Source organism: Periplaneta americana, chromosome 2 (genome assembly GCF_040183065.1).
Source record: "Periplaneta americana isolate PAMFEO1 chromosome 2, P.americana_PAMFEO1_priV1, whole genome shotgun sequence".
Classification (NCBI taxonomy): Eukaryota; Metazoa; Arthropoda; class Insecta; order Blattodea; family Blattidae; genus Periplaneta; species Periplaneta americana.
In genome coordinates this window covers 30586333-30730511 of record NC_091118.1, presented here as the reverse complement: position 1 = coordinate 30730511, position 144179 = coordinate 30586333, and the positions used below count along the sequence as shown (strand labels likewise).

Here is a 144179-nt window from a genome sequence, read left to right as displayed (position 1 = left end):
TTCCCCTCTATTGCATACATCACCGACTAGCTACATACACTAATCAGACTTCAGATGCATACAAACAATAAAATTGTTCTTCTTCTGACACACATCGTCAAGTGAGATGTACTGCCTAATAATAGATATACATATCAACCAGAATCTATTTTATCTTAAATAAGAGTCGGAGAAATCAGGATAAACGAACTGTTAACAAACTACAGAAAGAAAATAAAGATTCTGTACATGTTACAGTAGGCTACTCATGCTCAAGGATGGAACAAACATTTAATCCAAATTGCAGCAACTAAAATAATAATAATAATAATAATAATAATAATAATAATAATAATAATTATAATAAATCCTATTAATATTAAACCAGAAAGTCACATGAAATTTGAAAAAATTCAGTGACGTAAAGAAACTATTCACGTAAAAACCTAAGTAAGGGAAAGAAAAGTAAAATAGAACTACTGTACTAATAATTGAAGGGCTCAGAGTCATAGTAGGCCAAGCGCCATTTAATAAACACGGAGAAAGCAAGGGTTAAAGTTAAGCGAATACCATAGTTTTAATGTGTATACTTTATTTTACTTGCTATATGTTTCCATTGAATTATGATAATAACTTCATTTTAGCCCTTGTTTTCTACGGTTTTAGTAAATGGCGCTTGGCCTACTATAGTTCTGAACTCTTCAATTATATTAGAATGACGAGTGAGTCTCAAAGATTTCTGGAAGATTCGACGACGCGGAAAAATCTTTTCTAGCAGCAGGAATCGAATAGCGTCCACTAACGTCCAGACACGTTTACTTCAACTGGGATTGCCCTGCGATTCGTTAGCGGTGGTTAAAACTGACTCCATCCACAGATTTCCAGCGTTTTCCGAACGGTCATCTTGAGATCCGGTACAACAATTATGTAATACGCCTGCAACATCTCAAACGGTGCCATATTTGTGCTGAACGTAGGCGTTGTTGACATGATGTCGTTAAACACTCACTCACACCAGAGAAGATTCTTCCGCTGTGACTCAGAGCACAGGTGAAATCCCAACTAGGCGATCTCAGACGACCTTTATCGTATTCGTCTGCACAAATGCTGGGTTCTCCGACAGTGCATGACATTTTTTATCGTAGCTAGGATCCAGGGGCTAATTTCACAAGAGTAGTGCACTAACAATATAGGCCTACATGATGAACAGTAAGTAATGCCATTAATTTTAGGGGATATTCTTTGAGATATTTCAGATCAAAATGTCTAATACAGTTTTGCTCGTTTTTGCTTCCTTTTCGAGATAAAAACAGTTTTATATGAAACATTTCATAGCGTGTTTTGGAAAAGCCATTGATTTAATTCCCATTATGTTCAGTCAGTTTATGAGAGCAGTGTATTATTGTAACAAATGATTGAAATAATTTAAAGTTTGTCCTTTAAATGTGCAGGAATTTGATCCGAACAAATGTAACTTTTAGTTCTGCAAAGACATTTAAAAATGTTGCATTGGTTTGGATCAAATTTCTGCACATTTAAAGGACAAAATTAAAAATCTTTTATTCATTTATTATCACAATAAACTGCTCTCTTAAATTGACTGAGGATATTGGGAATTAAATCAATGACTTTCCCAGAATACGGTATGAAATGTTTCATATAAAACAATTTTTATCTCGGAAAGAAAAAAAAACGAGCAAAATTGTATTAAACTCTTTCGTTTGAAATATCTCAAAGAATATCACCCTGAAGTTAATGGCATTACTTACGATAGAATTGAGGCTGATTCAATCCCATCCCATCTGATCTCTCATTGCTAAAACACTGGCGTATTATTCCGTGAATTTGGATGCGATCGCCGACTCTGGCAGGAATCATAATGAAATTATGATGACAATGATCGAAGGGGAAGAGCATTTTGTGGGTTGTCCCGTTTCCTTCAAAAATACAAATTTCATTCCACTGTAATACTCTTAATTTCATTAAAATTTTGTTTCAGAGAGAGTTACTAATCTCGGTGATACTGAGTGGATAAACAAAACATATTATTATTATTACTATTATTATTATTATTATTATTATTATTATTATTATTATTACTTACTTACTTACTTACTTACTTACTTACTTACTTACTTACTTACTTACTTACTTACTGGCTTTTAAGAAACCCGCAGGTTCATTGCCGCCCTCACATAAGCCCGCCATTGGTCCCTATCCTGAGCAAGATTAATCCATTCTCTATCATCATATCCCACCTCCCTCAAATCCATTTTAATATTATCTTCCCATCTACGTCTCGGCCTCCCTAAAGGTCTTTTTCCCTCTGGTCTACCAACTAACACTCTATATGCATTTCTGGATTCGCCCATACGTGCTACATGCCCTGCCCATCTCAAACGTCTGGATTTAATGTTCCTAATTATGTCAGGTGAAGAATACAATGCGTGCAGTTCTGTGTTGTGTAACTTTCTCCATTCTCCTGTAACTTCATCCCTCTTAGCCCCAAATATTTTCCTAAGCACCTTATTCTCAAACACCCTTAATCTCTGTTCCTCTCTCAAAGTTAGAATCAAAGTTTCACAACCATACAAAACAACCGGTAATATAACTGCTTTATAAATTCTAATTTTCACATTTTTTGACAGCAGACTGGATGATGAAAGCTTCTCAACCGAATAATAACAGGCATTTCCCATATTTATTCTGTGTTTAATTTCCTCCCGAGTATCATTTATTTATTATTATTATTATTATTATTATTATTATTATTATTATTATTATTGTTATTATTATATTACTATTGTCGACTTGGTTGGCGAGTTGGTATAGTGCTGGCCTTCTGTGCCCAAGGTTGCGGGTTCGATCCCGGGCTAGGTTGATGGCATTTAAGTGTGCTTAAATGCGACAGGCTCATGTCAGTAGATTTACTGGCATGTAAAAGAACTCCTGCGGGACAAAATTCCGGCACACCGGCGACGTTGATATAACCACTGCAGTTGCGAGCGTCGTTAAATAAAACATAACATTTTTTTATATTACTATTATGATATTACTATTACTCTATTACCATTATATTATTATTATTATTATTATTATTATTATTATTATTATTATTATTATTATTATTATTATTATTTCTACTACTATTTATTATTACCGAAGTGCAATGCAAAATCTAGGCAAATTCATTTCTCTTATTATGGACTAAAATTACACAATGAATTCATTAAAATTAACCCCGAATTAAGTAACATTAATGGCAACATTTTCAGTAAAAGAATTAATAATATTAAATCATCGATGACAAAGTAGCAACATTTATTTAGTTGGTCAGTGATTAGACCAAGCATGTTCAGCGCGAGCCTTTAAACGAGGTACAACACTGACGTTGAATATATATTTTAAAAGCGTGTGTCTGCATGCAATTCTAAGTTTCTACGTCACAGTTGCTCCTGGTTTGAAGGCTAGAAGTTTACGCTGTGAACATGCCTGAATTAGGTGTTGGCAATCCTGTTACATTTCAATCTAATAAACACAGGCCATTGTTGTGAACAGATAGAGTACCAGAGGGAATGTATCATCAATAGTTTTAAGTTTAATATTCATCCACCATACCCATATTAATATGTTAAACCAAAAAACCTTTATGCATATTGTGGTTAAATATTTCTTGTAAACTGACAAATCATTACGCGCTCCTTTGGAGAGTAATATGAATTCTACTAATAATAATATTGTTGGTATAATAGATACCTGTAATACCGATCCCGCTGTGCAACGTGTTATGTGGTTACGATTTTTGCCACCATTGGCTTCAATATTCTCTTATAAAGTTCAATGGAGTGGGTTGAGGTAATTTGGGTATAAGAAACAGCCTTTTTTTTTAAGTTTAGAAACCAGTGGCGGCTCGTGAACTTGTGAATTGGGGGAGCTGCAGTAGATTTGGTACATACAAATTCCACTTCTTGATATCATTACTAATAAGTACAGGACAAAAATAAATGCACTACATATCGAAAAATCAAAACTTCCTGACTTAGTTGGGAGATGTCTGTGGAATCATTTGCCATAATCGCTAAAAAAACTAATACCATCGATTTCAGTCTGAATTTCAAATCGGGAGACACTCAACTTGCAATCTACCAGTTCATCCTGAATTGTTTTAGAATTACCTTTAAACAGTGGCATGTTCCAAATGATTTGTAAGAGACTCGTTTAGATGACTCACGAAACACACCAGAGTTCTTCGAATCGTTCTTCGAAACGTTTTTCATCTTGTCCCCTAAGGGTAAGTTCATATTGGCCACAAAATTTGATACAATCAATATTTTTTTAAATAATTTCACGGTTTTTTTTCACTTCTTTGTTATGTTTGAGAATGTTTGTTCTGTTCACTTCACTTAATTGCGCAGCAATATTAGTTTTTCCTAACATAGCCAATGAAACAACATTTTTCAAGGGAGACTGCTTTTCAATTTTTAGGGGCAAATATCCTAAATCTGTCACACCACTCTTAGTCAATGCAAGATCACCACCGAAGAGGAGGCAAGGAAAACAAAATACAGCATTTTTTTTTTTTGTTCACATCCACGTAACCACAAATGCTTAGCGTAAATTTCATTGTTATACTTCCTTACATACTGTATGTGCACTATTTCGGCTGGATGAAGCTTGAGTAAGATTTAAGTCGGGTAACGGACGACCCTTTAATTTCACTTCATTACATCAATCTTCTCCACAAGGGAAAGTTGAGAAAAATAAAATTAATATTCTGTAATTCACACACACTCATGCTTGCACATTTGCACTGGTTGTTACGGTACTAAGACGTCACACCAAAGCAACACTCAGATATACTGATGGTCAACAATTTTCTAAAACTGGAAAAGAAGTCTCTTTCGTATTATACGTGCTATATCAAAAGGATTCTACTCGTGCAATCATTTTGAGTTAAGGTAAATCCTAAGATTCTACTGGAGGCTGGATATACAGGGTGTATCAAAAATACGTGTACAAACTTCAGGCATGGGTTCCTTACACCAAAAGAAGGAAAAAAGTTCATATGAACATATGTCCCATAATCCTTTGTTTCCCCGTTATTCATTTATTACTAAAAGTTTGCGTCCAACGGCCTTCGAGGTCCAACCTCAAAACTTCATTTCTTTATGCACTCATTCATAGAAGGCTGTGACTCGTTGTATCAGATATGGATTGCAGATGGCGAAGTGTTGCCATAGAGACTTGTTTACATGTGTCATTTGTCATTAGTCTGTCTTCAACGTTGCAATTGTGAACGTGGAGTGAGTTAACATATTTCGTTCAACCATGGCAGGACGATATTCATTTCGTGAGCAGGCTGACATAATTTTTATGTATGGTCGCGCGAATGGTAATGGACGCGAGGGTGTACGGCTGTATCAGATGGCGTTTCCAGACCGAAGACAACCGAATCATCAAACGTTTGTTGCTGTGTATCGTTGCGTTGCTGAGACAGGAACCGTTGCACCACAGACTGGTGATCGAGGAAGACCAAGAGTTGTTCGTACGCCGAACCTCGAAGAAGACATTTTACACTGTGTCGAAGACGATCCAGGTATCAGTACAAGACAATTGGCTGTGGCAACTGGTACATCACACAGTACAGCATGGAGGGTACTTCACGAGCAGCTCTTGTATCCGTATCATATGCAACGTGTGCAGGGCCTTTCGCGTGCCGATTATCCACCACGGGAGAACTTTTGCCGATGGTTTGTAGCACAAATAGCCAATCCATTGTTTGTCTCATCAGTTTTGTTTACAGACGAAGCAACGTTTGGGAGAGATGGAATTACCAATTTCCACAATGAACACGTATGGGCAGATCGTAATCCTCGTGCTGTATTTCAGGCTAGACATCAGCAACAATTTAGGATTAATGTGTGGGCTGGAATTGTAGGTGACTGTCTGGTAGGTCCATACGTTCTATCAGCACGTCTTACAGGTGCTATCTACAGGGACTTTATCCAAAACACTCTTCCAGAATTACTGCACGAAGATGTGCCTCTGAACATAAGACAAAACATGTGGTTCATGCATGATGGGGCTCCAGCACATTTTAGTCGCCTTGTTCGAGATACACTGACTGATGTCTACAATGACATATGGATAGGCAGAGGAGGACCAGTTCAATGGCCAGCACGTTCTCCCGACCTCATCCTTTGGATTTTTATCTTTGGGGGCACCTTAAACAATTGGTTTATGGAGCAGACATCCTGGATCATGAAACTCTTCATCGACGTGTCATGGAAGCTTGCGAAACCATTCGACATCATCCCGGAGTATTTGAAAGGGTGCGACAGTCCATGATTCGACGAGTGCATGCATGTCTAGAAGCAAGAGGAGGACATTTCGAGCATTGGTTATGAGTTTTGTGTGTTGCATTTTATGAGTGTAGCAATGTGTTGAACAGTTCCTAACGGGGAAACAAAGGATTATGGGACATATGTTCATATGAACTTTTTTCCTTCTGTTGGTGTAAGGAACCCATGCCTGAAGTTTGTACACGTATTTTTGATACACCCTGTATATATATATATATATATATATATATATATATATATACGTAATAATAAGACAAAAAAGAATATTAATTTCGTTATATTAACTCGATAAGATTCTACAACAATAAGTATGTGAAGAGAAAATAAAAATGTTGTCATTAAGTTTCAAGGGAATAGAGAATCCATTTGACGCAGCATTACAATAGCGGTATGGGAGTGAAGGAAATATCTTCCCTTGTCGCCTGGCTCTGCAAGCCACTGCAGCGAAATATAGGTTTTAAACAGCGGCAGTTTCCCCTCTGCTTCCCTTCACCTCTCTACCCCCTGACCAAGCAAGACACACTCTCTATGAGCTGACCACCCTGCAGATCCCAGGACGGCTTTGAATGCAGTGTCAATTCCAATACAGTCGACGCGCAAAAAGATTATGCATAAGATAATAGTACATATTCCCGGCCAGATGAAATATAAAGCAATTTAGCAATAAAAGCTGTAACAATTCTTCTACAAATTAAAACAAATATTATTATTTTCCCGTCAAAGCAGGGAGTGCTGCAGCTCCGCAGCTCTTATGGACGAGCCGCCCCTGTTAGAAACCCAAAGCCTGTTATAATGATACAATTTTGGAGTCAGTTTTTTATCTGTTAGCACTGTGACCTTCTAGGATGATTCTATTTCATTTTCAAGTATGTTGGCATCTTCTTATCATAATAACCCTAAGTTTAACTATACTCCATTTATCTCATAGATGGAGAAATTTGGGTCTAATGTGCATTATTGAAGTAAAACACGCTTTAAAGTCCTGAATCAAATTATCCCGTCCATATCCCAGTGTATGTATCCTAGAACAGAATGTAGAAGTTAGGTAGGCATTAAAAAAAATAATTAGACCTAACAAGATAAAGAAATTTTAGCCAATACTTAAGTTCTTGATAATGGTTAATTTGTAAATTTAAAATATCTCCCATTGAAATCAGGGACCTTTTTTTTACCGGCAGTATCTGTGTGATCAACACAAATTTTAACACTCCGTGATAGGCAATATGTATTAAGTTGGCATGTGTTTGAAGATTGGGTAAAGTTTTATTCAATAAATTTATTGTAACTACCCAAATTACTCCGATCCACGTTATTTGTGTATCATGTCTGTGATATGAACAGTATATCTGCTTGACTTCTTTTCCGAGGGAAGCCTTGCTAAGAATTATTCACGTTTAATTTTTCATCGTCATTGATCGGGCTTGTACTCCCGAATCTCCGATCCAAAGACACACGTAATGGTCATCCATGACACAGGACTGCAACTTCACATCCCTTCCGAAGGAAGTCTCGATAAGAAATTTACCACCCTTAAATACGCATAGCGTACCTCAAATGGTAATGACAAAAAATAGCCTATAACACCATAGGTACCCAGGCATATGGTAAGCCCTTCGGAAAGACAAAGGAAGAACAATGCGGGAATTGTCATATCTATATGTTTGGTTACAGATGACGTCAACAACGAAGAAGCTGATTCCTGGTAGAGTATCGGAGTCCAGAATTTACACAGTCGGGCCTTCCTACGCAGAGACACGTAACTCATCGTCAAGAGGCGTTTAAAAGATGAGCGCTCTGTGGACACTTACAGTGAAGCTTGTGCACACGGAGGAGCATGGAGACGGTCCACGTACTGGCTGCGTGCCTGCTAGTTACGCCCTTCCTCCTGCAGTCATCTCAAGGTACAGAACGTCCAGCAAGATTATTCAGACGCTACCACTTTCAGATATTATTATTAATATTATTATTACTATTATTATTATTATTGGACTAGGCTTCTTAATAATAATATTAATAGTAACAATAATTTATTATTTATTTATTCTTTATTTTTATTATTATTATTATTATTATTATTATTATTATTATTATTATTATTATTATTATTTACGTGCTGTACAACAGCCAGAGGCCAATTAAAGTTCTGCACAATACAATAGACAAGAATACAAAAAATAGAAAATAATATTAAATTAATAAAAAATACAATGAATATAAATGATAAAGAGAATAATTATTAAATAAATACAATACTAACAAAAGACATAAATTTAAATTAATGAAAACAAAATTACATACAATACTACCAATAAAGTAAATATCGAAGCTGTACAATAAATGGATCTAAATTCATTGCGTGCAAATTGACATTTTTTATGATTCTGAAGACCGAAGAAAGAAATTTTGAATTTCCAGTGTAATTTTTTAAAATAATAATAATAATAATAATAATAATAATAATAATAATAATAATAATAATAATAATGATAATAATAATAATACAGTAATAATAATAATAATAACAACAATAACAGCAACAATAATAATATTTCGATATTGCTAGAATTCGATAGAGTTGTTGAATAGTAATGTACTACTACTACCATTATTATTATTATTATTATTATTATTATTATTATTATTATTATTATTATTATAGATCTAAATGGCGCTATTCCGAAAATAATAATTTATTTTTTATTATTAGTGATATTAAAGTCTACAGTAAGTAGTCAAAAAGAGGATAGCACAAGATTTACAATAATAATAATAATAATAATAATAATAATAATAATAATAATAATAATAATAGCCACCGGCATGGCTCTGTCCGCTAAGACGCTTGCCTACCGATCCGGAGTTGCGCTTGGTTGTGGGTTCGATTCCTGCTTGGGCTGATTATGTGATTGGGTTTTTTCCGAGGTTTTCCCCAACAATAATGCAAATGTCAGGTAATCTATGGCGAATCCTCGATCTCATTTCGCCAAATATCCTCTCACTATCACCAATCTCATCGACGCTAAATAATATCGTAGTTGATACATCGTCGTTAAATAATCAAGTAAATAATAATAATAATAATAATAATAATAATAATAATAATAATAATAATGCACATTGAAAGTAATTATTGTGTCAAATAAAGCGTATGGCAATTAGCCAATACGAGGATAACAATAAAGATACACTAATAATAATAATAATAATAATAATAATAATAATAATAATAATAATAATAATGCACATTGAAAGTAATTATTGTGTCAAATAAAGCGTATGGCAATTAGCCAATACGAGGATAACAATAAAGATCAATAATAATAATGATAATAATAATAATAATAATAATAATAATAATAATAATAATAATAATAATAATAATAGTAATAGGTAGTAATAATAATAATATTTCGACATTACTGAAGTATATTAATGGTATTGAAATTAATTTATTACTATTATTGTTAGGTCTATTATTATTATTATTATTATTATTATTATTATTATTATTGTTATTATTACTATTATTATTGTTATTGTTATTATTATTATTACTATAAAGTTCATTAATGTTATCGGAACTGTAATTAGATACTACTATTATTATTCTGGGAACTTTATAATTATTCTATTACTATTGCTATTAATAGTGCTATTCCTATCATAATAATAACAGTAATAGTCTAATAATACGAATAAATTCCCGAGCCGTAACTGCGTGGTCTACGGCGTCATAGTTTGCACTTACATTTCCAACATCATAGAACATATAGACTACTGTTCTAGGACTTTTTATATATAGCCTACAGCTTTTGAGTTGAGGCATTATCACTATCAACTTACTGTAAGCAATCATTGATTAATCCACTTGGTCCGTTTCTCTTCAGATTTAAAGCTGATTTCTCTATTGCTATGGTTATGAAATATGGATCCTAAAATCAAGTTAACTTAAAAAATTTATAAGCTGCTCAGATGAGGTATTCAACCCTTCAAGATTTAGATGTGCTTGGTTTATTTTTTTCTAGTTAAAACTCTCAATCTACTATAAGCAAGTTGCGCGGGTTCGATTCCCGCTTGGGCTGATTACCTGGTTGGGTTTTTCCGAGGTTTTTCCCAACCATAAGGTAAATGTCAGGTAATCTATGGCGAATCCTCGGCCTTATCTCGCCAAATATCTCGCTATCACCAATCTCATCGACGCTAAATAACCTCGTAGTTGATACAGCGTCGTTAAATAACCAAGTAAAATTTAAAAAACAACTATAAGCATGTTAGTACTATTGGCTCTTTATCACTCCCTCTGGGTATTTGTTTGCTATATTTGGTAAGCGATAGTCTTGAATTCTAGATAAACGATCTAGTTTTGTCTGTATTTCTGAATTATATTGTGCAGACTGTCAACATTTCAGTTCTTATTTTGCAGTTTATTTTGTGCAGAAACCTGCTGTCAAGAACCACATTATTTGAACTATTCACAGACGCAAATTAATCTTTTCACAGGACGGGATATCGAGATAGATGGTGAAACATCTCTGCCCCCAAATGGACTGTTACTCCAACGTCTGGCGCGCAGTCCAGAAGTTGAAGTCTCTGAAGCTGTTGTACTTCCTACAAGTTCGTCTGGCACTCTGAACCTCGGCTACTCGACGGGGAACTGCGCAGACTGCACTGACGCTGCTCTCCAAAAATTTTTTCCATCCAGCTTCAGCGCAAGTCAGTCTTCTAGCTTCAGTGGCAGTCAATCATCAAGCTTCAGTAAAAGCGAATCTTCCAGTTTGAGCAGTCTGAATCAACCTTCAAGCTTCAATACTAAACACTCTTCCAGTTTAAGTGGAAGCCAAGCTTCCAGTTTTAGCAAGAGTCAGTCCTCTAAAGTTAGTGGTGGTAATGCTTTTGGTTTCAACAAAAGTCAATCTGCTAGTTCAAGTGGAAGTCAGTCTTCAAATTTCATCAAAAGTGAATCTTCCAGTTTGGATGGAAGTCTATTAACTGGCGACACTGCAATCCAAACACCAACAGTCAGAGTAAGTGAGTCTTCAAGTCTTAGCGGGAGTCAATCTGGTGGTAATGCTTTTGGTTTCAACAAAAGTCAGTCAACTAGTTCAAGTGGTAGTCAGTCTTCAAATTTCATCAAAAGTGAATCTTCCAGTTTGGATGAAAGTCTATTAACTGGCGACACTGGAATCCAAACACCCACAGTCAGAGTAAGTGAGTCTTCAAGTCTTAGCGGGAGTCAATCGTCGAGTGTCAGTGGTAACAATTCTTCTACTTACACTTTAAATCAAGAACCGAAACACGGTTCAAGCGAGGGAGATCAAGATCAACCTGTCAAATACAGCGAAAGTCAGTCTTTCAGTTACAGCGGAAGTAATTCTTCAAACTACAATGAAAGTAATTCCGTAAATTATATTGGTGATCAACAGATAAGCTACAATGCAGTCCACTCCCCAAATCAGTTATCGAGCAATTCCGACAGCCAGACGTCCAGTGACAGTCAACTTTCCAATCAAAATGGAAGTCAAGACGGTACATCCATTGTAATTCAACAGCCTGCATACATTGTGGATCAAAGACCTGTTTACAAAGAAATTCAACCGTCAGAGCATAGACTTGATCAATCCTTGAGTTACAGTGGAAGTAATGCCTCCGATTATAGTGGTAGTCAAACTTCAAATTATGCAAATGACCAAAAATTGACATATAATCAAGACCACTTACCTCATTATAGTGTCAAGAATTCTTACAGTATGGACCAAGTAAACGCCGATGGAAAGTCATCCAAAGCAAATAATGTTGCCGGCTATAATGAATATCAGCGACCCACTTACACATTTTACTACGTCAGAAAAGCGCCTATATACAGCGAAAGTCCGTCTTCCAGTTATGGCGGGACTCAGTCTTCTATTTACAGTGGAAGCCAATTGCTAGGTCAACAACCCAGCTACAATGGAAATTATGAAAAAAATTCTTACAGTCAAAGCGGAAGCCAAACTCCCAACGAGAGTGGAATCCAGTCGTCAAAACCCAATTTACGTCAACAACTAAGTTATAATGGGAATTATGATGGCAATTCCTACAGCCAAAGTGAAAGCCAAACGTCTAGTGATAGTGCAGATCAATCATCCGATTTAAATTTGTATCAACAAGTCAGTTCCGGTGGTAATTTTGAAAGAAATTCCAACCGCCAAAGCGGAATTCAAACTTCCAGTGACAATGGAAACTATTCATCTCATTTACATCAACAGCCAATTTCAAACGTAAATCTTGACAAAAATTCCTATAGCCAAAATGGAAAACAAACGTCTAGTGATAGTATAAACCAATCACTCAATTCTAATTTACATCAGCAACCTAGTTACAACGGAAACATCGACATAAATTCCACCAGCCAAAGCGGAAGCCAAACTTTCGATGATAGTGGAAGTCAATCGTCTAATTTCAATTTCCAACAACCCAGTTACACCGAAAATCTTCATGGAAATTCCAACCGCCAAAGCGAAGGTCAAACTTCCAGTGACAATGGAAACTATTCATCGAATTCTTATCTACATCAACAGCCAATTTCAAACGTAAATCTCGACAAAAATTCGTACAGCCAAAATGGAAAACAAACGTCTAGTGATAGAGTAAACCAATCACTCAATTCAAATTTACATCAGCAATCTAGTTACAACGGAAACATCGACATAAATTCCCCCAGCCAAAGTGAAAGCCAAACTTTCAGTGACAGTGGAAGTCAATCGTCTAATTACAATATCCAACGACCCAGTTACACCGAAAATGTTCATGGAAATTCCAACCACCAAAGCGAAGGTCAAACTTTTAGTGACAATGGAAACTATTCATCGAATTCTTATCTACATCAACAGCCAATTTCAAACATAAATCTCGACAGAAATTCATACAGCCAAAATAGGAAACAAACATCTAGTGACAGAGTAAACCAATCACTCAATTCAAATTTACATCAGCAATCTAGTTACAACGGAAACATCGACATAAATTCCACCAGCCAAACTGGAAGCCAAAGTGGTAGTCAATCGTCTAATTTCAATTTCCAACAACCCAGTTACACCGGAAATGTTCATGGAAATTCCTACAGCCAAAGTGGAAGCGAATCCTCAGATTTGAATACCCATCAATACCGAAATGATAACAGAAAACATGGCAGCAATTCTTACAGTCAAAGCGGAAGTCAGTCATCAAACAACAACAGCAACGAAAATCAGTCACATTATAATACAAAAGAATTGCCAGTTTACACACAACCCCAACAATCAACCAACGACGATCAAAGTAATATTTACAGTGGCAACTATCCTTCCAGAGGCAGCGGAATACAAACATTTGACAACGCCAGAGATGGATCCCTTTCAAACAGCGGAAGCCAATCTTGGAGCCGTAGTGGAAGTCAATCTTGGAGCAGTAGCTCAAGTCATTCACTGAGCGGGAGTCGAAGTCAATCTTCTAGCAGCAGTGGTAGTCAGTCCAGTTCTGGATTTTACCCACAATATCCTAGAAACATACAGTACAATCCGTGTTACAGACAATCATATCCAAATGGAGGCAGCTACAGTTACAGTTCTAGCCAAAGTTCAAGCAACAGTGGCAATTTCGGATATTATTACCCTTATTTTCCATTTTCAAGGCCCAGTAATGGTCAATCACCCTCCGGTGGACAGTTTTCTGGAAGTTCCAGTCATAGTTCGAGTGGGAACTCTCCCCTATACCCAGGACATAACGGAAATGTTCCAGGGTATTCAAGCAGCTCTTCTCAGAGTTCATCGCAAAGTGGGTCGTCCTCTGGAGGCTCCAGCTTCAGTTCCAGCAGCAGTAGCAGTGGTGGGGGAGGTGAAGTTCCCCAAGTGACAACCACAACTGAATTCTCAATACCGGATGGACAATGTGGGGGATATGGGGGCTGCTAGAACTTAGACATATGGAATTGAAGTGAGTGTTTTGTGTTTCTGAGACGGTACTGTTACTACCTTGTGGCTAAAACTTTGATGAGTACTAGATACAGTTGCCGTAAAATACTGAAGAAACAACTGGATCACATAGTGTTATTACTCGTAGTAAACACGCCAAAGTTTATGACGATGCATGCTACCAAAATCACTCGTATAGGTACAATGTATAGGAACAAATTTGCATTTAAAATTATAAAAATTGTTTTATTATTCATACCACCACCAAATGTCTATTTTCAGAAACAGAATATCATTACTGTGAATGATTTCAATGCACGTGTGGCTATTTTATTTGCAAATGGCTTTTAAGGAACCCGAAGGTTCATTGCCGCCCTCACATAAGCCCGCCATCGATCCCTATCCTGTGCAAGATTAATCCACTCTATATCATCATATCCCACCTCCCTCAAATCCATTTTAATATTATCCTCCCATCTAAGCCTCGGCCTCTCCAAAGGTCTTTTTTCCTCTAGCCTCCCAACTAACACTCTATATGCATTTCTGGATTCGCCCATACGTGCTACATGCCCTGCCCATCTCAAACATCTGGATTTAATGTTCCTAATTATGTCAAGAAGTGAAGAATAGAATGCGTGCAGTTCTGCGTTGTGTAACGTTCTCCATTCTCCTATAACTCCAACCCTCTTAGCCACAAATATTTTCCTAAGAACCTTATTCTCAAACACCCTTAGCCTCTGTTCCTCTCTCACAGTGAGAGTCCAAGTTTCACAACCATGAAGAACAACCGGTAATATAACTGTTTTATAAATTCTAATCAGATTTTTTGACAACAAACTAGATGACAAAAGCTTATTATTTTATTTATTTTGTTTACATTTTAAAAAACGATGTGTGTAAGTTATAGATCTCTCACTTTGTGGTGGCAGTCCGTTTAGGAGTAGGCGTCGGATTGAGTGACACATGCAGCGTAAATGTAAGAAAAGATAGCCTGGTACAGTCAGAGTGTAATAAAATCCTATTTACACTTACTTACTTACTGCCTTTTAAGGAACCCGGAGGTTCATTGCCGCCCTCACATAAGCCCGCCATTGGTCCCTACCCTGAGCAAGATCAATCCAGTCTCTATCATCATATCCCACCTCCCTCAAATCCATTTTAATATTATCTTCCCATCTACTTCTCGGTCTCTCCAAAGGTCTTTTTCTCTCCGGCCTCCCAATTAACACTCTATATGCATTTCTGAATTCGCCCATACGTGCTACATGCCCTGCCCATCTCAAATGTCTGGATTTAATGTTCCTAATTATGTCAGGTGAAGAATACAATGCGTGCAGTTCTGTGTTGTGTAACTTTCTCCATTCTCCTGTAACTTCATCCCTCTTATCCCCAAATATTTTTCTAAGCACCTTATTCTCAAACACCCTTAACCTATGTGCCTCTCTGAAAGTGAGAGTCCAAGTTTCACAACCATAAAAAACAACCGGTAATATAACTGTTTTATAAATTCTAACTTTCAGATTTAATCCTATTTACACACAAAATAAATACACTTTTTCAGTATTGTGGTATGATGAGACAGGTGAAAGTAAACATTTTTTCACCGCACGATTAATACGCAATGCTTGGACATCCTGACGTTTTATCTCAGTCGATTCTAAGAACAACAAATACCTCACAGGAACAAGGACATAAGAGAGGTGCTACCACAAAGTGAAACATCCCCGTACACTGTACAAATTAAGTCAAATGTTTTCATTTTCATATTAGACTATAAGTAATTATAGTAATCCAGAAAACAAAATTCTATCTTTTTTATATGAAAGCATATTTTTATCCGAAGACAGGTTTCAATCTTATAAGTGACACCAATACGGTATCATTCATGAGGCAACTAAGGCAGAAGTTTATGGGGTAGGAGATTGTATTTATTTAAATTTTTTAATAATTGTTCAGGAATTAAAAATGTATAAACAGTAATAAAATTCGAAACGCGCAAAGAATTGAATTGCTATGACAAATGAAAAACGTGGCTACAGTAAAAGTATATTGGGTAATTATGTGTCAATATTATGGCATTAATTTTTATTGTTATTAGTAAGTTCAATAAAGAGTCTTCCAATAAGAGTGTCATAGTTTTAAAATGAAGCAGATTGTATAAACGAAAGAGGTTTATTTATTTTATTATTATTATTTTGAAGGTCACTTCGTATGGAAGAGAACGTCAGTTGAATGGCCGCCGCGGCTTCGTTGGGTTGCGCGTATACGGGTCTTCCAATTTTCAATGACAGACAAATATAAACCAGGCTCAATTTCACGAATAACGCTCGTGTTATTCTTCCTTAGATTATTAACTATTTCTGGTTGTTGATATAAATCGTGATTTAATATAACCTCGAGCCATCGGCGTAGTTCAGTCGACTAAAGCGCTTTCCTGTCGATCCGGAGTTGCACTCGGGCACGGGTTCGATTCCCGCTTGGGCTAATATAATTCGATCAACTTTAGTCAAAATACATGTAATCCCATGTAATTCAATCCATTATAACTTAATTTAGTCTAGTCTAGACCTAACTAATCGAATCAAATTGAATTGGATGTAATCTAAGGGTACGTACACGTTGGAGCAACGATAAACGATAAAAGAAATGATCTAGCGACGCTTTGGTATTATCAAAGAATCAAGTGTTCATATCGGAGCAACGAGGTCGCGGGAAGCGAACATTTTGATTTATCAGTAGAAGATATTCTATACATCCACTTAATGAAAGAAGATATATAGGAAATATCAGCTGCTAAGTTCAAGGTTAATGTAACTTAAATACGTACAAAATTAAACCCGTTTCTCATCCCAAAGATAGTATAAATTCTTTGTGTTGTGATTGGTTCTTGTGATCACATAACATATGACGAATAAATACACAACTGATCAATTTGTCAATATCTACAATAATTAATTTAATAAGCCGAAATAATAATAAATCGATTAATATTTGGATATATTGATAATCACCGTTATTTATACAGATTAATAGTATCTTAATCAGAGTCCATATGAACGACAAGAGCGAAGAAAATGGAACTTTGCTTTTTCGTTGCTTTTATCGTGTATCTTCGCTTTTATCGTTACTCCAATATGCACACCTCAATAACAATGCATGCTTCAATTCTCCCTGATATAGCATCGCTGCTTCTTTTATCGTTTATCGTCGCTCCAACGTGTACATACCCTAATATAACTCAATTTAAATTATTTGTACCGTAATCCAATTCAATCTCTTTTTTTTTTTTTTTCATTTTACTCGTAGTTCAATCTAATTCAACTCAACTTAAAGAAATCTAATTCTTCCTAACCTTAGCCAACAGGATTAAGATGACCAGACATCATCTTTTGTCCGGACATGTCTTCCTTTTTAGCCTTTTCAGGGGTCCGGGCGGATTATTTAAAAATCAACAAATGTCCTCCTTTTTGTAACTTTTTTTTTTCATTGATTGATTCTTCATAAGTACCAGGTCGAAATTGACCCTTTCCTTTAAAAAGAAGTGTAGGAGATCATATGACAAGTTAGAAATTAAAATATTTCAAGGCAACGTAACTCTACCAATAGCAGAGTGAGCATATTGATAATGTCATGTAAGAGGAACCGGTATATTTTGTAACTTGTATGCCTGATATGCCCTTTTTCAAGTAATTTGCCTGTAGGTGGCAGCAGCATCGACGGAATATATTGTTTGCCAACGATCATAACTCTCTTTGCTCCTCCTTGTTATTGTCGATGCTAACTAGTAAATCGAGAGATCGAGGTGCGAATATAAACCTAAATAATTGCATTGTATTTCTTATATTATTCTTTCTAATTTTTAATATCTAATATATTTAATTGGCTAGTTATGCAATGTGTTACAAAATATAAATATAAAATTACTACTTGACAAAATAAATATAATTATATATAATCGTAAAATAAGATAGGCTATTATACTCCGTACAATGAAAAAAATATTATCTGTATATAAAAAAAACTATTCCCCGAAATTAAAAATATGAGTTTAACAATAAATTTTGCAATTTGAACAATACAGTATATAAAACTAAATACAAATACAAATATTTACATACGGAATACTAAATAAATTTTACAAGAGAAAGAGTTCATCCAAAGGGCTGGACTCGGGAAGAGTACCCAAAACGCTCATTACATTTCCGCGTTGAATTGCAATACTTAAACGTTGATGCAAATAAGTAGTACAACGACGATCACCAGTGATGGAGATCAAAATTTGGCCTATTTGAGATACCAAAACTTTAGCGTCATGACTCCAAGGACCGAAGGTCTCCACAGCAAAGGGGACAAAGATATAAACCTAAATAGATATTTTCTGTCCTCTTTAATAATTATAGTTCCCTTGACTTTCATATGTAGCTAACTGTAAAATCATTATTATTAAATTTTTCGTAATTATTTTGTAATAAAATAGACATTAACATACTTTTAAGTCTGATATAAGCCTAAATCTTTACTGTAAATATTCTGTAATAAAATAGATACAGTGAAACCTGCCTTTGCGGTCACTTCATTTAAACGGCCACCTGGCCAAAAGGCCAATTTTCTCTGGAACCAATTGGATTTTCCATAAGATCAATACAAACTCTCTCTTTATTTAGCGGCCACCTCATGCGCCGGCCAGCGGCCGGGGTCTATTTGGATTGGAACGTGACTATAACGGTCACTGTCCAACAAAAAATGTTTTCACGGATACTGTCTGACCTATTATTTCGATGGTTAGACAGGAAGCAATAGCTAAGTGTACAACAGTACACCCTCCATATCTTTGGGGTTAGTTGGTTACTGTTTTATGACTCTTTTGTCACTTTCCACTCCGACCCTGCACAGCTATAAATTCTTACTCGTTTTTTAAGGATTGAAACACGGACATTTTCTATACAGTATGTTTTAGGTAGTTAACCATTCGAATTTTTTTTCTCCTCTTTCTATCTTTCTCTATATGGACCAGCTTTTACAATTTTTCTTCTTTTCATTCACTTTATTCAGAGGAACTGTGAAGTTAGTTTGAGAGAGAAATCATGTCTAACAAATTTAGAGTGGTATTAAGTTTAGAGTTGAGACGAATAATGATTGAAGGAAGTGAGAAGGGAATATCTACGAGAAAAATTGCAGAAATATTCGAATATGGAAGGACACAAGTAAACGGTATAATTAAGAATAAAGATGAAATATTAAAAGAATGAGAGGAAGAGGGAATCTGTGTTTAGTAATGTGAATGATTTCCTTTACGAATGGTTAAAGTGTGCGAGGGCGAAGAAATTGGCAATAAGTGGGCTTATGATTCAAGAGAAAGCTCTTGAAATTGCCAAAGAACTCAATGTAAGAAATTTTGTTGCTAGTAATGGTGGTTAGAGTGCTTTAGAAAACGGCATAACATTGCATTTCGTTCTGTTTCTGATGAAGGAGGTGACATTGCAACCAATGAAGAATGGAGAAAATAGACTGTCTTCAATTCTCGCGGAATATCAACTCAGAGACATTTACAATGTTGACGAAACAGTTTTTTTTCTTCAGGGCCCTCCCTAACAAAACTTAAGTTTCAAGAAAAAAGAGTATAAGGGGGGAAGTTGGCAAAAGACAGAATAACCCTGCTCTTTTGTTTTAATGCTGCAGGAGAAAAAGAACTACTCTTAATGATAGGGAAATCATTAAAACCGAGATGTTTGAAAAAATATTGACATGGGCTTATTGGAGGCGAAATGGACTGCCAACAATAAAGCTTGGATGACATCATCATTGTTTGAGAATTAGCTATGCGATTTCAATTCTAAGATTAAACGACAAAATCGCAATGTGATCCGTGAAATTAGTGTTTCTTCCCCCAAATACGACATCACACCTCCAGTCCCTTGATCAAGGTATTATCCAGTCATTTAAATTGAGGTACCGCAAGCGAGTTTTGAAAAGGCTAGTTGCAAGAATGGAAGAGGCTGACATTAATATGCATGATTGTTGTACGCGCACAGTCCTAAAAAGTCAGTGAAATTCAGTATTTTCATGCTGATTCATAAAAAAAACCGCAACCTTAATCAAGCGGCCACCTGATAAAACGGCCATTTTACAAGGTAACTTCAGATGGCCGCTTTAGACAGGTTTTACTGTATTGACGTAATTTAAAGTACAGCAATTTCACGATATCAGTGTTACGGGATTGATGTTTGGAGCAAGAGGAACGATACCCAACTTCTCTTCTAAATTCTGTAAGATCCTAGGACTGCACAAATCTTTTCTGAATGAACTGGCCCTCCTCATAATTAGAGAGTCAGTCAAACTTTTACGGAACCACCTATATGGACTCTAATTCAGTGTATGGAAAAAATTGACGCACCATTATCATTTTTCTTTTTCCTTCTTAGCTTTCATTGATTCTTTACTTGAATTTTTTTTATTCTGTAAACTGCCATTGTTTGTTGGTGTATTTGTTTGCCTTTTTTCTTATTCTTTTAGCTCTCATCTTCTATTTGTTCTTGTATTGTTTTGTATGCTTTGTCTAATGGCAACCTCTAATTTCATGAAGCTCTGATAAATAAAAAATAAAAAGCCTAAATCTAAGTACATGTTTTCTGTCCTCTTTTTTCGAACAATGTCCTCCTTTTTTAAGCTTTGTGTCCTCTATTTATCGATGTGAATCTGGCCACCCTAAACCGGATCTGATCTAATTTTATTCAGCCGTTCCAATGTAACTTAATTAAATCCTTTCTAATCGAACCAAATTGAATTTAATGCAATTTCGTCTAGTTCAATCCAAAGCAGTATAATTCATTGTAATTCAGTATAACCTAAATTTATCTAATCCAGTATAGGCTAATGCATCATATGTAGCCCACTCCAAACCAATCTAATCTCATCTCAAATTTAATAAATTCGGAATATGAATTTAGAAATAACGACTTCATATCTTAACTTGTAATAGAAAAATGTGTTTTTTGTTTGTTCATGACCTTCATTTCACGATTTTATTTTCGAGTGGTCACGTTCCTTAACTTAGTGCTAATATTTGTCATTTTAAACCATTGACTTTGTCTCTTGAAGAACATTAGAATTTAACAGGACCCCCGAAATGTATTCAGTGACTATGAAGAAATATGGCTACGCTGGTAGAATACATTTAAGCACGAATAGCTTATGAAAGCAGAAAGCTGAGTAATACTTGAAACGACCTACTTTTATCCAGTACGATTAATAGAAACCGTTAATTGAATAAAGAAGAAAGTACATAGCGGTTTGCAGTAAGCGGGGTGGAAGTGATATAATTGTGCAGGTTTTCTTTTTATTTCAGAATTTTCTCATTTAGATTTGTTACGCGATTCATAAGCTTCCATTTCAGCACTAGAATATGCATCTGTGTCAAAGAATGGTGAAGTTTAACTCGTTTTGTATCAATACTTTTATTTTTTTTATTTATTTATTTATTTATTCATTTCAATTTTACGCTTATGACTCCTAGTTTGTCATAAATTCAAACCAACCGTTTAATCTTAATTTCCATAACCCCTCATTATTTCTAGTCATTAAATCATTTATATTTTACAGATAGGCCTACAAGAAAAAAATACTTTCATAGCTCCTGCCCCTGAAGACAATATACTAAAAAAAAAAGGCTTTGTGATGTATCTTGTCTCACTGTGAAAAGAGAGAGAAAGGAGATATGTCTTACTTCGTCTGTATTGTTATAGCGATAGGGGGAGTGGAGCGGTGCCGCCCATCCATCCAGTGGCGGAAGGGACTAGTTGATACATTCTGTAGCGCAAAATAAAATAACAAAATATCTCTCTTCGTACTGTGTAGTTCCGTCACTGAGCTTGTCTTTCAAGAAACTGAGTTCCGGTAGCCTGAACAATAACAAGATTTTGAAAGGAATCCTGAAAATTTACAACCCTCCTATAATCTCCACCCTCATTTGAAGGGACTTGGTTTTATTGCTACTGAGACAAGATAAACCTTACCAGGTATAACTGGTCTGTCTCTCCAGCTTAACACAAAGTCGATCCTCAAATTAATATAGAAAGTAGCAACACTATATATTGAAGGATTTTCTCTCGACATGTTTTTTTTCGTTCTTTCACTAGTGGGCGTTTTCAGTCACATTTATGGTTTTCTGAATCCGAATGTTCTCTTCTTCTTAAAGCGGAGAATATGTCATGGGATTGCTTACAGTAATTTATTGTTAGGATCAACTCCCTCACTACCTGTCGCACAAAAGTTTGAAATTGACGGAAACGGACAGAAAAAAGTTTTCACTTTAGGACAGCAATAGGGTGGAAACAATCCCGGTTAATTATCTTGTTAAAAGTGCATCGCAGCGGAATGATATGTTTTGAAATTCGTTTTTGTACTAAGGTCCATTTTTGTATATTATGAAGTGCACTCCATTACCACCACTTCCATTCAAGATCAGGGTCGGCTCGTGAAGGTTAGTCAGTGACGGATCAGCAAAAACCCAAACGAATGTTACATTAAAATATAGATACGAGTATGTTATAGCAACTGAACCAAACTCTTTGACCAAAGACAAAATCGTTTAACATTTTCACGACAAATATCCGTAGCATTTTTCACAGTTCATAAAGTTTGCTACTCTTCTTGTGGAACAGGTTATTAAATTTATGGTTTTGTTTACGACGTTTGCTTAATCTAAGCATTTTTGTTTTCTTTTAGTCTCCGACAGATTACAGATTTTATCTTTCCTTTAGCAGCCACGGTTTGATTTCCGGTTGCTATAGCAACGGGTGATGATGTAATATAGCTGGGAGGAACGGAACGCGAGACAACCGACGTGTAATGTAGCGCTCACTCACATTCGTAACGCCGAAGCTGCCGCTAGATGGCAGGTACATATTATATGCACCCGTAGCATTGAAATGTATTGCATTTTGACATTAATTACATTTGATATCCAAATATAAGTATTCTGCGCACTCTGTATGCGCAGGAAACGTAAGTAGAACCGCTAAGAACGTCTTGCTTGATGATACCCGTGTAAATCTTTATTGTATGAGCCCAAGGGACTGTGTAGGTAAACCGCATGTGAAAGGCGTCGTTTTTTCTTGAAAAGCGTCGCGACGGGCGTCGTTTGTTATCGCTTCTCGGCCTTTTGGCTAAGATCAAAGTGTAGTATCTGTTCTTATCAGCTTAATATCTGATACGTCCTGCATCGCAGGACCAGAATATTAAACTGATTTTTGGAAAATGACGGAGTGCTAGGGGCTTGCTCCACCTCTGTCACGGGTTGGCCCGGTATTGCAGTACCGCCGGGATCGGCCCACCTAATCGCTTTCACATGTAGTTTAGTTTTTAAACCTGTAGTTAATTACACTCCACGTCGCGATGCCTTTCATGGTGTTTATATGTATACATAGGGTTTCTGCATGATTTCAGCGAGAAATCTTGTACGGATAGTCTGGTAGTTGTTGTTTTCGTATAGGACTTCGTTGGTTGTGTACTCTGTACAGTACCGTGCGGAATAGAGTTGGGCAACACGATTTGTTTTCAGAAGTCCATTCCAACGATTCAATCATACATTACGAATCGATTCTAACGATTCGTTCACGATTCTTCTAGTCTGCGATTGTAACTATTCTTTTGAATCGTCAACGAGTTCACGTTTCTTCCTAGTCTGCGATTCCAACGATTCGTCAACGAACGACACTTTTCTTTGCAAACACGGGTAGAACAAAAACGTTCTACATCTCTCGCATAGATGGCATAAGAGGCGAGACATTGGATTGTCTCTTTCCCATTGGCTGTAACCATTCATCATGACCTCCATTAGTCCACAAAATTATTCAAGTCAGTGTTTCTTAATTATAATTTATCAACTGAACCTCATTATCAAGTATATTTTTTGCATTACATCTCTATTTAACCATGTACATTTCAGGTTTGTGTTCATTATTTCTCACACTTAACAAATGCAGTATTTTGATTTCACTCTCGCTCGGGAGCATTCGGCACGGTTCGGAAATGTCCGCTGACAGGTTACATCAAACAGGTAAATAGAATCGTAGGTTACGATACCATGACGATTCGTTGATATCACGAATCGATTCTTACGATTCTTTATTATTAGTCGTTCGAATGAACGATTCGTTCACTAATCGACCCAACTCTAGTGCGGAATCTGGTTAGTGTAACCTGTGGCGTCGTTTACCCAATCCGTACTTCCAGAACTCTCGTGGCATCGTAACGTCTTTGAGGTGAGGTGGCCAGTGTTGCCAATGCAGCGGTTTTTCCGCTAGGCGATTTCTACCAACATAGAAAAATTGGCAACACGAAACGGCGCAGAAAGATGTGAATTTCTATTACTCCCAGTTCTGTCCTGTACCCACATTGCATCTTACTACAATACTGTAACAGGCAAACCGTTTCTTTAAGAATTATATGAAAGCATGGTTAATACGAAATAAAATCCCGTTCAGTACAAACAAAAATCATTGAAATTGTATAGTAGGCCTACAAAATTATCAAAGCTCATAAAACAGCATATATAATAATAATAATAATAATAATAATAATAATAATAATAATAATAATAATAATAATAATAAGTAAGCAAAATATGCATGAAGCTACAATCACTCGCTGCAAAATCGTGTCAAAGAGACTGATATTCGTGTGCACCAGATAGCATATCTATCACAACTCTTCAGGCCAGTGTTGCCATACCTACTGATTTAGCAGGAGATTTCCTGTTTTTCCATTGAATCTTCTGCTCTACTGATTTTTATGTCAAAAGTCCGAATTTCCCCTGCCTTTTTGGCATGCTGCAGTGACCTAGTTCTATGCCCGGGTTTTCAACTCATTACTTTAGTACACATAGGCCTATATTATGTCTTATTTTTGCATCTTATACACAAGTCAATGCTTTCATTTGTCTCCCTGCTCATATTGCGTCGCCACAATGATGCTTACAAGAAGCAAGGAGAGGGGTCTCGCCTGGAGTCCAGCGGCGGATTATGATATCAGCACACTGCAGAGAAAGACCATGTTTTATACACATGGCTCAACGTTATGGGTCTCTCCAATCCACTCGATAGTCTAAACATAATTACAGAACGATAGAGAACGAATGTTTGAAACCTTACCACGAAAGGATGCAAACCCTCTTCCTCACACACACTCACACAACACACACACACACAAGTATATAATCTTCATGCAACGTCTATCGTCAATTTGCAAAAGGAGGCATTTCGGAAATAAAGTGTTGGAAAACCGCAAAACTATAAGTTAAATTAAAATGTTCATTTTTTTTTTTCCAATTAGATCACTATGGATACAGACATTCAGGATCCATGAACATTTTAATATTTTAAGTTTATGATTTTTTGTAGCGATTTTCCAGCACTTTGTTATTTTGGACGTATCCCCTTTTGCAAATCGACGACAGAATTAAGTTATTTCATTATTGTTTTGAGGACTCGGGTGACAGAGGAGGAACGAAACTTATTCAGTATAGTGAAGTTTGTTTCTGATTGTGTGCACGTGAAACAGTGAGAGAGTGGAGTATAGGTAATGGCATTTTAGTGTTACATATCTTGCACAGTGATTTTTTAAAATGAGTGAAAGTGTCCCAGAAAGAAAGAAAAAAAGTAAATACTCCCAGAATATTATAAATTATAGTGGGGAAATGGTGAACAGTTTAAAGTATAGTTATGTAAAAGCAAGACAGGGGATAATTTTTCGTCTGTTATAGTCGCAGCTAATGCAGTACTGTATTTAATATCACCTTTAAAATAAATCTTCCGTGAATACATGAAAAATTCCAGATTTAATGCGAAACATTGTCAATAAGACATTACTGTGTAAAAACAAAATTGCATGACTTTGATACGTACGCTGAGTAGAGATAACAGTAATTATATTTAGCAAAATTGTTCCATTTCATTGGTTAGGGAAGTGCTATATAGTAATACAACAGTATCATCTTTCTTACAGTACACTGTTTTGTAATTAATATTATAATACAAAGAGGAAATTAATGTTTAATTAATCTACTGTAATCTCCTGTTTTTTTTCGATGATTTTCTTCTGATTTTCGTGAGTAGGTCGTGGCAACACTGCTTCAAGCATAGTTGACAGATGCAGTCTTCTGCCGACAGGTGGAAAGTCTTTGTCCTACATCAACGAATTATATACTGTATACTACTGGGTGTTCATTTCAAAGTGTGTCATGACGTCACTGTTGTTGGGTCACCGATTTGAAGCGAGTTTCAGCTTATATGTTAGAGAAGTTACCTATTATTTAAGGCGTTCTTCAATCTGAACTTGAGAACGTGTACGGTATAACTTGAACGTCGTAGCAACAGATGGCGGTCTGTACGGTCTGTGTGCTACCATAACCTCTTTCGAACTGTGTTTTGCGCCGGCAATTCGTACGCAGGGTATTTGTTATCATCGGTTGCGTACAGTAACATTCCACAATACAAATCAAATGCTCCGTGTCCATGTTGACTGTCGAAGTTAATGTCAACAAATACGTAAGTAATCGTCTTAACCCTCTCCCCATATCCCGACAGGACGTATTTCCAAACAGTTCACATTCCTGCCACTACCGGCGTTACCGTACGTATCGGTACATACTCTTCAGAATGAACGCCGTACTTGCTAGGCAACTTCTCTACCTCATAGGTTATACACCTCTTCGGAAGTGTAGGAAGATTGAATTCTCTACGCTCATCGGCTAGCCACATGACGGCATACAGCGAGCCATGACACACTTTGAACTGAACACCCAGTATATAGTATATAACTCGTCCTGCATAGCTTGTGATGGAATCCATGAACCGCGAAGCGGGCCATCGTATGTCTCAGCTCGGCCATCCATTCTCTTGTGATCATCGCGTCTGTGGTGTAGAAATCGCTCCAGATTTGCAATCTTTTTCCTTCTAGTTCTGTCACTGTCTCTTCGTATGCCTGTGTGGATGGTAGCTGCAGTCGCAGTTTCTTTAAGTAGAATGGCCCCCTTGCCAGCTCATATGTAAGTCGCGACGGGGTGTATTTTGATATGCACAGGACTCCTTTGAGGTAGCCTACTTTGCCTTTACTGCTTCGATTGCCTTGAGATTGCTTCTATTCAGGTGTTCCCATATTAGTACTAGACCATTATGTAACTATTGGTGAGATTTTGGCATGAAATAACTCTAATGCTGGTTGCACTGATATCTGTCCCAGATGACTGATGTCATTCACAGTTAATCACAGTAATTGTTTTGTCTTTTACATGTAGCCTGTATGTGGTTCCTGTGGTCTGAAAAATTAGACTTAGGTACTTAAAGTGATTCACTCGAAATAGCGGTTAGCCTTCTAGATACAGAGTGTCATCTGCTGCTGGCCTACCTTCTTTGCGGAAAGTCATTGTCACGGTCTTCCGCGGGTTCAGATGCTTCTCATTATTTTGTGTGGGCCCAGAGCACTAGCTTGTTTAGAGTTCCTTGCAGTTCTATTGATGTGACAAACCATGTCGTCTGCATACACGTACATGTTTATATTCTCCCCAGGTAGAGTTGAGACAACGTCAGCTGTCGCCATATTAAATAAAAGCGGACTCAGGGGGTCGCCCTGGATTACGCCATTTGTTTGTTCGATTGGCTCTGATATTGTTATACCATCGTATAATTCAATGTGATTGTTCTGTAGTATATTTCTGATGATTCGGACGATGTGGTGATTGCGTCCATTTGTGACACTCGTAATCAGGAGCAGTCGGAGTCTAAAATCTTTTAAGTACACTCTACTTAGAAATGTTTTTAATGAACAGAACTAGACTCTTGCGGAAGTTTCTAAATAGTCTTAAATGACCAAGTTGTTATTTTTTTCTCCTCTCTCTTTTTTTATTTTTTTTTTTATTATCTCGATATATTACTTAATCATTTGTATTTGTATGCCATTTAGTACGACTTTGCTAATCAACATTTTATGTCTTGTAACCCACATGTATTCTCCTATTAGTATATTAACTGTATAATATATCTCAAGTGAATTAATCGTCGAATTTATCTCGAGCATTTTAGGTCTTATAAATTGTGTGTTTGTGTGTGTGTGTGTGTATGTGTGTGTGTGAGTGTGTATATACCCCTTATGTTATGTAACTGATTTTGATTATGTGTAATTTTCTACTTTATTTTATAGGCCTATATTATGTAACCGATCTTGACTATTTGTAATTTTATATTATGTAATTTTATATTGTATATATATTATCTATTGTAATTTTCTACTATATTTTATGTAATTTCTAAGGTATTTTCCTTTGTGTTGTTTTGTAATCTAATTTTGTATTTCATGTATATTATTGAAACCTGGTTGAGTGGAAGAGAAGGCCTCATGGCCTTAGCTCTGCCAGGCAAAAATAAACCTACTACTACTAGTGTTTGTCTGTTGATGAGGTCAAAGGCCTTGGTGTAGTCTATGAATAGTGCATAGAGCTTGCCTTTTGGATGTCTGAGGGCATCTACAATATCGTCTTGCAGGCATTTCGTGGCTTGTGTTGTCTGTCGATCTGCCTCTTCGGATCCGAATTGCAGTTCCGGGATTTTCGTCTCCACCAGGGCTGTGAGTCTCGAGTTCATAATCTTTGTGAAGGTTTTGTAAAGGTTGCTTTGGAGAGCTATCCCTTTATAGTTGTTTGGATCTCCTACGTAGCCTTTTCCTTTGTAGAGCATCTTTACTTTCGATTTTCTCCAGTTGTCTGGTATACACCCTTTCTTCAGGCATTCCGTCGCCCATACTTCTGCGAGTATAGAGGCGGCTTGCTTGAGATGCTCATCGAATATACAGACGTGGACAAATTATTAGCAAAATTGAAGATTTTTATTATATATTTTTACAAAATGTGATTCTTCAATTTAGACTACAGTTGACATTTTTGCGCATTTCCAAATTATTAGCAAAACTGAAGATTTTTATTATATATTTTTACAAAATGTAATTCTTCAATTTAGACTACAGTTGACATTTTTGCGTATTTCCAAATTATTAGCAAAACCGAAGATTTTTATTTTATAGTTTTACAAAATTTGATTCTTCAATTTAGACTGTAGTTGACATTTTTGCTAATTAGAAATTATTAACAAAATTAAAGATTTTTATTATATATTTTTACAAAATTCGATTCTTCAATTTGGAATACAGTTGACATTTTGGATACTTCCAAATTATTAGCAAAACCGAAGATTTTTATTTTATAGTTTTACAAAATTTGATTCTTCAATCTAGACTGTAGTTGACATTTTTACTAATTTACAAATTATTAACAAAATTAAAGATTTTTATTATATATTTTTACAAAATTCGATTCTTCAATTTGGAATACAGTTGACATTTTGGATATTTCCAAATTATTAGCAAAACCGAAGATTTTTATTTTATAGTTTTACAAAATTTGATTCTTCAATTTAGACTGTAGTTGACATTTTTGCTAATTTACAAATTATTAACAAAATTAAAGATTTTTATTATATATTTTTACAAAATTCGATTCTTCAATTTGGAACACAGTTGACATTTTGGATATTTACAAATTATTAGCAAAACCGAAGATTTTTATTTTATAGTTTTACAAAATTCGATTCTTCAATTTAGGCTGTAGTTGATATTTTTGCTAATTTACAAATTATTAACAAAATTAAAGAATTTTATTATATATTTTTACAAAAATTTAACTCTTCAATTTAAACTACAGTTGACATTTTTGCATATTTCTGTCTATTGTAATGATAGAAATATGCAAAATTGTCAACTGTAGTCTAAATTGAAAAATCAAATTTTGTAAACAGAATTATCATAAAAATCGTCAATTTTGTTAATAATTTGTCCACGTCTGTACAGTCTGGACCCGCAGCATTTCTTTATTTCATTATATATGCTGTTTTATATGCCATTTGATCTACTAGTTAATACCAGGTAATGGTCATACAGCTCTTGAGTTGCGGTCTTACTATTCAGATTATCCTATTAGGAACGCAGTGATAGCAATGACAAGGCGAGTGAAAAAAATCGACACTACAGAAAAAGGTTTGTCAGTAGAGGAAGAATAAAAGAAGTAATTATTGTTTTTTTTTTTATCTTTCATGCCATTCCTGTAGGAAGTAAAATAACATGTATTAGACATACAGTAAGTAGTTATAGCGAATAACTGTATATTTATTTTGGTAGTGACTACAGTGTAGGCAATTAGATCCTGACAAAACATTCCAGTTGCGATAAGTGAACACAAGCATTGGCTTCGGCTACCAGGCAGGTGGCAGGGCTGTGACGATTATCTATATTTTCTCATCTGTGTAAGGTGCACTGGTACGGTGGCTATGGTAGACGATATAATATAATAACTACAACCAAGAAGATTAAATATATATAGCCCTCTTGACTACAACGTCTTTGGGTAGACGTGAGCGATAGAGCGGTGCCGTAAGAAATTGCTCGCCAAAAAACACGGACATACTTATTTACTTACTTACAAAAGGACAAATTTTATTAATCATTACAATCTGACGTTTTACCGCCCGCCGCTAGTATCTTAGTCGAAGCCAAATATAAGCAACTCGCTTCCAATCTTTCATTAACAAATTATACGAATCAAGAATGCTGGCACTAGCTCAGTAATATTTTACCAGATTCTTGAATTTCATATCAGTATCACATAACCCACAGTCCCTCTCCCCCAACCCAAATTGGTCTTCAGCAGAGAGTAACGAATTCCTTGCTCTGATGCTCTCTGATTTCACCTGTTGCATGACATAAATTTGTATCTTTTCGTTCCCATTCATTTAAATGAATTGATTTTTACTCATATTTTAAATCGATACCAACCCTCACTTAGTGTGTTCTCATTCAGAATTGATTTCATAGCAGAATTAATGTTTTCTCATTTTTTGAAATGTATGAACACGATTTATTAAGATTTATTTTTACGAGATTGTTGGCGACCATGCTACTTAGTGTGACGTCACTTCCTGATGCAGAGTAAACGGCGGTAAAATGTTGTTAGCTTTGTGGATTGTGGCCGTTGTGTGATTTCGTTATTTAATGTTCTGAAGTTATTTGTTTTCACGTCTAAAACGTGATAAATGGCAAGTGGTAGATATTATAGGCAGATATTGTGTGAACTTATACGTATGATCAGCGAAAATAGCTCGCATAGTGTTATGTAAGAAATACACGCTTAGACCCGTTCCAACTTAACCTATAACAACTCCCTTTGTTAGTTACTTGATTGTGGTGTGTACAAAGAATATGAACACAGCCTACACCAGATGTATAGTCGTGGGTTGCCGTGTACAATACTTCGGTAAATCATCAGAAAAGCTACATTCAAAAAGTGTTTGCTTCACTGAGGTATGAATAACACGTGGTTTAGCTTGCAGTCATAAATAGGCCTACTTTCAACAGAAAAATAATTTGGTACTTCCTTCTATATTCTATTGCACTGTTGTACGTTGTATTCCACCCCCTACTTGATACAAATATGTTTCGAGAGGTCCAGGAACCTATACTAGGGAACCGAACCATTTTTTTAGTGGGGATGAGGGTAACTGTAATATTGCATTAGAATATATTACGGATAGGCCTAAGTATTAAACGATTTGAAACAAGTGCACAATACCGGAGCGGCGAATATTTCAAGTTATGTTGGATGTATTTGTGGCTGTAAAATAAAGCCACGTGTTTATGATAGGTTATGTACACGTATATTCGCAGAAACCAGCGAAGCATTATAAAATTGTGCCTTTTTTTTCAGTGTAGATTTTCTGAAAAATTAGCCCATTTCTCCTTCGAATGGACAGGTAATCATTTGTAATATTTGCAGTCTTGCAGTAGGCCTAGTAACGTTATATTCGTGGACTGAAGTTCTATATTCTTGAGATAAACGTGTCCAGTGAGATTCTTATGTGTATGGTTCATAAAATGCAAAGTAAAAAAATGCAAAATTATTGTAGAAATGTGGATTAAGTTATAGGCCTGTGTGGATTATCACTGAGCAATGAATTCAGCAGGTTAGGTTTAGTTTATTTTTAAGTATACCGGTAACTAGTTATATTTAGCCAGTAGACTTATGCATAGGAATGATGCAGAGGTAGCATAGTTGTTTAGGAGCTATACTACAACCCCAAAGCTGAAGTCATGGATTCGATTCTGGATTGACCAAATCCTACAAGTTGCACGATGGCTTTGGGGTTGACTCAACCTTTAACAGGAATGAGGGTTACAGCATAGGCTATTATTTTCTTGTTGGAAATTGTTAATAAACTGAAATAATTTATTTAGGTCTACTAATAATATACCACAAATAATTCTAGGTGAAAACTTGTACACGGATGACGTGGATATGTTAGGACAAAATCCGCAAACGATTAGGGAAAACACGGAAATTTTACTTGAGGCAAGTAAAGTGATATTTTTGGAAGTAAATTCCGAAAAGACGAAGTATATGATTGTCTCGTGGCCGGAATATTGTAAGAAATGGAACTATAAAAATTGGAGATTTATTCTTCCAAGAGGTGGAAAAATTCAAATATTTTAGATCAACAGTAACAAATATAAATGACACTCGGGAGGAAATTTAACGCAGAATAAATATGGAAAATGCGTGTTATTATTCGGTTGAGAAAACAGTTATATTACTGGTTATTCTGAATGGTTGTGAAACTTGGACTCACAGAGAGAAACAGACATTAAGGGTGTTTGAAAATAAGGTTCTTAGGAAAATATTTGGGGCTAAGAGGGATGAAGCTACAGGAGAACGGAGAAAGTTACACAACGCAGAACTGCACGCATTGCATTCTTCACCTGACATAATTAGGAACATTCAATCCAGACTTTTGAGATGGGCAGGGCATGTGGCATGTATGGGCGAACCATATATAGTGTTAGTTGGGAGGCCGGGTGTAGATAGGAGGATATTAAAATGGATTTGAGGGAGGTGGGATATGATAGAGACTGGATTAATCTTCCATAGGCTAGGGACCATGGCGAGCTTATGTGAGGGCGGCCCTGAACCTGCAGGTTCCTTAAAAGCCATTTGTAAGTAAGTAAGAAAACTTGTACCATTTTTATATTCACATCAGCTTCTGAAGCCACTTTTCTTGCACTTGTTTTTGATTATTTGGACCTGTGCACATGTTTTGCTGCTTCACAATCAGTCGTCAACATTTAATATTTGCTACATGAATATTAACTTCCATGTTAGTGAATTTTTCACTTTCCAGTATTTTTAATATGTTTCAATTACCTAGAATTATATGTATAGGCTTAGTCCTTACTAGGTAATTGTACATTACCATCCTTTTAGGAAATTACCTTACTGTGCTCCAACCACGAGAAAGTCTCCGCCGGATGAGACGAAGGGGGGTAATGCTGTGAATGAATGTTGATGTCATAAGATGTCGTAAGGTCACACACGTGGGTACTCTTATCTCTATTGGCTAGCTCTCACAGCACAAACCATAACATTGATACAGACATATTGATACTACCCTAGTTACAAAATTAGATCACAGTTAATCTCCTGGTTTTTTAATCTCTTCATACAGGAAATAACATATGCAGGAGAGGGCATGGTTTTTAAACTGGCGTTATAACGGTAATATTATTTATCTACTTCGTTCCAATAGATGAGGCAATAGCAAGCACATTTCTTTCACGGTTGATCTCCTGGATGAAGAATAGTAGTACCATAGCATTATTTGGGAGTAGGCCTACGTAGGCTACTATGTTTTATTAAATTTTACATCATTTAGGCCCACTAAGCATTTCTGTTAAAGTTCTGTGATAAATGAAATGCATTTAATAATTAATTATTAAATTAAATCAATCTGATGGTAAGGAATGATATGCCTTGTAATACATTTTTTTTTTTTTTTTTTTTTTTCCTTTAAAGTTGTACCATAACTTAAAAGAAATATGATTGAATCTTGATCTCGCTATGCAACACATACAGGACTGGCGTATGATTTGTGGTGAGTTATTTTATGGTCAGGCTTCAAGAATTTTATGGTGGCTCACCATTGATGCCAAAATTTTACTAGTCAGCATGGTGGAACTAGAAAAGTGCAATTAAAAAATCGAAATATTTTCACTTGCCGAGTAAAAATTTTCATTCATCACGAGTGCTTTTTTCCAATCCCAGTTCATTTTGAAATGAAACTGAGAGATGGATTAACTTCACAGATATACATAAGCCTATATCTGGAAAGATAAATTAAGCGAGTTTTCATAAGGTCGAGGATGAGTGACAGGTTAGGTTTGATCTGTTCAGGTTCTTGGTATATCTTTCATAGTCCATATGCTTTTTGGTAGATATGCTACACAAATAAATATACCTGAACTGAAATAGGAGAGAATTTTTCTCCGTTCCATTACTCTTTCATCGTATGATGACTCAGAATATCTGCATGGAAATATTATATGTACTTTGGTACATTAAAATAATATATATATGATATGCGTAAATTACTTCGTGATATAAGACGGCGCTTATTACGTCGGATCCCGGCCAACTAGTCACTCATAACGAGTGCACCTCAGCACATGTGTGGACTTCAGTCCTACGTTCATAGACATCTATGACGTAGTGTCCACACCTGTGGAGTAACGGTCAGCGCGTCTGGCCGCGAAACCAGGTGGCCCGGGTTCGATTCCCGGTCGGGGCAAGTTACCTGGTTGAGGTTTTTTCCGGAGTTTTCCCTCAACCCAAGCTGAGCAAATGCTGGGTAACTTTCGGTGCTGGATCCCGGACTCATTTCACCGGCATTATCACAGTCATCTCATTCAGACGCTAAATAACCTAAGATGTTGATAAAGCGTCGTAAAATAACCTACTAAAATAAAAATAAATCTATGACGTAGTGCAGAGGGCGGCCACTAGAGGGAACCCAAGAGTTGGAACTTAAACTGAGACGATTCTGTGCGACACTGGGATGGATATCCGGTGTGGCTTAGTGGATAAGCCTCAGCACGTAGACCTGAAAACTCGGGTTCAAATCCCGGTTCTGGAGAGAATTTTTCTCCATTCCATTACTCTTTCATTGTATGATGACGCAGAATATCTGTATGGAAATATCATATGTACTTCGGTACATTAAAATAATATATATGATATGCGTAAATCACTTCGTGATTTAAGACGGTGCTTATTACGTCGGATCCCGGCCAACTAGTCACTCATAACGAGTGCACCTCAGCACATGTGTGGACTTCAGTCCTACGTTCATAGACATCTATGACGTAGTGCAGAGGGCGGCCACTAGAGGGAACCCAAGAGTTGGAACTTAAACTGAGACAATTCTGTGCGACACTGGGATGGATATCCGGTTTGGCATAGTGGATAAAGCATCAGCACATAGAGCTGAAAACCCTGGTTCAAATCCCAGTGCCGGAGAGAATTTTTCTCTGTTCCATTACTCTTTCATCGTATGAAATATGAGTGCTTTCCTGCATAGTGAAAAATAATGTTGGTACCACTAGGTTACATGATGATTTCATGTGAAAATATGTGAGCAAATTTTCAGTCACGTGTATAAAATGCAAGGTATATATGAGAGTGGGTTGGGTGGATTTATATAGCTTTCACAATGATCATACCGTGTCACTAGAGTGGTGTGTCTTTGTAGAGTCTCTGAGAAGTTATTTTCAATGATTTAAGTAGGTTTTTTCTCGTGTGTATGTGTGTGTGCGTGCGTCCGTCCGTCCGTCCGTCAAAGATTCACTGTAATAGGCTATGTTTCTATGTCTTTAGGTTTTTTTTTCGAAACGAATTTAATGACAATTGAAGTTCCACTTTAGATTATAATTCTTATAATTAGCCTATAACCATGCCCAGAAATCTAAATTTTTAATGTAATGTTCTCATTTATACATAGATTATTTACCAGTAATATGGAAATATTTTTGTATTTTCATTGTGAGTTATTGTTTCGTACATATGAAATTGTATCGAATAAAGCAGTATAATAGGCCTATAATTGTTTAAAAAATAGTTAGATTCACGAAGGTAAAGGACTAAACTTTGAACACTATATTTCACTGCTGATCTCAAGTTGGTTTCGGGCATGGGTTCCATTCCCGCTTGGACTGATTACCTGTTTAGTTTTCTTCCGAGGTTTCCCCTAATCATAAAGTAAATGTCAGGTAATCTATCAATGGTATTGAACAATAACCTCATGGTATGTCAGGAAAATGAACAAAATGAGATTTCACTTAATTCCTATGAAAAAGTCTTTCCTAATTTTCTGCAAACATATCTTACGTCCAGGCATGGATACAAACTTTAAAACAAGAGATTTAAATAACCTCATATGTTATATATTTGTTCGTTATCAAGACATTAAAATGTTTTTTCGTTTTCCTGTAAAATTGAATATTTTGACATACGAGGTTGCTGTTCAGTACTATCGCTATGGTGAATTCTCGGCCTCATCTCGTCAAATACCATCGACGCTAAATAACCTAGTAGTTCATACAGCACTGTTCAATAACCAACATTCTAAAAAAAATACTATATTTAATTTACTTCGTCTTTTAATTGATTAATTGCATAAATAGTAGTCTGTTGGTAAATCTGGAATGCGTTGATTCATGCTAGAGAATATTTTTATTTTTGTATTTATTATGTGAATGTGGAAGTGAAAATGTATTTTTTTCTTTTATTAGAATGACAGAAGAGGAGGAACAAGTTCACCAAAGAAAAAACATGTGACTTAATAACGAAAACTACCATTTTGACTGTGCTCCAACTTTCACACAATGAGAACCAGTACCCGCTAATACTTCGCCTTCTCACATTTGTACCAGCATTAGGTAAGTAGACTGCAAACGCAGTTTTGAAAATCATTGCATAAATTTGGTTAATTTAATTAATTTTATTGTAGCTAAGCCAGACATGCTATATTGCAGATCATAGGTAAAGGCCAGCGTACACTGGACGATATACTATATACATACAGTAGAACCCCGATTATCCGTCACCCTATTAACCGATTGGCTAATTATCCGACTGTCTATTTCTCGCTCTTTTTTTTTTCTTCAGAAATAAATAACTTATATAAAGTACTGTTTTGTATATCATATTAGTAGCACAGTCTATTATATACAGTCACGAAGCTCAATACATAGGGAATATGCATCCATAGATAGTTGCTAACTACTAGGATCGCTACTATTGGTACTATCGCCTCATTACAGACAATACGAAATAGTACCGACACAGTCTATTGTTCCTAGCACCCTCACAACTCAAGCTTCGTGACTGTATATACTAGACTGCGTTAGTAGGTTCTACATATTTTTTTGCTATAATGTTTTATTACAAGCCTTTATCGTTACACAGCATTGTCTACTGTTCGAATTGCCGTTCTATAATATAACTTGTATATAAAATGTCTTCCACGGGTGTTAACAGAAAAAGTGATGTGCTAAGTATCGAAATAATTGAATGGTTTGAGAAAGAGAAACTGTGGCTCATCTCGCATCAGAATTCGAGATTGGAGTTACAACTGCGCGATTTAATAAAAAAACAAGGATAAAGAGTAAAAAAGTATGTAAACCTACAACACGAGACCTACTTTATTCCTATCTTTCCTGAGACAGTCATTAAAAAGGGCATCCTTGTCCTTTGAAAACCCGTCGTTTATAACCAGATTTAAATTAGTGAACTTCTGATCCACTACATAGCAAGACCACAGTCTACTATATACAGTCGCGAAGCTTGAGGTGTTTTTTTGCAAATCTCGTGATAAAGCACTCCAAGCGGTTAGCAACTAGAAACAATAGACTGTCCATGGTCGACTTTGGACTGTGTCGTATTTCTATCGAGTGCTAGCTCGTTGCGTATTTCACATTGATGCTTGTGAAATGTTCGTTATTGGTTGTAATGAAAATGTTAATGGCTAAAATATAATAATTGGAATAATAATATGGGACAAGGAGGAGACATTTGTAGTGCTATAAATTGTAGCAACAGTAAGAGACAGAGGCCAGAGTTATCCTTTTTCCGATTTCCGAAAGATTCAGAAAGGTTCCTGGGTTTCCACAAGAATGCTGTGCAGAAACAAAACTCTTAATTTTGAAGTTCTTTGTGACTGTTAGAATACATTATATCCTTAAATTTCACAAGAAATGTTTCAGTCTAACCGAAAGGACATTAGATACCGGTTAAAGTTCTGTCACTTAGGCTGCTAAATTTCCAGAGAAATAAAGGTTAGGTCTACTTTTTTTTTTTCAGAGGATATATTTTTAATTGTAGCTATTAATTTTCTTATTATTTTTATGTGTTATTTTACTAAAGACATAGAAAAATTAAGTTTGTTTTAATGAAATTTATTGATCACGTTTTATTTTCAATTGTGGTGGGATTATTATTGCTTAGGCCTACTTTTTTTTTTTCAAAGGATATGTTTTTAATTATAGCTGTTAATTTTGTTGTTATTTTTATTTGTTGCTTTACTAGAGACGTAGAAAAAGTCTGTTACAATAAAATTTATTGATCACGTTTTATTTCCAATTCTGGTGTGATTATTATTGCTTAACCTCACCCCACTTTGTTAACTACGTAAGCCTACACTACAAGTACCGGTACACATAAGTTACTCCATTAATTCATTTTTCCATTATTATTATTGTTGTTGTAAAGGAAAATGTAAACTAATATTTATTGGTTTCATAATTAATTATCGCTATAATCTTGAATGAGTGAAGCCATTATAGTAAATTTCAATTCGTTTTGCACAAACAAAAATTATATTAACTTATTTCTTGCAGGTATCTTCGAGTTTATGGTGGAATTTAATATACATCATTAAAATAATAAATTAACTTTGTGCATTTAATATTTCAATAATGGAAGGAAGGTGTTAATTTTTCCAAAACAACACAACGAAAGTGTAACATATTTTGTCGTCTACTAGGAGAGAGATCTGTGATGATGAGGCGATAGTAGCGATCCTAGTGGTGGGCAACTACCCATGTTTGCATTTTTACTACATATTGAGCTTCGCGACTGTATATAGTAGACTGTGGCAAGACCATGGAGGAAATTACAAAATCTTCCATGGTACGGATTATCCGATTTTTTCGATTAACTGTTCAGTCCATCCCCTTCATTACCACGGATAATAGAGGTTCTACTGTACTATGCTTTTGTGCGAAATTATAACTAGCGATAAGATACGCACACTAGATGCTATAATAATGCTTCATCTGAGACATTTTCTGCAAGATGACCAAGAGAATGGATCCAGAGGGATTGTTATTATTTGCATTGGCTTTAAAACTGAAGCAGAAGAACTGGATTCATGAAATTAATAATCGTAGGGAGGAAGTGGGGAATTTCAGAATTTATATAATGACCTAGAAAAGGATGAAAAGTTTCAACAACACTTTCTTTTAACAAAATAATTTCCCCATTTCTGTTCTATTTCCGTAGTGCTTCAAATTTCTTTTCATATACTGTCCCTAAGTTCGTCTATAGTCATTACGTTATTTGAATACACTTACCATATTGAAATTTCCATGAAAACTTGGATTCAGAACGATCTGAGTCTTAAGTTCAATGCACCTAAAAAGTGAGGTTAGATCGCACGGGTTTTTTTGTGTGTGCGTGCGTGCTCGCGTTTTTTCATTATGAACATTGCCTGGAGCTCAGAAAAGTCTGAGTTAATGTTTCTACGATGGGATCCATGTTGATAATTAGAACAAAATTTAATCACAAATGTTATGAGTTGTGTTGTGTAAGTTCTTACGAAAAAACAAACAAGCACTAAAGGCTGGCAGTTCTGAGAAGTACTTTTGGAGAAAAACTAAAAATGAGTACAGACTTAACTGTAGATATAATTGTATGAAAGTTTAGTGGAGTTAAGTGAAAAATTTCATGCAATTTCTGTTGAGTAAAATGAATAAATAATAATAATATAAATGAATGTGGCCGTAACGTGACTTACATGTTGAAATATGTTGTAATTCATAACTAACTTTTAATTTTTAGTGATTTGTATTTGAGATTTCAATATTAAAAAATTAAAATCAATGTCTTAAACTGTTTTATTGCATCACATTAATAAATAAATTCTTGAGAACAATGTCCCATTTTGGACCTTCAGAAATATGGTCACCCTGCATATTGATCAATCCAATATTTTCATGACTGTTGTGTGGAAAATCCCGAGGCTCATTAAAATATATTGAATGGTGTGAGATGGACTAAACACTTCTGTTTCTGCAATACCATGAGTGATCTCAGAGTAAACTTTACATGTCAAAAGACTGCTAACTTATATAAACTTTTGACCAAAGGATGCATTACTATAATTATGTACGTGACTAGGAAAATTCGCCAGTATATCAAATTAGTTTTATATGGTAAATGAAAACTCACTTTCACTATCTTCCGGTATTTTGAAGAAACATTTTGTGAGGTGACTACTCCTTCTGTGTCCAGAATCAGGATATCTGCATTTAATACGTGCAGCCATTGCAATGTAACAGACATAAATAGAATTCTGTAACTAAAATTCAAACATTCAAAATGTCTTCCTTAAAATTTATTTCCAGGAATAACAACTTAAACCTAGAGTACTCATCTTAATACTCCATTTCCAGGAGTTTAAATTCAGTGGCAGAATGTTAGTAAGAAACGATGTTAGCACTCTCAATGGAGACTACTTAGAATTAAAAGCGATTAACAGGAAAAAAGATTGAATTGAACCCCTCTCTCCTATTCTAGCCCTCTTGCTCACAACCATTGTTGATTAAGATCCAATTTAACATCAGGTTCTGCTATTTCTTTGAAAAACATCACCATTCTTGCTTGTGTGAAGTGATATAATTTTATTGTATTTTGAGTCGGTTATTTAAAAAACCAGCATAATAATGTGTTTCAGAAACTGTAAATTGGAGCCTTTTCTTGTCCTGAATTTGATTTTGCCAATTGCCAGGGTCAGGACTACTATTAAAAGTGCATATTTCACTAATTGAAACTGCTGCATTAACGTTTTCATTAGAAGTCTCACTAGCAGTGTCACTGTTTATATCATCATATACTTTCATTAGATTGATTGTACTCACATTTATTTGTAGAAATGGAGGGTTCTTGAAAGGTCAAATTATCACTTTTTGCAGAATACTCAGTTATGGACACTGTTTCATCGATCTTAATATAATTAACATTGAACTGCAGAACTTTTTCCTCAATTTTTCTGTTGCCGCTCATTTTTGCCTTTTTAATAAATGGCCTGATTCGAATTTTCTACCTCTGTCGCATTCTCTCCCGGATATTACAACGAAAACATAACACGGTAAACTTAAAAAAAAAAAATAAAAATAAAATAACTCTTGGGGGAAAGTACAGAGGTGTGAAAATTATTAGAATAATCTTAATTTTAAAGGTTTTTTAATAGTTCCTTCACAAATATGCATTGAATTGATGAATATTGGTATATAATATTGCTATACTGATGTAGGATATATTTACTACTAACAATGCCGGAAAGCATTGCTGTACATTGGTATTTTTCTTATTTTACAATTGTTACGGGAATTCGGAAATTATTATATTATGTTGGCGGAATTGGAAACATCAAAAGTTAATTAAGAAATGCTTTAAACAAATTGTTCTTTGCGTTTACATTGTTGTGAAGGTTCAAATGAACGTATACATCTGTTTTCTGCATATAATTTTTTATGTTTCCAATTCCGCCAACATAATATAATAATTTCCGAATTCCCATAACAATTGTAAAATAAGAAAAATACCAATGTACAACAATGCTTTCCGGCATTGTTAGTAGTAAATATATCCTACATCAGTATAGTAATATATACCAATATTCATCAATTCAATTAATATTTGTGAAGAAACTATTAAAAAACCTTTAAAATTAAGATTTTTCTAATAATTTTCACACCCCTGTATACCTGAATAAACAACACTGGAACTTTACCACAACAAGAAGGAACCTTACTTGTCGGCAGGGTGCGAATTAAGATTTCTGATGTGGGGGGGGGGGGGATAGAATCCTAGATAGAGAATACCATACATAAAATTATTATTATCCTCATTCGATACGGCTCAACGCTTGGTCGCACTGAGTTGCTCGTCTTGCATCTTGATCATAATAATCATATCCATGAGCAGGCTTAAGATAAGATGTGTAATTTCAAGTTATTGTTGTCAGCTTGCCGGTGATGATACATGAATATTATTTTCTTTGCTTACTTTATACATCATCATCATCATCATTAGGCCTCTGTATACCTGTTTCGGCCCCATCTAGCAGTCTTCTTAAAGGTCTTCCTGGTCGACGATGTCCTCTAGGTTTATACTGCATCATAATTTTTGGGATTCTTGAATTTTCCATTCTTCTTACATGATCTAGCCAATTGAATTTGTATCTGCTGATTTTTTCTTCTACTGACTCTACTTCTAATTGTTCTAAAATTTCTTTATTCCTTTTTCGGTCTAAAAGAGTATATCCTGCTGTCCTCCTGAAAAATTTCATTTCCGTTGCTTTGATTCTGTTCATGTCTTTTTTATTTAATGTCCAAATCTCGCTTCCGTATAAAAGGTAGGGTAATGCTAGTGTATTATATATTTTTATTCTTGTAGATTTTTGTACTAATTTAGCTTTTAATGTATTGTTTATTATTCCTAGAATTTGTGTAAATTTGGTAATTTTCTTGTTCACATCTTTTTCATTTTGATAAGATATTTCACAACCCAGATAATTGAAATTTTGCACTTGTTCGAGGCATTGGTTATTGTGTATTATCTTACTTCTGACTGGGTCTTGTCCTAAAAATGCCATTACTTTTGATTTTTGTGCTGAAATTTCCATCCCAAAATCTATTAATATTTTATTTAATGTATACAATCCTCCTTGTAAATTATCCTCTGAATTGGAAATTATAACTTAATCATCGGCATAGAGTAAGGTATTTAATGTTAGAGCACTGGTTATTTTGATTCCTGATGTGTAGATTTGGTTCCATTTTAAAATAATTTCATTTATATAAATATTAAATAAAGTTGGTGATAGTGGACACCTTGTCGAACTCCATTATTAAATAATTTTCTTTCGGATATACAGTTATTTATTTTGACACTTATTTTGCTGTCTGTGTAGATTTCTATTATATTTTGTAATAGCAAATTTGGAATATTTTTATCTTGTAATATGTCGAATAAAAGGTCTCTTCGGACTTTATCAAAAGCTTTCACAAAATCAATAAAAGCTATATGGGTTTCTAAATTAAATTCTCTTCGTTTTTCTAACAATAGTTTGATACTAAATAATGGATCTACACATGATCTTCCTTTTCTAAAGCCATTTTGACACTCCAGAAGGAAAGTTTCAGCATATTTTTTTAATTTTTAATTTAAAATCCTACTAAATATCTTATAACATGTGTTGAGGATACTAATCCCTCTATAGTTTTCAACATTCTGTTTATCTCCTGTTTTATATTTGGGAATAATTACACTATTTTTCCATTCTTCCGGTAAAGTGGCAGTCAGATATATTCTGTTTAGAAATCTTAGTAATCTTTCTTGAAATAGATCTCCTGCATATTTATACAATTCTGAATTTAGGAATACTTTATACATACTTTATAGAATACATAGGCTATACTCATATTAAAAGAATTATATTTCGTGAGGGGGGATAGAAGTTATCTCTGGCAGGGATGTTAATATGAATTTATGAGAGGGGGATAACTTTCCAACTGGGGGGGGGGGAGAGAACCGTTAATTCGCATCCTGCTTATCGGCCAGATGTTAACTGTGATACTGGTTGTAACATAAATATGGCTATTAGAATTTATATTGAGTGACAATATGGGGTAATTTTATATTTATTATTAGGTAATGGAATATTAATTACGAACTTTACAATTTGAGAAAATATACATATTGGCGTTGTATAACGTGTTTTGAACATTTCAAATTTAACAATTTGTGATGATTATTTATTTCAGTTTTATCATTATTTATAATGTTTCCTCATTATTGATCGAGTGTGAGCATGGAGTGGGAAGAACGAAAATACGAGTTCCACGAAAGCCGATCGAGTGGGAAGGAAGAAATGAATGAATGCATTGTTGACTGTACTTTGAAAGCTAGACTTTTGTGTCAGTTATTATATTCCTTTAAAGATGAAAATAAATAAGATTGTGGAAACAGAAGAAATAGCACGTAAATAAAATGAAACATAGGTATCGGAATGAAAAATAAAATGTTAAGTACAGGCCGATTATTTAGTCCTGACAGCTCAGCGACGCGTAAGAGGGGAAATAATAGGAGTAGTGGGGAGAGCTCCGGAGTAGAGATAAGGGCGAGCGGTCGGTAAAGGAATGCAGTACAGCTTAACTCTACTGGAAACATACGGCTCTACCGCATGCGTGACATCTGATCACTCCGAAGGCAAGCGAGTGACTAACCCAAACACCCCTTGGCGTAACTAAATGAGGTTCGTTCCAACAAGCGGGTTCATGGATCAGTTCATGTACGGTTCCTGTACCATCTTATGCGCATGCGCTAGTTGAGCATCTGCTATGGGATTGAAACTGGACTGGACGTTGTTGGAACGCTTTCGCGAATCGTTATGTACTAAATCCAGAGATGCTATAACTGTGATCATCTTTGCTAAAAACGCGATGCTTAATTATTATCGTTTCGCAGCTAATTCTAATTGCAGAAAATAGAATTTCGATCATTTTCTATAAAAAGATGACAAAAAATATGGAAGGCAAGAATTCCGATAATTCAACGTCGTTTACTGGGGGACTCTCATCTAAAAATAGTTCTTTTTTTAATTATTAATGTATGTACGTTATTTATTATATTTTTAATCAAAGCTGCATGTTGAAATTGTAATTCACTGTTTCAATACCCAAATAATTTCCATTCCCTTTCTTTTTGGCGAAAATTTAAATTAAATCTCTAGTTTTATTATTCGTCTGTACTGTCACTTTTCATCTTTAACCTCAATGATGTGAACGGTCGGTCGTGTCTTCCTTCAGTATCTAGGAGACGTTGGTGAGCTTATGCGCATGCGCGTCTTGCGTACTCTTCCGTACATGCCTCAATCCACGGACTATTTTTGACCGTTCCGAACCCGTGTCAAAAGCTTGTTGGAACGCCCAACTGCAGTACATGTTTCCGGTTCAGGACTGGTTCGGATTGTGTTGGAACGCTTTTTCTGTACTGCGCATGCTCACGATGGTTACGGACGGTTCCTGACTGTTGTTGGAACGAACCTATGGACTCGCCTGACCCAGGCTCACATCTCCGGCGACTGTCAGGACTAAATAATCGTACTGTACTCGTAGTCGCGCGGTCCCTTCATGCGGCAGACCATTTCGCCTTTGTGTAACGACTCCTCTGAGCAAAAGCATTCGTTCTTTGTTCGTTCGCTCACTAACAGTCTCACTAATAAACCGTGTATAGTTTTTATACTAGACTTATGCAGAGTTGAGACAGAAAACTTTACTAATAAACCAAGCAGAAGCGATGGACGTATAAACAGCCTGTAACTATACAATGGAAATTGCTTTGCAGTAGTTATATACACGAAACCCCTTGTTTAAGCGTTGTATATAGAGAAAAAATGGCCGCCCCTCTAACAGCTGTTCGTATCGACTGTCATTTTATGATGATGGTTGCCTAGTAACCAAAGAAGAACAAACCAAAGAGCACAGAATACTTAGAATAATAGCTTGTACTCTTTGACCAAAATATAGTATGGTAATCGATTAGAGCCAGTTGTACTATCGATACTTAACACGCCACACTAGAGCGCTCTACCGGATGCAATAGCGAACCTCAGATATTCTATTATCTTTCGTAACGAAGTAATGACGAAACTATGACGTAGCTGTGTAACAGTTGTACTGTTATACACGACGTATGTAGTGATTATTAGTAAGGAATTTACACACGACGTATAAATGAGCTACTCATTGTATAAGTATAAGACAGTTAAGCGTCTGTATATAGAGTTTTTATTAGTAAGACCGTAAGTGTATAAAGCCGCGTACACTCGTAGCGAACGAACAAGGAACGAATGCATTCGCTGATTATATTCGGAACATGTGGAGGGTCCAGCAAAGGCGAACCGATCATTTGGTTTGCCCTCGTAAGAGATCCGTCGCTTGTCGGACATCAAAGGAAGTTCACTGTAGCAGTAGAGCGCAGCGGGTAATATAATTTCACCTACCGACACCAATTGGTACGTCAAAACTGAAGTGGACTGGAAAAATTGTCAACCCAGAGCCATATTTACGCATAGGCCAACGTGAGCCGTGGCCCTAGGCGGCAGATGTTTGGGATTAGTACTGTATCCGAGCTGTGACAATTTGATAAATTTTATACACGCGCTCATTTATGACAAACATTTTAGGTCTACATTATTTTTTATATATCCGAACAATAGGCATTTTATACTAGTCGCGACGCTGTTATTCCCGGCGTGACTCCTCTTTGCTTACGTCTTAGGAAGTCAAGGTTCTATAAAGTCTAGGTAGGTAGTATCGTTCGCCATTTTTGTTCTTTCGTTGCCGAGCTACCAGACGAGGAATCTATTTGCCACACCGTTAAACATGATCATGTCGTAGTTCCTATGATAATAAATCAAACGTACTGTAATTCAGCAAATAATAGAGCGGAAAATAACGTCCTCGTGTGCTTTCTGCGAACGCCAACGAAAGAGCCAAAATGGCGGGCGATTATATTAAGTATTTATCCAGCCTTCGTCCACACCTGTGGAGTAACGGTCAGCGCGTCTGGCTACGAAACCAGGTGGCCCGGGTTCGATTCCCGGTCGGGTCAAGTTACCTAGTTGAGGTTTTTTCCGGGGTTTTCCCTCAACCCAATATGAGCAAATGCTGGGTAACTTTCGGTGTTGGATCCCGGACTCATTTCACCGGCATTATCACCTTCATCTCATTCAGACGCTAAATAACCTTAGATGTTGATAAAGCGTCATAAAATAACCTAATAAAATAAAAAAAATATCCAGCCTTAGGAAATGCTTGACGTCTTCATCAGCGAATCACAAGACGCACACGTTTAAATGTTAAATGTTGTGTTTTATTTAACGACGCTCGCAACAGCAGAGGTTATATCAGCGTCGCCGGATGTGCCGGAATTTTGTCCCGCAGGAGTTCTTTTACATGCCAGTAAATCTACTGACATGAGCCTGTCGCATTTAAGCACACTTAAATGCCATCGACCTGGCCCGGGATCGAACCCGGAACCTTGGGCGTAGAAGGCCAGTGCTATACCAACTCGCCAACCAGGTCGACCGCACACGTTTAAATGTAGTCGACCTGCAACGTGATTGGCTGCCGGAAATTAGAGCGACGGGACTATATATCCAAACACTATGTAATTAATTAACTAATAAGGCAATAAGTAAGAGGAAGTAAGGTTTTATAATTATAGTATACCAGTCCAGGCTTTATTTCACACATGCGTCGCATAAAGTTCGTTAAGTCGCTCAATTTTTACATGGCATCTCATGAAATCTCAAAGCAAAATAATACCTGTTCTATACAAATACTGGCAACTTGCTATAATAAATTTTCTTCTGCCATTATTGCGGATAACCAGCAGACACGAATGTTCTCTTACCATTTGCTGGTTGTTTGTATGTTGCTCCAAACGCCAAGGTTCGCTTCGTCATTAGTTTACTACGTGTGTACGCACCTTCACAGTCTTAACGATATTTAATTGCAGAGAAAATACCTGTGAGGTAATGGTTACACTGGATCCGCATTTGACTAATTTTTTACACTGCTGGCATAAACGGCAGACTTTATCGGGCTACCATGCTCTGCTGAGCTTGTGGCCAGACTGCACATGATTTAGTCGGCGATCTCTTACCAATATTAACCCTGGACTGCATACCCCTTTTGACAGCTTTGGTTGTATACCTGTGGTTACTATTCACCCCACGTATTTTTAGGGCCTATTGTGTACAATAGCTTTTATTTTGTGTTATATTTTTTATATGCGAGCATTTTTGGATTATGAAAAATAAATTTGAAGTTGAAAAGACAAATAAACTTTATGAAATTACAGAATTTCTGAACTTAATAAGTATAATGGAAATGCCAGCGCTTAAAGATTGCTGATAACTGATTAATTATAAAATTATGTAATTATCAGGGAATGGATTTATATGGACTAAAAATATATGAAATATGTAAATATATATGTAGTTATTTTTACCAAAATATGGAATTAAATATGGATTTTTACCAAAATATGGAATTAAATATGGACTTAAAATTATAAAAAAATGACTATGTACGTTAAATATTGGTACATTTTAATCAAACTAAACAAAAAATATAATGGACGTACCTAATCTTCCAATGTAGTTTCAACAAAACACAATTTTTATTGTCTGTTACCATAACAATAGGTTACAAACATTTCTTTCAAGTGCTGAAAAGTGAATCTTCTTCTATTGTCTCTGAGGATAGATTTATACTGACTAAAAGAGCGTTCGACGTCACAAGAAGTAACTGGTACATAATTCAATTTCACAATGTCTGCTGGGGATAAGTCCAAGTTAATCTTCACTGTTGATTCACCACTCATCACAGCAACAACCTTTTGTAGTTCTTCATATCCAGGGTTTTTTGAAAGTACAGTGTCCACCTTAGCTCTTACTGCATCTGCAACTTTACCTCTACCACGATTCAGTTGTTCCACAGTACTATTTATAATTTCAAAACTTTCAGATAGTGAAAGGTGCCTATTTTGGAGACTTTTGAGCGTTTTTATGATGCATGAAAATGTATGCTGAATGTGAGCTAAGTCATTCTTCACACTTATGTCACAGGTAACTGTTTTCGCAGTATCAATTGAGACTGCATCTTCAGAGTCCAATGCAAGGAGAACATTGTTAATAGAGTCTATATGTTCGGCATAATATTCAACTGCTTCTAGCCATGTACCCCATCTAGTTAAAATTGGCTTTGGTGGCAATGGAATTTCAGGGTACATTTCTTTCAACACGTTAACTCTACTGGGAGCTTTGAGAAATACTTTTTTCACTGATGAAATCAACAAATCTACTTTAGGGAAATTGTCTCTGACCACTTCTGCCACACGATGAAATGCATGCGCCACACAAGTAAAATGAGTCAATTTAGGATATACAACAGATAATGCTTGTCCAGCTTTGACCATATAAGGGGCAGCATCGCTAATAAAGAATAACACATTATCGTACATAATACCCTTTGGCCACAGGATACCCATAGCTTCGTTGAACAGTTTAACTATAGTTTTGTTATTGCACTTTTCTAGAACATCACAATGTAAAAGAATTCGTTCAGAATATTGTTCACTTAACAAACCGATAACTACATTACCAACAAGTCTACCTTCTTTGTCGGGAGTCTCATCAATGGAAACCCAAATTGAACTATCTTTAATTTCATCTCTTATCTTCTGTATTGTCTCATCGTAGATGGATGGAGCATACGTCTTCCTAAGTGTTGACTCATCCGGGATTGTATGTTGAGTATATTTTTCAAGGAATTCCCTGAAGACCTTATTCTTTAGTTTGTAGAGAGGAATATCAGCAGAGATGAGAGAACGGCACAGGTCGATGTTAAACTCAGATCTTACATTCGATGTTGTTGGTTGTGTTAAAAACAATTGTCTCTGCTTGGAATTTAGTTGTTTGTTGGCCTGATGTTTACTAGTTGTAATGTGTTGTTGCACCAGGAACTTTTGTGTAGATGATACTGCACACTGACACAAATTACAAAATAATATTTTATTGTCAGTTGATAAACCATCTTCTTTAAATTCTGAAATGTAACTTGTTAGTTTTGATTTTAAATTGACTGAATGACGTACTTTTGGCATATTTACCGTCTTTATAGTATGATTTACAAAACTGAACCTATGTGTACTCTGACTGGCATTTAACTGTTGAGCTGCACAACTGAAGTCTGTTAAAAATTTTAAATTAAATTAATACAGTTTTGTAACTTACTTTCCCATTGTTGATAGGACTGCTAATTTTCAAATAACTCTGATGTTAAAGGGATTACTGAACATGTGTTTAAATCTCTATTGTTGAAATGTATTTTTAAAAGTTAATGGAATTTTGTTTTGTTTTATTGTTAAACCTAATATAATATGGACTGTTTTATATGAAATATGGAAAATATATGGAAATTAACGAAAATATGTACTAAACTCTAAAATATGGAAAAATATGGAAAATAAAAGTAGGATTTTTCAACCCTACACATTGTGAAACATAAAGATAATGCAAAATATAAATTATATTAGCTTTGTAAGTAAATATGTATTTACATATAAATCCTTTCCCTGGTAATTATTTTTATATTTAAAAACTTAGAGATTGCTGGTAACACAGTCGTTTCTCACACATAATTTAAAAAATTGGTAACAAATAATTAGTTGGGATATATACCATAGTTGCTCGCGTAATTTGCGCTCTTTTTAATCTGTTCTGGCTGTTTGAAAAATTGGGGTGCGTAAAATATGCGATTTTTTTTAATTATACTTCTTGATCTGGATTTTATTCAAGTATATACAGGGACATCATTTTATTTTTACTTCAATTTTTATTGTACCGGAGTTTTTGAATGTACTTCACTCCCACCCCTTCTACTAATGAAGTTCAACCGTCCTCCACACAGATCCAAGACCGCATATACAGTCATAGTAGCCTTACGGTCATAGTAAACAGTACGTTCCAAAAATATGTTCGCGTTTTGCAGTGACGAAAGAGCTTTTAATATTGCATCATTTTCCATTTGCCTATGTCGCATCCCGGTTTCCCCCACCTGCTTCTATTCGCCTCTCTGTAAATGCTGTCTTACTGTAGTTCTTTTCTGAGAACATTAATTTCTGTTAGGAATTGGACGTCTAAGTAATATTATACCCATACAATTGTTTAAAATAACTTAAATAAAAGGGCCTCGTTAAGTAATTAACTGTCACGTGATGTCCTTCCTTTCTACGACGCTGCGACGTAACCACCTGAACGGACAGTAGATAACATGCCTGAGTAATTTATCATTTCGGATCGGGCAGAAGTGAAGATTGCATTTATAGTACGTAAGGTCTCTTTTATAGAATAGGTACAGAATTATTTCAACATGAGTTACTAGTACGAAGGACGAAACTGGTAATTGGAATTACGTACAATAGTCTATAGTGCGATAATATGCACATTAGAGCTGAAGCCTGTATCGAAATTAACGGCAACCATTTTCAAAAATGTGTTTAAATATCCATATTATGATTATTTCTGAATTTAACTTCATTCTCTATATCGTACGCTAATGTGCTGTAGACAGTATAATATACACTGTATAATAAATACGTCCGCATGGAAAGCTCAGTTCGTGAGCAAAAACACACATTGTTAATTTTTTGATTGAACAAAAACCTAATGAAAATTATCAAACTCAAAATCACGATATTTCCTAGTTTACGTAAGTGGATGAACTACTTTTCTTCCCTCCTATACCTAGTAAAGTGATTTGTTTGTATATTACGCCAGTATTATCGAACTCCAGTAGTGGAAGGGAGCAGCAAACGGTGTTTCCGGTTCTTAATCGTTGATCCAAAGGTATAGCCAGGTTAATATTAGAAATGTTAGTAAAAATAAAATGATGTCCCTGTAGTAATTAAGAATACAGTACTTTTGTCACCTAAGACTACTGGTAGGGCCGAATTCATAGTCAACACTTATCGTAAGGAAACACTTAAGCAGTTGCTTATAATAATTTCCAATTCATAAATCCTACTGAAGTGAACACTTGTTCAAATAAGGTAGCTTGTCAGTTTACTCTAGTGTTTCCTCATATGCATTGTAATCAGCTGATTCGGTATACAATAGATGATGATTATGATTTAATTTAATTTATTGAGTTCTGTAATTAAAATGAAAATGAGTTTCGGCAAGCAAAAGATATATCAGAGATATGAAAAACCCTTTAGAAATGTGTAATGATCAACAATTTAAGAGGAGATACCGTTTCGACAAGAACACTGTTGTGAATATTCTGGTGTCTCTCATTTCAATTCACAATACAACCATGAGGCTTACCGATTTCGCCACCGCTGAAAGTACTGGTTGCTTTGAGCTTTTATGATGCAGCAGCATTTCAGGTAGATTTAAGTGGCATTTTTTTTTTCGAAAAGTATTCACGTCCCAACAAAGTGTTATTTGCATTTTTGTTTGTATTCTACCCAAGGAATAAGCTGTTAAAATTTGCGTAATTATATCACTTCCACTTTGTTTAGCATAAAAATAACTGAAAAATAAATTAAAATGATTTACTTACAGGAATATTTCCGGAGTTTGCATTAAACTCAACTGCAATTTTGTTCCATGTCAATTTCTTCTTTTGGAGAGAACAATTATCTTTTTTTTTTTTTCCGACGATATCTCCATATTTCATAACTAATTATCTTAACTCACTTCTTTCTTTTCTGTAAAATGCTTTCTGGACATCTTGTATAATTTTTAGCTCTATATTTACTTCTGTATTTGTGTATGCCAATAATGCCGATTTAACAATTTGAAGGCGCTGGAAAACAATTGAATGTAGGAAAGTGCTCACGTCTAGTCATGTTGCCATATTTCTTTCGATGTCAAGGGAATGCTCAGGGCATATGAATGAGTAGCGTCTCTGCAATACGATCTGAAATAAGTGCTAAGGAAATACCCATGACTTAAGTGTTTCCTCATTTTATAAGTGACAACTATGAATTCGACCCGTAATCTTGAATTATATATATACTAATTAAATTGGGTATATGACAATCATAATGAATGCAAAGTACACAGCAGACGTAGCATTTTCAATAGGTAGTCTTTAATTGAGCACATTGTACGAGTTTATAGGCCGATAGGTGGTTGATCGATGCATTCTTCATGTTGCGGTAACAACTGCACGATACCTGTTAAACAGTAAAACTAATAAGATTACCGGTATTGGAATCTCGAATGGTATTTACTGTTCTCGGAATTGTCACAGTCACTGCCCTTGGTGGTAATTTACAAGGACAAGCATCAGAGTTGAAGTAACGTTATTTAGGGTTTCTTTGTGAAGCAGGTAGTTGAGTTGAGTACTGGTCAATGAACAATGCCGTGGAATGCAAGTATTGGCAATGGAATTTAGGGAAGGAAAATTCATACTACACTGAAAAAAAAAAAGTACGGAAAATACACCGAGCAAAATTGAAGTTCAAAATAATCCTTTAAAAATTAGGGTGCGTAAAATACGCGGTGGCGCAAAGTATGCCAGCAAATACGGTAATAATATATTACAGTTAGTCTACAAATTGAATATACAATTTTTAGAAGAAACATGTAGTCGACCTGGTTGGCGAGTTGGTATAAGCTGGCCTTCTATGCCCAAGGTTGCGGGTTCGATCCCGGGTCAGGTCGATGGCATTTAAGTGTGCTTAAATGCGACAGGCTCATGTCAGTAGATTTACTGGCGTGTAAAAGAACTGCTGCGGGACAAAATTCCGGCACATCCGGCGACGCTGATATAACCTCTGCAGTTGCGAGCGTCGTTAAATAAAACGTAACATTTAAGAGACATGTTTCTAACAATGTTGCATAATTTAGGAATTATCTTAGTATTATTTTGAGGCTTGCAGTATTAGAACACCCTCATTTTGCAGATATGTCCTGTGTTCTGAGCGTGCCGTTTGTTGCACTGCACACAAGATAATTTTGTTTTCCTGTCTTTAGCGCAGGAACATAAAGCAAATGTAGCTTGTTTCATGCATGCCCCGATACCTACACTAGAGTTTATACAGGGACATCACTTTATTTTTACTAGCATTTTTATTGTACCTGCGTTTCTGAATGTACTTGACTCCCATCCCTTTCACTAATGTTCTTGCTCCCGTCAGCCACACAAACTTAAGGCCGCTGTTGCATTCGAAGTCTGCTAGCAGTGAAGTAAAGAGTACAGAGTATAGTGTGTTTCAGAACTATGGTCGCGTTTTCTATAGAAGGAGGAGCCTATATTATTAAAGCTTATTTTCAGGGGCAGGTATTTATGGAGATTAACTTTATCATTTGTGTTTTTTAATATTGGTGTCGGCGGAGGTTGTTGGAGATTGATTTATACTCTTGGCGGGTATTAATGGAAATTTTGGAAAATACAATTATTTTGAAATTGGAGTATTAACTCAGTATGAATATTAGGTACTTTCCAAATAATTAATATTAAAGGTTCGTTGAATTCTGGTAAAGGTGCTGTATGGCCAATAGACAATATTTGTTGGATTGAGACTGTATTTAATACTCATGCATTAAACACGAAAAAAACTTGCAGCCCTCAAATTAACACTTTCAAATTATTAGTGAAATGTTGAATTCTCCGTCTTATTTTGTTCACTAATGTAATCAGAACACCTGGAATACCATGTAATGTAGCCTACTCCGATATTATAACAAATTCAAAAGAAAAAAAAATAGTTCGAAAAAAGAACTCAGAATATGAAATTCGCTATAAAACGACACATTAATAATAATTCGCGAATGTGTTTATATTTCGCTATTAGAACTCTATTTCGCGATTTGTTGCGATTATTTTATCCGCCTATTATTATTCAGAATCACTTAATTCGTAAAGATTAGTAAAAATCTATTGTGTATCTATTATGTCGTGATTTTCGCGATCTCCATAAACACCTGGCCCTGCTTATTTCGCACAGTTATGGTGTGTAGCATGACTGAATAACTTTATCTGTGTGGACTGAGCAGAAGTGAAATTAGAGTTACCGAAAGTACGGTAATATGCTGAATAAAGTAGTCATTATTTAATAAATACAACCGCCTTAAGAGTTGAATTTGTGAAAAAAAACTGTTACTACTCTTCTGTATTTTGATAAAATACCGTAAAAGTAATACACAAACTGGAAATCGTAATATCGTATTTCCCTGTAACATAAGTAGATACACTACTTTTCTCTCCTATAGCTAGTAAAATGATTTGTTTACATATTGTACTAGTAACACCAAACTCCTGTAATGGAAGGGGATAACAGTGTTTCCGAGTACAGCCACGTTAATGTTAAAAATGTTGGTAAAAATAAAGTGATGTCCCTGTATAATCACCTCTTACAGCCATCACTAAGGGTAAAAACATGTTGGAGTTGTTCATTTCGCCTCTCCGAGTAGCTCACCTCGCCATTCACTCGCCGTGCATCTCGCATCTCGCCTCAGCAGAACATAGTGAAGCAATTCACCTCGCCATGATTCTCGCCGTTACGCGGACAATGAGTACAGATGTGAGATTCTCCACGAACACAACGTGGTAAATACTAATACATTTATTGGTCGTACCTATTAGTACTTAAAAATGTTTACAAATTCTGACAGTGATGGCGATTTATCTACGAGTACTGCAATGAAGTGGCGGTTACTTTCCAACAGAAGAAGAAAATACAGCGTGCATCCAATCAATAAGGAACGCACTGAACTTGGTGAATTCTGTAAATTATATCAGCAGCTTAAGGCATTTCCAGATAGATTTTACGAATATTTAAGAATGTCTCAGTCAACGTTCAATTACATCTTGATGCTAATAGAACCTAAAATCCAAAAAGTATACACTAACATACATAAACAACCAATCAGTGCTGAAGAGAGGTCGGTAGTGACTCTCAGGTAATTACTAATTATACAGTATATAATAATAAAATACTATTATCAAAATGTATTACTTATTATTAGCAAAAATCTTTCACTGTCAATCACAATAAGAAACATATTCTTTCAAAATATTGTACAAAAGTTTGACGTCGGTATAAACACCTTTTGTTCTGAAAACGAAATGAATAATAATAATAATAATAATAATAATAATAATAATAATAATAATAATAATGATAATGGCTTTAAAAATGAACATACTGTAATATAATAAGCAATTAAGAACTGCAAGATTTAAAAAAAAAAACAAATAAGAAAAGAAACTGCCCAACAAATTAACAGAAAATGAACTAATTACTGCCACTGAAAGTCTTTATTTATCTCATTTACATTAACAGTTGTCAAGTTTTGGTACGACTTATTTCCTTCCAATCTTATGCCTTGAGAGGACGGATGGAGAGAATCATGACGTTCCGTTGCGACAACCGACCAATCAGAACGCTAGTTTCAGGAGGCTGCATCTTGAAAATCGAACCAGTTTGATTGCCACTGAACGGCGAGATGCGCGGCGATATGCGTGGCGAGATGAACAACTCCAACATGTTTTTACCCTAACACAGTGACAAGAAACGGCTATAAAAACTTACAAACGTGCCTGTATACCTGGGGTTACTGACCACCCCACGAAGCTCGCGAAACGTGTGCCCTGCTTTGAAACTGATAGCCTATTGAGGAGTGGAAACTATCAGTAATGGATGAATATCTGTAATTTGAGAGGTGTTGAAAGCCATCCAAAGATATGACAACAAAATATAAGTTTTTGTGGGGTGACGTCACCCCGATATACATTCTAGGGTTAAATTTAGGCCTAATCAAACTTATGTACTCTGCATTGAAATGGTTGAGCAGTTATAATTAGAAAGTCTGGTATTTAAATATTATTACTAGAGGACGATAGAAAGGTTTGGGTGAACAATTTTTTCTAAGAGAGTAATGTGACAGAGTTTCGTACTCTGGTGAAAGACTGATGGAGCAACCACTTAAATTTTGTCAGTACAGTAATTTATAATAGGGCCCGAGGAAATAGTTTAGCAACCACTTAAATTTTGTCAGTAATTTATAATAGGACCCGAGGAAATAGTTTAGCAACCACTTAAATTTTGTCAGTGCAGTAATTTATAATAGGACCCGAGGAAATAGTTTAGCAACCACTTAAATTTTGTCAGTGCAGTAATTTATAATAGGATACGAGGAAATAGTTTAGCAACCACTTAAATTTTGTCAGTATAGTAATTTATAATAGGACCCGAGGAAATAGTTTCTCATTATCAGTCATTTCATTAAAGAAACGAAAACAAGACAATGATGGTAATTGTGAATTACAGGAGCGCCACTTCTTACCTTTTTCAAAATCGCTGAAATAAACTATAAAACGAAAGTATTAAAAAAAATCGTGTTAGAAGATTGAATTTGTGTATTTTTGGTCCAGGGAGCATCCGCTTTTTGGTGCAAAGATAATTCGTTTGGTGTGTTTCGTAATTGAAATAATTATGAAATGGCGTTCCTGTGCTTCACATTTAATCCAGTTTCCATCTCAGTCAGCCTGTGAAACATGTCCGTGCACGCCAGTCGCCAGTGCAGGTAGGCTCCATTGTTACCGTCTCCATTTCTCTCTCAAGTTGGAGGGAGTGTATTGTCTGTGAGCTTCCCCTTTCTGTGTGCGAGGGGAAACTCACCCTTCCTCTTCTAGAATTATCCTCAAAGCGTCATTCGCTCTGTAGCGTGGTTCGGGTATGGTGTGCTGCTGTTAGACCTTCTGTGACGAGAGTTTCTTTGTGTTGTGCTGCCTTCATTTCATTCTTCCGTAAGTTGAATTCATTTCTCTTACAATTAAGTACATCGCAAGTATGGAATAATTTTCGCGTTTCGTAATTTGTTTCCGCTGAAGTATTTTGAGCGCATTTGCTTGTTTTTTTCTCTCTGCTGCGTCTTTGTTGTGCACGTGGCGTAGAGTTTTTTATGTAATGTCTTCATTCTTGTGTAAGTTTCATTCGATTACTTTTGCATCTTTTCTGCCCAGCTTCCTTTCTATTAAACAAAAGTTGTTATATTTCGTTTTATATGTTTTCATTTGTTCGGTTTACTATTAATATCATACCGACGCTTGTTTTTATAATATCGATAGTCATCGCTAGGTACAAAAAGGACTATGGCCTATGGTAACATACGGAATAAGGGGAAATGATTTAATGTTGTTTGTGGTTTATAGTCAACAGGTTTCATCCTCATAAGTGAAACTAATAAGGCAACTAAGCCAAGAGAGAATGGGGTAAGATGGTCTCGCTGACTAGTAGTAATATAACATGCGTTTTTTTTTAAGCGAAACGTGAAACGCTGCAGCAAGAACGTTCTTTTATTACATTTGCTTTACCTTCGCTGTAGCAGCGTTGCAGCAATCGAGCAGTAAATCCAAACACCGCTTTACGAGTTTGCTGCACGATCCATCCGGAATACGTGCTTTGGTCTTTTGCAACGTTTGTTGTTAAAATAGTCGGGATTCGTCATTATCATGGAAGTCGAAAATATTTAACATGTTCGATTCTTTTAAGGTTATATTATAGTCCCTTCGCTCTAATTTCCGGCAGCCAATCGCGTTGCAGGTCGGCTACATTTAAACGTGTGCGTCTTGTGATTCGCTTATGAAGACGTTATTCATTTCTTAAGGCTTGATAAATTAAATTTTAGAACACGGACTGCACCTACCAAATTATGTCTTAAAATACTAAAAAGAGCAGATTTGTCTGCGTTTGTCGAATGCGCATCATTATATTTACGAAAAGGCACTTTACAGTGCCAATAATTTATTTTGTGTGCACAAGGTTGGAATTTTTAAGTAAGAGGGAAAGGGTGCAGTCCGTGTTCTGGAGTTTATCCAATACGTAATATAATCGCCCGCCATTTTGGCTCTTTCATTGGCGTTCGCAGAAAGCACACGAAGACGTTATTTGCCGCCCAATTATTTGCTGAATTACAGTGCGTTTGATTTATTATCATAGGAGCTACGACATGATAATGTTTAACGGTGTGGCAAATAGATTCCTCGTATGGTAGCTCGGCAACGAAAGAACAAAAATGGCGAACGATACTACCTACCTAGACTTTATTGAACCTTCACTTCCTAAGACGTAAGCAAAGAGGAGGAGTCACGCCGGGAATAACAGCGTCGCGACTATTGTAGCATAGTTGGTATAGCGCTGGCCTTCTATGCTCGAGGTTGCGGGCTCGATCCCGGCCCTGGTCGATGGCATTTAAGAGCAGCATATCTTCTGCTGTGAGCTTTTGGGAAAGAAACAAACCAAGCCCCTGTTCAACAAATACAAAACTAATACGTAGTGACAAACGGTTATATTGTTTCCTCATTTCTTTCTTGCCAAAGAGCTCACAGTGGAAGATATGCTGCTCTTACAGTAATGCTAAACATTTGCTCATTACTCACTAGATATTAATTTTAGGATCCATGTTTATAGGACTTTTATTTCTTGTTTTGATACATACTGCCTCCTTTCTAAATATTAGAATTTTCTTTCAGAACATTCTATATAATGTGCAATTCATACTATGTTACAGGTTATGTTGTTGCTGATGAGGACTGTTACAAGAACCTCACAGAGGATTCGGACAATGGTGCTAACTAGAGAAGTCTGAGACCACAGAATTATGAGCAGCAGCAACACAGTGGGCATAGTGGATGAGGTAAATGCATAAAAATTTCTGTTAGAATTATTATAATTGTTATATTGCTAGAACGAGTCATTCCTGACAGTACTTGCTTAGGACATGTGATAAACAGTTAGCATGATAACCTGTGTCAACTAATCAGTTTCCAACAATGTCTGCATCCCTCAGCAGCAAGGTTTAGTATAGTTTGCCGCATTGGAGCTGGAATGTTGCTAGCTGTGTTCCAATGGGAATGGTGAGAAAAAACTGGTTGTAAGTGTTGCCAATTTCACAATTTTGAACAGATACGAATATCCATAGTTATATATAATAAAAGTGTTCATATAACTGTATTACATTACTTTTATTATATATAACTATCTTACTCATGAACACTGTTGCATCTGACCTAACTTATGTAATTTAATCATGGTTACTAGTGAAGAAAACTTGGTCAGTCAGTACCACGACATGCGTCTCCAAATTGAACTGCTAAAAAAAAAATTTGGTTTAACAAAACATGCCTAAAGGAAGATTTAAAACCCAAATACATCAACATTAAACCTTAACATACATTCCCGAAGTGCTGAATACATAGACAAATTTTGCACAAGAACTTGGTTAGTAAATGAAATCAAATCAATTTTTATACGGAAAGATGAAATCAACCTGAAATTATATAAGTGTCACCTTAATATACTCCATGCTATACATCCCATAAAATGGGAACTCATTCAAAAAGAAATTTTTCTACGCATTAGTAACAAAGTCAGATTTCAATTTCTCAAGCTACGTAAGAAACTTCAAAATCTACGTGCTTCACAAAAACTGAAGAAACAAGAATCCAACTTCAAACCCTTGGCTCAGCATTCTTTTCAAGACCGAATAGTTAATTTGTCACATGTCACTTTTGATAACAAAGAAACAGACTTTTTAAAGAATGGACAAAAATACAATTTAGATGAAAATCATACTAACTCAATTCAACAACTTGTTCTTAATTCGGAAATAGCCTTGCAGAATATTTATGATCCCTAAAGAAACATATTACCCCATAAAATTGCAGCTAGAATTAACAAAATACAGTTCAATATCAAACAAAATAGAACTCTTAATCAAGCAAAAAATTAAAAAGTGTTCATGTAACTGTATTATATTATGGTTTCTAACCGATTTTATTAATTTTATTCAATCATTAAAAAATGTTCATATAACTGTATTATATTACTTTTATTATATATAACTATCTTACTCATGAACACTGTTGCACCTGACCTAACTTATGTAATTTAATCATGAATACCCATGTTTTTACAGGATCTACTAGTTTAATAACATAATGTTATGTTTGAACCATAAAATCATGTTTTTGTATAGCCGATTTATAATTTCAGTCGGGATATTAAATCAAAAACCATATTGCATATTGTTAAACATTTCATTTAAACTATTACACTTTAGGGATAAACTCCAGAACACGGTCTGCTACCTTCCCCTCTACCCCCACTGCACCTACCTTGCAACTTGCTACTTTCTTTGCAGACTCCTCCCTCTCTCGTGTTCTCACGCTGCATCTCGCTCCATTCGAGACATGTGCCACCTTGAAACATCATGGCGGCCACTGACTATCTCCATGAACATCGAGGAAAAGCACATGATGTAAAAAGTGGGGTATCGGGGCTGCAAGCCCTGACGAGGGGTGCTGGGCACTGAAAAGTGCCTTTTCGAAAACATGATGCATATTTGACAAATGCTGACTCTGCTCTTTTCTGATTATTTGTAGGCACTGAAAAGTACCTTTAGGTTTGACAACGATTCTTGTTTGCAGGGGAATTATTAGCAAGTCTCCTCGTTTGGTCCTGCCTGCTCAGGGGATGAATTAACCTCGTCGCAAGTTGCTGCTGGGTACACCGTAACAATGTCGCTGAGACATGAATGGAAACACTCTTCAGTCGTCTTATTGTGGAACCTCCACTTTCTATACACGTACTCGGCTAGGTATGAACCCATCATCTTTTTATTCCTCTTGCTGCTAGGCATACTTCCCTTCATACGTCTCCACATCGAACTTTCTATGCACGTACTCGGCTAGGTACGAACCCATCATCTTTTTATTCCTATTGCTGCTAGGCATACTTCCCTTCACACGTCTCCACATCGAACTTTCTATACACGTACTCGGCTAGGTACGAACCCATCATCTTTTTATTCCTATTGCTGCTAGGCATACTTCCCTTCACACGTCTCCACATCGAACTTTCTATACACGTACTCGGCGAGGTACGAACCCATCATCTTTTTATTCCTATTGCTGCTAGGCATACTTCCCTTCACACGTCTCCACATCGACTCTACAGTATTCGTGTGGGCACCTGTTGCTGGATTTCTGAAATTTTTCGAATGGTTTACAGTCATGTGAATGTAACCTTCGTCACTCAAAGATTCGTATTCCTTCCAACAATCGGAATGAATTGTTGTTCCTGGAAGGACATTTTCCTTCAACACTCCCGACAGAGTGTCTCAAGTCCTGTCCTCCACTGTGGCAAGAAAGCATTCTTTGGTTTCACGGTCTATGCACCCAAACACCCACTGGCCCTTGATGCGCTTACCTCAGTTGTACTTTCTTTTCCCGAACTTGGATTCGTTGATCTCGACGGTGTGTCCAGGCCCTCCTATCTGATTTTGTGGCCGCCTGGAAAGTACTTCCGCACATACCTCTCTGCAGAAGTTGTACCAGTCCGTGACGGTGGTACTACTTATGCCTACATCAATTACCGATTTCACTTGCTTCTGCGATAACTCAGCTACTCAGACATGAGATCAAAAACACGGGACATGGACATCTTAGAAAAGGCAAACCAAGAGCCCTTCCTAATCGTCCAGTTTACATGTGTTTTGTGTAATTTTCTGTAACACCTCCTCGTGGCCCCATCACCAATATCTGTGCGCGAGGTTAATTTCATGTCGCCACCACATTTAGGGCAAGTGTACGTACCTGCTAATAACCCTTTCTGCTGCAAAAACCGGATCAACTTACTGATATCGCTGCTGAAGTTGTGCACGGCGAAAATATCGACGAACGATTCCATGTTGCTGGTAGAGGAACACAGTCGTACATCCAACCCTTTCGCACGTTGGCACAAAACTGTCGGCGCGCCAAGATGTCCAGCGTCACCTGTTAATTTCGCCACCCCTTCTTTCTCTGATTAGCCTGTCGTGGCTTAGGTACCATTAACTCGACGCTCCTTTACTCCCCCACCCGCCCGCCAACTAGTCGCATGAATTTACATTAATTTATGCACTTAAAATACAACATAAAATCGCTTTATGATAACATATATATCCCTCAACATTATTACAAGGGGAGAAATATTACTTTCACGATAATTTTTATCAAATACCATCATGTCTACACAGTAATTTATTCTTCATCATTGACACTTGCATCCCACATGTTGCAATTTTTTCTCCTTGGTCCATATATATACACGAGTTCCGAATTTTTTCAACCAAGAACACGTGTTCTCCAGAGAGACTGTTGAGGATTCCGGCTGCTGAGGACTGCTGAGGATTCAAGATTCAACAAAGAAGATGAACAACATGAAGAATAACATGTACAACAAGGACATAGAAGAACTGAATACCACCACATGAAGAGAGAGAGAAGAGAGGAGGGAAAGGAATAGGGAATTTATTCTCAAGCAGGTAATTTTTTTTCCCTCGCATCTTACGTTGCCGCCCCCCCCCCCCAACCCATATTACCCATACTTCCCACCGTCCCCTAGTGACTTGCGGTGGGGATGGCAGGTGGAGTCCGTGTTCTAACATTTTCCCCATTTTAGTATGTCATACTACTTTTGATCATTGAAACGGTATGGAATGGTGTGTTTCAACAATCATGGCTGCTTATCCTACAATTCTTACCACCTACCTAGCATTTGTTTCTTTGTTTGCCAACATTGTACTTTCAATAATTGTATCTTTTAAAATGATTCATGTTTAATTTATCATTCTTAATTAAAACTTTTCCATCTTTTATCTTTATACTATTTAGATTATGTTATAGCTTCTGCTATATATATATATATATATATATATATATATATATATATTAATTGAAGCAGAATGTAACTGTTTTAATAAAAACGAAACCGAGTCAACAAAGCCTTCTTGGCAAGTAATCGTCCATAGAGTTCAATGAAGACTGTATAGTTGACATAACTGTTAACAAGAGAATAGTTCATCATAACACACTGCTGCCATCTAGTGGAATATTTGTAATAATGAGGTGGTACAGTAATACATTTTCAAGAATTTAGTATTTTAGTAAGTCAATTATTATATTACGGGTAGAGTATTTTATTTCTCTAATCGTGTAATAGTCAAATCCCACTCGAGTTTTGTTTTTCTCTGGATAAATCAAAACCTCTAGTGAGATTACTGTAGATAAATCATTTCGCACTCCTTTTCTATTGGCAACAAATCCTCTTATAAGTTCAATAATTTCTCGAACTTGTACATTGAGTTGCAGGTTTTGTTTTGTATTTTCTATGGAAGGTCCGAATGTGCGGAAATATTGTTAATTATATTCTACATTTTTCTCTTGGACCTTTACAAAAGAAGGGCATTCGAATTTAAAAGAGAACTGACAAATTAAACCAAACCCTTTAACTCTATTAAATATGGAGTATAATTACATTTAACAGAAGAAATACTGAAATCAGAAGTAAACACTGAAATAATGAAACGATTATCTTTAGAGACAATTAGTATTAGGTACCCTCCACAAAACTGGCTTCATTTATACACCGACGGATCCTTGATCTCCAGGGAACAAGGTGCCGGTGCAGGTGTTACATGCTGTCTCTTCTCACTTTATAGATCTCTTGGATATGGGACAACAAGTTTTGATGGAGAAATCATTGCAATAAGTGAAAGTCTTAGGAATCTTCTATGCCACATCAATAAATTTAAGAATTCAGTTATATTGTCAGCCTCAGAGCAGCTATTCTATCAATAGTCTCTAGACACACACCTTCATCTCAAATACCAGAAGTAACTAAAATGGTCTCTCAACTAATAACACTCAATAAAAGAATTTTATTCCGATGGATAGAATGCCATTGTGGAATCCTGGGAAACGAGAATGTGGATGCTTTAGCAAAGAAGGGCAGCACTGCTACTTACAGACCTGTTACTAAATCTACCTATTACTCTGTGAAAAGATTTATTAAATCTACATACTTAGACTTGAACAAACAAAATTTGATAACACAATCCCAAGGGAAAAAATGGAACTCTCTGCATCATAAGGCACAGTTAATTCCCGATTTACCACTCAAGTCATCTGTAGCTGCATTTAGATTGGCAATAGGCCACGACTGTTTGGCAAAACACCTGCATAGAATTGTAATATATCAGTCCCCTAACTGCCCATTGTGTAACTCAAACCAAGAAATGGATTCGGAACACCTCAAAATCTGTGCTTCAGTGGCTGACCATGACAATATCTTCGAAAAATATTGGGCTCATTCGGTTCTCAAATTTTGTTAATATTACCACAGTCTACTATATACAGTCGCGAAGCTCAATATGTAGTAAAAATGCAAACATGGGTAGTTGCCCACCACTAGGATCGCTACTATCACCTCAGCATTGCAGATCTCTCTCCTAGCAGACGACAAAATATGTTACACTTTCGTATTGCCTAAGCAATAATAATCCCACCAGAATTGAAAATAAAATGTAATCAATAAATTTCATTAAAACAAACTTAATTTTTCTACGTCTTTAGTAAAATAACACATAAAAATAATAACAAAATTAATAGCTACAATTAAAAATATATCCTCTGAAAAAAAAAGTAGACCTAACATTTATTTCTCTGGAAATAGCAGCCTAAGTGACAGAACTTTAACCGGTATCTAATGTCCTTTCGGTTAGACTGGACCATTTCATTGTGAAATTTAAGGATATAATGTATTCTAACAGTCACAAAGAACTTCAAAATTAAGAGTTTTGTTTTTGCACAGCATTCTTGTGGAAACCCAGGAACCTTTCTGAATCTTTCGGAAATCGGAAAAAGGATAACTCTGGCCTCTGTCTCTTACTGTTGCTACAATTTATAGCACTACAGACGTCTCCTCCTTGTCTCATATTATTATTCCAATTATTATATTTTAGCCATTAACATTTTCATTACAACCAATAACGAACATTTCACAAGCATCAATGTGAAATACGCAATGAGCTAGCTCTCGATAGAAATACGACACAGTCGAAAGTCTATTGTTTCTAGTTGCTAACTGCTTGGAGCGCTTTATCACGAGATTTAAAAAAAAAACACCTCAAGCTTCGCGACTGTATATAGTAGACTGTGATATTACTGTATCTTCCTTTTTATATTAATTGTATTATTTTATTTCTATTTGTGTTGTGATTATATTCTGTATATTTAAATTTAAATAATAATTTAAAAAGTACATAAATACTCATTGATTAAAGTTCACGTTAACACTTTGTTAAAAACAAAATTACGTTAAAAAGTGTTAGACGGCCCGTTTCGACGTGATGTTACGTCTTCATCAGTGTTTCCTGAACTACTGATGATTTTGAATTCTGCGATGTGCATTTGTCGGTTGTAGAGGTGGGGGTATGTTGCTCTTATCACATCAAATTATGCAGACCACGTTATCAACAATAATGACTACAACAATATAGAAACATATGGAAATTTTACACATCACACCAAAAAGTTCACAGTTAAACATCTTAGAACAATACGAAATATATAAACGTACAATAACATACCCACAACATATACTTGATACACAATTACAGTTCAATACCGACACATTATTCAACGTCATGATACGTCATAACACACAAACAACCAGCCCCCACCATAAGAGCAACATACCCCCACCCCTACAATAGACAAATGCACATCGCAGAATTCAAGATCATCAGTAGTTCAGGAGACACTGATGAAGACGTAACATCATGTCGAAATGGGCCGTCTGTCCAAGGTATATGCCTTTTTTTTTAATTTTAACACTTTTTAACACGTGACTAAGTAATTTTATGTTTTTAACATAAATACTGTAGTAAACCAGTGATTTTTTTATAACAGCTGAGATTAACAGAAGGTAGATGGAGATTTTATTTGTATCTGGTGTTGAATGTTCTGATCAGTACTAAAATTGTCTTGATTTTAACATAATTGTTTGTTTTGTTTCATTGCTGTATATCTGAAACTTCATTTTTTGTATTTTTCTAAAGTCTAGTGCATCAAGACGACTGTACATCGTCTACCCTCAGTGCTGTGTGTCCTGCATTTCCTGCTCCAGATCATCGTACAACTATACCGTCATCCACTAACAACATTGGAACTATAGCTGTGGAGTTCTGCCTGTCCGTAGTCTCCAAGATGTTTAAGGGGTTGTGAAGGTACACGTGCAACACAAGGTAGAAATGGAATATTTTTTGTATTTTGTGAGTGGCATTTTATTATGATTGAAATCAAATGTATATAAATTTGTTTGTTCAGTATCAAGTAAGTGAAAATTGAATTGTCAATTGTGCACATAAAACACAACAAAATTTATACCAAAGCAGATTTGTTGGTCTAACGTATACAGATTCAACTTTTCTGTCAAATATACCCACATAACTTCAATTGTAAATGAGGTAATTCTGTACAAGAGGGCTACCAAAGGGGAAATGTTTGAAATGAAGGCACTGCTATTTGTATAACTTTATTTTAAGGCCGAAAAGTATTCTTTGCTAATCTTTTTTTTTTTTTTTTTTTTTATGAAGCACTCTGTAATGGATAGATAAGACTTGGCCAAATGTATTGTGAAGTACTGTGAGATGAACTCATATGTTGGCAATGCCGCAGCATATAATTCCAGGGAATGCATTTGAAGTCATTTTCTAAAATGACGTTCTCAGGAGGGTGTGTGAGTATTTAGTTAAGAAGATTGAAGAGGAAGTAGTGGCGTTTTCGTCCCAAATTGACGTCGTCACTCAATTTTTCCTCTGTTGTCTGTCAGCTAGAAACCGTCTTTGGTAGCACTCTTGTACAGAAATATCGTAAATGAAAATTGGAAAGGTATTACTAAGTCATTGAGGTAACTGATGCAGGATCTCTTATTGAGCAGTTCTAGTAAAGAGTTCATGGGTTTGAAAGAGTAGGCTAAAGTAAATTCTAAACCATTTACTGTAGATGTTTTACAAATCATTTTATGAGCATGCAAAAGATGTCGAACAACTACAGTTCTAAATGTTAGCAAAGTGTGAATTATGTAATACAGTAGAAGCCAGATATGATGTGAATATTGGGGGACATACTTCACCCCCGCATTATAGCTTAGCTGCAGTATATTGGAAGTTGACCTGTAGAGTGAAAAAACTGTGGGTAGGATAATGGTAGAAAAACGACTACCACTATACGTAAATTAATGTATTCTCTATATTGTGAACGTATCTGGTTTTACACTTTACAAAACTATTCAGAATCAAAACATTTGGTCATTTGGACTTTAAATAATATGGTGCTATAAATGCCACTGGTCATCCACTCCAGATGGAGTTAGTGATAAATTATTGTAATACAAAATCGATCGGTAGGCAGACTAATTTACTGAATCTCTACAATTAATAATTTCACTGATAGTGATGTTTTTTTTTTTCTTGGGAAACATATTCATCACTTCGTTATATCTGAATCTGCAGTATATCAGACCACTCTATATCAGGCTTCTACTGTAGTTTTTAGAATATCACTGATATGCAACTGAAATGGTGAATTTTAACTTACACATGTGAATCTCTTGTTTATTGAGGATGGCTCCGATATTTGTTAAATTGAGAAATGTGTAATGTTGCCAGCTTATACTGTACCACAATGCTATGTAATAGATCAGTAGAGAATTGGGTTGGGTTCTAGAAGCTCTTGAATATATTTTCTGTGACTACAGTCTTTTGATGCAGTTATCTTTGTCAGAATTGCATTAGGGAAAAATCATTATTTGTCGCATATTTATGGCTTTGTAAACAAATTTTTACTAGACCCAGCAGTCTGTCAGTGTCCATTTAGTAGCACTACGGCAGTTGCTCCATAGAAGTTAATGATAAGAATATACAGTGGAACCTCAATGCATCATTTTCATTATCGTCGTTTTCCTGTGTTTTTCGTCTGCTTTTTTGGTCCCGGAAATTGTCCCATATAAATAACGCTAATTTTTTCCCTGTTCCACCTTTTTATCGCAATGATTGTTGAGAAATCACAGTTCCTACACAATATTTTCCAGTATGGATAGTTGTTCTTTTATTTTGAAGACAGACATTAGATTCTGAAAAGAAATGTAATTTTATAGTAACATTAATTAATCTTGTTTTTTCACACAAGAGCGATGTGGAGGTGTATATACGTTTGATATTATTATACATTATATTATGCAGTTATCGCGTGTCCTCAGACCTTGCGGTAAAGACGTGAAGTTTGCCGGAAATACTAAATCTTCGGTTGTAGAGAAAACCAAATGAAAGTTTATTTACAATAGAACTAAATTTAAGTACAAGTGCAGATTTAAGTGATTGACCAATCTGGGGTGACGGACAGACAGAGATGTCTATACAAGTGAACTGTTAAAACTAAGAGGATTACAATCACACTTATGCCCTTATAAGAAGATGGATATAAATCGATATGAGCCCTCATTCATGGGTTCAAACTGATGCTTCTATCTGATTGGATAATTAATAATGTCTCCCCATCTCACTAAGCCCCTTACTCACTGACACTTGCTTCCCTAAAGATACTATCTACCTATCTGGTCTACAGGGGTCGAAAGAGGACTTGAGCCTCATCTTTATAAATCTGTCAACAAGGGAGGGTTAGTTTCCTTCAATACCCTGAAATTGGTTTTGTTGGTATACGGAACAAGCTGTTAGCGAGATTCGTACCTTCCCATAAAGTGACATAAATATCAGACTAACTTTCCGAGCTATAATGACAAATTCTTGTATTCTCATCTGCAAGTTAGAGAACACCTGCACACCTAATTTGGAAGTCAAATGATATGTCGGACTACTCTACACCATTTCCCTTAAGATCAAGCATGTTGCCTAAATAAGCTGCTTGTTTGACCAGACTCATTACTAATTTCGCGCGCTTGATCAGTCCTACATTGTTCGTTACAATTGTTAACATTACAATTCCTAATTAAGCCATAGCTACTATCTTGTCCTGAAATAAAAACAACACATTAAACAAGAAAACACTTATCATTACAACACTTCCAATTAATAGTTACACAAGAAATTTCTCTAGTCATCTGTCATAAAACTATCTTAAGCTGAATACCTTTTCAAATAATGTTTTCCTATTCCATTTCATCACTTACAAAACAACATTAATCCAATATACTCAGATAAACACACAAAAGAAATGGAAGGTATGTGTAAATACACTATAACTGAAAACTACATACAAATTAAGACAAAGCCAGGGGCGTATTTTGCGGGCGGTAGCCCAAGGAAATTACAAAAGAAAAAGTTTATAATATAACATAATGTAATAATTTTGTATTATTAGTTTTACCATAGTAATTACAATTAAAGTAATTGTTAGATTTATATGCGCTCTCTGCTCTCGAAAAGAAACAAGTTGTCAAGGCGGCATCGCTGGAGAAACCGCTTGCTACGTGAGGTAGCCTGTGACCGTTCTGCGCACGCTGTCCTGTGGCACAACTGCCCATCCCCCGCTCCCTTCTGTTCAGTGTAGGCCGGGCGAGTTGCCGCTCTCGTGATCGGTTTCTTCGCAGGCGCGAAGCAACAATACGCTTAGTACGCTAGCTCATGAATGTGATTGTGTTCTTGCAGTGCATTATTTTAAATCTGTGATTTGTTCGAGTGTCTAAGAGTTATATTAATTGTGAATTATTAAGTTTTTAATTTCCCAATTAAGTGATATTGTGAAAAATATGGCAGAACAAGTTTCTGGAGAGGTTTGTGTTGAAAATGACTGTGTAATAGAAGGTTTATTAAAAGTGCCTTTTAACAGTCGTACATAACAACGAGAAAGTTGAAATTGTGAAAATGGAAAGACCAACTCCTGAGTTAAATTTGTCCATGGACGTAAAAGAAAAACAGCGAGAGTACACACGCCATTTCACTTCAACATCGTATGGTAAGTGGAATTGGTTGTGTGGGACTTCTAAACTGTCTAAACTATTTTGCTGGCCATGTTTGTTATTTAGCCGCGAAACTAAAGTGTGGTCAAAAGAGGGGTTTTCTAATATGAACTCCCTTCGAACGGCAGTCCTAGAATACGACAAATCAAAAGCTCATATTTGTAGTAGCATGAACTTTGCAAACTTTGGGAAGACAAGAATTGATTTACAGCTAGATAAGCAAAAAGCTCTACACATCAACCAACACAATGCTCTTGTGAAAAAAAAATCGGGAGATTTTACTGCATCTTATTAACGCAGTCTGCTTTCTAGGAAAACAGGAATTGGCTTTTCGGGGTCATAATGAGAGTGTGGAATCAGACAATATAGGAAATTATATTGAATATTTAAGTTCCTTAAGTGAATTTGACCATTTACTGGCCAATCATCTTGGGAGTTCAACAGTATTTCTTGGTACTTCTCTCGCAATTCAGAATGACTTAATATTTGCTATAAGTGGGGTTATGATAAAGAACATAAAACCTTTTGTGGCCATTGTTGTTGATGAAACAAGTTACTGCTCTAATCAGAGTCAATTTCCACTGTTTTAAGATTCGTCGACAGTACTGCCAATGTTCAAGAACGGTTTATAGGATTCATAAATGTCAGTTCGGACAAAACTGCTGCTGCTTTGTTTCAGCATGTGGAAGGTGTTATAGCAGAATACAATGTCGGCAATAAGTTAATTGCACAGACATACGATGGTGCTTCAGTTATGGCAGGAAATATTAATGGCTTAAAAACAAAAGTTCAAGAAAAGTATCCTCAAGCACTATTTGTCCATTGTTACAGCCATGTTCTCAATTTAGTTTTGCAACAAACTACTTCATCCATTCCAGAATGCTGCATTTTTTTCAAAACACTGTCGGGTTTAGCTGCATTTTCTCATCATCTCCTACAGAATAATATCTGTAATATTGACAATTAATATTTGAGGAGAAAAATTCGCTCCGGTGCCGCGGATCGAACCCAGGTCCTTTGTTCTATGTATCAAGCGCTCTGACCACTGAGCTACGCCAAATTCAATCCACAGCATAATAATAATATATTCTAATCTTACGACCACATTTTGGACAAGTGTACTGAAAAGTACCTTCTGGTAAGACACCGATTCTTGCTAGCAGGGGCATTATTAACAAGTCACCAATATCTTTACATGAGGATAACTTCATCTCACCACCACATTTCGGACAAGTGTATGTACTTGCTAGTAATCCCTTCTGCTGCTGAAATGGTATTAACTTAACCACTATCACTGATGAAGTTATGCACGGTGAAAATGTCGGCAAACGATTCCGTATCACTGTTCAAGCAATACAGTCGTACATCCACAGCTTACACACATCGGCATAAAAGTATCTACACGCCAAGCTGTTAATTTCACACACTGTGCGAGTGTCAACGCTTCTATGCCCGCCCGCCAAAATCGAGTCACATGAATTTACATTCATTTATGCACTTGAAATACAACATAAAATATTACTTTCACAACATTTATCTTAAACACCATCATGTCTACATAGTAATTTATTACTCATGATTGAACATTTGCATCTTGCGTATGTTACATTTTCTCTCATTTGCAACATATATACGACTTCCGAAATTTTTGAACCAAGAACACGTGTTCTCCAGAGAGACTGCTCAGGAGTCAACAAAGAAGATAACATGAAGAAATATAACATATATAACAAGGACATAGAAGCACAGAAAACCACGGATTAAAGAGAAGCAGATAAAGAAGAGGGAGAGAAAGGGTTAGGGAGGGGAAGAGAGCGGGAAATTACCCTCAAGCAGGTAATTTTTTTCCCTCAAATCTTACCTTTCCTTGTTTTTCCCCCCACCCAATATTACCCACAATTCCCACTGTCCCATAGTGCCTTGGAGTGGGGATAACAGGTGAAATTCGTGTTCTGAAATTTTCCTTGGTTGGCAGTTTTATCAGATGAATTGTTAGAATACCTCTCAAAGCAATCTACTATGTCTTCATTACTATTGTAGCACAAGTTTGCTTCTAAAGACATTTCATTCCACATAAGGCAACATACTTTGTCAGTGTCAGTCATCTTACTACAGGCATTCCTTAGTATGTCGAATAATTTGTCACTAAAACCAACATCAGTGGTATACTTTCACAATACTCTAAGCAATGTAGCCTTAGAAGGGAAATTTAATAACTTCCTAATCATTCTATAGGCACTTGGGCTCTGTAAATAAATATTAAGAGCCTTTGCTTTTATTTCCGGTGACCACCGAACTCTCTGCACATACCTTGCATTTGAGAAGACACAATTTTTTACCAATTCATATAATGGCCTGGGACCTTTCTTTCTTAAAGTTGCAAGGGTAATGTCAATCTTCAGATCTCTCTGTGTGGTCTTGAGAACTCTTCCTCTCAGACGATGCAGTTGTACTCGAAGACTGCGAATTTTCCTCCTCTTCGGTGTTACTATCGGTGTGGCCGTGGGTTGCATTCTTGGGGGCTCCCCAGTCTCTTGACACTGCCTCTCCTCTCTTGGAGGGTCACCAGTCTCTCTGGAGGGTTCCCCCGTTTGTTCCCATTCCATGTCTGTACAAAATAAAACATCCAAAAAGGTTACAATTATGAACTAACACAAAGAGTAAATTCATTCACAATCTGCAATTACGACAGAATTTATAGGTGTAGTTATGAAGCACTGAAATTGCATAATATAAACGGCTTGCAGTTACTTAAGTTATCTTGGCCATTGGAGATAGCTTCAACTTTGCAAGGTATGGCTCCTTTATTCAGGCGTGTGCAGAGAGAATTGTGAAGTATTTCTCCTCAAAATGGTCCGCACACACCTGAAAGCTGTTGTGCAGTTTGGTGGGCTCTTTAACCATGAGGTCGTATCTGCCAAACGCTTCTAGCCATGCCTTGCACCTGAAAAAAATTCGTATTTGGAGACAACATTTGTAAAAATACTATATAGGCGAAACAAAAAATAAAATAAAATGTAGGTGGATAAAATATGTCATAAAATGGTTTAAGTATAAGCTACATCATCATAGCTCACTGCAGCTGTTCCCTTTCACTTTATAGGCTATTAGAGTGATTTTATAAAGTGGCACGGTAATTTCATACACATATACAGTATAGCCTATATAACATTTAATTATATCATAAATAGACTTGTATTATTATTATTATTATTATTATAAATATTACCATTATTTTTATAATAAATGTTAAAAATATGTAAAGGTCTCTAATAATAATACCACGTGGGGAATATTCAAGGAAAGGGTCTATTACTGGTTTTTTTTTTTTTTAATATTGAAATCCGGTACCATGCTACACATGACACGACATGGTTTGCTGCAATTTTTATTGATTGGTTATATTCAGTGTTTGAAATATTTTTTTTCTCCCGTTTGTGGTGCGCAAAGCAGCGAAGTTTCTCCTGCATTGTATAAAAAGCTTCGAAAATAAAATAATAATAATAAAAATAATAATAAAAGTCTGTTAATATGTAATTAGATGTTATATATTCTGTATGAATTAATATCTGATAACCTAACCTATATGATTTGAAATGATGCACGTGGTTAGCAAAATTTACAAGTATTTCAAATTTGTTACTGTATGTGATAACATTCCTATATGTTGTAAATGAAAACTCACCTTTCACTATCTCCAGGTATTTTGAAGAAACATTTTGTGGGGTGACTATTCTTCTTACTTCCGCACCCGGGAAATTCGCACTTCATTCGCATGGCCATTCTTCTCTCACCCAGGCGAGAAATTCAAAATTTACAAGTATTTCAAATTAGTTACTGTATATGATAACATTCCTATATGTTGTAAATGAAAACTCACCTTTCACTATCTCCAGGTATTTTGAAGAAACATTTTGTGGGGTGACTGTTCTTCTTACTTCCGCACCCGGGAAATTCGCACTTCATTCGCGTGGCCATTCTTCTCTCACCCAGGCGAGAAATTCAAAATTTACAAGTATTTCAAATTAGTTACTGTATGTGATAACATTCCTATATGTTGTAAATGAAAACTCACCTTTCACTATCTCCAGGTATTTTGAAGAAACATTTTGTGGGGTGACTGTTCTTCTTACTTCCGCACCCGGGAAATTCGCACTTCATTCGCGTGGCCATTCTTCTCTCACCCAGGCGAGAAATTCAAAATTTACAAGTATTTCAAATTAGTGACTGTATGTGATAACCAGGGAACGGATTTATATGGACTAAAAATATATGAAATATGTAAATATATATGTAGTTATTTTTACCAAAATATGGAATTAAATATGGATTTTTACCAAAATATGGAATTAAATATGGACTTAAAATTATAAAAAAATGACTATGTACGTTAAATATTGGTACATTTTAATCAAACTAAACAAAAAATATAATGGACGTACCTTATCTTCCAATGTAGTTTCAACAAAACACAATTTTTATTGTCTGTTACCATAACAATAGGTTACAAACATTTCTTTCAAGTGCTGAAAAGTGAATCTTCTTCTATTGTCTCTGAGGATAGATTTATACTGACTAAAAGAGCGTTCGACGTCACAAGAAGTAACTGGTACATAATTCAATTTCACAATGTCTGCTGGGGATAAGTCCAAGTTAATCTTCACTGTTGATTCACCACTCATCACAGCAACAACCTTTTGTAGTTCTTCATATCCAGGGTTTTTTGAAAGTACAGTGTCCACCTTAGCTCTTACTGCATCTGCAACTTTACCTCTACCACGATTCAGTTGTTCCACAGTACTATTTATAATTTCAAAACTTTCAGATAGTGAAAGGTGCCTATTTTGGAGACTTTTGAGCGTTTTTATGATGCATGAAAATGTATGCTGAATGTGAGCTAAGTCATTCTTCACACTTATGTCACAGGTAACTGTTTTCGCAGTATCAATTGAGACTGCATCTTCAGAGTCCAATGCAAGGAGAACATTGTTAATAGAGTCTATATGTTCGGCATAATATTCAACTGCTTCTAGCCATGTACCCCATCTAGTTAAAATTGGCTTTGGTGGCAATGGAATTTCAGGGTACATTTCTTTCAACACGTTAACTCTACTGGGAGCTTTGAGAAATACTTTTTTCACTGATGAAATCAACAAATCTACTTTAGGGAAATTGTCTCTGACCACTTCTGCCACACGATGAAATGCATGCGCCACACAAGTAAAATGAGTCAATTTAGGATATACAACAGATAATGCTTGTCCAGCTTTGACCATATAAGGGGCAGCATCGCTAATAAAGAATAACACATTATCGTACATAATACCCTTTGGCCACAGGATACCCATAGCTTCGTTGAACAGTTTAACTATAGTTTTGTTATTGCACTTTTCTAGAACATCACAATGTAAAAGAATTCGTTCAGAATATTGTTCACTTAACAAACCGATAACTACATTACCAACAAGTCTACCTTCTTTGTCGGGAGTCTCATCAATGGAAACCCAAATTGAACTATCTTTAATTTCATCTCTTATCTTCTGTATTGTCTCATCGTAGATGGATGGAGCATACGTCTTCCTAAGTGTTGACTCATCCGGGATTGTATGTTGAGTATATTTTTCAAGGAATTCCCTGAAGACCTTATTCTTTAGTTTGTAGAGAGGAATATCAGCAGAGATGAGAGAACGGCACAGGTCGATGTTAAACTCAGATCTTACATTCGATGTTGTTGGTTGTGTTAAAAACAATTGTCTCTGCTTGGAATTTAGTTGTTTGTTGGCCTGATGTTTACTAGTTGTAATGTGTTGTTGCACCAGGAACTTTTGTGTAGATGATACTGCACACTGACACAAATTACAAAATAATATTTTATTGTCAGTTGATAAACCGTCTTCTTTAAATTCTGAAATGTAACTTGTTAGTTTTGATTTTAAATTGACTGAATGACGTACTTTTGGCATATTTACCGTCTTTATAGTATGATTTACAAAACTGAACCTATGTGTACTCTGACTGGCATTTAACTGTTGAGCTGCACAACTGAAGTCTGTTAAAAATTTTAAATTAAATTAATACAGTTTTGTAACTTACTTTCCCATTGTTGATAGGACTGCTAATTTTCAAATAACTCTGATGTTAAAGGGATTACTGAACATGTGTTTAAATCTCTATTGTTGAAATGTATTTTTAAAAGTTAATGGAATTTTGTTTTGTTTTATTGTTAAACCTAATATAATATGGACTGTTTTATATGAAATATGGAAAATATATGGAAATTAACGAAAATATGTACTAAACTCTAAAATATGGAAAAATATGGAAAATAAAAGTAGGATTTTTCAACCCTACACATTGTGAAACATAAAGATAATGCAAAATATAAATTATATTAGCTTTATAAGTAAATATGTATTTACATATAAATCCTTTCCCTGGTGATAACATTCCTATATGTTGTAAATGAAAACTCACCTTTCACTATCTCCAGGTATTTTGAAGAAACATTTTGTGGGGTGACTACTCTTCTTACTTCCGCACCCGGGAAATTCGCACTTCATTCGCGTGGCCATTCTTCTCTCACCCAGGTGAGAAATTCAAAATTTACAAGTATTTCAAATTAGTTACTGTATGTGATAACATTCCTATATGTTGTAAATGAAAACTCACCTTTCACTATCTCCAGGTATTTTGAAGAAACATTTTGTGGGGTGACTACTCTTCTTACTTCTGCACCCGGAAAATTCGCACTTCATTCGCGTGGCCATTCTTCTCTCACCCAGGCAAGAAATTCAAAATTTACAAGTATTTCAAATTAGTTACTGTATGTGATAACATTCCTATATGTTGTAAATGAAAACTCACCTTTCACTATCTCCAGGTATTTTGAAGAAACATTTTGTGGGGTGACTACTCTTCTTACTTCCGCACCCGGGAAATTCGCACTTCATTCGCGTGGCCATTCTTCTCTCACCCAGGCAAGAAATTCAAAATTTACAAGTATTTCAAATTAGTTACTGTATGTGATAACATTCCTATATGTTGTAAATGAAAACTCACCTTTCACTATCTCCAGGTATTTTGAAGAAACATTTTGTGGGGTGACTACTCTTCTTACTTCCGCACCCGGGAAATTCGCACTTCATTCGCGTGGCCATTCTTCTCTCACCCAGGCAAGAAATTCAAAATTTACAAGTATTTCAAATTAGTTACTGTATGTGATAACATTCCTATAGGTTGTAAATGAAAACTCACCTTTCACTATCTCCAGGTATTTTGAAGAAACATTTTGTGGGGTGACTATTCTTCTTACTTCCGCACCCGGGAAATTCGCACTTCATTCGCGTGGCCATTCTTCTCTCACCCAGGCAAGAAATTCAAAATTTACAAGTATTTCAAATTAGTTACTGTATGTGATAACATTCCTATATGTTGTAAATGAAAACTCACCTTTCACTATCTCCAGGTATTTTGAAGAAACATTTTGTGGGGTGACTACTCTTCTTACTTCCGCACCCGGGAAATTCGCACTTCATTCGCGTGGCCATTCTTCTCTCACCCAGGCGAGAAATTCAGTATGTCTTCTTCTTCAGTTCTTGAAATACGCGAGCCCTGGCTGCATTAAATTGTTCCAGGACTAACAACTTAAACCAAGAGCACGCAAGTTCACTCTCCATTTCCAAGAGTAAAAAATCAGTGACGGAATGTTGGTAGGAGGGTATCTTAGCGCTCGTGGCAGTGCCTTAGAATTGACAGCGATTAACAGGGAATAGATATGATTGACCCCCTCTTCTCTATTCTACTCCTCTTGAGTTAGACTCATCTTCCTACAATACCTGATCAGACACGATATCCTATAATCTCTTGAGATAATGGATTCGAGCTGAGGCATAAGATCTGAATGAAACACAGTTTATGTGCTGTCAATTCCGCTGAAAATTTTGCTTATTTTGATATTTAACAACCATTAAAGAGAATATTTTTAATTCTACATAAAGAGTGTAAGGTACACTTTTTTAAGCAGCTTTTGAAGTATGTGTCACAGCATTTTGAAGGTATAAAAATGTTCTTTTGATATATAAGCAATTTTCTAAAATAAGACGTGCATATAATGTACTTACATAACTAGAACAGCCCTGTACCATATGTTTGGCCTTCCTTTTCTTTCTTTTTGTACTGCACCTCCGTTCAATTTTGTAGTTCTTGCCCTCTTTTGTTTCTCTGCTCTTTTCCATTCACTTATATGAGTACGCTTTCCGTCTCGCCTAGTCAGAATATTCTTTGCTACCTCTGTTAATTTCCCCTCCCCAATTGTTATTTTTACAAGTTGACTTTGCAGGCACCTCATATTAAATTCAGCAACTGCATTTGCCACTGCAATGTTAATTTTGATTTTTGAGACAAATGTGCCTTTAGGACATTTTCTCCATATAAGATAATAGACACACTCGTCTACATTCTTGGTAACACCAAGTGTACATTTCCTCAACAGTTCAGAACTGGATAGACGTCCGTAAAGGGGGAGCAGTTTTTTTTAGTGTTACTTCTGATAAGTGGAGTTTCATTTTCTGGTAACTATGAGGCTCCTCTCCCTTTGCCTTACTCCGATTATGAAAACCCCAAGAGTTGAGTTGTGACGAGGCTTTTCATCTGTTGGCACTGAATGTGGCAAGGTTGCAATAATCCCCCTCCGCATTGCACTGACATCAGGCATCCCATTTACAATTGCAGCCCTATTATAATTTGTCAGTGCAGAAATGTCATTTTCATTTAATTTTCCAACACCCTGCCCGCCAAGCGTAACACCGTGAGATTTATTTTCTTTTACTAAATTTCTCAAGTCAGTGCCCATTCTCTTTGGAACATGATTGATTCATTCCTCTTTACTTATTGCAACATCTGCTCCATACACAGCCAGTTTTGACAAATGGTGGTATGTTTTCGCATCCCCATCCAAGAGTACTGTAGTGTATCTCATTCCATGTTCTTTTTCAGACCTCAACTATAGCTTCTCTGCTGCAACCATCTCCATAGCATTGGAGCTACCTGTGTAATTTTTGTTGCAATCCCCAGATTTTTCATGACCATCTAGTCAAAGTCTTTATTCTGGAGAATTTTGACCTAGAGCAGCAGCAGTGAAAGAACATGCATGGCAAAATTATGAAAGTACTTCATAATCAACAACTATGCCTGTCAGTACATCTATTACTAACTCTACACTATACAGTGAAGTATGGCCACGTTTATGCCAGATACCATCATATGGCACTGTTATGTCCACTACATTGCTGGATTTCAGTGTAGGGTCACATACTTCATGCTCTGCAAGACTGGGAGAGGATATTTTGGTTACAGCAATCAGTTTCTTTAGCAATTTTGTGAAGATGACTTTGATATGTACCAATTGTCATACCTTTCATGCAAACCACAGAGCAGAATAACCTGAACCAGTGCTAACAAAAGCCTCGACCATTTTTTTATTTACTTCAAATGTTGGTCTCTTACTATGAGATTTTGTCTCACCACAGTTTGTACCGCAGACAGTACATTTTACCACTAGTTTGGTTGCAAACCCCTTGTTCGCCCTTATTTGAAATTCTAAAGTGTTATTGTCATATTCATAAAACTTAGATTTTTTAACAGTTCATCCCACACATTTTTATGAATTTGAGGCAGTCGCATTGTCTGCGTCGCGTTAGGTGACTAAGATCGACACCTATCCACGCAATGTTTTCTACCTCTTCATTCAGCTCTGGCTGCCAGCCTACTTCTGTTGGAACAGGTGAATCAAGGTGGCGAATTTTTGTGGTGTTGTTGTTGGGCGCCAGCCCCCTCGAATCAACTGCGGTAGATCTGAGTTCTCAGGTAGCTAAGGGAACGGTCGGGACATGGAGTTTCGAGAAGCGTAGTGTAATTATGAAATTATGTAATCGACATGTGTATAAGTTTGTATTCACAATTCCAATGGGAGGTTTATTTCCGATTGTATGATACCAATGTATAGCTGAACGCATATCCAAGAGTGTGTTAAGTTCACTGTTACAGCAATTGACGAATTGTATGTTGGATGTTACTAGACGAATAAATGATCGTACTCAGCGAGTTATCAAAGTTGCTAATAATTAGAGAATGAATATGTGATTCGCGATTAATAAACAAAAAGTATCTCTGTGGTGGCTGCTGTGATTATATGACTATATTCCCGCACTTTAGTAGCGTTGATAATTCTTCCTGTTAATGCTCTGAGTCTGCACTTGATATGATACGGAGCCTGTAGATTATTCTAAGTACACAAATTAAACGACGTTCTAATTGACTTGTATTCTATCAACGTATTCGCTGTCCACTGTTTCGCCAGACTGTCGCAACCGAATGTATGTCTTCCTACACCGAGTTAGTTACTAGAGTGATGTCTTCACCCGTCGATGTAGAATACCAGAGTGATGTCTTTACCCCTACTCGCGTCTTGCAGCCCTTACCATATGAAAATCCACCCCGCCATAACTGAATCACATGATCTATCTCTAAACTTCAATTGGCTAACAAGAGTCCTACATCACATAGACGTGTACTTGAAAAATGTATGTTGGCCTGACGCTACAAAATCTGCTAATAGCTTTTCTAACAGTTCGCAGAAATATGGAATTCCCCCGCGCTCGACAAAGAAAGTATATTCGAACTCTGTGCACGCTATCGGGAGGTTATTCGAGGTCACCTCAACTCAAAAGATTTTCTCAAGCTTGATTACCCTGGCTCCACAATTCTGACAAGTACAAAAGCCTCCACACTCTATCTCCATTATCCTTTGTCCTATACACGCGTCGCACGGCTACTTGCTAAATCTCGGACATTCTACATCTAACTTAACACAATCCCACTCTAAGCTACATATGCGAATCAATATAATAAAATATCCTATCATAAAAATGAACACCTAATCCTACACATAAAAATAATCGAATAAATAAACAAACACTATCTAACCTAGGTACAAGGAACCGTCTCAAACTAACAAATAATCTGACGGAAATCCTTGTCCAATCTCACCTGCAGAAGTGGTTTCAAAAATCTTTAGCTCCTTGGTGCTTGTTGATACAGAAGGGGATGACATTTCCTGAGGCTCATGGACAGTCTTGCAGTCGTAAAATCTTCCAGTTTCTCAATTATGGCTGTACATACTTCTGGAACAATCCTGCTAATCAGCTGTTTTGACACTTGGAATAAATAGATTAAACTTGTATACGAATCTCCTGTATCAATATATCGAAGTGTTAATGCTAGCCTTTCCTGAATAGGTATTGCTTCTCGTCAGCCTGTGTCTTTCTTGGAAATTTTTGGCTCTATTTTGCACAGTTATACTTCGAAGTCTGTTTCTGAAATGCGACAGAAATTGAGAAACTGTCCCGATTCCATTCGATGTAAATCATGAAACAAGTCAGTGCCTCTACTATATTGATTGCGACTTTCGTAGAGTGGCGTCTACCACCATCGCCTTTTGTTTTTTAACTTTCTTTTTGTTAAACTGGCTATAATAACAATGGCTGTACTTGCTATGATTATATTTCCGTCTGCCTTTATTACAGATAATCACCGAACGTGAATGATTTCTGACCATTTGCTGATGATTTGTAATGTTGCTCCAAATAGCGAACGAAGAACAAAATTTCACTTCATCATTCGTTCGTTGTTTTTTTTGCTACGTGTGTACGCACCTTTATCTGAGTAAGCATGATCATTCACCCAATTTTTTAAAACAACTGCACAAAATCTAACACTCTTTAGCAACTTAACAGAAGGGTAGATGAGAGACTGTTGTGCAGCTCTGTGTTCCTTGAAAAATATGGATGTATGGCATGGTAACAACTCCTCGGATACGAGACAGTGCTTACATGCATCACATTCCCAACCAAGGAGCCTCTTGGCAGTGAAGCCACTGACATACGACACCAGAAAAATTACCATTTTATTATTCTCTAGAGTAGCATCTACCTCCTGCTGTATATTGTGAATAACATAATCTGGAATTACGAAGCTGGCTGTCTCAATGTCCTGACTTGTATTGTCGCACCATCGGATCTGTGCCCCTTTAGCGCTGTCGTCGTTCTTGGAAAAGTTAACTCCTCTACTCATCCCATTCCACCCGTTTCTCTCCCACTACGTCAAACAGTGTCATGAATATTTCTTATAATAATGTAAGGTTAATTATTACTTATTCATAATTTAATTTAAGTAGGTCTAATGACGCTGATAAACTTACGATTGTTTGCAGATAATTATACAGGGACATCATTTTATTTTTACTAACATTTTTAATATTAACCTGTCTACACCTTTAGAGAACCGGAAACACCGCTTGCTCCCCCCTCCAAGACTGGAGTTCGATGATACTGGCGTAAAACACAAATCACTCTACTAGGTATAGGAAGGAGGAAAAGTAGTTCATCCATTTACGTAAACTAGGAAATATCGCGATTTTGAGTTTGATAATTTTCATTAGGTTTTTCTTTAAATCAAAGTACAGTACTGTATTAAGAATAAGTGTTTTTACTCACGAAGTGAGTTATCCATGCGAATGTATTCATTATGCGGTGTATATTATACTGTCTACAGCACATTAGTGTACAATATAGAGAAAGAAGTTAAATTGAAAAATAATCATAATATGAATATTTAAACACAATTTTGAAAGTGGTGGCCGTTCATTTCGATGCAGGCTTCAGTTCTTTTGTGCATATTATCGCAATATAGACTATTGCATCTAATTCCAATTGCCAGTTTCGTCCTTCGTACTGGTAACTCATGTTGAAATAATTCTGTACCTATTCTACGTACTGTAAATTCAATCTTCACTTCTGCCCGACCCGAAAATATAAAATTACTCAGACATGCTATCTACTGTCCGTCCAAGTGGTTATTCCGCAGGATTGTAGAAAGGGAGGAAATCACGTGACAGTTAATTACTTAACGAGGCCCTTTTATTTAATTAATAAGTATTTAATGAATTTCAATCTTAAGGCATATAAACTTGCAAATGTTTATTTGCTATTTAATAACAATATATGAACGTTTTCGCCGTTTAGGGCATCTTCAGATATAACAAAAGAGAACCTCCAACACATCAACATCAGTACACACAAATTTATAGAACTTCTTCATTTATACTTCAATAAACCTGAGAACACGTAATAGGATGTCATCACATCAGAGTAGCCATTTCAAAGTCAATGACCTCTAAGTGAAACAATTACAAAACACACAACATCAACTACGAAAACTAATTTGAACTTACGACAATTCCCAGCCATGATTACTCTAAATATTTTATTATCTTCATTATAAAATTAAATTTTAACATTGACTAATTTAATCACTGTATATCAATTGTAAAGTAGTCATCAGCGTCAAACAACATTCATTCAAATGCCAACGGCCTTTCTAAGCGAAATAATTACAAAACACAAGAACATTAACTACGCATACTATCTTGTAACTTACGACAACTTTCAGCCATGATTACTTTAAATATTTTATTATCATCATTTTAAAATTAATATCATTGACAAATTTTAAACATTGTATATTAATTGTAACATGAGCTATATGTATAAAATAAAATATTCGTCCAGTCTAAGTTCAAATTCAAAGATTATCTCAATATTCATCCTGTTTCATGTTATATCTACATAAAGCTCATGAATTTCATGTACCACATATATTGTTCTCTATTTCCTTGTAATTTGCATAATATGTTATCATAGGTCCAGATAATATGTTTTGTTATATCTGAAGATGCCCTAAACGGCGAAAACGTTCATATATTGTTATTAAATAGCAAATAAACATTTGCAAGTTTATATGCCTTAAGATTGAAATTCATTAAATACTCTTAATAATTTACCAGGCATATTGATATATTAAAATGAATTGTAAATTCCTTTTATTTAAGTTAAATTAAACAGCTGTATAATATTACGTAAACGTCCAATTCCTAAGAGAAATTAATGTTTTCAGAAAAGAGCTAAGACAGCCCAGCTTTTACAGAGGGGCGAGCAGAAGCAGGTGGGGGAAATCGGGATGCGATGTAGGCAAACAGACAGTACCTGTGCGAAAATATGATTTAATATTGAAAGTTCTTTCGTCACTGGAAAACGCGAACATATTTCTGGAACGTACTATACTCAGTAACTCAGTACTGCTTACTATCTTCGGTCTTGGTTCTGTGTGGAGTTGGAACTTCATTAGTAGACGGGGTGGGAGTGAAGTACATTCAAAAACTCAGGTACAATAAAAATTGAAGTAAAAATAAAATGATGTCCCTGTATTATTACAGTGGATATTTATTGGTTAAATTGAAATTATATCAGAAACATAATTGCTTTGCCATTATTTTGTAACAGTATAATGTGGATATATCCATGTTTCGTCTAAATACACAATATACTTTCCTTCTCTGCGAAATGCGCAGTTTTCTTAAATAACTGGCCCTCCATGCTACAATATCATTTTTTTTCAATCAAAATACATTTTGTATTTCTACATTTTAAAAATCTAAATCCCATGTCTCGAATCACTTTCCGTAGCGTTTCTCTCCCTCCTTGGAAATTTATTGCTTCTCTCGCAACCTTCAATAATTTCTCCAATGTCGGAACTTCTTTCTGCATCGTATAAAATTCTTGTATCTTTCTTCTTAAAATACATCGGTTCATATGATCTACAAGAATTAAAGATTCCCTTGGTCTGTTCTTCCCTGGTGACTCTAGCTTTTCATCTCCTGCACAGACTCCCTCTCTCCTGATTTTATTTATTAGGCGCTCTGACCTGTCTATATAAATTACATAACAAAGTTGTATTATATTAGTATTAGTTAAATAAGTAATTTTAATACGTAATCAATTGAAATAAAATAAGCCTCACATGTGATTGCAGCTGCTCTTTTCGTTGCCTGATTTATAGGAGACAAATATTGACCTGTTTGTTTCTCTTCATCGCAAAATGCTATTACTTAATAATATTTCTTTCACCACTCTGTGCTACAGTATTCATGTTGAGTTGACAACACTGGACTGCAAGTGCAAATAAACTGTCCCGCAAGAAGGCTCAAAATTGTGAGTAGTGGGGGAGAGAAAGAGAGAGGGGTAGAAAAGAGAGAAATAGGAATGCAGGGAGAGAAATGAATTGCCGAGGCTGAAAAGGAATTAAGGGTCAGTTCGCATATCTTACGGGGACACAGATCCGATGGTCGGACTATAGATGGATCAGGGACTGAAGCGTCAGGTTCTTTTAGAAAGGAGTTGAAAGAATGCTGTTATTCTGCTCACAATTACTGCCATGCAGACCTCTAAATGCAAGTCCATTGGTGATAACGGTCTTTAGGACATTTGCAAACTGCACCACAGTTGGGTTATCATTAGTACCACAGTGCAAACGAATAGCCCCAAATGTGTTTTCTAGAGAATCCTGATTCAGACTTCGAGTCTCGAGATATTCGTACTTCTCCTTCTCACTCACCCTCTTCCAAACATACCATTTATGCTAGTGATCCAGCCATCTTGAGAAGGTGCTGGAGAGAGGCGGCGTTTAGTTTCCTCATTGAAAAATTCGCAGTTTCTGACCATAGGAGCAGTCTTTTTCCAATATTTTGAATGTTTGCTGGTACTGCTAAGTCTACAGCACAGATCTTTATCATGTTGATATACTGTGACACCATTGAAACTGTCGAATAGGGTATCAACCTCAGTGACAAAAGCAGATGTGTATATCGACCTATCTTCCAAGAGTCCTGAAACATTAAACATCAAGAGCATAAATTGTAAAGTTGGGTTATACTATAAGTATTTGCCATAACCTGGAGTGGCAAATTTCTTCAAACTCTGTTGTTCAAATTTACTCTCATATGGATGGATGAATGGATAGATAGATTCGTTCCATAATATTCTTACTTTTCTTTGTAGCATGGGATAAAGAACATGTCCAATTCTTGCGTTTAACAATAAAATGCAAATATGAAATATGTACAGAATTAATACCTTAATAACAATATTTTATACAATGTAACATGTTTACCATTTAATAGTATTATAATATTTACACAGTAGTGTGAAATATCAAGAATTCATCTACAGAATAGAAAGTGTGAGATATTAAGTAATTTTTTAGTTTTACCTTAAATAATGCAGGGTTTTGACTATTATTCTTGATGTCTTCAGGAAGACTATTGAACATTTTTATTGCCATGTAACGTACTCCCCTTTGAAAGCATGATAATTTTGATGATGGCATATGAAAATCATTCCTTCTGCAGGTATTTATACCACACTTTACTGCAACTGGTCATAACGGAGAAACCTGTGAAGCAATAGAAGATTGCACTTTACTTGTTGTAGCTGATCTGGGCAATTACTATTGATATTGTTATTATCATAAAACATGTTTCACTATTGCAATATTACACGCTTAAATGTTAGGTTAGGTTTTTGCATATAAAAAGGGCTCACCTGAAAAGACTCTCTGTAGGTATAAATACAGAAGTAATTTAAAGAAATATTACTTACCTCTCAACATTTTTCGGGATGTGAAAAAATGCCATGTCCATGTCCCTACTATTTGAGCCCAGACAACCAGGCACACAGCATGTTTTTACTCTGGTTTTCTGTGACATGCTGGAATGATAGACAACACTACCGTGGTTTTTCTTATATCCCTAATAAATAATAAATACATATGTATTTAATTCTTGCATTGTTTGCTTGAAACGTATCAATCACGTCACCTCACAATAACCTCAATCACAATGTTTGAAAACTACGTCACAATAATTATTAATTTATATTTATAATTGAAGCAAATAAATTTCCATTTGTAAAATAATAAGTAGGACCCGGATTTTGATGACCTAAAGAATACTAAAAAATGACCTTAAAATGATGACTTTATGACTTTAAAATCAATTAAAAATGACCTAAAAATAAAAAAGAATGGCTTAAAATTACCTTTATTTGTCGACCTCCTTGCGCAATATGGCAATATCACTTACACTTTATCACTCAATACTGCATTACAGTAACTTACAAACACCTTTTGCAAGTTTTCAAATTTGAAGGACCGTCGATTATCAACTAATAAGGACTTATACATGGAAATCTCGGAAGACATTATTGAGTTTGTGGAATGGGATGTTTGCCGAGACAAAAGCTTGACGTAGCTCTTCGTAAAACACTGAATTTGCTGAGTTTGCACTAGTGCACTGCCCGAGAAGCATCTATTGTTTTTTTCTTTCTCCTGCTTGAAGACCGTGTTTGTTTCTCTCTGTTCACATGTTGGTCCACGGTGAATCTCTTCTCTGCTGAAACCTTCACTTCACAAATTTTACAGTACAATATAGTACCATCACTAGAAAATACAGTGTCGTCATACTCCGATACAAACTGTTTTAATTTCGCAGAATTGCTTGTTTTTAATTTCGGCATGGCAAAATAGAAATAATACTTCAGTACCTCTAAACGACTACCTTCCGCTCTGTGAATGACTGAATTGTAACCAGTACACAAGAACCAGTAACAGTGTGAACCTCAAGCAGGTAATTTCACCCCCACATTCCTTTAGACATGACCAGTTAGTTGGACGAGTCCAAATGTTTAACAGAACATGAATAGGGAAGGCCACAATGCAACAGATTTCCAAGAATTCATAGATTTCGTGCTTCAGAAACATAATTTTACTAATATTAACAATAATGCAATCAAAATCGCTAAAAATGACAAACCCGGATTTGTTATTACAATATGACTAATAGAAAGTAATAATCCGTAAAAAAAAATGCCCTATCAGAGAAAAGTGTCCAAAAATGCATAAAAAATGACCCATCAAATTGGTTTAATTTCACTGAAGATGATATGAGCTACATTTATCTTCCATAGAGCATTGTCCTAGCATCATCAGAAGAAAGATGCAAAGTCATCGAAATCCGGGCCCTAGTGATAAGTAAATAAATCAGGATCTCCAGGACAGATACTTGTTCTCTGTTTTTGCTGTTGAGACGTTGGGACCTTGGTGCTCAGAGGCTAAAATGCTGGTTTCAGACATCGGGGAAAAAATTGCAAGCGCTCAATGGAGATTCCAGGTTGACTGACTTCTTGAGACAAAGAATCACTATTGCTATCCAGCATGGGAATGCTGCCAGTGTTACAGGGACTTTTCTCAAAGACAGGCTTTGGAGGAAATATTTTATTTTTTAAATTCAAAATATTGGCCAAATATCAGAACAACTGCATTTGTTGAAGCAGCATGACTTGAAGAGTCTTGAAGGAATTCTGTTGGAAGACGTTCAGGAATCTCTGACACATTATGATAAAGCCCTCAAGGCTTTGCAGAATGAGATCATATACATCTCGCGACTGATTGACAAGAAGAAGATTGTGTTCTACAATAACAAGAAAGCAGCCTGCCTGTGTACAATGAGTTCCAGAAACTCTGGCATTCTGTAGCAGTTGAGAGCATGGATGACCTGAAGATAGAGGAATATCTGGAGAAACAGGGCATCCGCTCACTATGACTGAGTTCGCTATATCCAGAGTTGACTGTATTTCCTTTGGGCATGTGTGACCATCACTTAGGTCGCACTGATTGCTAGCCGGATGGTTACTGTGTTAGACTTCTGCTCTTTCTCATCAGGATTTCTGACACCACCATTGTTCACAACAATGGAAAACTACTTTGCTGGAAAAACTGGAGCTCTCAGGATACTATAGGAAACTACATGACTACTAAACTAAGTCTGAAATGATTGCGTTATTGTAACTCTACTTGATTTATTCTATATTTACAAAATGTACAAAGTTACTTACAGGGTATATCATTCTCCTCTACCGATGCCATCTTCTGTGAGGATAGATTCGATGTAAGCTACGTTGTCTGACAATCTCCACCAACTAACCAACTGACCGCTCAAACACTTCTTATGTTTCCCGCCCGGGGTACTGACCACGCCATCCACCAAGTAAGATGGTCTTAAAACACTTTTGATTTCACGTACTTACAAATATCGCCTTAATCAATCATTTGTTACATTTAATTTTGATTTAGTGCATTATAGTGACAAGTCACTATAATGAGATTACGTGCAAGAAAAGAGTCCAAACAATACATGATATAATTTGACCAATTGAAATGCATGCTTTATCCTACTGGACCAATGGGATTGGACCAGCAACGATCTGAAGCGTAAGAATACATTCGTTGTAGGCAGTGATTTTGCCACACGCCCGACAAGACTGTCTATACCGCTGGCTAAACAGCTCAAGACCATGTATTCCGCTGACACTGTTCCTGTTTCAAATTTAATACTCCACAGGAAATCATGCTACAGGGCGTTCTTTAGCTCTGGGGCATAACAGGCACTTCTGCCAAATAATACTGAATGTTCTTATTAGCATTGTTAGTTCTACCTTTTGCACAGCATTGGAGCAAAGCACCTGATGCAAGCCTCTGGTACACTGGCATAAGTTCAATTACCACTTCAGGTGTCAGTGTGACTTTCATTTTAGTGTGACTCTGGAATCTTACCTTGTGCTCGCTGTCTGTTGTAAAAGCATCACGAACGTTTTGCCTGGTGGACATTTCCCATATTGAGACTTGTTGTCGGTAGACATGTAATGACTGATGGTGGCATATATGGCTAATTTCATTTTCACAACACCAGAGGCATTGTCAGTAATTGCATTTCTATAATAACTGCTCAGCCTTTTTATTGTAGACTCTTTTAGACTTCCAGCTTTAAGTCTGCCCAAAGTTGCATTTTTTTACTTTCCATTCTTTTACAAGATTCCTGAGAGCAGTTCCAAGCCTCTTAGAAACATGGTTTACACACTCTTCCTTTGCTGAAGTCCATCCACTTTTAAAGTGATCCTAACATAAACAAACCCCAATTGTATCCTTCTGCCATTCGCACCGCAATTACTGTCACATTGACAGGGAACACGTGTGAAGTACATAACTATGGCATGTGATATAAGTACAGTATGCAGTATAATAATAATAATAATAATAATAATAATAATGGTTTATTTAACCTGGCAGAGTTAAGGCCATACGGCCTTCTCTAACACTCAACCAGGAGCAAAACTGTGTTACAAAAACACTACAAATTTACAAAGTACACTACAATTTTACACACAAAACTGAATAAGATAATAATTAATAAAATGTAAACAAGTAAGAAGAAATCAGACATATATAATATACAGAAAGAAAGAAAAAAGCATAATAAAATGTGAACAGCAGGTCAAAAATACATGAGGCATACAAAGTATAAAAAAATAAGACAATTATTGATGATAATAATGATAATAATAATAATAATAATAATAATAATAAGTTTAGTAATAATAATAATGGTAACAACATCAATAATAATAATAACAGGCCTAATAGTAATAATATTACTAATAGTAGTAATAAAATAGTGCAGTACAAAGCATACAATGAATACGATATTTTTAAGTACACACAGTAAGGAAAATTATGTTTATATATAGCTCAACTTATCACATTAGAGATATACCGTTATCGGAAAATATGAAAACAAAAATATAAAATAAGTTAAATATCACTAGAACATAAAAAAAATGTGAATACGTGGAAACATGCAATACAACACTTGTCATAATAGTAAGTTAGTTTGGCAACTCGTCATAAGATAATTTTCTAACTTGGATTTGAAAGATTTCAATGTTTGGCAGCCCTTGACTTCAGGCGGCAGAGAGTTCCAGTGACGAGAGGTAGCAACAGTGAAAGATGAGGAATACAGAGATGATGTGTGAAGTGGAATTTCTAGCGTATATTAGCTTAATAAACGAAGTAAAATACAAATACGTACTCTATATAGAATTAGTTACTATTAATAGTATTAATAAGTTGGTAAGTTTTAGCAGAACAATTAGTAGTTTAAGCATCAATTATACAGTATATTATATACACAGTGAAAGGGCATTCCATTGAAAAAAATGCTATGATCGCATTGTGACACTATTATTGAAAATCTGTCCTTTTTTCCGTTGGCAGACTGTTGATTAAATTTGAAGTGATTGTTGCCAATGTTATTCATATCCTTTTCATTGTACGTTTAAGTTCATTAAAGAGTTATGAACAAAATATAAAAAAAGATTAGCAGTAATAGCTTAAAAGCCGCCCCCTCATCCGCCGCCCTAGGCAGCTGCCTAGTCTGCCTAGACCTAAATACATCCCTGATATTATACACGCAGTACTAAGGAGGCCATAGTTAAGTTCAGACTTGCAATATTTAACTTTCGTTCAGATTCCGGAAATTGTTCTATCCCATTCATATCTGTATCAGTTTCAGTTCTGTCAGTACCACTGCTTTCGTCACCAAGACTGATTACTAATTTGTCAACAAGAGTATCACTGATATTGTCCAGCCCCCAGAACAAAGCCTCTTCAGCCATAACGAGTTCGATACATTTATTCCAGGCTTCTGCAGTCACAGTCAAGACCTTGACATCTCTAATCTTGAACGTTGTGTTGTGCTGTCTAACGTAACCTTTCACCTGACTCCATATCATTTCTATAGGATTTAATAAACAATCCCTCTATGGAAGATAACAAATCAGAAAGAAATCACAATAGAAATCAAAAGACGAAAGTGGAATTGGATAGGGCACACACTCCGGAAAGAAGATGGAGTAGTAGAAAGAATGAGTTTGTTCAGACTTGCAACATTTACCTTTCATTCCGATTCCGGAAATTGTTCTATCCCATCCATATCTGTATCAGTTTCAGTTCTGTCACTACCACTGCTTTCGTCACCAAGATTGATTACTAATTTGTCAACAAGAGTATCACTGATATTGTCCAGCTCCCAGAACAAAGCCTCTTCTGCCATAACGAGTTCGATACATTTATTCCAGGCTTCTGCAGTCACAGTCAAGACCTTGACATCTCTAATCTTGAACGTTGTGTTGCGCTGTCTAATGTAACCTTTCACCTGACTCCATATCATTTCTATAGGATTTAATAAACAATCCCTCTATGGAAGATAACAAATCAGAAAGAAATCACAATAGGAATCCAAGGACGAAAGTGGAATTGGATAGGGCACACACTCAGGAAAGAAGATGGAGCAGTAGAAAGAATGGGTTTGGATTGGAACCCCCAGGGTAGTAGAACAAGAGGAAGGCCAAAAAATACATGGAAGAGAACAGTTTTGGAGGAAATTGCTAGGGAGGGGAAAACATGGAGCGAAGTGAAGAAGTTGGCTACAAATAGGGTGCGATGGAGGCACTTTGTGAATGCCCTATGCTCGTCATGAGAAGATACAGGAGTTTGATTGATTGATTGATCGATCGATTGATTGATAAACAATGATAAGGAGGCAGTTGCTGCACTGTCACGTTAGCCTGTTGGGCAAGAACATCCACAATATATTTGTCATATCTATGAACGACATTTGCCTCTTGACTTGCAGAATATTTTGCAATTCATTTTGAATAATTTTTTTCAGAAAAGTCTATGATATACAATACAAAGATTTATTTTCAGTCAATGACTTTACTTTCTATATGTGTAAGGTACAAGTCCTCATATTACATAATTTAATACTGTATTAACGTTTTCGTCAGTCATGCCGACATCATCAGATACAACTTTTTATGCTGCAATATCATCTCTAATTAAATACATATGTCTCTACAATCAAAATATAATATACATTAATAAACATAATAGTACATTATGCAACGAGCCTATAATGATAGTAATTAAGACGCAAGTAATTTTCATACAAGCGTCTTAATTACCATTATAGGAAAGTTTCATACGACTTTTTATGCTCGACCATATTTCTAACTTTAAATTATTCAGAAATATTCATTTTATTTGTACAGAAGATCGGAAGTGACCTTGTTCGTAGCTCGAAATTGAGATGTGCACAGACGCGAATGTATTGATTTTTTCCGAAGAACAATAATGTCATTGACCTTGATGTAATGCAGAGAATGTATAACCTGGAAATTGATTTAGAATTGAAAAACGAGATGACAAATTGAATTTATTTGAATATTATTTACAATTAACGCTAATTATTATAGTAACAGAACATAACCTTCTGCGACAGTATTGGATTTCCAGCCTCCGTGACGTTTCCCTCGTCTTTCGATTTAATATCCGAGAATAATCGTAAACCTGAACTTTAATGAATAGGTGTACTTTAATGACATGCATTAAAGGACTGCTACCAGGTGTATAATTACTACATTTCGGCATTGTCGAGCATGAAACATATTAAAATCAACATGGTTTGGGACATCAATATTTCTTTTCTTATGTAAATGTACCCTTATTGTCAAATAGTTAAAAACACAAACGTGTGATTACAATGCATATACATATATAAAATTGCAGGTCTTCACTATATAAAAAAATAAAACTGAAAAATCCATGTAAAATGCTATGTGAAGAGATGTTTACAATCTTTAATCTATACTATCTGATTTTCTTGTGTCCATATTCTTTTATCCATTGTCCAAAAGATGTACTGTATATACACCATAATGTATGAGTTAAGATTGTACCTTGAAACCTTAAATCATCAAAGTTGTTATAGATGACATTTACAACAGATATGTTTCTGTATTAGGTTGTCTTTTGATGTTAATTGACGACATTAACTTGAACATACACTATGACCGATGATAATCTTCAATATTGTTAATTTGCGGAAGATGTCCAAATTCTATAGTTGTTGTTGAGTGTTATTGCGAGGTGAATATCAGCATTCTAATTTAGTTGTATATGAGCGTGTGTGTTCGTTCGATGTTGGTTATGCAGAGGCTATGTGAAGACTGTGACTTGCAGAAGTTAACCTTTTACCATGTTTTTATCACACGGAATATTTTTTGCTGCAATCCAGGTAATAATGTCATTCTTTAACCACGACCTATTTGGTAACCGATCGGCTTTAACACTGTGATAAGGGGCATTGTCCATGATTATTACACTATTGCATTCGAGTTTCGGCAGGATTTTTAAGAACCAATCCGTGAAAACTTCTCATTCATATCTTCGCGGTAATCCCCAATTATCTTAGATTCGAATAAATAATTCCCCGTCTTCTACAAAGCCATCCTCACTTCCTATATGCAAGCAAAATGAGACGCTTGCCTTTATCTGAGTGGGTTTTTAGGCTAGTACTCAATCCCGAAAGAAATGCCTTTTGTTTTTTCGTTTTCACGGTAGAATCTGTCCATACTTTTGAAGTCGTATAACCTTCATTAACCCAGGTTTCATCCAAGTAGTATAATTTACGTCCTTTTGCTCTGAATCTATGCACTGCTCTTAAATAACCCCTTTTCCACAGCAAAATATCATCGCGATCCATAACAACACTCTTTTGACTTCCTTTAACAAATTCGAACCCAGTTTCACATATTTTGTGAAAGGTTTTTCTTTTAAAATAAGGCAGTTCCGAGTCACTATTTACTTGCTGCAGTACTTTATTAATTGTAGGAGGTTCATTCTTGAAAAAGAAATTATGCACTACCAAATGAATTGCATTTGCCACAAATTCATCACATTTGTCAAAAGCATATTTCACATGTTTCTTTTTTTTACTGGGAGTTACAACCTTACCAGTTTTTTTTTTCCGAGCACTATTAATGCTTTTACATGACACACCGGTAAACTCAGGCATTAAATTCACTATCTCTTTTATCGGAAGTTCTGGATATTTTTTACTGAACTTGTGAAATACATTTAAAATAACTGTTTTTTGGCCACTAGTCAAAGGTTTGCCTGACTTGTGTTTTACAAATTTAGTTGGCAACACAGCAACAGAATACTCACCACCTTCAGCCATTTTGTTGCATCAGAAGCGACTTAAGTGCTGCTGCCCTCAAATGCGTCATGCATATGTAATAAACTATTTTAAATTGTAATTGGGGGACTGGGTGCAAGAAGGGCATTTTAGAGGATATGCCCTTTTTGAGTAAAATGCTTTATTATATTCTCTGATCTGTTATGTACATGATCACCAAGTTTCAGTTCAATACTGTGATCACAGAGGTCAGGAGTACCCAAAATGTAAAGGCATGCATAGGTAACATTATTACGGTTTGAATTTTCAACATCGATTTTCTCAAAACTTACATTTGAGAGAAGTGCCTTTCTTGCAACCAACCCCTCAATTATTGATCTCAGAGTGATTAGGTACTTACTTACTGGCTTTTATCTTCCCACCTACATCTCGGCCTACTGATAGTCTTTCTCTTAATTCTCCAATTACCAAATAATGGTCAGAATTACAGTCTGCCCCCCTGAAAGTTCGAGTATCTACTATACTAGTGTGCCTTCTTTTATCTATCAAGATGTGATCTATCTGGTTATGTGTCATTCCGTCTAGAGAAGTCCACATATATTTATGTATATCCTTATGGGGGAATGTTGTACTCTTGACAATTAAATTTTTTGATGTGGCAAAGTTGACAGACCTGTTCCTAATTGGTGATTGTCGTTTCCTTCCCCATAATACAGCAAGTAATCGACTATTTGTGATATGCCATTCCCATCTAACCTAACCTCTTGTACTCCCACGAAGTCTATTCTATATCTAGCTAGTTCTTTTGCTACTAAAGTTACCCCTCCTGTTCTATAAAGACTAGTTACGTTCCATGTACCAAATCTCAAAACCTTATTCCTTTGCTGTGGTCGTGCCAGAGAATCAGTTCCATTCCGAGGCTTATTTTAAGGATTCGTAACAAGCTGTTTTTTATGGTGATGGGTTGTTAGCCCTTCGCCCAACCTGCAAGCTGGAGGACCACCCCTTATCGGCTGTCCACGACTGCTTATTCAATATATTTGCAGAGTGATTAGGTACATTTTATAATCATTTCTATGTTTTAGATATTATTTCAATTACGGAAGAATAACAAGTATATTCAGGGGACATATTTTTAATTCAATGAAGGGATATTTTTTCGCGTGCTTATTGCTATACATTGTGCTTCTGTGTCATAACAAATGAAACACGAGCTGGTCACGTGGGTTTGTTTTGAAGCAGATCATTTTAAGAGTGGATACGGTTGTCATTTCCTTCCCCATAATACAGTAAGTAATCGATTATTTGTGATATGCCATTCCCATCTAACTTAACCTCTTGTACTCCCAAGAAGTCTATTCTATATCTAGCTAGTTCTTTTGCTACTAATGTTACCCCTCCTGTTCTATAAAGACTACTTACGTTCCATGTACCAAATCTCAAAACCTTATTCCTTTGTTGTGGTCGTGCCAGAGAATCAGTTCCATTCCGAGGCTTATTTGAAGGATTCGTAACAAGCTGTTTTTTACGGTGATGGGTTGTTAGCCCTTCGCCCAACCCCCAAGCTGGAGGACCACCCCTTATCGGGTGTCCACGACTGCTTATTCAATATATTCGCAGAGTGATTAGGTACATTTTATAATCATTTCTGTGTTTTAGATATTATTTCAATTACGGAAGAATAACAAGAATATTCAGGGGACATATTTTTAATTCAACGAAGGGATATTTTTTCGCGTGCTTATTGCTTATATATTGTGCTTTGGTGTCATAACCAATGAAACGCGAGCTGGTCACATGGGTTTGTTTTGAAGCAGATCATTTTGAGAGAGGATACGGTTTAGATAGGTATTTGGTCCATATAGTTCGATGTTGTTCAAGTGTGCATCAAGTGTTCAAGTTTTTGCATCTCCATCAGACACAACTGTTGTATACCTGAATCCTCTCTCTACAACAGATCTGCTGCACAGTATTTCAGCAGGAGGCAGAGTATTTTATCTGGTACTCACCTGAATTGACATGACCTTCATATCATATGGTGTATTCAGGGCTCTTTATATCTAATTCTTTTATAGTATTCTCACACATAGCACAATACTACATAAAAAATTATCACAGAAACAATTGCTTGTACGGCAGCTAAGATCTCGGATTTGCTGTCAAATTTTCTGGACACAATTTGTACAATGTAAGGTGTTGTGTGTTCAAGCATGACCGTTACACGGCATCCAAGTACATTGTGCTGGAACTTGTAACAAGTGATTGTGTAATTTTTGGTGCCAGATATGTCCTTGTTTACAGGGCTTAGTAGTGAAATAGTTCATCAGTAAGACCAACATCAGTGGTGTACTTTCCCAATACTCTAAGTAACTTAAGCTTCCAAGGGAAATTTAACAACTTCCTAATCATTCTATAGGATCTTGGGCTCTGTGAATAAATATTATGAACCTTTGTTTTCATTTTCGTTAATCGCCTATTCCTCTATACATACAGCGCATCTACAGAGATGCAATTTCTTACCAGTTCATATAACCCAGTAACCTTATTCTTTAAAGAGGAAAGGGCAGTGTCTATCTTTGGTTAACTCAGTTGGATTCCAGTAGGCTCATTAATCTCTAGGAAACAAGGCCTCGTAGCTATCACCACATCTGATTCTGCCATCTGCATCTTCACCTTCAAATGTGGGTTCTTGCTTCTTTCATGAAGCCTGTCTCTGATTTGAAAAGGCTCACCAGTCTGAAAGGCTGTCATCACATCTGAATCTGTCATCTCCATTCTCGCGCAGCTCGACTGAGTCCTTTGTCTTTTCTTTTTCTTATCACTTGACAGTTTCTCATTCATACTCCGTAATCTTGCATGAATCAGCACTCTTTTGAACAATAAAAAAAAACTATTTTTTGCAATCGGAATTACAAGTAGGTGCAAGAAAATTAAAGCGAAACTTCTTCTTGAACGAGGCTAGTAAATCTCTATACTACTACTACAACTACTACTACTACTACCACCACCACCACCACCACCACCACATTTTCGCTGGCATAGTTGAGGCCATAAGGCCTTCTCTTCCACTCAACCAGCCTTAATCAATACAATACATATTTAAATTACGAATATTTACACTACACTTAAAAGGTTCTGGAGCAATATTCTTCAGTTAAGTTAACAATTAGTAGACTACATATTTATTTAAATTTAGATACTATATCAGGTTTGCAAAGTTATCAAACTTATGTGTCATATCTTCAACACATTTAAGTAAGTCTACATATTTAAATTACGAATATTTACACTACACTTAAAAGGTTCTGGAGCAATATTCTTCAGTTAAGTTAACGATTAGTAGACTACATATTTATTTAAATTTAGATACTATATCAACTTTGCAAAGTTATCAAACTTGTGTGTCATATCTTCAACACATTTAAGTAAGTCTACATATTTAAATTACGAATATTTACACTACACTTAAAAGGTTCTGCAGCAATATTCTTCAGTCAAGTTAATGATTAGTAGACTACATATTTATTTAAATTTAGATACTATATCAACTTTGCAAAGTTATCAAACTTATGTGTCATATCTTCAACACATTTAAGTAAGTCTGCTGAAGGATATTGGAGACCATTCGTAATTTGTTCATATTCCTTAAGAATAGGAAATGTTACACCTTCTGGAAGAACTTCTTCAGAGTTGAGAACAGCTGTGCAACAGTAATTACAGCACTGTTTTGTAGAATAAATCTTTTTGGCAACATAGCCAGCAACATAAAACACAGCATTGCTATTAACAAGATCATTACTCAGATCAGAGAAATTACAACTGCGTTCAATGAACTGATTCACCTCAGAGTTTGGTATGTTAATCACCATCTCACAACTAGTCCTGTTGACCCTACGGATGCTACGACAATGTCATGTCAACTTCACAATTTCCCTTGTCACTACATTTTAACATATTCTGGGCAGCAACTGTTCAAAAAGCATAATGGAAGTTGTTACACAAAGGATTGTCTCTAATACCACCTTCCCTCTGATTATACAAAATGTATTTTCCAGACAATCTTGGTTTATCCTCCCCATCAAAAGTGAGTGCATGCCTTCTTTTTGTGCAATCTCCCACAACAATTGAATCCATTGTTAGATCCAATTGTGCAGCGTGAAAATTTTGTACCTAACTATATGTAGATGTTGCATGTATTCTTTTCTTTTCACTATTTATAAATTTGACAGACTTAAAAAAAATAAGGGTAACTTTCAGAACTCTAATACTACCCTTCCCCTCTGCCCCCATCACACCTACTGTCAGTGACACAGTTCATCTGCCCTGGAAGGAATGCGGAGTTGGGGTAATAGTTTCGGACTAATAGTGGATGGAGAGAAAGTTAGAAATACAAGGCAGCATGCATTGTAAAAACATTGATTTACCAATTCCGCACCACGTTACTATGGAGTACACTACACATGAAAGTTATATTGCTACGTCTTAACTTTGAATATACAGTAGAACCTCTATCATCCGTGGTAATGAAGGGGGTGGACTGAACGGTTAATCGAAAAAATCGGATAATCCATACTGTAGAAGACTTTCATAAATTAAGTGTTGCATAATGCAGTTTCGTAATTTCCTCCGTGGTCATGTGTTTTAACACATTAGGTAGTGGATCAGAAGTTTTAAGTGTAATAGCTCTGTTGGAAAGAGTGGGTGAAGAAAGAATAATGCTGAAACTGATCAAGAAGAGAAAAAGGAATTGGCTGGATCACTGACTGAGAAGAAACTGCCTACTAAATGATTCACTGGAAGGAATGATGAACAGGAGAAGATTTCGGGACAGAAGAAGATATCAAATAATAGGCGGTATTAAGATATAGGGGAGCGAGGGGATACATTGGACAGTTTATCTTATTAATTTTTTGTGCACTAAGCTTATTAATTAAAAAGATTCTTTCCACCTGGTTTTGATTTGTTGGACATCTGGCTGTCATTAAAAATTTAAATCATTTTCATATCAGTAAAACTGAAATCATCATTTGAATACATTTGAAGAAATACACTTTGTCCAGAGTATCCCCAGATATGGGGATACATTGGACAGAAATCAAAATATTTTGTGTACAGAAAAAAATGATCATACATGTTCTCTAAATTTCAAATACAATAATACTAACAAACTGCAACTAAATTTACATATGTACAATCAATGCAATACATTATTGGATACAAAATGGCATGAAATCAAAGTCAAAATAGGTCATATTTTCAAAATGCTTTTTGTTGTCTTTGATAGGTTCAGGTAACTTCAGCACAGTCTCCTCGTATGACACAAATGATACTGGCTCATCAGTTTCAATGAACCGATTAGAAGCGATCTGACGTTTGAAAAATGTCACATCATATACATCCACGGCTCGATTAACAATTTGGGCTACATAATTTCTTGAAGTGTTTTTGCCACTGACTCTGACAATTACAAAATCGCCAGAATGTAGGGAGTAAATGGGTTCAACTTCATTTTCATGTGAGTCTTGATCTGAATCAGAGGTATTCTCACCAACTTCCTCTAAAGATGATGAAGACCTCTGATGAACTCTCCTCTTCTCTGCCTGTTTACCCTTTGAGTTTTTATGCTTCCGTTCTGCGATCTCATTTTTTTCTGGAGAATCTGTTGCTATCATACAACGACCCCTTTTTCGCCCACGACAGGACAATTTGCGAGGTGGTGCTTTTGGAAAGGGCCTTACTTCTTCAGGACTGACATATGCATTTTCGGTTGTCGAAGATGTTGGAGTTTCTAATGTTCTAGAGCTGACAACTGAAGTAATTATAGCATCTTCTACTTTAGATCCTGCTTGTTCTTCTGCAATTGATCCTGGAGAACTTTGATGGTTCAAAAGCACTGGAGGTGGGCGATCTGAAACTACAGACGACAAGAAGTGTTCATCGGAGAATATATTTCGGTCAAATGGAGAAATTCCACAAGATTTAAATCCCGATTTAATGTTTTCTGGGATTGCTGCTCTGTCCCATGCAGTTGCACTCATTCGTGGTAATTCAAAGATTGTCACACTTTCATTTGGATGACTAAGGTGCCAGGCGTTAACTGCTTCATTGAAGGATTTCTTGAAAGGACCAAACACGCAGCGGTCCAGGGGCTGGAGCTTATTGGATGTGTGTGGTGGGAGGGTCAAGATGGTAATGCCATTTCCCTTGCAATAATCTAGGCCTTCTACACTCAGGTGGGACTCATGATTATCCATGATCAGCAACACCGGATTTCCATTTGAACAATGTACATTTTCTTTAAAAAATATCAAAACGTTCAAGAAATTTTCCGCTGTCATCCAACCTGACTTGTGGACAAGACCCAAAGCCCCTATAGGTGCACCAGCCATCATGCGTGCTTTGTCAAAGCGAACGCAGGGAAATATACACACAGGAGGTAAGGCATTCCCATTTGCGCAAATGATACCAACTTGTGTCCCTGGAAGTCACTTGTCCTACCTGTTTTTCACCTTTTTTTGCGATTACTTTTATAACAGGTGGTACAGTGTTCAAGCCAGTCTCGTCTAAATTGAAAATCTGATGCGGCATGAATTTATGTCTCTGCAGCACAATGTCCAACTTATCAAAGAACTGGCCCACTGTTGCTCTATTGAATGCCTGCATTCTGGCTAGACTTGTAGCTTCTGGTGTTCTGATTGAGAGTGCTGGGTGTCTTTTCAAAAATGCTGAGAACCAATCCAAACCAGCCTCCTTATTTGCTTCCCAAGATGCAGGTATTGTCATCAGTTCATTCTCTTTAGCACATTCGAAAGCCAATCGTCTTGTTTGTTTTGGTATCAGCCCATAAAACATAGCTGAACATGACAACAAATAATCAGCAAGAGCTTCTTCTATGTGACCTGGAATTACTTGACGATTCTTAAAATTGGACTTGAAATTCATTGAATCAAACCCAACCTCCCTTGATTTCTTCACATACATTGCCAAGCGGGATTTTTTGACACCGTCCTCTTCTGCAGAAGCTCGCAGAGATATATTATGAAGTACCGGTAATACATCATTAACTGCTGCTTTAATATCCGCCTCAGAAAACTCACGATCTGTTTTTCTTGTGTAGACTCGAGACATCTGCAGACAAATAAAGTAAATAGTTCATTGATCTAATGTAGACATATTTAAAAAATATAAAAAAGAATATTAATTTAAGGGGATACATTGGACATCGCTGTCCAATATATCCCCATGTTCTGGTTTGGTACTTTTTTCCTTTTCTTTCACAAAGGATTTCAACCTCACTAAAGTATTATACATGAAATGAATTCTCATAATATCCACAAATATACAACGTTATAACTTGCACTATGATTTGAAAAGAAACTATTTAATAGAGAATAGCACTTACCTCAAGATTTACATCAAAACTACGAAAAACTGGAAAATGCTGCTGTTCGAAAATCTTCTTTGTACTTCTGGTCAAAAACACTGTACTTTCATAAGATATGAACAAATGAATATCTCTGGTCATTGATGCCAACATGGAAGGTCATATAGAGGGAAATTTGCATATGTCCATTGTATCCCCATGTCCACTGTATACCCTCTCTCCCCTATGGATCATATGCGAAGATTAAGAGGAATGCAGAAAATAGGAAAGACTGGTGAATGCTGGGTTTGCAGTGACAGAACACTATGAATGAATGAATATCAATGACAGGTTTCTAAGGGTCAAGGAAACTTCCTATGATGGATTTCTGTGGAAAGATAGCAAAAGTATAGGTCTCATGTTATAGATTTAAGTAATTTATACACTTTATATTTTGTTTTTATTAAATCTCGCACAGTTGTAACTCCAATCTCGTATTCCGATGTGAGATGAGCCACAGTTCCTCTTTTCCAAAACCACGCAATTATATGCACTTCTCTTCAATACTTAGCATTAGCACAAATACTGTATCCTTTTGGCACTTCTGGAAGACGTTTTGCAGAGAAATTAAACAGGTCACTCGAACAGTAGATTCTAATGTGTAAGGACAAAAGCTTGTAATATCACTCTCTATAAAAAAAAAATAGGTACTAATGTATTGTGAAGTACTCGGTATTTTTTCTGCAACAAAAAAGAAGAAAATGACAGACGGATAATCCAACAATCGATTAATAGGGTGATGGATAATCGGGGTTCTACTGTATATTTATACACCAGCAATTCTATTAAGCAAACGTTCACCTTCGTCTTGCAAGTACAAATGAAGAGAGAAATTTTGTTTTGGAGAAAATAGAAAGGGGATTAAGCAGAGGGTATTCACACCAAAAGTACCGTTAGCCAGCCGCTTGTTCCAAAGTTAGCCTCACATCCCTCTAAACAACACCCCTAACTTCCCCAAGGTTCAGGGCAGATGAGCTGTGTCATCGACAGTACCTTGCATCCAGCTACTTTTCCTCCAGACTCCTCCCCCTCTCGCGTTCTCACGCCTCATCTCACTTCACATGAGACATGCGCATCTCGCAACATGATGGCGGGCACTGATGATCTGACTTGTAGCACATGATGAACAAAGTGGGATGTCAGGGCTACTAGCACCGACGGAAGGTATCACGCCTTTCTGCAGAAACTACAGTTTGTGATGGTGACACAACTTATACCTACATCAATTACTGATTTCACTTGCTTCTGCGATATTTGAACTACCCAGACGTAAGTGATATCGAAAACACAGGACATTGACATCTTAGAAAAGGCAAACAAAGTGCTTTGTGTACTCGCTTTTTGCAACACTTCCTTGTGACCCCATCACCAATATCTGTATTTGAGGATGTCTTCATTTCCCCACCACATTTCGAACAAGTGTACGTACTTGCTAGTATTCTTTTCTGCTGTGAAACAGTATCAACTTACCGCTATCACTACTAAAGCTGTGCACTGCGAAAATGTAGGCGAACAACTTCATATCACTTCTCCAGCAACATAGTATCACTCACACATTCACGCTGTCCCTGCCACCTGCTAATTTTTCGCACTGGCGCGATGTCAGTTCTTTCTCTCATTGGCCTTCCATGTCACAATTGAATGCTGTTAGGTCAACGCTCCTACACCTGCAAAAGTCATAGAGCCACATGCATTTCCATTCATTACTGCACTAGATATACAACATATAATCGCTTCATTATAACACAATATCGTTTCACATTACTACAGATATTACTTTCATGTCAGTTCATCTTAAACACCATTACGTCTACATAGTAATTAATTTTATTCATGATTGAACATTTGCATCTTGTGTATGGTACATTTTCTCTCGTTTGCAATATATATAGTGAGGGTCACACAAGAACAGTTCCCAAACAGCAAATATTTCCGTCTTGTCAGTGTTGCCAACTGTTACCAGATATTACACATGATATAAAATCACGATCCTATGTGCTGAATGACTTATTTACTCACAGTACTTTACCTTTGTTGGGAGGTTATTTTAAATAGTTCAATAATAGATTGTAATATATTTTCGTAGGCAAACTAAATGAGAAAGGGAGGAAATGAAACACATGAAAAGTGTATTGCTATGTTCTATTCTTTTATTCTTTTACATTATTATTAGCATTAGCAAACTCCTTCTCTTCTACTGCATCATCTTCTGAGTCGCTGCTGTCAGCATGATTAATGATGAATTCTTGTATTTCAGGGACGTCCTTCACTTCTTAGTTGAAATACTGCATTATTTTCTTTTCAGTATGTTTTACTTCATTGCTCCAAATTTTTTGTCAGCTATCACATACAAGGATTTATGTATGACAAACTGACAAGTGTCTGAGAGTATGTGTGTCTTTTCATTCCATAATACTTCTTTTTTACTTATCTTACTTAGAGCCTCTTTCCAAACAGATTTTGCTCTATCTAGACCTTGACCTGGCATAGATACAACAGTTTTGTTATAATACTGCTTGGACATAGACCACACAAGTTCGATGGCATTAAAAAAGGAGTGGTATGGAGGAATTCTGATGACAGTATGACCTTCATTTTGCAGCATCTCGATGACATACCTGTTAAAAATATATAAGATATAATTGGAGTTATATATTTGTAAATAAGGATCGTGTGACCAGCCAAGTACCATGACCGAGGTCTATTGTGCTAATTGGAGCCAAGTAGAAGTAGTGTCTGAATATAAAAAAAAATGCAGCTACAATAAATTTGAGTATTTAGTACCTCTTCAAACTGTTTTGATGGATAATGCATAATCTCTGAAGTTCATCCATCATTGCATTTTCTGGTGGTGATACACCATTCTGCCTCAACCATGTCCGTAAAGTATGAAAATTAATATTTCAATATAATATCAAAAATCTTATCATTTAGTTGTTTAGTTCAACTAATCTATTCTATTCAATTGCAATCACCAGTAGCTGCTCTTTCCTCCATTTTGTTGTTTGCTGATTTGCCACAAGTCTACTATGATATGCAGCATTGTCCATGACAATAACGCATTGCCCTAATGTTTTGAGGCCAACAATCGACTGTTTTCCAGCCACTTCTCAAACACAGGCCCATTCATAGTGCAGTGGTAGCCCTGACTTTTCTTTAAATTACATGAAAAAATTAAATCAACACCTGCAATAAAAATGATATGTGGGCACATAATTTCGTCACATGAATCCACAGTATTTAAATAAAGATGATAGTTTTGTACCCAGGCTTAAAAAATACTCTTGCTAAATTTATGTACAATATAGATCAATATGAGTTACCTGGTATAAATCCTTCTTTTGTTCCGGCATGAATTATAACTAATCTTCCACCCTCATTTGTAGGTCTGTGAATAACACTTTTCACATCACTGGAAACTTCACCTGCTTTACTCCATGAATAAGTGGGTGATCCTTAAAAAAAAAAAAAGAGAGAGAGAGAAAAACAATTCACATTGAAACTCCAAGAGACACTTAATTTCAAACACAGGAAAACTGTTCAAGAATTTTATAACTAACCTCTAGTTATAATATGAGACTATTAATTGCAAAACATGTTGTTCCCACCTGAATTCATGACTAGTAGCCTATATTAATTGTAATTTCATGTTCCACATAAGTGTTAGTCTATTTGTTAGTAAGAAATTCAACCATTCAATGTCTCACAATACATTAAAACTTACCATGCATAAATATCCAAGTCTCATCCAAGAATACTATGGGTTTAGGATTCTCACTCTCCGCATTTCTTACATAATCTCTCAAAAAGTGTGACTTTTTGAAATGAGTAACATCACTTTCTCGTACATGTGTACAAATTTCATATCTTTCACAATTCTTTTCATTGATGATAAGGATCCTCTGAATAAATGTTTCATAATTACCATTCATATGTTCCAGAACTTTTGCTGCTGTTACTACTTGTTCTGTAATAATAAATGAAAATTATGCCAGATTTTTATACATATGACTAATATCAGAGTTACATTTCATAAATCAACACAATAATTCCTGTAACTTCCATATCTTTATGTAACTTGTCATAAATAAATCTCGCAATTGCATCTTTCGTAAAATCATCAGCATCAGTCACTGGATGTTTACATAGTCTATGTTTTCCTGGTGTCACAAGTGGCCCCCCCCCCCCCGTCTGTGAATTTATCACTTTCCTAACTGTAGCAAAGCCAAGCTGCAATAATAGACAATAATATAATGCTTCTAAAAATTGTTATATCATAAAATTCATGCATGATGCCAACATTTAGGGCAATATGAATAGAAACATGTTAGGTTGGATCTACGGTAGGTTCAAGTAGGCTAATATTCAGGTAATTCTCCAGAAAAGCTACATCAAAGAAGGCATAATTTTATTTTATTTCATTGATTTCTGTGATATCTACATAGCAATGAACACGTGGTTTTAGTTCACAGCTACAAATACTTTCAGCACAAAAATCCTTTGACACTTACCTGTATATTCTAATGCACTGTTGTAGTCCCTCCCTCTTCCTCTTCCTGTAAGACGTTGCAATTGTACTCGAAGACTGCTAATCTTTCTCATCTTCGGTGTTACTGTCAATCTCGCCATGGTCTCTGGAGCTCTTGGAATGGGTTGAGCAACTTCTTTCCACTCCATGTGACTTGACTGTCCAAGGTATATATAAAACAAAACAAAAAATATACATATTTATTGATTAAAGTTCTCGTTAACACTTTGTTAAAAACATAAAATTTACTTAGTCATACGTTAAAAGTGTTAAAATTGTTAAGGTATATACCTTTGACAGACGGCCCGTTTCGACGCTATGTCACGTCGTCCTCAGTGTCTCTTGAACCACTGGCGATCTTGACTCTGCGATGTGCAGTTGTCGATGGTAGGGGTGGGGGTGTGTTGCTCCTATGGTGGGAGTTGGCTGTTTGTATGTTATGATGTATTATGACGTCGAATAATGTGTGCATATCGAACTGCATTTGTGTGTTAAGTATATATTGTGGGTATGCTATTTTATTATTATATATTTCGTACTGTTCTAGGATGTTTAACTGTGAACTTTTTGGTGTGATGTGTAAAATTTCCATATCTGTTTCTATATTATTGTAGTCATGATTATTGTTGATAATGTGATCTGCATACAAAACAAATAATACAACACAGAAATACCTAAATAATCACATTAAACATTCAAATAAATATAATTCAACTGGAGTTTACAAACTAAAATACAATAGTTGCCCACATTTTTGCATAGGACAGACAGGAAGATCCATTCACACAAGATATAATGAACATATTAAAGCTATAACCAAACCCTACATCACATCAAATTATGCGGACCACATTATCAACAATAATCATGACTACAATAATATAGAAACAGATATGGAAATTTTACACATCACACCAAAAAGTTCACAGTTAAACATCTTAGAACAATACGAAATATATAAACATACAATAACATACCCACAACATATACTTAATACACAATTACAGTTCAATGCCCACACATTATTCAACGTCATGATACGTCATAACACACAAACAACCAGTCCCCACCATAAGAGCAACACACCCCCACCCCTACAATCGACAAATACACATCGCAGAGTCAAGATCGCCAGTGGTTCAAGAGACACTGAGGACGACGTGACATAGCGTCGAAATGGGCCGTCTGTCGAAGGTATATACCTTTTTTAACAATTTTAACACTTTTAACGTATGACCAAGTAAATTTCATATATATTTATGAACAGTAAAAGTAAGTAGGCCTATAACACCTGGGATGGAGATTGCAATTATGGGTTCTACTGAGCTTGGTATGGGATTACTTGTCTTTTTCTATCAATTCAGAATCTGTAATTATGACAATTTATGAGTATAATTATTCTGAATCACTGTAACTGCAGTTCATGAAATTGCACAAGTGTACCTAATTGCTAGTATTCCTTCTGCTGCAGAAACGGTATCATCTACCACTATATCTACTAAAGCTGTGCACTGTGAAAATGTAGGCGAACGACTTCATATCACTTCTCCAGCAACATAGTATCACTCGTACATCCACGCCTTACGCACGCCAACACAAAAGTGAAGATGCCCACGCCACGCTGTTCCTGCCACCTGCTAATTTTTCGCACTGCCGTGAATATCACTTTTTTTTCTCATTGGCCTTCCATGCCACAATTGCAGAGTCACGTGATTTGGAATACGGTTAGGTAAACACTCCTACACTTACAAAAATCACCGAGCCACTTGCATTTCCATTCACTTATGTGCTTGAAATAAACATATAATCGCTTTGTTATAACATAATATAATTTCACATTATTTCATGGTTGCAAATATTACTTTCACGCCAATTCATCTTAAACACCATTATGTCTACATTGTAATTATTCATGATTGAACTATTGCAAATAACTAACGTATTTAACTATTATAGGCCTTAGTTTCCTGTGTTCAGTCGGCCTACGTGATGACTTCTGTCTAAATCCTGCGTGTCAATATTCACTTCGATCAAACCAGCAACGCTGACTCTTTAACCATTGCCTTGCTTTAACCATTGCCCTCAAACAATGGTTTCCTATTTCATGGGAAATCTTTCTCTTCCATCGTTAGCAAAAGCCTTAATCATAATACAAGTGCTGACATATGGCAGTTTCATTGATCTTTGATCTGTCAGCCACAGGCATTGCAGCAAGTTACTTAAGAGTTGCCAAAACAGGCTGCATCAGACCCGTCTGTTTTGTTCTGATAATTTCGGAGTGTCTTGGTACTGGACAATAGAAAAAGTTTTTTGTTAAAATTATACCCTTAGGACTGTGATAAATTAATGACAATGAAAAATCTTATCCTTTCATTCCATCTACAGGCTGTTTACAAATACGGGGCATAATTTCAGGTATGTATTTCCCACATGTTGACAATCAAAATAGTTCTTTACAACATGTGTCCGGAAAGCTTCATTTCCGAGTTATGGCCTTCACAACATTGAAATTCGCCAGAACGTTTTTCTTTCCGAAGGTCGTTGTCATTACAGAAGATGTTCAAAATGTCCACCTCCTGGTTGAATACAGACCTCACTTCGATGTCTCATTGACCTGCGAAAACGATCCCAAACTCCAGGAGTATTGCGTATGTCCTCAGAACATGCCACAATTCGATTCCGAAGGGATTCAAAATCAGGCACTGGAGACGAATAAACCAATGATTTTAAATGGCCCCACAAGTAGAAATCGATAGGGTTCAGATCAGGTGAGCATGGAGGCCAAGCAATTGGGCCACCTCTACCTTTCCATCTATCAGGAAACCTTCGATCCAAGTACCGGCGAGCCGTACGACTGAAGTGTGCAGGAGCGCCATCATGCAAGAAGTGAATGTGTTGATGATTGATCAGTGGAGTGTCTTCTAAAGCATGAGGTATGGTGTTTTCTAGGAAGTTTGTGTACGCCTGCCCCGTAAGTCTGTTTACAAGTACATGGGGTTCAACTAATCGATCACCAATGATACCGGCCCACATGTTGAGGGAGAACCGCACCTGGTGATGAGGTGGAACAGTTGCACGTGTTTTTTCATACGCCCATACATGCTGATTGTGGAAATTTGTTATGCCATCTCGTGTGAACTGTGCTTCATCTGTAAATAATACTAAGGCAGGAAAGTTCGGATTTACACCACACTACTGCAAGAAACACTGACAGAACCTAACTCGTGCAGGGTAATCTGCTGGTGACAGTGCCTGTACACGTTGCAAATGATAAGGATACGATTGATACTCTTTCAACAGTCTCCAGACAGTCGTATGAGGAACATTGACTTGCAACGCTATCCTTCATGTGCTGATAGAAGGAGTCATGTTCACAGCCTCCAGAATCTCCTCCTGTACTTCTGGAGTTGTAGATCTTGGTCGTCCCCTTCCCAAACCAGGAGAGTTAAATTTTCCATACTTGCACAGATGGTAATAGAGATGTACAAATGTCTTCTGATCTGGACATTGTCGCTGTGGGTACCTCTCCTGGTACAAACGACGAGCCAGCGCAGCATTGCCGTCCGCCTTGCCGTACATGAAGTGTATCTCTGCCATCTCTTGATTTGAATACATGTCGCACAGTCTAACGCCTACACAACACTGAATGTAACCTTCGCCTCGGAATGAACTGTCAGAGTGCCCTCTTAATGTCTCCTTTGATGCCAGCGACCTGCCGACCATGTTTAAGAATTTTTCTCATCTGCATCTGTGCCTCATATTTTTTGTAAGCTGAGTGGTTGCTGAGATTCTGTGGACATTGGCTCCTTTCTCCTTCCATATTGATCCAAAATTCTGTTTTGCTCCACTTCTTGCAATTTTTTTCTCAAGTCTCTTCACCCTTGCTCCCAGAGCAACTATTTTCTGCTTGTCGCTCTTGGATGACTAGGAGTGAGGATCTATAAATTATGAAATTCAGTTCTGAGAATTTTTGTAAATAAAAAAAATAAAATGTGACAACACCCCTAGTCTTGTTAAGTTAATCTCGGCCAAACAAAAGCCATATAGGCTATGAATATATAACCTACTTCAAAATTGACAGTACATCACTACGAAGTTTGAAAGGAGGTGTATAGCTGAAGCTGAAAAAAGCTGTTACATCATAGATATATTCATGTCAGTACCTGAGGAAAGAAATGAATTAAATTGAAGCAAGAATTGAACAGACTCATTTCAAACTGCTCTTAGCTGTAAAAATTAAAGCCCATACAAATGTTACGTAGTAATAACAATCTAAAAGTTTAACGCTGTAACAAATTTGATCGCGTTAATTTGAATTGTTTGTTGTAATGAAATACGAAATATTTCAGTTCTAATAGATAGGGCCATAGAGGACACTAACAGAATGGGATCATCAGCAGAGGTGTTGGAATATTAAGGGGAAGTCAGTAAGTGGTAGTCTCGAGAAATGATCGGTACATCGTGCCAGGGAGACTTGCCAGAAAATCGCTTGCAATATAGAACAAGGATAAAGACCCTGCCCTGTAGTAAAGTTTTAGGTGGAATTTATGTACGAAGAACTAGTACTGACAGAGAGTAATACTGCTTTTATATTTAGTATATTGTTAATACACCTTTTGATTTCGCCTTTGTGTTTATCCAACTACACACTGCTTGACTATGGCTAATGCACAGGGATAGTAGTCACTGCTCTCTCTGTCGTAGCACGCCTTCCTGGTCACCTGCCATTTCTCCGCATGCCCCCTCCTACTGCCACCTGCCATCCACCAGTTGCCCTACTCCTTCGCACCTCATACGTGCTGCCACCTGTCGGAAACAGCAGGCACTCGCCCCGGCACGTTTTACAATATAGACTACCTTATGTTTATAAATAAATACATTATAATATTTGTTACTCAGTCAAATGACAAATCAATGTAAAATAATGACTTATATTATATGGTCATTAAGTTTTATACACATAAATTACATATTGCAAACGTTTTCGCCCAGTCAGGCATCTTCAGGTACAATTATACAATATCTCAATATCAAACTCTATAATCATTACATTGGTGGTAGATAAACTGTTTAAAATTAGTGATGTACAACATCACCATAATTAAAATGTAATATTACAGGTCATAAAATTAAAATAATGTTAAAATTAGAAACAACGTAGTGTTATGATTTAAACTTCATAATATTCTGTGAAACTCTTGTTCAGTAGAGTCCAATGATTGATGGATTATATGTCGTTTGAACGTGGCAACTGTATAGGTCATTATGAAACATCCTATGTTTGAAGTAACAAAGACGTGAGACGACCTGCTGCTGTCGGACCTGTAGCTGATATCTTTTTTTTTTTTTTTTAAGTTTAATTTTACAATTGAGATATCGTTTGTAGATATTTGTGTGACTAACACCCGGTTTCACCAATCTTCGTTATATTTTTAACGAGTCATTAATTTACTTAACGATACGATTACAATTTTTCGCGTTTCACCAAGTATCGTTAGGAAAATGACGTCGTTATATCCGTCGTTAATTTATTAGGCAGTCTTTCGTACCATTAAAGTTATAACGACACGTTTATCTGTTGTCAAGATGGCTGCCGCTTTCGATGCCGAACTTCTTTATTTAGAATATCTTGAAGATGGTGAACCTGTAATAGAAAATTATAGACCAAGAAACAGTGATTTTGAGGAACTAGACGAAATTAAATTTCACGAAAGATACCGGCTAAAGAAGCATCTGGTAGAATTGTTATTGGAACAAATTGAAGATAGGTTAGAATATAATACGGACAGAAATAATCCACTCACGCCCATTCAACAGTTACTGTTAGCACTACGTTTTTATGCGACTGGCAGTTATCAACTTGTTATAGGTGATGTAAACGGTGTTTCAAAATCTACAGTCTCCAGGTATGTACGGAAAATATCTGACCTACTTGCTTCATTACGACCACAATACATCAAATTTCCGACAGGTGATGAAATTCCGAGTGTAATTCAAGATTTCTATAATATTGCACAATTCCCTGGTGTCATTGGGACAATAGACTGTACACACATTCCTATTTTATCACCTGGTGGTAATATGGCAGAAATTTACAGAAACAGGAAGTCCTACTTTTCTTTAAATGTTCAAACCATTTCTGACTCTCAGCTGTTCATAAGGGATATAGTTGCCAGATGGCCAGGCTCTGTCCATGACAGTACTATTTTTCAAAGGTGTGGGAGGAGAATGCTATTTGAGACAGGACGTATAGGACGTGGTTTATTATTGGGTGATAGTGGTTACCCATTAAAGCCCTATTTAATGACTCCACTCTTGAATCCAAGAACTCAAGCTGAACAGAATTACAATAATTCGCATATTGCTACCAGAAATACAGTGGAAAGGCAATACGGGATTTGGAAGAGAAGGTTTCCAGCCTTAAAGTTTGGCTTGAGAACAAATATCAACACAGCTATGGATGTAATAGTTGCAACAGCAGTATTACACAATATTGCTTTACAAACCAATCATGAAGACCCTCCAGATGATGTCACTCTTGAGCAGTTTATGTTCAACAGGGAGAGATGGCAGTTCGAAGATGTTCCAGTCCCTGAAATTGTTAATGGAGGAGAGGGAGGTGCTATTGCAGTCAGAACAGCAATAATAAACAATCATTTTGCATATTAAGTTCGGCAAAAATAACATGTACTTTATTTATTTACTTATTTATAGTGGAAAACTATCATACATTTATAAGAAGTTTCAATTCAATTAGGCCTACTTCTCCTAAAACCAGTAGAAAAATCATCCAACTTTGAAACAATTTCAAAAGCAATAACAGAATTGAATACATAGTCGCATGAAAATAACAAGGAAATCAATGGCGAAACAGTATATCAATATTTTTCTATAAGACAGCAGTAAAATAAATCTACACTACAATTAAACACTTAACCAGCAGAAAATAATAATAGTACAAATTACATTGGCGTAACACTCGACACTAAACGTAATTCGAACAACCAAATAGATAAAGCACAGGAAGAATCTGCCATTGAAGACCTATCTAACAATATAACTAACTTATTTTCAATTACTTTCTGTGTTATTATGGCAGAAGCTGATAGGAAAGAGTAATAACACAAATTACATTGGTATAACACTCGACAGTAAACTTAATTGAAACAACCAAATAAATAAAACACAGGAAGATTTTGCCATTGGAAACTAACTACCCACCCATCTAACAATATAACTAACTTATTTCCAATTACTTTCTGTGGTGTTGTGGCAGAAACTGATAGAAAAGAGTAATAACATAAATTACATTGGTATAACACTCGACAGTAAACTTAATTGAAACAACCAAATAAATAAAACACAGGAAGAATTTGCCATTGGAAACTAACTACCCACCCATCTAACAATATAACTAACTTATTTCCAATTACTTTCTGTGGTGTTGTGGCAGAAACTGATAGAAAAGAGTAATAACATAAATTACATTGGTATAACACTCGACAGTAAACTTAATTGAAACAACCAAATAAATAAAACAAGGAAGAATTTGCCATTGGAAACTATCTACCCACCCATCTAACAATATAACTAACTTATTTTCAATTACTTTCTGTGGTGTTGTGGCAGAAACGGATAGAAAAGAGTAATAACATAAATTACATTGGTATAACACTCGACAGTAAACTTAATTGAAACAACCAAATAAATAAAACACAGGAAGAATTTGCCATTGGAAACTAACTACCCACCCATCTAACAATATAACTAACTTATTTTCAATTACTTTCTGTGGTGTTGTGGCAGAAACTGATAGAAAAGAGTAATAACATAAATTACATTGGTATAACACTCGACAGTAAACTTAATTGAAAACAACCAAATAAATAAAACACAGGAAGAATTTGCCATTGGAAACTAACTACCCACCCATCTAACAATATAACTTATTTTCAATTACTTTCTGTGGTGTTATGGCAGAAGGTGATATGTATAATTCTGGCAAACATATTTTATTGCCTTGTTAGGCTATGTTAAAAATGTTGGTTTTAACGTTGTGAGAAAACCTGATGTCTACTCCCATTAGCAACTAATACTAATAAAAAACATATTTCCTCTAATGTAGCCCTGATTTTTCCTGAAAGAATAAGCTTTAAACAGCTCTCCAGTAAAATTAGGAAAATGAACGTATCAGATTATGCCATAACATCATAGTTAAGCTATCTTGAACTTAAGTAATTGTGGCAAGTTTCCTTTCATAATATAATCTCTTGGCTTCATAGGCTTTGTATTTTTCTTCTTGGACCTTAAATTTTAGAGCCCTTAATTCATCGTCCTTTTTCTTTGTATCATTTAGTACCTCACATTCAAGCTCAATTACTTTTTTCCGTTCTTCTGCCAAAGAAGCTATATTTTTTCTACATCTCACAGTTTGACTTTCTTTACGTTTAAGGTTGGGCCTATTCCTTGAAAGAAAAAGACGTGGAGTATCTATTTGCGACTGGGTTGGTTGCTGTATGTTGCTAGTTGAAGGCACAGGTTCACTGGCTGCTTCTGGCTCTAATGTTGGCGATGTTGGTCTGGTGATCAGCTGGCATTCGAGAACAGATTCTGGCATCTCACATAGAATTTCAGTTGATAGTGGAAGCAGAATCTTTGGATCGTCTTCTGATACTATGCAGTTTGTGATGTTGTGATCTACTGAACAAACAAATATGTGATTGTATGTTAGCAATGAGTGACTATGTACTAATTTATTATCATGATGGAATAAATTATTCACTTAAAATTGAACGATAGAATGTAATACGAAACATACCTATTTTTTTGTTCATTATAAAATGGAATACTTCTGTATTACAACACTTTCTGTACCGGTAGTTAAAATAACATATACGAGTATAACAGAATGAATGCCAAAGTAATCCTCCTGTATAAGGTCAGTTTTATTCCAAAAGATAAGAATATGTATATTATTGTTTGTTGACTTGGTTAATATATTAAATCATTGCTTTCAAATTTAAAAAAAAAAAAGTATCATGAAGTATCTTGAAGGTAATTTACAAAATAAAGCTTGAATCCCTGCATGCTTAAATTTGGAAACAGTGTTGTATAATAAAAGAAATTTGTACACCCTCGTGTATTTGTCACATGAGTATACCCTTAAGGCCAAATAGCGTATTTACTATATCAATACCGTTAATATCACTATTTCTCCACTTCTCCCTGTGTTACTTCCATTCAGCTATGCTTTAGACTACTCCCTCACTCTCCGGAAGTTAGGTTATGTAAGTTACTTATACAATAAATAATTAAACAACGCCATGTCAGAGACAATACACTATGTGAATGATGCAACACTTGCACGTCAAGAACTATAGTATTGATAAAGTAAATATTAACCACAAATAGATTTAAATGTATTATGACAATAATTTATATTATTAGCCTATAGCACAAACATTAAAGCAAAATATAGGATACAAGGTAATTAGGCTAAGTAGTAAGCATTGATCAGGCCATCTTCCTGCAATAGAGGTCCAGGGCACATAGGTCTATATTACCAAATAGAGGCATTTCTCCAGAAAAGCTACACCAAACAAGGCAGACTACATTTTATTTTGCTTCTGTGAGGAGTGTATAGTGATCAACACGTGGCTTTAGTTTGCAGGCACAAATATCATTACAATCATTTGTTACTTATTTGTGTTGCTTGCAGCATTGTAGGATCCCCTACTTCTTACAATAATATTCGAGAGGTCCAGGACGCAATAGGCTACTAGGGAAACAGACCATTTCACTAGCAATTTTTCCTGGACCACTTCCATGTTATGTTGGTAATTAGTAACAAGTGAAGAGGTAAACAACAGTTCATTAGAATATTATAACGGTATTAAACGATTTTGTTTGTAAGTACTTCTGGTTTCAAACTAAAACCACCTGTTTGTCACCATATACACTTCGCAGAAGCCAGTGAAGCAAAATAAAATTGTGTCTTCATTGGTGTAGCTTTTATGGGAGATATGCATTTTAATTAAATTTCAACGTTTTTTTTATTGATATATTGAAAGGCTATTTATATTCTAATGGGAAGTAGGCCCACGTGTCCTGGACTTCTATTGCGAGAAGATGGCTCCTGGCCGATGATTACTACATAATTACCGGATGAAACTTACCTTCTTGATAAAAAGCATCAGAATCTTTCGTGTTGTGAAGGGGGTTGATCTGGTCCTTCAATAAAGAAAGAAGTTTCATGCTGCTATCATCCATTACATTGCTTGTATTTATAGGGCCACCTCCAGTCTTCATACATTCCACCTTCTCGTCTGCCAAGCTCTTCTTACATTTTCTTTTAAAATTGTCATAAAATGACTTCAGTTGTTTCACATTTCGCTTTGCGACATTGGGATATGAATTGAAATCACTACAAAGTTTTTCCCAAGTAGCTTCTTTCTGTCTTAGCGTAGTCCCGTCTGTCTTCTTATTTTCAATTATACATACATACTTTTGTAGAATTTCTATAAAGATTGATTTCTCTGTTGCTGCAAAATTACTCCCTCGCTGTCTTTTCTGTGGATGTTCCATGATTTAAATTACGCACTCACAAAGTCACGATAATTCAGGCAAAGACAACTTTACAACGATACAAATTCAGGAGGCCGTGATCCTATGCAACCAATCACATTCGCAATTCCAAAGTGATGGTTGTATGAAAAATATGATATGCAAGATACAAATAAGAAATCTCTAAGTTAACAAACGCACGTTAATTTAAAGGAAACGGGGTTCGGTGAAATGGCCGTCTTTTAACAATGACTTTAAAATTAAAAGAACCGTTTGTTAGCATATCGTTTTGGCTCATTTAAAGAAGCTTGGTGAAACTGGGCATCACATTCATTAACTTAGAGAGCATGATGAAAATTGTTCAGATTACCTGTAATATTACATTTTAATTATGGTGATGTTGTACATCATTAATTTTAAACAGTTTATCTACCACCAATGTAATGACTATACAGTTTGATATTGAGATATTGTATAATTGTGCCTGAAGATGCCTGAATGGGTGAAAACGTTTGCAATATGTAATTTATGTGTATAAAACTTAATGACCATATAATATAAGTCATTATTTTACATTGATTTGTCATTTGACTGAATAACAAATATTATATTGTATTTATTTATATTAATTGACAATCTGAACAATTTTCATCATGCTGTCTAATTTACCTTATGTTTAGTATATACCCTAAGACACGGACAGTATTTTCCAAGTCATGTTCGCCACACCACCAAATTCACTGTCTGCAGATCAGAGATGAGTGAATTGCTATTCTACATACAAAATTACAATTTGTTGTTCTGATCCTGACTATTATCTGCAACCCAAAAAGATAGATGCATAATGACGTGCATGTGATGATAACCAACATTCTAACACTTTTCTTTCAGAATAGATTCAGTAGTAATTTAAAATCCTGGATAAATCACAATAGAGCGAATCCCAGTAGGGGAAGTTATGCCCACCCTTGCCGCTCAGCACCTCGCTCATCACATGGCAGCAACTCTCTCTCTTTCTCTTACTCTACTGTCTGCCTTGCTCTGGTGGATCACTGCCTACCGCTTCGCATGCATTTCAAATTTAATATGCATTTGACACTGCCTATCGCCTCACTCATATTTCATGTTTATTGTGATGCAACACAACAAAACTCACGTATTTTCCTCCAAGTAACGTACTTTGAATAAAACAACACTCACCTGTGAACTGTCGGAGGCTGCCTCCCTCACACACAAGTCACCAGAGCCTTGTAGTTTGCTGTAGTTGTCGAACCAAGCAACACGCCTCACTGAACGACTAACACGATGTGCAATTTCATTGTCCTTCCCAAAACAATGCCAATGTACACCAACATTAGAATCTCTTTTTGGCGCTAATTTCTTTTTTTTTTTTTTCCACAGGTCGGATACTTGTAAGTAGTCCATGCTCCTCACAATACCTTATCATATCTGCCTTCCAATTCTTCCTCAATTTCAGGAAGTAGTACATGTCTTTGGTACGGCTCATCACAACATGTGGTTCCGTTTGTACTCGAAGCTGGACACGGGCACAATGCAGTACACGTTAACAGTTATGCCACCCCTGCAGTCAATCCCTACCAAGAGAAATTTACAAGCCAGTCACTTTCTACCCATGCTATTCGGTCATTGTCCCCTGCACATTGCATTTCTGCAATATATTATGGCAGTTCCCTTGAACATAAGTAGATCCATTTTCCCTTCCGCCACCAACTTGTCTCGATAGCCGGGAGGTCTAAAGCATGAACAAAAACCGTGCGTGCGTTTTGTTAAGGAACATTGACAGATCGAATACTATCCTCGGCAAAGTCATAGGGGGGGGGGGGGAGAGGAAGTCAAGGAGGGGCTGAAGAGAAAGAGAGGAGGGAGACAGGACGAAGTTCCTCTTTTGCTTTGTAGATGCTGCATTCACTCTTTTTGTTCCACTTTCCTCCACTAGATGTCACCCCCACCCAAAACCCCTATTTCCACTCTTTTCCGCTAGAGTGTCTGGTGAGCTTGTATGGGAAGAGTGGAAGAGGTCGTGGGCAGAGATTCTGCATTTGCTGTATTGCGATTTGCCCAGAATCCTTAGTTTTGTCTTTTAAGTAAGGACAAAAACAATGCAACTGATTCATGAACCTAGTCGACCAATTGGTTCTAGTTAGGGTATACATATTAAATAAATCATTGGATTCATTCTGACTACAAAGATAAAAATTAATATTACTATACAACACATACTTCTTCATCACAGTCCTTAAATTCTTACTATGGGAGTTTCCTTCGAAATGTGTGCAGAATAATTCTGGCATTCTCGGAACTGAGTGAAAATTTTGTTTCTAGGTAATGATAGACTTCTAAAATCATTATCAAAAGCCTCACTGAGTTGTCTCTGGCTTTCTCCCAGAGAGAATTTTTTTACAGTGACTGCATTTATGTTTTTGAAGAACCTATTGCAAATGTACCCTGCAATGTAGTACACAGCATAATTCTCACCAATACTTCCAGTATCACACTCCACATCCATTTCGACTATAGTATCAGGAGTACAATTGCTGATACAGCTTACATCTGCAGCAGATGACGACTCCTGAACAGCCTTGTCACAAACTGAAATACTCCTGCACAGCCTTGTCACAAACTGAAATACTCTTAAATTTCGTCAACGCATACTCAATCTCTTTTTCACAGTTACTTCTGTTAGATAACTTGGAAAGAGATGTGTGTCGAAGACCACTTTCAAGTTGTTGGACAGATGGGTTTACATTGCACCCATGTTGTTGTCATGTGGTTGCAAATGTATTCCCGAATGCATCCTGACTCAGAAATCGAATCTTTAATTTAGGAATGTTGTACTCAGAACTGAGCTGATCGAACAAATTCAGCAAACTCTGAATACTACTTTTCCAACCTTCAAGACAAGCTGGCTGATGCTTGCAACCCACTAATTTCCAAGTCATTTAAAGTTTTCTTTAAGAAATTCTACATGAACAGAGTCAGAAGTCATAGCAAATCTATATTTAAATTGATCTTCTTTCAGTGTCATGCTGTTGAAAGTATCAAACAGCTTGGCCATGATTTCAATGAAGTCGGCAGTATGGTGAGCACTGCTAGGTAGCTTTCCCATTCTAACATACGCATGGATTGCACTATGTACAGAATAGGACAATACCTCTATTGCCAACTTAACCTTCATGCGTGAGAACATTTTAAGAAAAACATGTTCCTTCATCAGTTTCGGAACTAACTTAAGTTTTCATACATCATGAATATCATAGATAGTTCTAATATGTGACCAAGATTCAAGTTTTCCCATGCAATGCAAATCATATTGCAATTAGTTGTTTTTAATAGACTTCAAAAGATGTGATGGCTCACACATGAAATGAATTATATTCCCATTGACTTCAAAATACGGTCTTACTGCTGAAATTCCCAATTTTGATGCCAGACTTTATTTGTACCCTGATCACATATTTAAACCTTAATATTAAACCAATTTTAAACCCAATTTCGTGCAGTTCAGACACACAAATTGACAATGTTGAATAGAGATGTAGCAGATATATGGCCACCAGATATCCAATAACCTATTACCTGTTTCCATCTCTTCTGAAACTCTTTAACCATTGCCCTCAAACAGTGGTTTCGTATTTTCATGGGAAATCTTTCTCTTCCATCGTTAGCAAAAGCCTTAATCATAATACAAGTGCTGACATAAAGCAATTTCATTAATGTCTGATCTGTCAGCCACAGGCCCTGCAGCAAGTTACTTAAGAGTTGCTAAAACAGGCTGCATCAGACCTGTCTCAATATCTATTTTGTTCTGATAATTTTGGGGTGTCTTAATACTGGGCAGTAGTGAAACTTTTGTCTTAAAATTGTACCCTTTAAGACTATGATAAATGAAAGACAATTAAAAATTCATGTTTAGGAATTTTCATTGGATCTGTACCTCTTATATTTTTTGTAATATTGCATTCAAACAATGTTTTCCTATTTTCATGGGAAATCTTTCTCTTCCACTGTTAGCAAAACTCTTGATCATATTATATTTAGGATCATAGAACACGTATGACAATTTCATCATTAGGGCTTGGATTTTGATGACCTATAAATCATGAAAAAATATCCTAAAAACAATGCATTTATGACCTAAAAATCTTTCAAAAATGCCCTAAAAATTTATCTTACATAATTGGCTTAGTAGGAAAAGAGGTTTTGTACTACTTAATATTTAGATTAGTAATTAAATTAAATTTTACATAATTTTTTCTAAGTAGTACACTTTAATTACTTTACTTGATGTAGTTTCCATGTATGATAGTTCACCTCTGCTTCGGCATGTGGACGTGAGGTCGGCAGTCAGTTGGTCGATCTTGGCCCTTCATGGGCTGTAGCGCCATGGATTTACTTTACTTTTAGTTTCCCTGTAGTCTACCATAAGGCCACAGTTATCTGGAATTAGCAGGTATGGAGGAGTCTATATTGAAGGGGTGTACTACATTAAAATGGCAATATTTGTGTAGAAAAACGATTAGAATATCATACAAAATAATGGGTATTAATGGACAAAATATGTAAAGAAAATATCAAAGAAAGTAAACATTATTTTACATTAATAATGGGGATTTATGGCCAAAATTAAATGAAAATGCCTAAAAAATGACCGAATAAAACAAAAGATGCTCTTATGAGTTGAAACAGGCAAAAAATGCAAAGAAATGACCTAACAAATAGGTCTTGAAACACTCAGTTTATCACATAACATATAAATACTAAAGCAGCTATGTTTTTGGCTTACTGGAAAAAAGATTAAATTTCATCAAAATCCTAGCCCTATTCGTCATTCTCTGATCTGTGGGACAAAGGCCCTGCAGAAAGTGACTTAAGAGTTGCCAAAACAGGCTGCATGAGACCTGTCTCAATGTCTATTTTGTTCTGATAATTTTGGAGTGTATTAATACTGGACAATAGAAAAATTTTTTCTTAAAATTATACCCTTAGGACTGTGATAAATTAATGACAATGAAAAATCTTATATCATCTCATTCCATCTATATCCATGTTTAAGAATTTTTCTCATTTGCATCTGTGCCTCAAATATTTTTTGTAAGATGAGTGACAGCTGAGATTCTGTGGACATTGGCTCCTTTCTCCTTCCACATTGATCCAAAATTCTGTCTTGCTCCACTTCTTGCAATTTTTTCTTAAGTCTCTTCACCCTTGCTCCCAGAGCAACTATTTTCTGCTTGTCGCTCTTGGGTGACTAGGAGTGAGGGCTGGAGAAAAGTTTCCTCTTTGCACCACCAGGATCTATAAATTACGAAATTAAGTTCTGATTAATCTAATTGCTGAGAATTTTTGTAAATAAAAAATAAAATGTGACAACACCCTTAGTCTTGTTCAGTTAATCTGGGCCAAAGAAAGCCATATAGGCTATGAATATATAACCTACTTCAAAATTGACAGTACATCACTAGGAATTTTGATAGGAGATGTATAGCTGAAGCTGAAAAAAGCTGTTACATCATGGATGTATTCATGTCGGTACCTGAGGAAAGAAATGATGAATTAAATTGAAGCAAGAATTGAACAGACTCATTTCAAACTGCTCTTAGCTGTAAAAATTAAAGCCCATACAAATGTTACATAATAGTAACAATCCAAAAGTTTAATGCTTTAGCAAATTTGATCGTGTTAATTTGAATTGTTAGTCGTAATGTAATATGAAATATTTCTGTAGAGGACACTGACTTTAACAGAATGGGATCATCAACAGAGGTGTTGGAATATTAAGGGGAAGTCAGTAAGGGAAAAACGTAGTACGGCTAACGCTAAGCTCCACCCACGACCCCTTCCCACTTTTCCCCTACAAGCTCACCACACACTCTAGCAGGAAAGAGTGGAAACAGGGGTTTAGGGTGGGGTGACATCTAGTGTAGGAAAGTGGAATGAAAAGAGTAAATGCGACATCTACGTAGCAAAAGAGGAACTTCGTCCTGTCTGCCTCTCCTCTCTCTCTCTCTCTCTCTCTCTCTCCAGCCTCTCCTCTGTTCCTTGCTTCATGTCTCTCTCTTTTTTTTTTTCTTATGACTTCGTAGAGGGTAAGATTCGATCAGAGTAAGTTCGTAACTAAATGCACGCTTTTTGTTCACGCTTTAGACCTCTCGGTTGGGGGTAGAAGGGAAAATGAATCTATTTATGTTTAAGGGAACTGCAATAACGTATTGCAGAAATGCAATGTGTGTTGTTGGATATATCTTAGTACGTATTTTCTTGCCCTGAAAAGGGCAGTTTGGTGTTGGAGCATGATGTACCCCTAAACTTCATCCCTCAAACTTACGACTCTACACAAAATCAAGTCGAAAGTGTAATAGCAAGATCTGAATTCCGCATCAGTTTCCAGTCTCGCGTAGAAGGAAATGTTTCGGTTGTAATGCTTTAGTGAATCTGAGAGTTTGGAGTAATAGGGAGAGTGAAAGTGGTAGTCTCGAGAAATGATGTGTACATCTTGGAGTATTGGGTATGCCCTCAGAACATGCCACAATTCGATTCCGAAGGGATTCCAAATCAGGCACCGGAAACGAATAAAGCAATGATTTTAAATGGCCCCACAAGTAGAAATCGAGAGGGTTCAGATCAGGTGAGCGTGGAGGCCAAGCAATTGGGCCACCTCTACCTATCCATCGATCAGGAAACCTTCGATCCAAGTACCGGCGAGCCGTACGACTGAAGTGTGCAGGAGCGCCGTCATGCAAGAAGTGAATGTGTTGACGATTGATCAGTGGAGTGTCTTCTAAAACATGAGGTATGGTGTTTTCCAGGAAGTTTGTGTATGCCTGCCCCATAAGTCTGTTTACAAGTACATGGGGTCAACTAATCGATCACCAATTATACCAGCCCACATGTTGAGGGAGAACCGCACCTGGTGATGAGATGGAACAGTTGCACGTGGGTTTTCATACATGCTGATTGTGGAAATTTGTCATGCCATCTCGTGTGAACTGTGCTTCATCTGTAAATAATACTAAGGCAGGAAAGTTCGGATTTATACCATACTGCTGCAAGAACCACTGACAGAACCTAACTCGTGCAGAGTAATCTGCTGGTAACAGGGCCTGTACCCGTTGCAAATGATAAGGATACAATTGATACTCTTTCAACAGTCTCCAGACAGTCGTATGAGGAACATTGACTTGCAACGCTACCCTTTGTGTGCTGATAGAAGGAGTCATGTTCACAGCCTCCAGAATCTCCTCCTGTACTTCTGGAGTTGTAGATCTTGGTCGTCCCCTTCCCAAACCAGGAGAGTTAAATTTTCCATACTCGCACAGATGGTAATGGAGACGTACAAATGTCTTCCGATCTGGACATTGTTGCTGTGGGTACCTCTCCTGGTACAAACGACGAGCCAGCGCAGCATTGCCGTCTGCCTTACCGTACATGAAGTGTATCTCTGCCAGCTCTTGATTTGAATACATGTCGCACAGTCTAACGTCTACACAACACTGAATGTAACCTTTGCCTCAGAATGAACTGTCAGTTTTCTCTTGAAGTGAAGACCAAAACAATGTGACTGATTCATAAACCTAGTCGACCAATTTATTCTAGCTAGGATATACACATTAAATAAATCATTGGATTTGTTCTGACTACAAAGATAAAAATTACTGCTATGCAACACGTATTTCTTCATCACAGTCCTTAAATTCTCTCTGACTTAATTTCTGGAATCAACAGAATAAATTACAAAAGAAACATCAGAAATTGTACATTTAACAAAATCATTCTCATTGTAACATTTGTTACAAATAGAAGTTACAGCATTGTTCAAGTGAGCTATTAAATTATTCAATTCATACACAGCTCAGAATCAGGTACAGCTTACACATGTCGCCAAATTTTAACCTTACTCTTATCCTGCCTTTTAGTTTGAAGGTGCCCGTTGTTCCTATTGAACCTTCGACACCACCAAGGGATTGAAATGGCACATATGCCCTTAATAATGCCATTGATTATGGGTACTTCATGATCCACACATTTTCCCCTAATCCACATGTAAATCAGTTCATTCACCACGTGGCCTAGGTGAACTGAAATAAACAGTGAGTCTATGAGAAGAGTAGTATCACACATTAATATCTGAAAAAGTACATTACATTTTTTAAAACAATTAAATGTTTAGGATATGATGAACATTTAAAAATTACAGATAGGTAATTCTAGTAAACTCAAACGTAATTCTTTCTTACCTTTGCCGTTGCGAATTACTCCTTCTTGCAGAAACCACTACAAAAAACTTTGGTCACTGGCAAAACGCGCTCGTGAAACCTGGGTCCACGTAGAAATTTTGTTAATAATTTTATTCTAAATCTTTGTCTGCTTCAAACTCGATTTTACAACAGTCGTTCAAAATGTCGTCATTTTTTTCCAGATCCACACGAAACAGAGCTACCAACATCCACACATTGATCAACTGAACAAATATGACTATATTAGAAATAGAAATATCGAATTTATCGCTGCTTTGTCTCCAACTAAAGATGAAAATCAGCTATGGTAATATAAAAATAATAACAATAATATTATCCGTGTTATAAAACTGACACATCCTGTAAATAATGGATATTAATAATATCTGTTTAAAACTGTCATATTGGCAAAACTTATAACCAAAGAACCTTCGAAACCAAAGACTTTTGTGTTACCCTTGATCATACAAATTCTTTGATCAAAATACAGCTAGCACTCTAACAACCACTGCGGCAAACTAAGGAACATCTATGAGCATCCAACCTCTGTCATTTAAGTTATACCCCCCTGCACCAAACTTTGTTCCAACTAGTTATTGCTTTCTTAGTACAGTGACTTCTAGATGCAGTTCAATTCATCACTTGCTCATTTAATGAATCAAAAGCTTTATCAATTCAAATAACTACTGAAGCTTTCCTGGCGACGTGATAATTCGAAATTTTCTCGGGCTTCCAGCCAGGTCATAAGTTGGTGATCCACCGACGTTTCGAGGATGTTCATCTTCCTCATCTTCAGGGTTAAATGATGTCTAGGGGTACCCAGCTCCTTAATTTATGGTGACAGAGGGAGAGGTCAGCCGAGGAGCTGTGACATCATTTAACCCAGAAGATGAGGAAGATGAACATCCTCGAAACGTCGGATCACCAACTTATGACCTGGCTGGAAGCCCGAGAAAATTTCGATTTATCAATTCAATTTAATTTATAAAGTCATTAAAGATACAGTGATAGGCTTCGTCATGAAAAAAAAAAACATACATTTGAAAATACACATATAATTGAAAACAGTAATTAGAATGAAAACACAAAACCTTTTGAAACTCTAAAATTAATTAAAACACTTCACTCTTATGTAATAATTGTAACTAATCTAAATAACTTTATTTATTAAAAAACAATTTCGTATGAATTTATGTTAAACTCATCTACAGAGTAGAAAGGATTAATTAAAAGCCAATTATAAAATCTAGCTTTGAAACTATTGGTTGGTAACTTATAATATTGACTGGGAAGCTTATTATATAATTTCATCCCCATGACAGAAAAATTTGTACTAGTTTTATGTAATCTACAGTATGGAATATACATTACCTACGAATTTTCCAGTGTGTACTCCTCCTTCAAGCATTCTAAAAGATGACAGAATGAGAAAGGCTGCAGTAACCGAATGACTTAAAACCCTTGCTGCTGTGCGCACCCTCATAACTCTGAAACCAGACACACAAACATCTCTATCAGTTAGTTTAGTCGCACGAAACTCATTATCTTCATCTGAGTTATATAACCACACAATGCACTCCCATTTTGCAATGTTATTCTCATAAAACTTAGCAGAATATTTTGTGAACATGTTTCGTGTACTTTTAATCAAGTGTGGAGTGTCAAAAAAATGCCACAATTTTCCTGTCATTTACTGCAAAGGAGGGCTGATCTGTAGTAACTCCCAGTAAATGATACGCTTTTTGATTGTTAGAGCCGTGATCACAAACAGTAGCTACTACTTTTAAACCAATGCTACTCAGCTTCTCTATTGCTTTGACAATGAATTCAACTAATGTATTACCAGGGGTGCTTGAATGTGCTAAGAAATAGCCCAGAACTTGTTTATAATTACTGCAAATACCTTCTTTAACCATAAACACAAGACCTTGGTTGGCAATTTTATCTGATGAATAATTGCTAGAATACCTTTCAAAGCCATCTATTATGTCTTCATTACTATTGTAGCACAAGTTTGCTTCTAAAGACATTTTATCCCACATAAGGCAACACAGTTTGTCAGTCTCAGTCGTCTTACTACAGGCATTCCTTAGTATGTCAAATAGTTTATCACTAAAACCAACATCAGTGGTATACTTTGTCAATACTTTAAGCAATATAGACTTTGAAAGGAAATTTAATAACTTCCTGATCATTCTATAGGAACTTGGGCTCTGTAAATAAATGTTAAGAGCCTTTGTTTTCATTTCCTGTGACCATCTATTTCTCTGTACACACCGTGCATCCGAAGAGAGACAGTTTCTTAGCAGTTCATATAATGGCCCAGGAACCTTGCTCTTTATACAGGCAAAGGCAGTGTGTATCTTCAGTTCTTTCTGCGTAGTCTTGAGAACTCTTCCTCTCAGACGATGCAATTACTCGAAGACTGCGAATCTTTCTCCTCTTCGGTGTTACTATCAATCTCCCCGTGGTCTCCAGAGCTCTTGGAATGGGGTGAGCAGCCTTTTCCCACTCCATGTGACTAGGCCCTGCAGAATCTTTATAAAACAAAACAACAGAAAATATATAATTACAAAACTAACAGTAAGAGTAAGCAGGCCTATAACACCACAAATAGAGGTTGCAGTTATGGGGTCTACTAAGCCCAATACGGGCTACTTATCTTTTTTTATAAATAACAATTACATAACCTCCAATTATGACAGAATTTATGAGTGTAGTTCTGAAGCATTGAAATTGCATATCATTGGCTTACTTTAAAAATCTTGTAACTGCATTTCAAGAAATTGCACAAAAGAACTCTTTTTATTTTTATACCCAGCTAACAATTGTTATGCATTTGTTATATAAAAAATGTAAAGCATTGTCATATTAACGAAGTGTTATCAGCAGACGCATTTTTAAAAATAATAAATTTGGACTTGGTTTTAGAAGTAAGCCGATATCTAAGAAGTATACGGTTAAATAATTTACTTTGGCGGATGGAGATAGCCTGAACTTTGCAAGGTATGGCTTCTCTATTCAGATGTGTGCGGCAGGGACGTATTTTGCGGACTACCGGGGCTACCTGTGGTAGCCCAAGAAAATGACAAAAGAAAAAGTTTATAATATAACATAATGTAATAATTTTGTATTATTAGTTTTACCATAGTAATTAAAATTAAAGTAATTGTCAAATTTATATGTGCTCTCTGCTCTCGAAAAGAAACATGTTGTCAAGGCGGCATTGCTGGAGAAACCGCTTGCTATGTGAGGTAGCCTGTGACCGTTTCGCTCACGCTGTCCTGTCGCACAACTGCCCACCCCCCGCTCCCTTCTGTTCTCATCATGCAGTGTAGGCCGGGCGAGTTGCCGCTCTCGTGATCGGTTTCTTCGCAGGCACGAAGCAGCAATACGCTTAGTACGCTAGCTCATGAATATGATTGTGTTCTTGCAGTGCATTATTTTAAATCTGTGATTTGTTCGAGTGTCTAAGAGTTATATTAATTGTGAATTATTAAGTTTTTAATTTCCCACTTAAGTGATATTATGAAAAATATGGCAGAACAAGTTTCTGGAGAGGTTTGTGTTGAAAATGACTGTGTAATAGAAGGTTTATTAAAAGTGCCTTTTAACCATCATACATAACAACGAGAAAGTTGAAATTGTGAGTTAAATTTATCCATGGACGCAAAAGAAAAACAGCGTGAGTACACACGCCATTTCACTTCAACATCATATGGTAAGTGGAATTGGTTGTGTGGTACTTCTAAACTGTCTAAACTATTTTGCTGGCCATGTTTGTTATTTAGCCGCGAAACTAATGTGTGTTCAAAAGAGGGGTTTTCTAATATGAACTCCCTTCGAACGGCAGTCCTAGAATACGACAAATCAAAAGGTCATATTTGTAGTAGCATGAACTTTGCAAACTTTGGGAAGACGAATTGATTTACAGCTAGATAAGCAAAAAGCTCTACACATCAACCAACACAATGCTCTTGTGAAAAAAAATCGGGAGATTTTACTGCGTCTTATTAACACAGTCTGCTTTCTAGGAAAACAAGAATTGGCTTTTCGGGGTCATAACGAGAGTGTGGAATCAGACAATATAGGAAATTATATTGAATATTTAAGTTCCTTAAGTGAATTTGACCATTTACTGGCCAATCATCTTGAGAGTTCAACAGTATTTCGTGGTACTTCTCCCGCCATTCAGAATGACTTATATTTGCTATAAGTGGGGTTATGATAAAGAACATAAAACCTTTTGTGGCCATTGTTGTTGATGAAACAAGTTACTGCTCTAATCAGAGTCAATTGTCCACTGTTTTAAGATACGTCGACAGTACTGCCAATGTTCAAGAACGGTTTATAGGATTCACAAATGTCAGTTCGGACAAAACTGCTGCTGCTTTGTTTCAGCATGTGGAAGGTGTTATAGCAGAATACAACGTCGGCAATAAGTTAATTGCACAGACATACGATGGTGCTTCAGTTATGGCGGGAAATATTAATGGCTTAAAAACAAAAGTTCAAGAAAAGTATCCTCAAGCACTATTTGTCCATTGCTACAGCCATGTTCTCAATTTAGTTTTGCAACAAACTACTTCATCCATTCCAGAATGCCGCATTTTTTCAAAACACTCTCGGGTTTAGCTGCATTTTCCTCATCATCTCCTAAAAGATCAGAAAACTCAAGGAATTTATGAACAAGAAACTCCCAAAAGTAGCACCAACTAGATTGAATTTTACATCTCGGCTTGTAAATACAGTAAAGGAATACCGAGAAAAACGGACTGCTTTCTTTAAAAATATCATTTGTAATGACTCTGAAGAAAACTGGGATGATGCTGTAATTGTGCAGGCTCAAGGATATTTGAATTTTTTCACACAGTTTCAGAATATATTTCTTCTTGTCTATGCTAGAGTGTTCGCATATACAGATGTTCTCTACAATATTCTTCAGACAAAAAGTCTAGACATAGCATACTACTTGCAAGAGGTATCAAAGTTAAAAAAATACTATATCCGAGTTCAGACGTAGTGGGTTTCCGTCCATATGGAGTAATATGGAAAATGAAAATTCTTCAGCCAATACAATGGAACCACCATTAAAGCGAAGAAAAGGAGATGATGAATTGAAATACAGACAGCTGTACTACAGCATACTAGATCGTATGCACATGGAAATTACTGACAGATTTTCTGATTATGGAAAGCTTCAGTTCACACATCTTCTAGATTCTCAAAAATTTTCTGCTTATAGAGAAAACTTCCCGAATTAGGCACTAAACAAATTATTTCAGTCCTATAACAGTCACTTTGATCAAGTACGTTTGAAAAATGAATTAAGTGTAATATATTCAGCAGAAGTCTTTGATTTTTCGAACAAACCTATCCATGAAATATTATCTGCCATATATGAAAACCAGCTGAACCAAGTTATTCCTGAAGTCCTTAAATTGGTAACATTAATTGTGACAATGCCAGCTACGTCAGCATCGATAAAAAGAACATTTTCTGCGTTGGAGAGAATAAAATCCTACTGTAGATCAACTCATACACAAGAACGTTTATCCGGCTTGGCACTAATATCCATTGAAAAGTCATTTCTACAGAAACTTTGCAAGTGGCCCAACTGTAATTTCAATGACGAAGTCATCAACGTATTTTCGTTCCAATCAAGACGTCTGGAATTCACATAAATATGTAAGGAATTTTATTATAGGGATTTTAAAATATATTTTGTGTAATAGGGTCAGTGGTAGCCCAAACCCTTTAACCAGTATATGCCACTGGTGTGCGGAGGGTACTTGTGAAGTACTTATCTTCAAAATGGTCGGCACACACCCGAAAGTTGTGTACTTTCTTGGGCAGATTCACCTTTAGGTCTTCTCTGTTCATTGCTTCTAGCAGTGTCTTGCATCTGAAATAAAAATAATATAATACATAAATATAATACAATATAATATAATATAAATATAAATGGTGAGCACATGAACACTAATTTGTGGTACCTTGTAAAATCACTGGGATATACTAGAAAATGAAAAGAAATTGCTCCAGTGACCCTAAAGGTAAAATATAAATTATTCCTCCATTTGTAATACTTTTCTTGTTAGCATTTTTATATGTTGAAAATTTGTTGTAAAACAGTTAAAGTATAAACTAACGTGTCTCAGTGCATTTGATCCCTTCGATTTTCTGCTTTATCTGAGTGATTTTATAAAGAGATACGAACAATTGTTCCTGTGATTATCATTCGGTACTTTGCTGCATCACACACGACAGAAAAAAGTTACTTAAATCACTGAAAATCACTTCTAAAATTGTAGCAAACAAGATAAATCAAACATCAGTGTCGTGTGCAGCAGGGCACCGGAGTTTCAATAAAAAGAATAACTGCAATAGATACTTCTCTTTAAAAATATCCACCATGTGGTATTGTTAATTTAGCGAATACATAATACAGAAATTAAATATAATTCATTTGAATACTAAAAGTATAGATGTATACACACATGAATTAGTATCCAGTATCTTATATAATATATGATGCACGTGACTAGCCAAATTTACAGTAATACATCAAATTAGTTTAAGGATAAAATTACTGTTATTGTATAATGAAAACTCACTTTTCATTATCTCCTGGTATTTTCAAGAAACACTTATTTGGGTGGCTGTCCTTATTTCTACAATTCAAATATTCGCACATCACGTACGATGGCATCTTTCACAGTACACAATAGATACAAGGCAAATCAAGATGTTTTCCTTCGCCTTCGTTTTTTTTCTTTCGCCTTCCTATCTTAACAGGACTGACAACTTAAACCAAAAGCACGCGTGCTCATTTTCCATTTCTTGGAGTCTGAATTCAGTGGTGGAATGTTGGTAAGAAGCGATTGTAGTGTTGGGTAAAAGAGTTTAGCAGCGGTTAACAGGGAAAAGGATAGGGATGAACCCCTCTGTTATATTAAGTCCTCTTGTCCTGTACTCCAACAAAGTCTATTCTATATCTAGCTAGTTCTTTTGCTACTAATGTTACTCCTCCTGTTCTATGAAGACTCGTGAAATTCCAAGTACCAAATCTCATAACCTTATTTTATTCCTTTGCTGTAGTTGCACCAAAGAATCAGTTCCATTCCGAGGCTTATATTGTGGTTTTGTAAGAAGCTCATCTTTACGGTGATGGGTTGTCAGCCTTTAGTCATCCCCAAGCTGGAGGACCACTCATCAACTGTCTACAATTGCTTAATTCAATATATTCGCAGCTACTCTCCATATCTGGAGGTCTTCTCTTCGACCTTCAACCTGAGGCCGCGATTTGGTAGTGCAGTCTAGGCTTACCTTCCTCTTAAATCGAAGCTGGTCGTTCTCCTGCTCTGACGTTTCTCATGACCAAAGGAGACAGTGTTGCCGATATGTACAGACAGAATGAAAACTGTCACATGCTCACTGGTCGATTTTGTGCCGCAGAATAAAAACTAATTCGAACACATAGGCATGCCTATAAATCATTTAGACATAACTTAGATCATATCGTTGGTTAATGTACACAGCTAATATAGATCACAAAAGAACTAATGCGAACGCGTATGTAAATCAGTTTACACAAACTTAGATCACATCTTTCGTTAATGTACACAGCTAAATAATTATAACAATAAAAACTAATGCGAACACGTATGTAAATCATGTATGCAGTATATTACCACATACTATGGGAATAGTATTGACATTGTAATGAAAGTGTATCAAATGAAACAGACTCTACTTTATATAATGTATAATAAGTTTTTAATTGGCCACCTATGCTTATCTTTTGTACAGTTATGATTCTTTTACATGAATTAATCTATCGCATTAACGTTTTCGATATCTTTCTGTATCATCAGATGCATATGCATAGTAATAATTAAAATTAAAAACCTAGCCAGTTGGTGTATATATCGTGAACTTCCATGGTATGTTTGTGTGCATATTATGCTTGTTCATATTTCCTATGGTGACATCTTGTGTACTATTAACTAATGACACTAAAACTTTTTTAATCTAAATCAATATCTAAAATACAATTTAAAACACTTGTTTAAGAGTCACAATGGTTAATGTTATATCACTATAGTTCATTTCTGTGATTTGATGTATTGCGATGTTGAATGGAGTGATGTTTTTAAATTGTGAATTTTCACTAGTCTCACTTTATTGCGCTGTATATTACTTTCACTTGAATATTCTTTATCTGTTATTCAGATTGTCACACATTAAAAATTAAAATTGCATAAAATGAAGTTCACTGATGTACAATTCTTGCATATATAAACTCAGTCGTTTGACATGTTTAATTACAATTGTGGTACGATGTCAATTCCCGTGTTCTAGTAAAGCCGTGCATATGGTCGAGCTGTTTGACGTGTTGTGTTCTTGATAGCTGCGTGGCTTATCTATCCCACTTTACTTACATTCTGTTAATACTCAAGTGGAAAGACGCCACACTCCTCATAAATGTCGATTTCTTCAGCCTCATCACTGAAGTCGCTGGAATCGTTGGTGTCACTGCTTTCTGTTATTTTCTCCAACATAACCTTTCACATGTGCCCAAATGAGTTCAACGGAATTGAAGTGGCAGTGATAAGGTGGGAGTCTAATAACTAGAGACAGGATTTTCATGCACTATCAAATCGTAAAATATGCATTCATCCATGCACAATGAAGGAGGGGGGAAAAAAACACTGAAAATATGCACTATCAAAATTGAAACTTAAATTTAATTTTCGAATGGTACAATGTACTACTAACAATCTTTCCAAATTTCTAAGATATTGTTTTCCCTTGATCCACTGCGCCACAAGATCTCTTCTCGAACATTTAATTGGGGGCATTACAGCACTTCACAGATCACCACAGAACATAAATACCTAAGATAATTCAGAAAACACCTGTACATGTAGCCTACTACAGACCTTCTACCTATCTACCTTTCCAAATTAAAGGCATGTTAGGGGAAGCATATTAGTGCTATTATCGCCAAACTACAAAGTATGGAAGGGAGCAGAAGAGGCATCCTTCTAATAATAATTTTAGCCTCAGGGTAAGACTTGTATAGAACAGGAGTGTGGAATTCCAGTATGACAATACAATGAGAGGATTAGCTGGTAAGGTTCAAAGTCCTCAGATAGAAACCCTGCAAACTGTTTAGCATTTCACTTACGTTTTTCAGTACATATACTCAAATATTGTAAGTTCAGAAATATCCAACTCTACAAGCTAACATTTATAAAATGCAGTGTCATGTGATTTAATGTAAAGCTATGCAATGAAACTATAAAAATGGACATAATATGCAACATAAATCTCAAAATATGCATTATTAAACTTAAAATCTAAAAAAAAAAAATGCATTATGCATGAATTCACCACTAAAAAGACCAGAACATGCAAATATGCACGGAAAAAGTATACATATTTCGAATCACCAAGCCATGAAATGGATATTTACAAAGTTTGAGAACTGTAGCAAGCTTATATAGCAACATGCATTTGCATGGAAATCCTTATCTTCTAATAACAGTGTGACCATGAGTAGTGGCGATAGTCTATTTCATAAGTGCAAGATCGTAGTTTGTACAATTTTACACTCTCTATCAGTTCTGCTTTCGTCATGTTTGCAGATACCTCTGGTACATAATTTTCCATGTCTTTCCTGTCTTTCATTGTTGGTGCACAGAGTGATAAGGAGTGTTGTCCACAACAATTACAGAATTGGCACTTATGTTCGACTGCAGATACTTTTAAACCAATTCATGACAGTCTTCCCATTCATTTCTTCGTGATAATCACGAGTGCTCTTTGACCTGGAAAGAAGCATTGTCCCTTGGAACAAATTCATGCACACTACCTGCATGAAGCAGAATAAGTCTACTTCCCTTCCCAATGGACGCTTTAAATGTCCCTGCTTCAGTATTGTCTGTCCAAGCCAGTGATTTTGTGTGTCCGGCATTTACCCATGTTTCGTCTAACGACACCGCTTTTTCGGGACTTATGTTCAGAATCTCTCTCAAAAATCTGCCACGCCATGCCACAGTCTCTCTTCTTTTCATCACAGCTCGCCTCTCTGAGAATTTCTTGTATCTAAAACCAAGTTGTTTTAGCACTATACTCAAGCTGGGATTTTCCGCCATCGAATAAGCTCGCTTCTTTCAAAGAAACAAGGAGCTTCTCATGAGTGGAAAATTCCTTTGTAATGTAATTCTGGTGAATATGCTGCCTTATCACGTCCTTCTGAAATGTATAGAGGGATGTCTTGGATCTGGGTTGTGGTCTGTGCTTTCCAGGCCTATACAGCATTTCAGACAGCATATTGAAATCCAATGGACACTTTTCTTTTGTCACACTTTTAACTGTTGCTTTTCCCACCTTCAATGTGTCACAAATTTTACCTACCACTTTCGTAACGGGGAGAAGAGGTCTTCAATTGTGTACGCGTATAGAAGTGGCCAACACCTCTTCATTATCTTCTGTGTCATTGTCATCAGCATCATGCTCATCATCGGTATCTCTGAGATCGATAATAAAGTCTTGAAATTCTGTCGCATTTCTCACTTCTTGATATAATATTTCATAATTATTTTCTCTATATGGTTTACTTCATTCTTCCATATATCTGGAGTTACCTGTATGAATACAGAATTTAGAATATTAAACATAAATAAATTAGTTATAATTTACATAAATATATATAAATTAATATAATTAATTAAATGTATAAAACTATTATTAAAACAGCATTTTTTAAATGTGTAAAAAAAGATATGCTTCTTTTAACTACATACCTTGCCGAGTGGTTCGTGTCATATAAACTTCGCTCGATCTAAGCCGTGGCCTGGGCATAAAGCTACTGTTTTGTTGTAATGGTTTTTTTGCCACTGACCACGCAAGCTCATTGTATTTCATAAAAGGCATACACATATTAACCAGTTGTGTTTTTTTTTTTTTTTACCTTCAAGCTCCTGGCACAGATTCTATACAAGTGGCCAACACCTCTCATTATCTTGTGTCACTGTCATCAGCATCATGCTTGTCATCGGTATCTCTGAGATCGACAATAAACTCTTGAAATTCTGTCACATTTCTCACTTCTTGATATAATATTTCATAATTATTTTCTCTGTATGGTTTACTTCATTCTTCCATATATCTGGAGTTACTTGTATGAATACAGAATTTAGAATATTAAATATAAATAAATTATAATTTACATATATATAAATTAATATAATTAATTAAATGTATAAAACTATTATTAAAACGACATTTTTTAAATGTGTAAAAAAAGATATGCTTCTTTAACTACATACCTTGCCGAGTGGTTCGTGTCATATAAACATGGCCCGATCTAAGCCGTGGCCTGGGCATAAAGCTACTGTTTTTTTTTTTTTTTTACCTTGGGGATTTAGTGAAGTGAATTTTTAATGGCAGGCAGAGTAACTATCTCATGCCCCCATGTTAGATTGCTACCAGTGCACTTCATTAGAACCAGGTACCCAGCTTCGAAGCCGTTAGCCCTGTGAACTTACAATATATTTATGTTCCCCTATTATCATAATTCAGGGTTGGTATCTAAGAAATTAGCAAGTTCTTTGTGATAGTAGAAGAGAAAGATTGGGGGGGAGGGAAGTGGTCCGTGGCCCATTTCTTTTAGGGCTCATCCCGACATTTGTCTTATTGCTCAAGGGAAACCACGGAAAAACCTAGAGCAGGATGAGATGTCGTGCTGACGACAAGCCAATTGGCTATAGTGTGGTCGGAATATGTTCAGGTGGGAGGTTTTGATTTAATCATTATTCAATATACAAATACATTTAAGGTCCATAAAAATAGTGTTTACAATTAGAACAATGCATCTATGCTGCCAATAACGTGATGACCCTGAAACAGAGAAATAACATTATTAGTGCATTAATAGCCTTGTCTGTGTGTAGAGTCAAGTGGTTATTTAGTGTTCAAGTTGGTATTCGTCTTGTACGTTGTCGTTCCAAGCTAGAGGGTGGAGTACGCTCTTAGGTCTTTTATGTTTGTCTAACGCAGGATTGTAATTTCCTAGTGAAAAAATTAGTGGGTTTGTGCTGCTGTACGACTTGGTGTACGTGCAGAAGGCTTGATTTGAAATAAATTCTTGAATTGTCGGAATTTCTAGTTCTTCATGAATCAATCTAACAGGAGTTACTCTAGGAAGTCCTGTGATGAATCTTAAAATTTTGTTTTGGAAAACTTGTAATTTTTTACGGACTGTAATAGGTGCATGTCCCCAAGTAGGACAAGCATATAGTATTACTGACCTAATTAATGTTTTATACAAAGTTAAAGCTGTGTGTATGTTTAGATGTCTGCTTTTATTTAATATTGGATAAAGCTCCACCAATCTAGCATTGGCAAGTCTGAGTTTTTGTAGTACGTGTTCGGAGAAAGTGAGCCGTCTGTCCAGGGTTACTCCGAGATATTTTACTGAAGTTTTCCACTCGATTTGTGATCCATTTATGGCTAATTTTGTGTGATTTATGCCCGGTCTATTGAATTTATTTCTCCTGCTAAATAATATGGCTTGTGTTTTTGATATATTTAATTTAATTCTCCATCTGAGGAGCCATGGTTCAATGTCACGTAGGTGACCTTGTAGCCTATTAATGGCAACATTTGGCTTCCACGATGCCTTGAGAAATGCCGAATCGTCCGCGTATAGCGCTAGAATGCTATTGTTGAAACTGCATTCTAGCGCTATACGCAGACGATTCGGCATTTCTCACGGCATCGTGGAAGCCAAATGTTGCCATTAATAGGCTACTGTTTTGTTGTAATAGGTTTTTTGCCACTGACCACACAAGCTCATTGTATTTCATAAAAGGCATACACATATTAACCAGTTGTTTTCTTTTTTTTTACCTTGAAGCTCCTGGTACAGATTCTATAGAAGTGGCCAACACCTCTCATTATCTTCTGTGTCACTGGCATCAGCATCATGCTCGTCATCGGTATCTCTGAGATCGACAATAAACTCTTGAAATTCTGTCACATTTCTCACTTCTTGATATAAATTTCATAATTATTTTCTCTGTATGGTTTACTTTATTCTTCCATATATCTGGAGTTACCTGTATGAATACAGAATTTAGAATATTAAAAATAAGATAATTATAATTTACATAAATATAAATAAATTAATATAATTAATTAAATGTATAAAACTATTATTAAAACAGCATTTTTAAATGAGTAAAGAAAGATATGCTTCTTTAGCTACATACCTTGCCGAGTGCTTCGTGTCATATAAACATGGCTCGATCTAAGCCGTGGCCTGGGTGTAAAGCTACTGTTTTGTTGTAATGGTTTTTTTGCCACTGACCACACAAGCTCGATCGCATTAAAAAAAAAAGAATGGTATGGAGAGAGAGTCAAAATTGGGTGACCTTCCCTTGCTAAAAGTTCATCAACAATATGTCTGAAACAAGAATCGAAGAATCATACATTATAAGAAACAAATATTTTGCTTATAGCTGCCATGTTGGTCCAGTTGCTAGAGTGCTGGACCCATTATCCTGTGGACCCAGATCCCGGCTTACTCCTGATTTGTATATTGTGTTTGCAAAGCCCGTGATCTAGGTAACACAAGGGTTTTATCCAGGAGCTCCAGTTTCTCTGTGGCATCCCAGTAAATCACCATTCTCATTTCATCTCGTTACGAGTGTATTGTACACCAGCCTCCTATGGTGCACCTTGGGCAACGACTTTGTCATTAAATTGGTCTACACAAATGAACTTCATATAGGTGGAGGATGAACAGTCGAGTACCCACCATTATAAAAAAAATAATAATTTTACTAATGAGTTTTTATTTTAGAAAATTACGTCTTCAAATGGCTTTTATTGCTTTTGCAGAGCTGTTGTAATTCATTCTTGTTTGCATTGTCCGACACTGATACTCCATACTGTCTCAGCCATGTCTGCAAAAACATTGGAGCATAAATAATGTAACTTAATAGCATTGTTTATCACTCAGATTCTATAGAAATAATGTTTACCATTAACTGATCTTTTCTCCATTTTGTTGTGGGTTGCTCGTCAGCAGCTTTACGATGCATTATCCATATCAAACCAACAATAAGCAGTCTCTCCACCGACTTCTGAAAAGTTTCACTATTCATAGCACCGTGGTAATCTTGGCCAGTCTTCAAATTAGATGCAAATATTAAATCTACACATGTAAAAGATAAAAGATGTTTAGTTTCTAGATAGAAAACATAATAAAAGTTACTTTGCAATATGTAGTAGCTACTGTATAGATTAGATTAGATTAGATTAGATTTATTTATTTAACCTGGTAGAGATAAGGCCGTCAGGCCTTCTCTGCCCCTCTACCAGGGGATTACTACTACTACTACTACTACTACTACTACTACTACTACTATATTACTAGGAACAAAACCATTCTTGGTGTTACAGCATGTATGATGACCAGTCTTCCTCTCCCAATAGGCTGATGCATGACCCCCTGAACCTTACCACCGATAGCTCTTTTACGATGCATTATCTGTATCAAACCAACAATAAGCAACCTTTCCACCAACTTCTGAAAAGTTTCACTATTCATGGCACCGTGGTAATCTTGGCCTGTCTTCAAATTAGATGCAACTATTAAATCTCCACATGTAAAAGATAAAAGATGTTTAGTTTCTAGATAGAAAACATTATAAAAATTACTTTGCAATATGTAGTAGCTACTGTATATTACTAGGAACAAAACCATTCTTGGTGCTACAGCATGTATGATGACCAGTCTTCCTCTCTCAATAGGCTGATGCATGACCTCCTGAACCTTACCACCAACGATAGCTCTTTTGCTTCAAGAAAGTGTTGCAGATCCTATGAAATATACATGGAATTAATTATGTTATAACTTACATTCCCTTACTATCCTAAAATAGTGTTGTTATCCAATGCTCAGCTATCTTGTCAATGAAGCCATCAGTTGATTTTATAATATTGTAATAAAGTTTAGTGTCCATAAAAATCCATGTTTCATCCAGAAAATCAACAGACTTTGGACTCTCACTTTCCATATTTCTTACATATTCTCTTAAAAACAGGACCTCTTGAATTGGATATCTTCACTCTCTCTTACGTATGTGAGACTGTCTTCTTTTTTCGATTTAAAACCCATTTCTTTCAAAATCGTCCTTAATGATGAAAGTGATCCTTGAAATAAATACGTACCGTGGTTTTCTGTTGCATGGTCCAGCACCAGCTTTGCTGTTACTCTTTTTCCTGCATGGAAATAAAAATAGCAATGATAAAAAGTAATTATAAGTGTAAAGTGTATAATGCTTCACTTATTATAATTCTTTTAAAAATGTCACTGCCATAATTATCTTTACCTCGATTCAGTCTGTCATATATAAATCTTGCAGTGACTTCCTTGGAAAAATCATCAATACCAATTACACATTGTGGACGTTTCTCGTGTTTCCTTGGTGTAGACAGTGCTTGCCTTTTTCACATTTGGCAATAATTCTTTCAACTGCACTGTACGAATGCTGTAATAAAAATATGAATATTATATTAATGTATTTATATTTAAAGCTTTTTATAAATACTTGCCTGTGATGTAACAAGATCTGGAACAAGTAATTGTCAGGAGGCATAAAAATGCATAGACATTGTCAAATAAAAAAAAAAATACATTAAGCAAGAGTTCAAAGGCCCACATGTGTATTCTCTATGCTTCTTTTTAATTACAGTGAAACCTCAGGTTCAGACATAGCCCAGTTAATAAGGTGCAGTATGATGAGAAACAGAATAACACACAAACAACTACTGAATATATTGTAATAAGCAACACGACGTTTCTAATTCTATTTTCGCATTTTGTACATGGTTACAAATTGGTCTTAACTCTCACATTGTGATATATAATAGAGTACCCATATTTATCATTCAATTAAGTGCCCATTTGAACACACCTTAGTGTTTTTGTGACAGCTTATTTTAAAGTTTTTCGTGCTTACTGCTCCAACCTTTAATATACCCTCAACTGTCCAATTGCTGTATCTATAATCATGGTAACAGTTCATCACTTACCGGTACCTCTTCCTGCTTCAGTGCAGCTTCAGAGGTGGCCTCAACCTGTTATAACAGAAAAAAAAAATCAGATTCAGACATAGCCCAGTTAATAAGGTGCAGTATGATGAGAAACAGAATAACACTCAACCAACTACTGAATATATTGTAATAAGCAACACGACGTTTCTAATTCTATTTTCGCATTTTGTACAAGGTTACAAATTGGTCTTAACTCTCACATTGTGATATATAATAGAGTACCCATATTTATCATTCAATTAAGTGCATATTTGAACACACCTTAGTGTCTGCATGTCAGCCTATTTTAAAGTTTTTCGTGCTTACTGCTTCAACCTTTAATGAACCCTCACCTGTCCAATTAATGTATCTACAATCATGGTAACAGTTCATCACTTACCTCTTCCTGCTCAACTGGGGCATCTAAGGGGCCTCAACCTGTCATAACAAAAAAAAACGAATCAGTTTCAGACATAGCCCAGTTAATAAGGTGGCAGTATGATGAGAAACAGAATAACACAACCAACTACTGAATATATTGTAATAAGCAACACGACATTTCTAATTCTATCTTCGCAGTTTGTACATGATTACAAATTGGTCTTAACTCTCACATTGTGATATATAATAGAGTACCCATATTTATCATTTCATTAAATGCCCATTTGAACACACCTTAGTGTTTGCATGTCAGCCTATTTTAAAGTTTTTCGTGCTTACTGCTTCAACCTTTAATATACCCTCAACTGTCCAATTGCTGTATCTATAACTAGGCTCCATATTTCAGCTATCTATGAACTGAAATGAAGTTGCTTGATTCGAAGTATGTGACGTCACAATGTAGGTACAGATACATTCATATACAAAATAGTTACGCATCCTCTGCCCTCGTCCTCTAGAAAGTCAAAACCGTGATACAATTATAGTGAGTAGTCTTATTGATCATTGCTCTTATTAGTCGTATTATTTAAATAACTACATCTTTGTGGCTGATTGAAGGTTCACTGCAGAAGTAAAACATTGTAGGTAAGATACTCAAGTGTGTAATACTGCAGGGCATAGTTGAGGATATTTGAACTAATATTTTCACTGTCAACATAGACAACATTACATAAAAATTATGTAAAATAAATGTAAAAGTGACAAAAACAGTGCACTGAAAGGCACTGCAATACCAAAAGGCACCCAAAATGAGTTGAACATAATCCAAAAGAACCAGTACCATCGAAATCTGAAAATTATAAAGATATTAACTCGACGTTCAGCATGAATTTGTGTAGCCTATTATGTTGTTCAGTGCCAACATCCCAATTAATAAATTAAATAATCTACATTTTAGAGAATTTCTAGAAAACTATATAGAAAATTAGTGGGTTTCAGTGATGAGCTACATGCAATATCCTAATATCAGGAAAAAATATCAGACAGTAAGAATATCTTGTACTACTTCATGCACTAATAACGTCATGTGCTGTTGAAAGAATTTCTTGCAATATAAAATCATTTCAAGCAACATTTGCATATGTTAAAGTTCCTTAACTTACGAATGCAA

At 36.0% G+C, this 144179-nt stretch overlaps 2 protein-coding genes, 2 long non-coding RNA genes and 1 other non-coding gene across 5 annotated transcripts in view; 4 read left to right on the top strand and 1 right to left on the bottom strand.

The window, feature by feature from the left end:
- The window catches only part of LOC138691770 (uncharacterized), a 34793-nt gene extending 26648 nt beyond the window's left edge, over window positions 1-8145 (top strand). Inside the window, exon 10 of the mRNA XM_069814146.1 lies at window positions 8013-8145. The gene's annotated coding sequence lies outside the window, so the exon portion shown is untranslated. The remainder of the gene's footprint in view (window positions 1-8012) is intronic.
- Window positions 8107-14587, top strand: LOC138691766 (serine-rich adhesin for platelets-like). Its single transcript, XM_069814122.1, has 2 exons — window positions 8107-8242; window positions 10842-14587. Exons 1-2 carry the CDS (start codon window positions 8176-8178, stop codon window positions 14267-14269), a joined length of 3495 nt encoding a protein of 1164 aa, XP_069670223.1. The 5' UTR covers window positions 8107-8175; the 3' UTR covers window positions 14270-14587.
- Window positions 14588-23413: 8826 nt separating this feature from the next.
- On the top strand, window positions 23414-23606 carry LOC138695381 (U2 spliceosomal RNA). Its single transcript, XR_011331144.1, has one exon. It is a non-coding gene; the product is annotated as a U2 spliceosomal RNA (small nuclear RNA).
- A 34180-nt stretch (window positions 23607-57786) lies between these two features.
- Window positions 57787-116509, top strand: LOC138691760 (uncharacterized). The gene is made up of 4 exons (XR_011329956.1): window positions 57787-57871; window positions 59635-59760; window positions 67006-67191; window positions 116149-116509. It is a non-coding gene; the product is annotated as an uncharacterized lncRNA (long non-coding RNA).
- Window positions 105144-107070, bottom strand: LOC138691755 (uncharacterized). Its single transcript, XR_011329955.1, has 4 exons — window positions 106893-107070; window positions 106492-106623; window positions 105953-106354; window positions 105144-105786 (listed from the first exon to the last, which is right to left on the bottom strand). It is a non-coding gene; the product is annotated as an uncharacterized lncRNA (long non-coding RNA).
- Window positions 116510-144179: the final 27670 nt, after the last annotated feature.

What these genes read in the sequence shown, in the direction of transcription:
- LOC138691766 (XM_069814122.1), top strand. Translation starts at nt 8,176, where the DNA reads ATGGAGACGGTCCACGTACTGGCTGCGTGCCTGCTAGTTACGCCCTTC. An exon ending in CCTCCTGCAGTCATCTCAAG is followed by an intron (nt 8,243 to 10,841) that starts GTACAGAACGTC and finishes ATCTTTTCACAG; the next exon opens with GACGGGATATCGAGATAGAT.